Source organism: Capricornis sumatraensis, chromosome 4 (genome assembly GCF_032405125.1).
Source record: "Capricornis sumatraensis isolate serow.1 chromosome 4, serow.2, whole genome shotgun sequence".
NCBI lineage: Eukaryota > Metazoa > Chordata > Mammalia > Artiodactyla > Bovidae > Capricornis > Capricornis sumatraensis.
The window spans coordinates 126,563,754-126,707,932 of record NC_091072.1 but is presented as its reverse complement, the minus strand read 5'-3'; the positions used below and the strand labels follow the sequence as shown (position 1 = coordinate 126,707,932).

The window sequence follows — 144,179 nt, the reverse complement described above, 5'->3', positions numbered from 1 at the left end:
TATTTTTTTTAGAATGCTTCTTATTACATGCCACTGTATTATTTACTGTTGCTTATTGGTTTATTAAGTGCTGTTACACTAGAATAGAAGCTGCATGTTCACCATTGTGTTTTCAGCACCTAAAACAGCATTTGCCCAGTGGTTGGCACTTGATACACGTTTTTAATTAAAAAAAAAAAAAAAGCTTCCCGTGTGCTAGATAACATGCTTTAACAGTGTTAATTATTTCAATCTTCCTAATAACTTTATAAATTAGGTATTATTATTATCACTGCTTATTTATTTACTTATTTATTTTTGGCCATGCCTGGTCTTCACTGCTTTGGTCAAGCTTTCTCTAGTTGTGATGAGTGGGGGCTACTCCTCATCACAGTGCATTGGCTTCCCATTGTGGTGGCTTCTCTTGTGGAGCACAGGCTCTAGGGCTCAAGGGCTTTAGTAGCTGCAGCTCCAGCACTCTAGAGCACAAGCTCAGTAGTGGTGACAAACAGGCTTCACTGCTCCACAGCATGTGGGATCCTCCCAGATCAGGGATCAAACCCAAGTCTCTTGCATTGGCAGATGGATTCCTTACCACTGAGCCACCAGGAAGCCCTATGAACTTCTTAAAACCAATTTTAACTCATTGAGACCAGTCTCTCCTGCTCTCTGCCCAAGCTTTTCACTAGCATTCTACTTTCTGCTAACAGATCCCTGGGCTGGACTCCAAGACCACCTTTATCACTGAGTGAACCTTTCAGGAAGCTCCAGCTGCTTCACCTCCCATCTGGACCCTGGTTAACACTAACTTGGCCAGAGAAAGTGTTATGAGAAGAAGTCAAAAGCCTTTCCTTTCTGAGAGATCAACACGTCTGAGTGAGATACTGATATTCTTGCCCTTCCCATATATGCTATAGTCTCTCACTTTGGAAATTACATCTGGTGGTTCCAAATCACTTGATTTGTTTGTGGGGATCTTCCCAACCCAAGGATCAAACCCAGGTCTCTTGTGCTGCAGGCAGATGAAAGAGACAAGTTGAAGATTCAAGAGAGAGAAAAAGCAATTAATCTAAGAGAGTTACCAAGAAGATGGAAGGGAGGGTGAAAGAGAGGCAGAGGTGTTAGCCTTTGATGGATGAGAGATTCCTCTTTTACTGAAGAGGAGAAAAGAGAAGTGATGGGTGTGGATGTAGACAGAAACTGACTTTTGCTCTGATTAAAATCTTATAATAACTTGGATCATGTTGGATAAATATTTTCTTCTTTCTCCTTTTAATAGGAATAGTAATTTGATGATAAACACACACATGCACGTTCTATGTGGGGTGTGTTTAGCCATGAATGTATGTGCAATTGTCTATACAGTTTGTCTAGCTATTTTCTTCTATGTTTTTCCTCTCTTCCCAGTTTTATCAAGATGGTCTCCCTGATTCACTCTCTAAGAATCATGCTTGAAATCTTTTTTTTTAAAATCTTGCTGTAAAAATACAGGGCAAAGAATCCAGATATGCTCTGGTTATCCCTTCGCCTCATGGGTCAGTTTATTTGTTTAATTTTTAAGACACTGATTCCTTTTAGAGGCGATGATGTCATCCCTCAGTTTTTTTTTTCCTGCAAACAGTTTATGTTCTTAGCTATTTCTTAGAACCATTTACAGTTTCCTGTTGGGTACGAATTTGTCCTGCTGGAATTCTATTTGCAATGATTTTCCTGTTAGTCTAAAATCACACATAGACACACACAGAGTCTTTCTTTCCCACCATTGACCCATTTTTTCAGCTATTTATTAGCTTTGGCTTCAGAGACATTCTAGACTGGATGACCTTCCAGCTCTGTCTCATTGATTGAGATGCTCAAGCTGCAAAGGAAAAAGCCCTGAAAGGTCAAGTAACCGCTGGAGAGCGGAACTTCAGTGTGTGTGGAGCGGGAAGCCAGGCACTCAGAACAAAGGTGGCTGCTGTGTTGGGATGCAGGGGGCAAGGCTTCCTCTGTCCTAGGCTGGCTCTCCAGCAGCTGTGGTTTGTTGGAGTTGTGGCATTGTGGCAGACAGGAAGCCAGGAATGGGCAGGATACTGGGCAGTAACTGGAAGGTGGGGCATCAGCAATCCTGATCCAGCCCTGGCACAAGTGGTACAGGGATGTCTTAATTTCTCCTGTTCCTTTCTCTGTTTCCTCTTTCTATGCCTCATCCTTCCTCTCCCTGAAGCTCATACTTATCTGTAAAGTAGCAGAAAACACTGGGGTGAAAATACATTCTTCAGAGAGCAAAGTATGTAATTGCAACAGAAAATCTGGGGCTGCTTAGTAAAAAAGGGGAAATGTAGCCTGGCTGCCTTGCTAGTTTATTTTAAATTTGTGGGGTTTTTGTTTTTTGCTTTGTATGTTTATTTATTTGATTAACAACCTTGTGCCAAATTTTGCCCTATAGCAAAGTGACTCAGATTCTGCTAGGATCGGACTATTCTCCATCCACCTGTCTTTGATTCTAGCCTATTACTGGGACTCACGCTGTCATGTCCTACCCTCCAGACTGGAGTGACTTGCCCAAACCCAACCGAAGCTGGCCCTGAACCACGGAAGTTTTCCAGAGCTGTTTTGGTTGTCTCCTCTGACCTTATTCTTCTGACTCCTTGTTTCTCTCTCAATCCTCTCTCTTTTTGCTGTGACCCAACAGGCTGCATGGCTAAGTCTTGTGTTGTGACGTTATTACCCAGAATGCCTTGGGTTGGTTGATAATCGAACACCTATTGATTTGTTCTTTCTCTCTTGCACGTGGTATAAGTGTTGACTATTCATTCAGTCAAAATCTTCTGAGAGTCCACCAACCACCAAGCAGCATCCTGAGCACTGAGAAAAAGCCAGTAAGTAAAACAAGGTCCCTGTCTTTCTAACCACGTCCATCCTGTGTGTGTGCTTTCTGCAAACATCAGTCTTTAACATCAAACACACCCTGACAGACACCAATGGGTCTTTCACTTAAGAGACCCATGGGTTGCCTCTCATTTCCTCCATTATAAATAAATTTCTAGGACTTCCCTGCTGGTCCAGTGGTTAAAACTCCAGGCTTCCATTTCACAGGGCACCGGTTTGATCCCTGGTCAGGGAACTAAGATCCCCTATACCCCGCAGCCAGGCCAAAAAAAAGAAAATAAATTCCCATATGGATTGTTTCCAAACCACCCTGCTGGAAGCATAACATCAGCTCACAAATTGTTGCACCAAGTTTATAAATTACCACTGATAAATAAGTTTAAGCCTTGGAAATCAAATAACTGCCCTTTGAGACTTGCAGACTAGACAACACAAATTGCTCACTGCTGACAAAGAGATTCCAAGCTAGTGTTTCTCATTTTGGAGGATTTAACCACACTATTTAAGGGAACCCAAATTGACTTTTGCTCTGGTTAAAATCTTATGAACATGTTGGATAAATATTTCCTTATTTTTCCTTCTAATAGGAATAATGATATGATGATAAACAAATATATGCATGTTTAATGTGGGGCGAGGTTAGCCATGAATATATGCGTAATTGTCTATACAGTTTGTCTAGCTATTTTTGTCTGTGCTTTTCATCTCTTCCCAGTTTTAGAGTTCTCCTACTGACTATCATAATTACTGGGCAACAAAAATATTACTTATATATCAAGAGCAATTACTAGTAAGCAAAATTTTAAGATCATGTCCTAGGACTGAACAAAAGTGCTGAGCCTTGAGGAAAATGTTGCCCCACATGCTAGCCTAGTAGCAGACAAGCTGAAGTCAAGATGGTCTCCCTGATTCTTCTAGTATGCACAGGAAGTGCTGGTGATGTGAGAGCAGGGCAGACACTAGGTAGAATGAAGACAGTAACTGGCCATGTGGTGTGATGTCAGAGATTCCCACAAAAGGGACTGAATAGAGAAAGTCCTTCCTCTCTGCTACAGACAGTGTAGTGTCAGTCACAGTCGTGTCCAACTCTTTGAGACCCCATGGGCTGTAGCCCATCAGACTCCTCTGTCCATGGGAACTCCCAGGCAAGAATATTGGAGTGGGGATGCCATCTCCTTCTCCAGGGGATCTTCCTGACCCAGGGATCAAACCGGGGTCTCCCACATAGGAGGCAGATTCTTTACTATCTGAGCCACCAGGGAAGCCTCTGCTACAGACAGACGGAAGTATGGTTAACTGTCGGAATTAATGTGAGGTGAGCCTCACCAGGGTTTCCCAGGTGGCATTAGTGGTATAAAACCCAACTGCCAATGGAGGAGACATTAGAGATGTGGGTTCAATCTCTGGGCCGAGAAGATTCCCTGGATGAGGGCATGGCAACCCACTCCAGTATTCTTGCCTGGAGAATCCCATGGACAGAGGAGCCTCGCGAGCTATGGTCCAATAGGGTTGTAAAGAGTCCAACACAACTAAAGCGACTTAGCATGCACGCATGCACGAGCCTCACCATTCTGACTCTTGCTGCATCTGCTAACATGCTATTCACCAGGAGATAAAGGAGATTTCTTATTCACAAGGAAGAGGGCTCTGTCCTCAGGTCCCTGGTCACTGGCTTGGAGCTAAGCATTGTCATAGTCTGCCCTGGATCCCAGGCAACTCTCCCTGGCCTCCATGGATCAGATGCCTTTTCCATTCTTCCATCCTTGCTTTCACAAACATTTAGCAGTACTTTCTGAGAGCAGGGCACCATGTGTGAGACTCTGAGAACACAAACCCAAATAACATATATGTCCATTCTCGCAAGTATCTGATGAGACTTAAAAAGAAACACAGAGATGAAAATGAGGGAGCTCTTTTTGGTGATGGAATAGTTTTGTATCATGATTGCAATGGTGATTCCACAAACCCACACTGGTGATAAAATGGTATAGAACTGCACACATTATTACCATGTCAGTTTCCTGTTTTTAATGTTGAACTAGATGGGGAAAGAGTGGAAACAGTGTCAGACTTCATTTTTTTTGGGCTCCAAAATCACTGCAGATGGTGATTGCAGCCATGAAATTAAAAGACACTTACTCCTTGGAAGGAAAGTTGTGACCAACCTAGATAGCATATTGAAAAGCAGAGACATTACTTTGCCAACAAAGGTCCGTCTAGTCAAGGCTATGGTTTTTCCAGTAGTCATGTATGGATGTGAGAGTTGGACTGTGAAGAAAACTGAGCACCAAAGAATTGATGCTTTTGAACTGTGGTGTTGGAGAAGACACTTGAGAGTTCCGTGGACTGCAAGGAGATCCAACCAGTCCATTCTGAAGATCAGTTCTGGCTGTTCTTTGGAAGGAATGATGCTAAAGCTGAAACTCCAGTACTTTGGCCACCTCATGCGAAGAGTTGACTCATTGGAAAAGACTCTGATGCTGGGAGGGATTGGGGGCAGGAGGAGAAGGGGACGACAGAGGATGAGATGGCTGGATGGCATCACGGACTCGATGGACATGAGTTTGAGTGAACTCCGGGAGTTGGTGATGGACAGGGAGGCCTGGCGTGCTGCGATGCATGGGGTCGCAAAGAGTCGGACACAACAGAGCAACTGAACTGAACTGAACTGAATTGTTATGTAAAATGTAACCCTTGAGGGAAACTGGGGGAAGGGCACCAGGGACATCCCCATATTGTCTTTGCAACTTCCTATGAATCTATAGTTACTTCAAAATTTAAAAAAATTTTGAAGGTCACAAGAGATAGGTATCTCATGTTCATTTTACACCCAAGAATGTAGGTTAAGGGAAGTTTAATAAGTTGGCCAAAGTGACGGATTTGAGTGTGTGCGTTGCTGCTGCTGCTGCTGCTAAGTCACTTCAGTCGTGTCCGACTCTGTGCGACCCCATAGACGGCAGCCCACCAGGCTCCCCCGTCCCTGGGATTCTCCAGGCAATGACACTGGAGTGGGTTGCCATTTCCTTCTCCAAGGCATGAAAGTGAAAAGTGAAAGTGAAGTCACTCAGACGTGTCTGACCCTCAGTGACCCCATGGACTGCAGCAGTAAATGCAAATTTAGGTCTGGAGTTCAGCAGAGAAGTCTGGTGTTTTCTGTAGATCTACGAGTCATCCCCCTTAGCGTGGTGATTGGAGGTGTGGCAGTGGATGAGAGCACTGGTAGAGTGCTGGAGAGCTGAGGATAGCATCTTTTAGAAGATGGGTAAAGACACTGAAAGAATGTGACCGGGGAGAAAGGAGCAAAACCCAATGAATTAGATGTCTTAGAAGCCCAGGGAGAAGCTAATCTGCAGAGTCAAATGCTGCTGAAATGGCAAGAAAGACAAGGACCGGAATCCTCTGACTTTTGCCACAAGGAGGCTATTTGTGACCCTGGTAGTGCCCTTACTATGGAACAGAAAGGAAGGAACAGGAGGAGAGAAACTGGAGGCCAAGATGCTCTTTCAATAAATCTCATGTGAAGAGGAGGAGAGACAGGACCATAGGTGGAATGGGGAAGTGAATTCTAGGGAAGGTTGTTTGTTTAAGGTTAAAGAGAAGAGGCAAGCGAGAGGTCGAAGATTCAAGAGAGAGAAAAGGCAATCAGTTGAGGATAGTCACCATAGAAGGTGGAAAGGAGAGTCAAAGAGAGGCAGGTGTTGGCCTCTGATGGGTGAGGGATTCCTCTTTTACTGAAGAGGAAGAAAGAGAAATGATGGGTGTGGATGTAGACACAATGGTAGAATTGTTGGCAGAAATTCGATGAATTCCTTTTTGAGGATGTCCATGTTTCTCTGTGAATTAGGAGGCAAAATCAATTGCAGAGGTTTGAAGTAATAAGGAATTTTGAAATGGTTGTAGGGAGGGATTTGAAGGTGGCTAGGGTTACAGGGTAAGATGCTAGGCCACACTGACGCTGCAGGGGTGGCCCACTGACATCCCTTGGCACTCACACTTCTGCAAACATGCTGATGGTTTTCTATTGCAAACACAACTGCCTGGAGGCATCCTCTGGCTAGGAGCTTGTGTGACCTGTGCACAGGTAGCCTGGAATGAGAGGGAGTTAATGCTCCTGAGAGCAGACCTCCACCAATGGCAGAGAAGAAAGGATGGCTCTATATGGTCACTTTGAGGTGCAGGTAGAATTGAGCTTCAGTTGCCACAGTAGTAATCTGCTCTTAACATGCCCTACAGTGGTCCCTCTCCTCCCACCCTGCTTCTCTCTCCTTATTCCTACCCCTCTCTCCCTCTTTCTCTCCTCTTCTCTCTCCCTTTTTCATTCCTCTACTTAGGAATATCTTAAACCATTTGCATCCAGATCTGCGATTCAGGCTCTACCTTTGTGGGAACAGAACTCAAGCAAGGGCCCAGTTGAAATTAGTGAACAATAGTGAATAGTGGTACCCGTCTTTCAGGAGGTGATACTCTAGGATTGCTTGGTAGCCAGGGTATGAAAAAAAACCAACAAGGACAGATAATTTAATCACAGAGGGTAGGCGATTTTGCAGCAGGTGCAGAGTGAATGATGAGGTGAAGGAATTTAAAATATTGGCAAGAGAATGCTTGAAACTGTTGATCATTAAGTCTTCAATGAATAGAGGGGTGGACTAGAAGATCTGAAGCAAAATAAAAACAAATGTATCATGAAAATTGAGCAGGCTAGTTGAGAGGATAAGAGGATGTGGTCAGAGAGAAGTCGCCTGATTAAGTAATTTTAGAGATGAGGCAATTTGTGCAGACTGTGGCCAACAAACCAGGTGATGACACAGTAACATCTACTGTATTTTATTGTAAATGAGAAATTGAAGAATTCCTGAGACTGGAAAGGGTATGGGTTGTTCATGCAGATATTTAAGTCTCCTTGGGTGATAGTCATTTGCAAAGCTATGAACCAAGTGCCAATTTAATAAGGGGTAATTTATCAAAAACTCTGCTGATAGGAAGAATAATAGTTGATATGACTGAATGGCATGGTCCTTAAAGATTCAGTCATTGAAGTCATCTTTCTGTGTTGATATAGATATACATCATTCTTATTTATTTATTTTTGGCTGCCCTGGGTCTTCATTAGTGTGCTTGAGCCGTCTCTAGTTGCAGCAAATGGAGGCTACTCTCTAGTTGTGATGCCCAGGCTTAGTTGCCCTGCAGCATGCGGGATCTTCCTGGACCAAGGATCAACCCCATGTCCCCGGCATTGGCAGGTGGATTCTAAACCATTGGCCCACCGGGGGAAGTCCATATCATTCTTTTCAAGGGCTGTAAAGCAGTCCATAAATACATATACCACAATTACTTAACTAGCCCCTACTATGCTGTGCTGTGCTTGGTCGCTCTGTCATGTCCCACTCTTTGTGACTCCATGGACTGTAGCCTGTCAGGCTCCTCTGTCCATGGGATTCTCCAGGCAAATATACTGGAGTGGATTGCCATGCCCTCCTCCAGGGGATCATCTTCCCAACCCAAGGAAGGTCTCTTGCTCTGCAGGCGGATTCTTTTCTGTCTGAGCCACCAGGGAAGCCCCTACTAAGAAACATTAAAGTTATTTCTTATTTTTCAAACTGATAAAGTCTGAATACATCTTTTCAAAGATGTGTAATCATCTCTTTGGATTAAAGTCCTACATGCAGAATTACTGTACCAAAGAGAATGTATATCTAATGTTTTGATACTTCTTATCAGATTTCCCTCAGGGAAAGTTGTGCCATTTTATACTCCAGTAGAAAAAGCATGAAGTATACATGTCTTCCAACCTTGTCAGTGTGTGAGTTTAGGCAATTAAAAATCTTTGCTAATCTGACAGGTGAAAATTATCTTGTTATTGTTTCAATTTGCCTCTGAGTATTAGCAAAGTTGGACATTTTTTCATATATTTTTGACCAATGTGTTTTACTTATCTGTTTGTGACTTTTGCCCATTTTTTTCTATTGAAGTTTTAATTTTTCATGCATTGTATGAGCTCTGTTAATATTATGAGTAGTAATCCTTTGCCTCACATTTTTATTTTCCTCAGTTTATCACTTATGTTTGAAACATATACGTGATTTTAAAATTTTGCCACACCGAAATTTCCAACTGTTTGTACTTAACATTGTTTACTTGTCATCGTTCTTCCTATTTTTAAATAGTTTTTATGTCTAAAATGTTTACATTAAGGAATAGTTAGGAAGTTTGGGATTGACATGTACACACTGCTATATTTAAAATGGATAACCAACAAGGACCTACTATATAACACAGGGGACTCTGTTCAATATTCTGTAACACCTAACTGGAAAGTGAAGTCGCTCAGTCGTGTCCAACTCTTTGCTACCCCATGGACTCTACCTGTCAGGCTCCTCTGCCCATAGCATTTTCCAGGCAAGAATACTGGAGTGGGTTGCCATTTCCCTCTCCAGGAAAAAGAACAGATACATGTAAATGTGTAACTGAATCATGTTGTTGTACACCTGAAACCAACACAACGTTGTTAACCAACTATCCTCGAGTATAAAATAGAAGTCCGTATTTAGTTAGATAGAGTGAAGTAATGAGCTAATATTTTCCCCCTAATTGCTAGTCAATTTACCCAAAACTTTTAAATGATCCGTTCTTTCCTTCAGTGGTTTGAATGCTACTTTTTGTCACAGACGCATGTAAAGAGTGTCCAGTTCTTTCCCACTTCCCCGCCCCTTGTGGCTCTGTGCAAGCGTCAGAGTTGGAGAGCCAGCCCGCACCTAATTCATACACAGCCCTGGTGAGCGGCTCTCAGATGGAATCCAGGAAGTGGGGGAGAGGGTGGAATGGAGGCAGCATTGCAGCAGCTCTTGGGGAACAAGACTCTGACTCATGCTGTGACTGGAACATTCATGGGCGGCTCCTTCGAAGGACAAAAATAAACGGGACTCTAACAGCGTAGTGGCAGGCTGCCTGGGTACTGATTCCCTGGAGTGCATTGCCGGGATGATGGGTCTGCTATTATTGCCATTGCTCCAGGCACTGGCCTGATGTCCATTTGTGGCAGAACTGTACCCTGATCGCCCAGGCTCGTGGTGCTCAGGACCTCCAGGGTGGAAGCTGATTTCCAGCAGCTATCAGAAGGCAGCACACCCAAATTCTGATGTCCCTCACCCCCAGACCTTAACCTTGATCATTTTCCCTTCTCCTGTTTCTGCTTCTGGGGGCCAGTGCCTTTCTTTTGCACCTTAAATGGACTGACTCCTCACTCTTTGAGAAGGATGAGAGTGTGGCTTCTCTTTGAAGACAAACTACCCTACAACTTTGAATACAACCTTATAAAAATGGCATTCCTAAATCCTGCATTACCTTTTCTAAGTATAGCTTCCCTAAATCCTTACACAACCATGCCCTTCAAAGGGGAGTTATTTTTGATGTTTCAAAGGTAAAATCAAAGGAGACAAAAATGTTTTAAAATTCATTTTATCAAAGTATAGTTGATTTACAATGTTGTGTTAGTTTTGGGTATACATCAAAGTGATTCATATGTTCAGATACACACACACACACACACACATACATATATATATATATATATATTCTTTTTCATGTTCTTTTCCATTAGGTTTATCACAGGATATTGAATATAGTTCCCTGTTCTAGGCAGTAAGACCCTGTAGTTTATCCATCTTATGTATACTAGGTTGCATCTGCTAACCCCAAACTCTCAATCCATCTCTCCCCACCCCCTTCCTCTTAGCAACCACCAGTCTGTTCTTCATGGCTGTGAGTCTGTTTTTGTTTTGTAGATAAGTTCACTTGTGTTATATTTTAGACTCCACATAGAAGTGATATCATATGGTTTTTGAAGGAGATAAAAATGTTTCATCTCTATCAAGGCATTTTGCTACATAAATTCTTCATTAGCTAATTGATTAATTCCTGTTTAAAAAAAAAATCCCTATTTGTAAGTGGGAGAGACAAGTGTGCACAGACCGTCATCACTGCTCCTCCTTGAATCAGCCCAACAGCCTCAGAAGCTGATGTTGCTTCCGCTGTCACTCAGTCCGTGGAGTTTGTGGCTGGCCTCTCCACTACCAGAGATGTCCCTATGGCTCTGGTACCTGGGGGTGGGCTGTCCATTCCTAGAGGCCTTCCAATTTAGCCATTGTTGCCATTCCTTCTACTGTCTTCCATCACCAAGCCAAAGCTACCACTGAGCCTTACTTTTACTGATGCTGGAATTCTTGCTTTTGAAGAAGGGATAGCCTGCCTGCCTCACTTCCTTCTGGGGGGCCTGGACTGTCAGAGATGCTTGTGCAGGTGGGAGCCTGGGCTGGTGGGATCCAGGCTGAGGGGTATAAGGAGGCTGAAATCCAACACTCGACACAAGAATCCTGGCAGGGTGCTAAGGAGGTGGCCAGGTGTTGGGTCAGCTCGAGGAAGGCATGCCTTTCTAATTTGCACAAAAGCACTCATGGGTTAGTGGCAGCCCTGGGCAGTGCTTGCAGAAAACATAAGGCAGTGCAAAGTTATAGTCTTTCGTATGAGGAACACAGACCAGACCTTCCCAGTAGGCTCCATGTCAGGTGCTACATATGTTAGGTGCTTCTTGTCAGTTTCTCTCTCTTTTTGTTTGGCCATGTCACGGGGCATGCGGGATCTTCGTTCCCCAACCAGGGATCGAATCTGCATCCCCTACAGTGGAGTCTTAGCACTAGACCACCAGGGAAGTCCTTTCTTGTCCTTTTTCCTTGATGTCCTTTGATGACAGCCTTTCACTGTCACTGAAAGCGAAAGTCGTTCAATCGTGTCTGACTCTTTGCGACCCCATAGACTACACAGTCCCTTGAATTCTTCAGGCCAGAATACTGGAGTGGGTAGCCTTTCCCTTCTCCAGGGCATCTTCCCAACCCAGGGATCGAACCCAGGTCTCCCCAATTGCAGGCAGATTCTTTACCAGCTGAGCCACAAGGGAAGCCCAAGAATACTATAGTGGGTAGCCAATTCCTTCTTCAGGGGATCTTCCCGACCCAGGGCTCGAACCGGGGTCTCCTGCACTGCAGGCAGATTCTTTACCAACTGAATTATCAGGGAATTGTGCTTCAAATAAACATGTCACCTCTCCCTGCCTTTCACTGAAGTCACTATGCTGAAAGTCTCTTCTCTGAGCATCCAGTGGGTGGCTCTTTCTTAGCCATTTTTGTCTTTCCAGAATTTTAGAGATTTGTTTGTAAATAGGACAATCCACGCCCTCAAACATAGCAAAGAACATGGACAGAGCTGTTAACCCAATACCTTTCTAGCCCCCTTCTCCTAGGAAAGGTGCAGTCTCTTCTCCATCCTGTCTCCCTCTTTGTCCCCTCATCTAGGATAAGAGTGTCATTTTTGTACGACACATCTCCTGCTAGCTTTGATCCAACCTGGGCTCAGAGGTTTTCCCTGGGATTTTTCTAATTAAAATTGAGACACTGTGCCTCTTTAGGAATAAAGCTGCAAGATTTGAAAGAGAGAGAAAGGAGCTGTGTAAGGTTAGGTTTCCTCTTGATAGAGAAGATTGATTTACACTGAGACTGAGGGTGGCATGTGGAGGGAAGCAGAGATTCCAAATGGCAAAGGAGAGAATTCTGGCAGCTTTCCAGTCCCTGGTTCCCATGGTTCCAGAGGCTTTGCTGCATCCCAATTTCCCCCTCATTAGGTTATTTACCTCCTTCTTGGATTTTGTGAGACAGCTGTCCTCACCTCCCTACCCCTTCTCTTTGGAGAAGGAAATGGTAACCCACTTCAGTATTCTTGCCTAAAGAATCCCATGGACAGAGGAGCCTGGCAGGCTACACACAGTCCATGGGGTCACAAAGAGTCAGACACAACTGAAGTGACTTAGCACGCAGCACACCACTCCCTCTCTCAGGCAAATTCAAGCTATGTTTCTATTATCTTGCAACCAAGAGCTTTACTTATCCAAAGGCAAATAAAGTACCTTAAGGTTGCTTCATTTAGACTCCACTGGGTCTAGACTACCACTATGACCTCACATAGATGAAAACTGGAGGCCTACTGGATCAACTGTCACTTGGACTGCTAAGTAAGATTCATTATATGATGAAGCTTAACAGTGAAGAGTTAAGGAAATGAAGTCCAGAAGGGTGTTCTCGTTAACAATAATGTCAGTTTCCTGAGAAAATTGCTTAACCCCAGACAAGGCATTTACTTTTTCAAGAGAATTGTTTTGTCTTGGTCTTTTTTTATTTTTTTAACAACAGAGTGCTATTGTTAAGAGGCATTCTTGAGATGACTTCCTTTCTGTACACATATATGAACAAGTGAAACAGACATAAGCAGAATAAACTGGATTGAAAATGTGTATGTGTGAAGCATAGTATGAAGAATCTCTGCTGAGCATTTGCCCGTGGTTTCAAAAGGTCAGTGTATCATAAACCTATTTTTCACATTTGCATTAGTGACATTCATTCAACCACCATTTATCAATATTTGCTTTGAGAAAACTTCATGGAGACTCCAGGGTTGAACAAAAGAGTTCCTTAACACATGGTGTATATAACCCTAGTCTGGAAGTATACTCATGAAAATAAATTAATGCAAGGCCAATTGAAATAGATGTTGTAACAGAGAGAATGACATATCCTGGAGCACTAAGGGAGGAAAGACTAATTCCAGCTGAGCTGGACACAAATGGCAGACTCCCATTATTCAAGTTCAGATAAAATTATCTACAAATCTCAAATGTCAGGTCATTATTTTTCAATGATAACTAGACACTTCCTAGACATTTAAGTTGTACATGAATTTCCTACAAGGTCCTTAGCTGACACCTGACACTTCCTGAACTGAGATTCTATTTTATGACGAATATTCCTTTTCACAATTCTAATGCTTGCAGATTTTATGAGGTGAGAGGTTTAATGGATTACGTCCAAAGGGCACATCTCTTTTCTTACTAAAAATAGACAAGGATTAACAAGCTTTTTTTAGTAAAGGGCCAGATAATAAGTATTTTCATCTTTGCAGGCTGTAAGATTTCTGTCACAACTACCTAATAATGTCATTTTATTAAAAAAAAAATTTAATGTATGTATTTATCTATTTTTGGCTGCTCTGGGTCTTCATTGCTGTGTGAGGGTTTTCTCTAGTTGCTGTGTGTGGGCTTCTCATTGCAACGGCTTCTTTAGTTGTGGAGCATGGACTTCAGGGTGTGCAGGCCCGGGAGTTATTGTGCATGGGCTTAGCTGCCCCATGGTATGTGGGATCTTCCCAGACCAGGGATCGAACCCACGTCTGTCGAATTGGCAGCTGGATTCTTTTTTTTTTTTTTTGGCAGTTCTGTAGTTTATTGGACAAATAAATCATTGCCCCTCACAGATGTCCATTCCTTTCTGAACAACATGGATAATAATTCCCACTCCCAGAGTTGTTAATATCTCAATGTTACAATGAGACTTTATATACATGAAGGCATTTTAAATCATACAGATAACAGTTATGATATTACATATATTATAAATCTGGAACAGTAACATTTTCTAGGATTTTTCAATGCTTAGAGACCAAAACAAAAAACAACTCACTGCAAACCAAAAAAGACCAATTTCCAAACTGATGACATGTTCAAACCCAGTGTAAGCTTTCGATAGAGTGATAACAAGAATAAACAGACCCAATAGAAATGTTAAAGAGGAAAAATTTGAAAATAACCTCTCCAGTGACACAAACATTCAAACTGGAGGCAGGTCAATTTTCTAGAGATATGAAAATGCAAAATTTTAAGGCCAAATTAAAATATTTTTAAAAAGTATAAATATGTTCTTATAATTAATATAATACATTGAGTGTTTTATAATCAAGCTTGGCTCTTTTTAGAAGATGCATGATATTTAAAAGTCATTAAAAAATAGTATTCTTGAAATTCCCAAAATGCTAAAGCGAAAGGATACGACATGAACAATCCAATCATCACTGTGCAAGGCCATAGTCCATAGGATGGCCCAGAAGGCAGGAGAGCTCTGAATTCTCTAGAGAGGATTCTCTGTGGTGCTGAAGTTTTTAACTCCAGTAATCTCCAAAGATAGTACACACCCAAACTAAGGTCAGCTGTATCTTATAATGTAAAATATTTGAACACATATAAATTAAAACAAAAGTGAAATAATTTAACCACTGAGACCAGCAAAGATTAAAACCTTTTAAAATGATCTGAGTCAACACCAGCTCTGGGAGCCCTGTACCCTACAGCCAGAGACCCTGGGACCAGCTCTAACCATGAACGTCCAGGCTCCAGCCCAGGGCCACCATAGCCCTGCAGCCAGCTGTGTCGGGAACTGACCGCACCCACTAGTAGGCCAACACCAGTTCCAAGACCCCCAGGGCCCTGCATCCAGAGATCCTAGGACCCAGCTGCACCCACGAGTGACCCAGCAATGGTCCCAGAACACCCAGGGCTTTGGCATCACCCACTAGCAACTTGACACTCCCCCCCCAAGACTCAGCTCTCTCTGCCAGTGGGTCTCTAACCCAGGACCTGATTGCACCCACCAATTGGCAGGCACCAGATTTGGGAGGCCCTGGGCCATGACCCCACCCATCAATGGGCAGACACCAGTCTCAGGACCACCTCGGCCCTGCAGCCTGCCCATCAGCAGGTCAACGCCCCCTCTGAGACACTCTGGGACCTTCTGCCAGCAACCTGGGGATCCAATCCCACCCATTACTGGCCAACATCAGCTTCAGGACATCCAGGGACCTGCCACCAGAGCCCCTGGGCCCTATCTCTGCCCACCAGTCAGACTGCACTAATGCCGCAACACCCCCCTGCCACTGTCTTCTCAACTCATCCCCACCGCTACCACTACCCCCAGTTTAGTCATATCCACCTGCAGGCCAATACCAGCTCTGAGAGACCTTGGTCCCCAGGATCCAGCTCCACTCAACAGCAGGCTGGCTGACTGACACTACATTCAGAAACCTGACCCTACAATCACCCAGCCCAGAACCTGATTCTGCCCACAAGTGAGCAGTACTAGCCCTGGGAGCTCCCAGGGTTCCTGGAGCCAGCCACCTTGTGACCTGGCCTTGCCAATCAATAGCCAGCAGCCTTGGCACAAGGCAGGGCCTGGCAACCAATCAGAGGGCCAGACACGCCTACCAGACCACCCACATAGCCAATCTGCCCCAAGAGAAGAACCTCTGCAACCCACATAAGAGACACTCCTAGAATGTATAGTCCTGGTGACCAGAGGGGAGTGTGCTGTTGGGATGAATATGATATCTCCCACAAAAGGCATCTTTTAAAGGTCAGGAAACATAACCAACCTACCACATACAGAGAAATAAAAACAGCAAATTAGGCAAAATGAAGCAACAGGAAGAACATGTACTAAATGAAAGAACGAGATAAAACCCTGGAAGAACTAATTGAAGTGGAGACTGGTAACCTACAGGAGAATGAGTTCAGGGTCATGATCCTAAAGATGGTCAAACAACTTGTGAGATGAATGGATGAACAGAGTGAGAAGTAGGACCTAACCAAACTTAAAAGCTTTTGTCCAGCAAAGGAAACCATTGACAAAATGAAAGACAACCTATTGAATGGGAGAAAACATTTGCAAATGATACAATCAATAATGGATTAATATCCAAAATATATAAACAACTCATATAAAAACAAAAACACACCCAATTTAAAAATGAGCAGAATCCTGAATAGATATTTTCCCAAAGAAGACATACAGATGGTCAACAGGCACATGAAAAGAGGCTCAACACTGCTAATCATCGGAGAAATGCAAATCAAAACCATGATGAGATATCATCTCACACCTGCCAGGAATGACAGTCCTCAAAAAGTATAAAAATAACAAATATTGGCAAGGATGTGGAGAAAAGGAAACACTCATATACTGCTGTGGAAATGTGCGTATTGGTGGCAGCCATTGTGGAAAACAGTATAGGTGTTCCTCAAAAAACTAAAAATGAAACTACCAAATATCTGGCAATTTCACACCTGGGTATATATCTAAAGAAAACAAAAACACTAATTTGAAAACATTCATGGACCTCAGGGTTCATAGAGCATTATTTACAATGGCTAAGATATGGAAGCAAGCTCAGTGTCGATCAACAGATGAATGGATAAAGAAGATGTGGTATATATACCATGGAATACCACTCAGAGATTTTAAAAAAGGAAATTTTGTTGTATGTAACAACCTGAATGGACCTGGAGGATATTAATATTATGTTCAGTGAAATAAGTCAGAGAAAGAAAAGGGAACGTGAAATTGCTCAGTCCCGTCCGACTCTTTGCAACCCCATGGACTGTAGCTTACCAGGCTCCTCTATCCATGGGATTTTCCAGGCAAGAATACTGGAGTGGGGTGCCATTTCCTTCTCCAGGAGATCTTCCCGACACAGGGATTGTATCCAGGTCTCCCCCATTGTAGGCAAACACTTTACCGCCTGAGCCACCAGGGAAGTCAGAGAAAGAAAAGTACTGTATAATTTCACTGATACATGGAATCTAAAACTAAAACAAATGAATGAATATAACAAAACAGAAAGACTCACAGATAAAGGGGACAAACTAGTGCTTCTCAGGGGAAAAAGGAAGCAGGGGGACAAGATAGAGATGGAGGTTAAGAGGTACAAACTACTATGTAGGAAATAAATAAGCTACAAAGATACATCGTACAGTACAGGGAACAGGGACCATATTTTATAATAACTTTAAATGGAGTGTAATCTGTTAAAATGTTGGATCACTGTGTTGTGAATCACCTGAAACTGATAGAATATTATAAACCAACTTACAACTCGGTAAATTATTCTTACATTATCAGAGTTAACAGATTTTGGAGAAATATACCTTCTCATTTCCCATTGTTGGGAGAATGAATTAGAACAATGTTTTTCATATGGATTTTGCAGTTTGTATAAAGTTTTAAAACGTTCATACCTTTTGGTTTAGCTTTTTTATTTTTAAACATTTAGGATAAATAATGGGACAAACACATACAAATTCACATGTGATGATGTTTAACTTAGCATTTTAAAAATCAAGGACAATATAAATGTCCAGCAAGAGACTCATTTAAATAAATTTGGTACATTCAAATGAAATATATTATTCCAGCATTAAAATGAATATTATGAGAGCTACAATGTGTTGAATGTAAAAACAGTTTACCAAATAGTATGATAATATGATTGTAGTTTTATTATGAAATACATAAATATTTATTTAAAAAATACTGGAACTATATACATATATATGTCACTAAGGGATTGGGAAATAAATTATGGGACATCCATACAGTGGAGTGAAAGTGAAAGTGAAGTCGCTCAGTCGTGTCCACCTCTTTGTGACCCCATGGACTGTAGCCTATCAGGCTCTTCCATCCATGGGATTTTCCAGGCAAGAGTGCTGGAGTGGATTGCCATTTCCTTCTCCAGGGGATCTTCCTGATCCAGGAATCGAACCCGGGTCTCCCGCACTGCAGGCAGACGCTTTACCGTCTGAGCCACCAGGGAAGCCACAGTGGAGTATTATGTGGATATTAAAGGATGACATGGGACTTCCCTGGTGATCCAGTGGTTAAGCCCCCAAGCTCCTAAGGCAGGGGAAATGGGTTCTTTCCCTGGTTGGGGAACTAAGATCCCACATGCTGCTTGGCTTGGCTAGAAAAAAAGGATGATGTTGATCCAAATGCTGATGGACAAAGATATAGTAAGTGGATAAAAAGGTTATATAATAATACATATAGAGAGATAAATGTGGCTCAGATGGTAAAGAATCTGCCTGTAATGCAGGAGACCCAGATTCCATTCCTGTGTCGGGAAGATCCCCTGGAAAAGGGAATGGCAACCCATTCCAGTATTCTTGCTTGGAGAGTTCCATGGACAGAGAAGCCTGGCGGACTACAATCCATGGAGTTGCAAAAAGTCAAATACAACTGATATATATACATATGTACATTGCTAATCATCAGAGAAATGCAAATCAAAACCACAATGAGCTATTACCTCACACCTATCAGAATGACTATAATCAAAAAGTCTACAAATGACAAATCTTGGCAAGGATGTGGAGAAAAGGGAACCCTTCCACACTGATATATTTTTAAGTGGAGAGAAAGGTTATGTAATAATATACATACTATGAGCTTATTAGTATTTTTTTTAAGTTTGTTAAAAATTTAACAAAATGTCTTTATGGATATAACTCAACTAGTAATTGCAGTTACATCTTGGATGAGAAATGAAGCTGTTCCGTTTATCTAGCACTGCCTCACAATTCACCCTAAAACGTGTGGCTTGAAGCAACAGTATTTATTTATCAACTCCCATTGTCTATGTGGATCTGGATTTTTGAAGTTGCTCAGTAGGGTGGTTCTATTATACTCAGATTATGATCAGGGGGTGGGGTCAACCCAAAGGCTTGTTCATTCACCCATCTATCCCCTTGTGGTTTTTCCATGTGGTTTCTCCAGAGTGGTAGTCCAACTACCTTTTTGGACTTCTTACATGACTTTTCAGGCCTCCAAAGATATGGGCTGAAAGAGCAAGAAGCAGGCAGAAGCCACACTGCCTTTGATGACCTAGCCTTGGAAGTTGCTTCCACCTTTCTGCTAGTCGAAGGCAGTTACAAAGGTCTGGCCAGGTCCAGGGGGCTTCCCCAGTGGCTCAGCTGTAAAGAACCTTCCTGCAGCAAAGGAGATGCAGGAGACATGGGTTCAATTCCTGGGTTGGGAAGATCCCTGGAGGAGGAAATGGCAACCCACTCCAGAATTCTTGCCTGGAGAATTCCATGGACAGAGGAGCTTGGTGAGCTATAGTCCACAGGGTTGCAGAGTTGGACCCAACTGAGCACACAGGCACTGATCAGGTCCAAGGTGAGGAATCTGACCCTATTCTCTTTGTCACCAGCTAATGAGATATAACTGACAGATAGCATTGTATTAGTTTAAAGGTATGTGATGTGATTTTATATGTGTATATATTGCAAGATGATTACTGCAATGGGATAAGTTAACACATAGCTACAATTGTTTTCTGTGTGTGGCAAGAGCTTCTAAAATCTCTCTTAGCAATTTTAAAATATACAACACAGCATTATGAGCTGTAGTCCTCATTCTGTACATTATAGCCCAAGAACTTATTCATCTTACAAACCAGAAGTTTGTGTCTTTTGACCACATTTACCGTTTCCCCCACCCCTGGCAAAACCCTCCAATCTGTTCTCTGCTTCTATGAGTTCTAGACTTTGTTCTTGATGGAAAAGTGCCAGCATCTCATTACAAGAAAAGTGTGTTGGATGCACTACGACTAGTGAAGCATCCTTTGGAAAATACAATCTGCCACAGTATATTATGTATACTTTTGCATTGTTTAATTTTTACAATGAATGTGTATTATTTTAGAATGAGCAAAAACAATGGAAAGTTACTTTTATTTTTAAATCTGCATAACTAAAAAGGAATAAAATAATCTTTCCATTCTACCAATATAAAGAAGTTTAAAAATCACATTGAAAGTTTAAGTATTCGTCACTCAGTCCTGTCTGACTCTTTGTGACCCCATGGACTGTAATCCGCCAGGCTCCTCTGTCCATGGAATTCTCCAAGCAAGAATACTGGAGTGGGTAGCCATTCCAGGCAAGAATACTGGAGTGGGCTGCCATTCCCTTCTCCAGGGGATCTTCCTGATCCAGGGATTGAACCCAGGTCTGCTTTGCAGGCAGATTCTTTTACAGTCTGAGCCACCATGGAAACCCCCAAATCACATTACATCCTGCCTATACTGCAGTCACATGTTTAAGTTACAGCAATTCTATTAGAAGTAGTGGGGATAATATACCTTATAGTTATTACAAAGTGATCTATTTCAAAGCAGCCTTTATTAAACCTACATTTGTGTTATAGTGGCTTGATTTTAAATAGGGCTCTGAATTAGAGGTTTATCTACTCTGCCCAAGACTGTTTTTGTTTTTTTTAACTGTAAACATAAGTTGGAGAAATGATCTAATTCCATAGAATAATCATATCACTCAAAGCTCTAGAGCAAATGAAAGATTCCTAGCGTGACGGCCTTACCAACAGGCAAACCTTGTCTCACCACTTCCTCCTCCTGACATCAGGAGTCTTAGGGAAAACTGCTACCCCAGAGAGCTTTTCTCTAACAGCTGAGACAGAGTTCTGGCCAGTTTTGTTCTTTTACCTTAAAACTTCCTATTTTTTAAATCAAAATACCTGTGAAGAATTAATTGTGGTGCTGGAGAAGACTCTTGAGAGTCCCTTGGATAGCAAGATCAAATCAGTCAATCCTAAAGGAAATCAACCTTGAATATTCATTGGAAGGACTGATGCTGAAGCTGAAGCTCCAATACTTTGGCCACCTGATGTGAAGAGCCAAATCATTGGAAAAGACCCTGATGCTGGGAAAGATTGAAGGCAGGAGAAGGGGACAACAGAGGATGAGATGGTTGGATGGCATCACCGACTTGATGGACATGAGTTTGAGCAAACTCTGAGAGATAGTGAAGGACAGGGAAGCCTGGTGTGCTGTGCTCCAGGGGGTCACAAAGAGTCAGATATGACTTAGTGACTGGACATTAACAACAACCCATGAAGAAAGAAATTTTTTAAGCTTCTTGGTCATTTAAAATGAAGTCGGTGAATTTCTGACCGTTGCAGATGAGAGGGTTTTGAAGGACGGAAATGTTAGGTTTCAGGTGAACAGAAAAGAAGGAAGTCTGTAAAAAGAAAAATGTGGTGGTTGATGGACACCAAGCACACCTTCCACCTGGTTCATTTACCAGGGCCCACCCTGTTGGTCACTGCTGCTGCTGCTAAGTCACTTCAGTCGTGTCCGACTCTGTGCGACCCCATAGACGGCAGCCCACCAGGCTCCCCCGTCCCTGGGATTCTCCAGGCAATGACACTGGAGTGGGTTGCCATTTCCTTCTCCAATGTATGAAAGTGAAAATTGAAAGTGAAGTCGCTCAGTCGTGTCCGACCCTCAGCGACCCCATGGACTACAGCCTACCAGGCTCCTCCGCCCATGGGATTCTCCAGGCAAGAGTACTGGAGTAGGGTCCCATTGCCTTCTATTGTTGATTAATTCTAACAGTTCTCTTGCTACACCATGTTGTTTATTCTAGGAAGATAACATTCCATACATAGTCAGAGCTCACCTCTACATTTTACTTTTCAGTGAAATCATTCAATCACAGAATTTTTAAAAGTTGAATACTTATGATTTATATGGTAAGGCAACGGATGTACTTAGAGTCTGTCATATGGAGTGAAGTAAATAAGAAAAGGAAAAACATATTGAATATTAACACATATACATATGAAATCTAGAAAAATAGTACAGATGAGCCAACTTGCAGGGCAGGAAGAGACACAGATGAAGAGAATGGACATTTGGATGTGGGGTGGGGGAGGGGAGGGGAGGACAGGACAAACTGAGCGAGTAGCACTTAAATACACGACCATGTGTAAAATAGGTAGGTAGCGAGAAGCTACTCTACGCACAGGGAGCTCTGCTCAGTGCGCTGTGATGACCTAGAGGAGTGAGGTGAGGGGGAGGTGGGAGGGAGAGCCAAGAGAAAGGGCGCATATATGTACATAGAGCTGCTTCACGTCATTGCACAGCAGAAACTAATACAACATTATAAACTAATTATACTCCAGTAATAATAAAAGATTAAAAGGAGAAGTACAGCAAAAAGAGACAATAACTTCCTGCTTTACTCCAGAAAAACCCAAAGGAATCTTTAAAAATACATATATATTTAACTATTTATACTTTATCAGTGTGAAACATGGTGTGCTGACAATCTGTTACAATGAATGATGAAACAGCTCACTTCTCCACACTTTCTCAATTTTCCTTCTGCCTTCCTTTTAACATAATTACATCACCATTTTTTGTTCCTATACTTGTTACCTTCAAATTAATGATTAAAAACCAGAGTTAGGTACTATAAAAGCTGTGAGACAGAAGACATTTTATTTAGGGACATGGACCTAAATATTTAGGCTATTAAATTAATATGACAAATTATATTAGCATTTGGTTATCCTTGACATCCAGTTGAGCTAGATGCCTCTCCCTCTATTCACCTCTCAAGGAAAACTTCAAATAAAATTTTATTATTATATTGATATTAGATATTATTATATTGATATTAGAATTGTAGTAGATGAGGAACCCTAGTAAAACTAAAATTGGTTAATAACTCTAGAGATAGGGAGAGGAACCTGGAGAAGGGCATGCCAACCCACTCTAGTATTCTTGCCTGGAAAGTCCCATGGACAGAGGAGCCTGGTGGGCTATGGTCCACAGGGTCACACAGAGTCGGACAAGACTGAAGTGACTTAGCATTGCCTGCAGGGAGTGGAAATCTGGATTAAAATAGAAAGGATGAAGCTACAGAAGTAAACAGAAGGCTCAACAAGGCAGGGACTGCTAGTTGACTGCTCTATTCCAATTCAATGCCCATCTTGTTGGGTATGACAGTGTGTCCTGTCAAATAAAAATATTACGTTTGCAAGCCTAACAAATTAAAAACATAAGACTGTCAGTTAATTTTGTATTTCAGTTAAGCAATGAATAATTTCTTAATATAAGAATGTCTCAGGAACTATTTTATCTGGCAATCTTGAGAAGCATATTTACCAACCTCCCTTGCAGATCGGGGTGGTCAGTGAGATGGCAGAAGCCCTTGGGTGAAGCATCTACAGAAGTTCTTAAATGGGAACTGACTTACCTAGCAGGCACACACTTCTCCTTTTCTCTTCCTCCTTCTCCCTGCCTGGAACTCTCGTGTGCAGCTACTGTCGGGTAGTCAGTAGGCCACATGAGGGTGAAACTGACCACTATGGACAGGACTATGCGCGTATGTGTGTGTTTAGTTGCTAAATCATGTCCAACACTTTTGACACCCCATGGATTGTAGCCTGGCAAGCTCCTTTGTCCCTGGAATTCTCCAGGCAAGAATACTGGAGTGGGTTGTCATTTCCTTCTCCAGGGGATCTTCCCGACCTACGGATTGAACCTGTATCTCCTGCACTGCAGAAGGATTCTTTACCACTGAGCCACCAGGAGAAGCCCATGGACAGTATTACAGAATGAGAAAGGAGACTGGTAAACACATGATGTCACAGAGCAACTCTAGAGCCTGGATTTATTTTACATGAGAAAAAACAAATTTCTTACTGATGTACACTCTTTATTTTAGTTTTCTATTTTATGCAATACTAGCCCAAACATTTTATGGTCATGTTCTATTAGTAAAAGGTCAGAACCATTGTCTAAGAAATCATCTCTATCCAAGCAGTGTGCAACGAGGGAACAGCAGAGATAATTAGCAAAGACCCATATGGATAGATGACTGGCATCAGAGAGGTCTAGAGACAAGCACAAAAGACCTGGTCAAAAGAGCTGGAATTCAGAGCAAGGAAATTTAATTCTTGTGGAACATGGGGCTGAAGGCAAAGACTTCCTCCTTGAGGGATATGATCATGAAGTGAGATCAATTTTCACTCAGAACTACCGTGACAGACATGCTGACTTCTGTTGTCCGTACCTGAGACCAGGCCTGGCCTCTGGGGAGAGAACGGATGAGTTGGTCTCAGCTACACAAGTCAGTGAACACTGACTGGTATATCATAAAATAACTAGGGCTTATGATATGCCAGCCAGTATGCTCAATGTCTTTTACATCTTAGCTTACATCAGTTCAGTTCTGTTCAGCTGTTCAGTTCAGTTCAGTTCAGTCACTCAGTCGTGTCCGACTCTTTGAGACCCCATGAATCGCAGCACGCCAGGCCTCCCTGTCCATCACCAACTCCCGGAGTTCACTCAGACTCACATCCATCGAGTCTGTGATGCCATCCAGCCATCTCATCCTCTGTCATCCCCTTCTCCTCCTGCCCCCAATCCCTCCCAGCATCAGAGTCTTTTCCAATGAGTCAACTCTTTGCATGAGGTGGCCAAAGTACTGGAGTTTCAGCTTCAGCATCATTCCTTCCAAAGAAATCCCAGGGCTGATCTCCTTCAGAATGGACTGGGTGGATTGCCTTGCAGTCCAAGGGACTCTCAAGAGTCTTCTCCAACACCACAGTTCAAAAGCATCAATTCTTCAGCGCTCAGCCTTCTTCATAGTCCAACTCTCACATCCACACATGACCACAGGAAAAACCATAGCCTTGACTAGATGGACCTTAGTCGGCAAAGTAATGTCTCTGCTTTTGAATATGTTATCTAGGTTGGTCATAACTTTTCTTCCAAAGAGTAAGCGTCTTTTAACTTCATGGCTGCAATCACAATCTGCAGTGATTTTGGAGCCCCAAAAAATAAAGTCTGACACTGTTTCCACTGTTTCCCCATCTATTTCCCATGGAGTGATGGGACCGGATGTTCAGCCGTTCAGTCATGTTCAGCCATTCAGTCACGTCCAATTCTTTGTGACCCTATGGACTGCAGCACAACAGTCTTCCCTGTCCATCACCAACTCCTGAAGCTTGCTCAAACTCATGTCCATCAAGCTGGTGATGCTATCCAACCATCTCATCCTCTGTCATCCCCTTCTCCTCCTGCCTTCAATCTCTCCCAGCATCAAGGTCTTTTCCAATGAGTCAGTTCTTCACATCAGGTGGCCAAAGGGTTGGAGCTAAAGCTTCAGCATCAGTCCTTCCAATGAATATTCAGGAGTGATTTCCTTTAAAATTGACTGTTTTGATCCCTTTGCTGGCCAAGGGACTCTCAATAGTCCCTTCCCCCAAAGGCAAGGGTGTGATACACTGCAGAGTTAGAGACTGAATATTGAGTCTGGCTGAGGCTGTGCTGGAGTTTCCACCTTTGCACACAGGTTAGTAAGTAGACTTGGTACCTGCATATTGAGGCACGTGGCTGGGATGAACACAGATGGGGCCTTCAGAACAGGCCCTGGGTTGCTTAGCCAAATGGGCAAACAGCAAAGACCACAAGTTCCTTTTTAAAAGGTAGGCTCCCTGCCCACCTTGTGCTTGTCACTCTGACAGGAAGTAAGGCCAGATCTGGGCTCAGAAGTGAATGAAATGACAGGACAGTCATGAGCTCTGACCTTGAAAACCCCAGGCACACCCTTTAGCCTTGAAAACAGGTCTAGCCACCAGTTAAACTGGTCCAACAAATGTTCCCAACTCTGACCAAGCATCTCAGTCTCTCCTATGAGGAGAGACAAAAAAAGGAGTGAAGTGAGAGAGGAAAGAAGCGTGTGAGTTTCCCTCTTTTCTGAGATAAGGCAAAGAAGTGAGGAAAAGGTGAAAGAAATCCCTCCATCCTCAGCAGTTTTCCTTACCTGTGTCTCCTTTTCTTAGAAATAATTAGGAGCACGAAAATCTACAAGTGTCTCAATGTTCAATTCAGTCATAATTAAACATTTTCTGAAATGTGAAATACCAGTGAAGCATGTGTTGTTGTTCAGTCGTGTCCAGCTCTTTGTGACCCCATGAACTATAGCACATCAGGCTCCTCTGTCCTCCACTATCTCCCAGAGTTTGTGGAAATTCATGCCCATTGAGTCAGTGATAGTATCTAACTATCTCATCCTCTGCTGCCCTCTTCTCCTTCTGCCTTCAATCTTTCCCAACATCAGGGTCTTTTCCAATGAATTGGCTTTTTGCATCAGGTGACCAATGTATCGAAGCTTCAGCATCAGTCATTCCAATGAATAGTCAGGGTTGATTCCCTCTAGGATTGACTGGTTTGATCTCCTTGCTATCCAAGGGACTCTATAGAGCCTTCTCCAGCATCACAATTTAAAAGCGTTAATTCTTCAGCACTTAACCTTTTTTATGGCTCACTTCTTTCATCTGTACATGACTACTGGAAAAACCATAGCTTTGACCATATGGACCTTTGTCAGCAAAGTCACGTCACTGATTTTTAATACACTGTCTGCATGTGTGCTATGTCACTTCAGTCGTGTCTGACTCTTTGCAACCAGAGGGACTGTAGCCCACCAGGCTCCTCTGTTCATGGGATTCTTCAGGCAAGAATACTGAAATGGGTTGCCATTTCCTCCTCCGGGGAATCTTCCCAACGCAGGGATTGAACCCAGGTCTCTTATGTCTCCTGCATTGGAAGGTGGATTCTTTACCTTTAGCGCCACCTGTGAAGCCCCAATACACTGTCTAGGTTTGTCATTTTGCATTAAAGATCAGGAATGTCTTATTATAAAATTCATCCTTATGCTGAAGCCTATTTGTTTCATAATAAATAGACACTTGTGTCCACCCATAAATTGGGTGAATGGCCCCCTGGGCATTCTGGGTCCCATAGTCACATCACATAATATCATTGGGCTGGTGCAAGGATTGAATGAGTTAAAATATATAAAAGTATGTAAACAGTGCCTGGCATACAGAGAGCCTTAGTTATTATTATTGATTTAGGACAATAGAGGGTGAGATGGTTGGATGGCATCACCAACCCAATGGACATGAGTTTGAGCAAACTCTAGGAGATGGTGAAGGACAGGGAAGCCTGGCATGCTACAGTCTATGGGGTTGCAAAGAGTCGGACATGAATGAGTACCTGAACAACAACAATCATCTCATTTGATTTTCACAGCACCCTGTGAAAAAGGTTAAGGTAGGCCATATTACCATCTTTGCAAATGAAGTGATTCAGTACTTGGGCCTGCAATTCAGATTTTCCAATTTCTAATTCAAAATCCTTTCCACTCCCCCATGCATGGGTGGCTGCCTGATTTTCCTCATTCAAAAATTTAAAGATTGGGTGTCTTTTCTTGTCACTAAGAATTCCCAAATGATGAAAAGGTAGACATTTGGAATTCTCATACTCTACTAGGAAAAGAGATGTTTGGCTTAAATTACACGCAGTGTTTGGCTTTACATTTTCCTGAGTAAATCAATATGGGTATTATACAACTGATAAACATTTGCTTTCTGTCTGCACACAAAATATTTCACATGCTGATGGTTTAGTTCCTCATGAGTTAAGCAATTAAAGGAGAAGGGGAAGGTAAAGTGATGTCATTCCCAGTCCCCTCACTGAACGAGGCCGACTCAGCTCATTTGGCTGGATATCACTATGCCGCTCCTCTTCTTAAGCACATATTTTAGCTTTATATAGATGAAATGTCTATGTGTGTAAAATGTGCCGATAATAGATATCTGCATGTGTACATGCTAAAATGTGTATATAACAGATATCTACATGTGTGTATGTATGTATACTCACACCAGATGATGAGGCCCATGCTCTGTACATGCTCTGTAACCTACCAGTATTGCTTAACATGCTTAATATCAAGAGCATTTTCCTATGTCCTTGGAATCTGGCAAAACAGTTCTTGTCACTTGTGAAGGAAACTTAACAAAGTATAGCTGATACAACAATGGCCTGCACGATGGCCTTTTTGTTATTAGTAGAACTCCAAATTTCTTTGGGAGGGCAACATGTCTAGCTAAAACCCTTCATTTCCCAGGGCAACATAGATGTGCAAGTCACAGATTTGCAGTCCACTGTAAAGCCTGTATACCAAGTTTTAAACAAGCAAGGAAGTTATTTGTTACACAAAATAAGAAACGAAGAGGTACGCAAGACTGGTATGATCCCTTCACACTGCCTTCTAGGACCCCGGCTCTTTTTGGGTTTCTACTCTGCCATTTTTAGTATGGGGTTTTAGACCTAGTGCTTGTTACCTCGTCACAAGATGGCTGCTCCACAGTTTAAAACACATCTGTGTCCCAGGCTAAAAAGAAGACAACAGCAAAGAGCAAAAGGTGTGTGCCAGTTGAAACTGCTTCTGATTACAGTGGTTTTCTAGACTCCCACCTATCAACTTCCACTTAGATCTCACTGATCAGAACTGTGTCACGTGGCTGCCCAAAACCACAGAGGAAGCAGGGTGTGGCCAGTTTTGTTCTTCAGGGAGTAGGTGCTGAGACAGTGAGGAGTGAGAATGGTTTAATGGGGAATAACACCTGTGAAAGAAGCAGGAAGCCCAGTTAGGCAGGAGGACTCAGCATGCCCTGATGCAAATCTGACAGTGTCTGCCAGCTCAGGGACAGCAAGAGCTGCCCACTAGGGGAATCCGGTGTTGGGTGGAAATGGCTAGGCTCTGTATTCTCATCGTGTAGACATTGGCTGGGGGCTGAGGAGAGCCTTGAGGAGAGCAGGAGGAGAGCAGGATCTCAGGTTGAAGGTTGCCAGGAGGTAACTCGCAACTTTGACATGGGTAGCAAATCCTTTCTGGAAACAAGGGGATTTGAGTGGTACATCCCCATGTGTGACAGCCTGGGAAATGGAGGTTTTTAGCTGAACATGTTGTCCTCCCAAAGAAATTTGGAGTTTTGTTAATAAGGAAGAAGAAAGGATATTGCCCAGCTTCTTGGGCACCAGGAATCAGTTTCATGGGAGACAATTTTTCCACGGGCCCGAGGTTGGGTGGGAGGATGGTTGGGGATGATTCAAGCTCATTACATTTATTGTATACTTTATTTCTATTATTTTTATGTCAGCTCCACCTCAGATCATCAAGCATTAGATGCCAGAGTTTGGGGACCCCTGGATAGGCCTTGTTTTATTGCATAAACTTTGTTAAGTTTCTTTCTCCAGTGACAAGAACAATTTTGCCAAATAAAGGGGACTCTTTGTTGAAAAAATTTCTACGAGTAGTTATGTCTTATGGTGCAAGGGTGACAAGAAACAGAAACATCATCTGCGTTAGTGAGCACCCTATAAGCCATCTTCGCATGACATCAAGCTGCCACTGGTTTGAAAGTGAAAGTGAAGTTGATCAGTCATGTCCAACTCTTTGCAGCCTCATGGACTATATATCCTCCATCCATGGGATTTTCCAGGCAAGATTACTGGCGTGGGTTGCCATTTCCTTCTCCAGGGGATCTTCCTAACTCAGGGATCGAACCTGGGTCTCCTGCATTGCAGGCAGACTCTACCGTCTGAGCCACAAGGGGGCTTCTGCCACTGGTTTGGTAATTCAGAAAGAAATGGAGCTAGTTTCCAGGAGAAATGATGTACACGAGTAATGGCAGAAATCAGTGAATGTGAGTGTTGCTTTCATCCTTCCTCCTAATTTTGCGCTTTTTAAAAAGTCACTGGCATAATTAAAGTTTTCCCTGTGGGCTTGTAAAGATTTGGCTCATTGATATGCTATTTGTAAACTGGGGAGGGACCAATTATTTGATCCTCTCTCCTGGGTCAGATAACTCAGAAGCTCTCAGGATGATCCCAAGTCTCATTCAAAAAGGGAGTTCCCCAGGAAAAACTGAAACAAGTGAATAAGCAATTCAGGAGCTAAGGTTTGTTCACTTAGGATGCTTATTGCTGTCTGTTTTGCCGAAGTCATTTCCTCCAATCAGAATGTTTTTAATACGATCAAGAAAAAGTCTTGGTCTCTAACTGCAGGAAATACATTTCACTTTCTCCAAATACATTCAAGAGTAAAATTTAGAAAGGAACCGTGGGTGTCTCTTTGTGTAGATATCTGGCCAGGTGCTTTGAGTATGGATCTGGCCGGTTGATTAATTCTGAAAGACTCAGTGGTATGCATACAAATAAAGCATCAAAATATGGAAATGTGACATAATGGAGAATACATTTGGGTCTTAGCTAATCTTAGAAAACTGGTGAATAATTTATTCCCCTAATTAGTTTCCTTGCCGTAGAGTTTGCTATTTACCAGTAATTAGGATCTCTATTTCAGCTCCTTCTTTCCCAGAGAGAAATAGCATGATCAGTTTTTAATTGGTAGTGAAGAATTAAAAGTTTTTCAGTAATGTTTTTAATTTTAAAAAATACATATTTATTGTAGAAAATAAAGAAAATATCAGAATGCTTAAAATTACTCCTAATTTCACCAAGAGGTAATCAACATCATCTATTCCTTCAATCTTTCAAAACATTTATGTGATATTTTTTTTTAGATGAAATGTGCACATACGTAGAAATGTGTATACATTGGGACACTGCACACAATTGTCATCCTTAACATGCCATGAACACTTTTTTCATATCATTTTCTTCGACAGCACATTTTTCAAAGGCTGTGTAGTGTTCCTTTGAATACATCGTACCATAATTTATTCAACTAATCCCTCATTATAGAATATTTCAATTCTTTCTAGTTTTGCATTATTTTAAATAATTCTGTCATGAATAACCTTGAAACTCTCTCACATTCCTGATTATTTCCTAAAAGTAAATACATAGAAGATTAAGAACCTTGGATATAGATATCTCTTACTTCTGCCCGCCTAGAATTCTGTCCCTTTTTCATGATAGAACTGACCTCATACACCACACATGCACTGCCTTTCAAGAATTGCTTCTCAGTCACCTGGTAGAATGTTTTGTCACATGGCTAGGATTAATCAGTATCCTGTTTCCTACCACTCCAGATAAAGTGACTAGTCCAGGAGTGGTATATGATCTAAGTTGGGTCAATAAGGGAGAATTTTTCTACATCTGCTAATGATACTTGGATAAAAACATCTCTTTTCTTCTGATATTATGGGTACCACATACTATTTAAGATTGGAACTGACAAAAGACATCTTTGCAACAATGATGCCAACATAGAAGAAAGCAGAGCTGAAAGGTGGAGAGAGAAGGAAGATTCCTGATGACAACATTCAACTTCCTGGTTCCAGAAGCAAGGTGCTCCTCTAGACTTTTTCAGTTCAGTTCAGTTCAGTTGCTTGGTCGTGTCCAACCCTTTGCGACCCCATGAATTGCAGCATGCCAGGCCTCCCTGTCCATCACCAACTCCCGGAGTTCACTCAAACTCACGTTCATCGAGTCAGTGATGCCATCCAGCCATCTCATCCTCAGTCGTCCCCTTCTCCTCCTGCCCCCAATCCCTCCCAGCATCAGGGTCTTTTCCAATGAGTCAACTCTTTGCATGAGGTGGCCAAAGTACTGGAGTTTCAGCTTTAGCATCAATCCTTCCAAAGAACACCCAGGGCTGATCTCCTTCAGAATGGACTGATCTCCTTGCAGTGCAAGGGACGCTCAAGAGTCTTCTCCAACACCATAGTTCAAAAGCATCAGTTCTTTAGCGCTCAGCTTTCTTCACAGTCCAACTCTCACATCCATACATGACTACTGGAAAAACCATAGCCTTTTTCAGTTACTTGACCTAATAACTTCTCCTTTTTGTTAAAACTATTGGAGCTGGTTTGCTTCCCTGGTGGCTCAGATGGTAAAGAATCTGCCTGCAATGTAGGAGACCTAGGTTCAGCCCCTGAATTGGGAAGATCCCCTGGAGAAGGGAAGGCTATCGACTCCAATATTCTTGCCTGGAGAATTCCTTGGGTGGAGGAGCCTGGAGGGCTACAGTCCATGCGATCACAAAGAGTCAGACATGACTGAGCAACTAATACTTGCACATTTCACTTTTTGTCCTTAGGCAACCAAGGCTTTTGGTTAATGTAGGTATTCTAATAGATCGATGCATATTTCCAAGTTATCCCCCAGAACAGTATTGCCAAATATACTTGTAAAATATGGGATTCTGAATTGAAGTACAGTTGATATCACTGTAAAGCAGTCTAGGTAGAACTACTATATAAATCAATTGTGTCTCTTCTTTTCATGCCTCCATCACCTCCTGACCAAAGCAGAGTATCCTAGTCAAACCATCACACTAATTCACACTAAAAGTGGGTACTGTGATGAATACAGATCAAGCAAGGTTATATTACATCAGACTGAGGAAAAGTCCTTGCTGTCAGGTCCATGTATTGCTTAGCCAATTACACAGTGAAACTCTAACATGTTTACTTTCTTTCCATCCTCAGAAGCAAAGATGAGGAGAAATCTTAAGGGAGGCAGTTCTGAGAAAGGAGTTATATTATTCAGGAGTTAATTGTCAGCTTCAAGTCAGTGAGTCAAGGAAGAGTATTTTAGAAAGAAATTATGTGACTGGACTAGGTCACAAAGTTTCAGAGCCGGATTAAAAAGGCAGGCCAGTGGGCAGCTGTGAAAGGAGGTGGGTGGGGGAGGGGTGATAGTCAAAGAATGTTAAAATAACATTGGCAAAAACAAATCAACTTCAATATTTCACTGGAATTAACTGAAAAGTAATGTACTCTAACTCTGGTTTTTCTATCAACTCCTTATATAGCTAAGGAAATGAAACTTGGTTACAGTCTTACTGAGGTGGACACTCAAAAGGAAATGAAAACAGCACTCTTTAGTAGTAGCAGCCAATCTAATTTGGATATTTTTGAGGTGAACATGTGCACTAGTGGTTAGCTGAAATTCCTGTATCAGTTAATGTATGACCTAGGGCTATTTCAGAGCGAGTGGTTTGTTTTACTCACCCTTTCATGTCTCTCAAAACGTTTTCTAGTTCATAAAATTATAAACAAAACAAAACACAAGAGAGAAGAGCGCTTCAGAAAAATGGGAAGTGACTGTTAAACATTTTTTAGAACATTTCCTGTTCTTCAGCTAGTGGAAGTGAATTAGCAGCAAATATGTTTCTAAATGCATTTTTTTATTGATCGAAAAAATTTACCCATATCTCAACCAAATCAATGTTGAACAAACGTCTGTAAATATTTGCTTGTAGAGGCCACCTGACTTGGCCCAGGACTTCCAGGAGGTTGGGAGAGGGGAATGGGATAAAGCAGCAAAGTTATCTCTTTTTTTTTTAAGTTCTGAGATTGCTCCATTAAGGAGATGTCTCTCTGGAGACCAGCTGGGTAGGCAGGGTTGCAAAAGAGCAAACTTGAGGACAAGACAGCTTCATGTTAGAAATTTTAGAAGCATTGTACAAGGTCCTAAGAACAAGATGGCATCTCCAGCCACCCATGGCTGTTTAGGCAAAGAAAGAACTTAGGAGAAACAATAGCCAAAAATCAGACAAAAGATCTGAAAAACTGCTGAAGTAGTTACCTCATTCACTCACTATCTCATTCCTTCACTATCCTTCCAAGAGCTTTGACCTAAACACAAACCTGTATCTTGCAGCTCTGTTCAGTTCATTCTGGGGAATCAGAGGGAAAACTGTCTCTGCTCGCAAACCCCTTCCCCCAACTCTGCTGCTTCACTGCTTTGAAGTAACTGAAACAAAACCCAGGTATAACAAAACTTAAAAGAGCATAAGCTGTCCGTGTACAAAAACTGAAAGAACAGACAAAAAAACCTTCTGGAACTAATAAGCTATTATAGCAAGTTGGTTGGATATAAGCTTAATATACAAAAGTCAGTCAATTTCTTATACCAGCAATGAACAGTAAAAATTGAAATACGGTACTATTTCCATTAATATTTCCCAAAAGAAATACTAAAGAAATACTTGGGTATACATTGAACAAAACATATACAATATCTATCTGAGGAAGACCACAAAACTCTAATGAAATAAAATCAAAATAAATAAATGAAGAGATATTCCACATTCACAGATAGGAGGACCAAATCTGGTCATGATGTCAGTTCTTCTCAACTTAATTCAAGGCAATCTCAATAAAAAATAGAAGCAAGTAACTTTGACAAAGAAACAAAGATAATACAATGGAAGAAAGATAGTTTTCTCAAGGGATGGTACTGGAACAACTGAACATTCAGATGTAAAAAATGAATCCAGACACAGACCTTACTTCCTTCACAAAAATTAACTTATAAAGTAGCTCATAGATAATTGTAAAATACAAAACTATAAAACTCCTAGAAGATAACGTCAGAGGAAATCAAGATAACCTTGGGTGTGGGCATGACTTTTTAAATACAACGCCAAAGGCATTATCCAAGAAAGAAATAATTGATAAGCTATACTTCAATCAGGAGTTTCCCTGATGGCTCAGCAGTAAAGAATCATCCTGCAGTGTAGGAGACATGGGAGATACAGTTTTGATCCCTGGGTTGGGAAGATCCCCTGGAGAAGGAAATAGCAACCCACTCCAGTATTCTTGCCTGGAGAATCCCATGGATTGAGGAGCCTGGCAGGTTGCCATCCATAGGGTCACAAAGAGTTGGACACGACTGAGCTAAAATTAAAAACAAAAGTTAAATTAAAAAAAAACTAAAAATTAAAAAATCTAATTTTAAATTAAATTAAAAACTGGAAACTTTACTAAAATTAAAAACCTCTGCACTGTGAAAGACACTATCAAGAGAACAAGAAGACACAAGATGCGAGAAAATATTTGCAAAAGACATATCTGAGAAAGGTCTTGCACAAAATATACAAAGAACTCAACATTAAAAAAATAATATGAATAAAAAATTGGTCAAAGACTCAAATAAACACCTCAACAAAGAAGATGTATAGATAGCAAGTAAGCATATAAAAGAGCGCTCAATATCATACATCATTAGGACAGGAAGAAATCAAGATATTCTTTAGTAAGTGAATGGATAAATAAACTGTGGTATATCCAATGAAATGTTTTCTATCACTAAAAGAAAATGATCTATTAAGCCAAAAAAGATGTGGAGAAACCTCGAATGTCTACTACTAAGAAGCCAATCAGAGAAGGCTACAAACTGTATGATTTCTACAATATAACGTGTGAGCATATAAAAACATCAGTGTGTTCCAGGGGAGGGACAGATGAATAGAGTACAGATGAATTTTAGGGCAGTGAAACTATTTTGTATGATACTGTAATGGTGGATTACATTCATCGCTTTTTAAAACCCAAAGAATTTAAAACACTGGGAGTGAACTCTAGTATAAATTATAGACTTGGGTGATAATGACCTGTCAATGTAAGTTCATCGATGGTAACAAATGTACCACTCTGGTGCTGGATCTTGAAAGTGATGGGGGGTGAGGGATTGTGCTCAGCAGAGGAACTCTTTGTACCTCCACTCAGTTTTGCTGTGAACTTAAAAGTGCTCTGAAAAATAAGGTTCCTTTTTTAAAGAAAATGAGTCAGTGAGAGAGGGATAAAGTGTTGAGTAGCAGAGGCTATTTTTCACTGACACTGCCTTCCCAAGGAAAGTTTGCTTTCTTCCCTGGCATTCTGTATTCCCTACTCCATCCCTACCTCCACCCTCTTAAGCACTCACTTTGTTTTTCTACATTTGCTCATTTATCAATCTGATTGCATATTAGTGTTTCCATATTTCAGGGTGGATACACTTTTACAGCCTAAGCCATAGAAAGACCACGTGAAGTCTGAGAGCTGAGCACAGTCCTATGTGTCTGCTTCCAAATTTTCTTGTTCTCTCCCATCCTTGCTTTCTGTCTCTGGCTCCCTCGTGCTTTCAATCCAGAACCCTTGGGCTCACAGTATAGGGGACATGCTGGGCTAGACCTGCCTGGCTGTTACCAACCCTCAGCTTCTTAGCTTCTTTTTCCTTCACAAATACCTAGACATCTAAGCTGGGCCAACAGGGTAGGAGAGGGACTGCAAAAGAGATATCTAAAAATTTTCCCCCATTAATTACTTCCCCCTCAGAGGACTTTACCATCTCCTAAAGTGAGCTAATTTGTAGAGTTTCTCAGAGGACATGCCACAGGTTACAGGCATCTGTGAGTTGTAGGTAGTGTCAAATTTTTGTAGTCTTTAAAATTTTTAAGCGATTTAAGAACTATTAAAAATTTTACAACATTTGAATTTATTTTTACGTTTTGGTAGATAATGGTATCCGACAAAGAAAATATAGTGTTTTTACCAAAACTCATAAAGTATATTTACAATCCCCTCCGGGTTGCAGATAGTGTCTGATGAATCGAAGTCCTAGCCTGGAAGTCAACACACCTGAGTTTAATGTCAGTCACTCTCAGTTAACTTGATATTTTTGCTTTGTCATACACATAAAGAAGGGAGGGGGACTAGGTGATGTTAAGTCTCTTCCAGCTTTAAAATTTTATGATTTCTAAACTTTAAATGCAGATACAGATGGCAATGGTTTAAGCCGGCACAGTTTCCTCCTGTAACACATTTCGCTCCAAATGAAATCTGAAAACCTAAAAAAGTTACCTGTAAATGGCCATATTTCAGATTTCATCAACTCCCAAAGCAGATTGCTTATGGATCCGAAATTCTCATCTTGAAAAGGGGCAAGTCCTAACTTGTCCACATTTTCTTTCCACTCAAATTCAGACACTGTTTTTGTGGAAATAGTAGGGGAGTTTGGCCAGCCAGAGGCCCCAGTCTGAGGGGACGGAAAGGCCTCCCAAGGCAACCACTCCCAAAGGCGGGTGGAATTTCTGGGAACCATTTCCTGCCTGAAAAAACAGCCCCTCCCAAACCCTCGAGGCTGAGCTGGTTTAGGGACTACCCTTTGGGATCAAATCCACTACAGGGGCCAGTCAGTGTTGGACAAAAATAAATGTGAAGAAAGTGGTCCCTGGTTTTGACTCCATGGCAGACTCAGAAATAACATGGTTTTCCAGTCATTAATAAATAACCGGAAGCCTGTGCCAAACCTGGAATTCATACTGGAGTCTATCTTGGTTCAAACATGTCAATGTTACACAGCCAGGACTGGCGGTGGAGAGACAGGAGCCAGGACTCCATTGGTTGAAGTCCGGCTCTTGGCCACATGGGGAGGTTGTTTGTCTTGGAGTTGTCCACATCAGTGGCCTTTTGAATGATCCTCCCACCTTCCTTTCTGAAGCTGTTTACTCTCCTGGCAAACGGACCCTTCTCCCCATCTCGGCTGCCTACCATGCTGCCTTTGTGCTCAGACGAGGACTGAGGTTGGAAAGGGTTTGATTAATTCAAACACGTTTGCAGCAAATGAGAGTTGAAGATGCCATTCCTCTCAAGAGAATTTTTATTTCACAGAGGCCTCTAAAAAATTGTAGAGCCTTGGACAAAATTTCTGATATTGGAATTTCATACATGTAGGAGGGAAATTCAGGTGGAACACTTTTCTACTACCCTCTAATCATACCAGAGTTATAATTTAAGAAAATAGTTATTTATTTGGGTATACGTGGTTTTAGTTGCAGCATGTGCAATCTAGTTTCCTGACCGGGCCTCCTGCATTGGGAGCATGGAGTCTTAGCCACTGGACCACCGAGAAAATCCCACAAAACACTAATGTAATGGCAACTATACACAAATATTATTCTATCTACATTACAGTATCAACTCATTTTCTCCTTACAGCCGTATGAGGTAGGTACTTTTATAATCCCCGTTTTCTAGGTAAGGAAACTGAAGAACAGAGGTTAGATAATTTTCCAAAGGTCATACAGCTAATAAATGGCAAAGCTGGGATTCAAATTCAGGCAGCCTGCTTTTAGAATAGCACGCTTACAACTACTGTGCTATTCTGCTTCCCCTGTTACATGCTTCCCCCAATCCATCCTAAAAATTGAAAGTCAATAAAAATTATTTCTATTTTTGTATTGAGTTAAATATCTTTCATGGAGAGGCACATAATGTGTGATAATTCTACTTATTTCTTTCTATCACTGTTTCCCCCTATAGTTTCAAATTACCTTCCTTTTTTCCCCCTTTCATTCTCTGTCTTAATCCTTTATGTTTTCCATTATTTCAATCACACCATCAAGCACATGGAATTCTCCTTTTCTTGTATTCCTCCATTTAAAACCCTTCAATGACTTATGCGCACAGTTAACAAGACAGAGAAGGCTCTTGTGAACTGGCCCCTGCTTCTCTCTCTCCCATCATCCCCTTCCACATATTGCATCATGCCCACCATTCTAGCTACTTACTGTTGCCTTCTTCCCACTCTTCAAAGACACAAAGCTCATTTCTGCCTCTGGATTCTTGCACTTCCTGTTTCTTCTTCCTGAAAAGTCTTCCCCAGCTTTTCCTAGACCCAGTTCCTCATTTCTTTCAAGACTTCACTCAAGTGCCACCCCACAGGAGAAGCTTTCCTTTTCCACCATGACTGAACCAGCATGCCTCTCCTTTCCCTGCTTTATATGTCATCATAGCATCGATCACTTCCAACAGTTAGCTTATATACATATTTGTTCACTTCTTTTGTCTCCCATGTCAGAATGGAAGCATTACGATGACTTTGTGAAGCAACAATGAATTCCTAGCACCTAGAAGAGTGCCTAGCACAATAAGTATTTACTGGATAATTGAAGGAGTTTCTCTTTATTTAGTTTCTGCTAAATAAATGCCATGATGGTACTTCCCTTCGTCATTCTCCTGGATTAGCCTTACGGATCTCTATTTCAATTTTGCTGTACTCAAATACTTCCTAAGAAAAGATGCATTGGGAGTAAAATTTCCAAATTCTTACATATTTGAAAAGTCTTCTTTTTGGCCTTCCACATAATTGGTAGTTAGGCTGGACATAGAATTCTAGGTGGAAACTCATTTTCTCTTAGAATTTTGACAGCGCTACTGCTGATGAGAAGTCTGAGGCATGCTTACCTTTCATGGCTTTGATGACAAAGATCGTGCGCGCGCGCGCGCGCGCGCGGGTGTGTGTGTGTGTGTGTGTGTGTGTGTGTGTGTGAAATTTCTTTCTAGAAGCTTTTAGGATTTTATCTTTACACACCCCCAGTGATGTATCTGAGTTTTTACTTTCTCTTTATTTTCCCTATTCATCCTGTTCTGCAATCAATAGGCTTTTGCAATGTGAAGACAGTGTTTCTCCATTTAGCTTTTCTATTGTGTTGTTCTTTCTTTCCAAAGTGCTTTTTAGTCAGTTGGGGCTTCTTGGAATGATCTCTTATTTCTTAACTTTCTCTCTTGCTTTTTACCTTTATGTATTTTTTATTCCATATTGCCAAATCTCCCTGTTTTGTCTTCCAAATTTTTAAATGTTTTTGGCAGTTGTATTTTCGCTTCCCAAGAATGAGGTTTGTTCTCTGACTTTTTCTTCTCTGTGGCATCTCATTCATGTTTTAGGAATATGACACTTCAATTTGATTTTATTTGCATTTTTGTTTTAAAAGTTCTATCCTACTCCCTGCATTAGCTGTTTTTGCCAGGCCACTTTTTCTATTTATTTGTCTTTATCTTTTTCTTTAATGCTGTAGCTTTCATCAAATGCTTGGTTATCTCTTCATATGTAAGAATGAGACAACAGAAAGTTGAGCTGTGCATCTGACTGGGATTTGTCTTTTAATTGACCTCTGAATCTTCCCTCCCCTCATTCAACTAAACCATCCCATCCCTTGCCACTGAGCTTCCTGAAGAATTTCAGGAATTGCCTTCCTGTTGCTTAGAACATCAAGTGAAAAATCCTTACTCTGGGGTCTTCCCTGGTGGCTAAGTGGTAAAGAATCCACTTGCCAATGTAGGAGATGCAGGTTCGATTCCTGATCTCGGGAAGATCCCACATACCATGGAGCAACTTAGCCCATGTGCCACAACTATTGAGCCTGCTTGTGCTCTGGAGCCCATGAGCTGCAACTACTGAAGCCTGAGCAGTTACAGCGAGTGCTCTCCAAGAAGAGAAGCCTCTGCAATGAGAAGCCCACATATTGCAGCTAGAGAGTAACCCCAGCTCACTGTAACTAGAGAGAAGCTCGTGCAGCGATGAAGACCTAGCACAGCCATGAATAAGTAAAATTATAAAAATTCTTACTCTGATGTTCAAACCCAACCTACTTTTCAAGTTTTGTATTCTAAATTCTCCTTCCTGGAACTTCTAGTCCAGTCACTGTTTTGTCAACACATCATTTCTGTTTCTCCACGTTTGCCCACATTGTTTTCCTTTTTTCTGTATGTCAAATCCTATACTTTTTCCAAAAGCTTTAATATTCAGTCAAAAGATTTTTTTATTCACTCATGTACTCAGTCTTTCAAAAACCATTTCTTTTTGGTCTTTTATTTGCCAAGCATAATAAAGGCTATTGGAGATGTGATGGTGAATGAAATAGAGTTTCTACCTTCAAAGACATTTTGCCTAGTGACAGAAACAGAGAAGAAGAGGCAGTTTCAAAACTTCCATACTATGAGAGCAAGACCTTGAGAGAAATATCCAACCCAGTCTTAGGTCATCAGGCCAGGGTTCCTGGAGAAGGTGAATCTAAGTGAAGACCTCACCTACTCTAATCTAGGTCACAGTGATCTTGCAGTCTTTCTGAGTATACTGTCCTTATCATTCATTAGACTTTTACTTACTTGGAGTTTTGTACTACTGTACAGAACACAAGGGACTTCCCAGGGAGCACAGTGGTAAAGAATCTGCCTGTCAATGCAGGATACAAGGGTTTGATCCTTGGGTCGGGAAGATCCCCTCAAGAAGGAAATGGCAACCCACTCCAGTATTCTTACCTGGGAAATCCCATGGACAGAGGAACCCAGTGGGCTACAGTCCATCAGGTTGCAAAGAGTAGGACATGACTGAGCACACACACATACATACATACTGAACACAAGTCATTTTTAAACTTTTAATCATAGCTCCCTAATCTAAGTTCAATCTTCTTAATGACAGAAGGCATAATCTCACATCCCCTTGTCTTCATACCCTTCTTCTCAGTTAAAAACAAATGTCTTACCCATTGTCTAGGGAGCTCTTGTGTGTTTAGAAGAACTAATTTTCAGTAGACTATTCTACCCTTGCTTGAATGCTTTTCTTTCTCCAAGTCTTTTCCTCAAAGAATATTTATTGAACATTTAATATATATCAACAATCACTGTACGTCTTTGGAATATTGCAAGTGCTATGGTAAAATGTGCACAAGATACAAAGTGTAAAGAAGGGAATGATTTCTTCTGAGTATGCTTCCTTTTCGTTTTGTTTAGTTTTCATTTTTAAGGAAGAGTTATGTGAATCACTTAAAGGTAATCTGATTACTATACACAATAGCCATACACGAGGCAATACACAATAATGGTTTCATTCATTTTAGTCACTTTTTAATCTTGTCTTTATGTATAAAATATGAATGATTTCAAAGTCTATATAGTACTAATTTATAGTGAGATGGAACAATGGACTAGTTCAAAATTGGGAAAGGAGTATATCAAGGTTGTATATTGTTACCTTGCTTATTTAACTTCTATGCAGAGTACATCACGCGAAATGCCAGGCTGGATGAAGCACAAGTTGGAATCAAGATTGCCAGGAGAAATATCAATAACCTCAGTTATGCAGATGACACCACCTTTATGGCAGAAAGCAAAGTGGAACTAAAGAGCCTCTTGATGAAGGTGAAAGAACAGAGTAAAAAAGCTGGCTTGAAACTCAACTTTCAAAAAACTAAGATCATGGCATCCAGTCCTATCACTTCATGGCAAATAGATGGGTAAACAATGTAAACAGTGACGAATTTTATTTTCTTGGGCTCCAAAATCACTGACGATGGTGGCTGCAGCCATGAAATTAAAAGACACTAGCTCCTTGGAAGAAAACATATGACAAACCTAGACAGCATATTAAAAAGCAGACATTACTTTGCTGACAAAGGTCTGTATAGTCAAAGCTGTGGTTTTTCCAATAGTCATGTATGGATGTGAAAGTTGGACCATAAAGAAAGCTGAGCACTGAAGAACTGATGCTTTCAACCTGTGGTGTTAGAGAAGAATCCCTTGGACAGCAAGGAGATCAAAGAAGTCAATCCTAAAGGAAATCAATCTGAATATTCATTGGAAAGACTGAGCTGAAGCTGAAGCTCTAATAATTTGGCCACCTGATGCAAGGAGCTGACTCACTGGAAAAGACCCTGATGCTGAGAAAGATTGAAGGCAGGAGAAGGGGACGACAGAAGATGAGATGGTTGGATGGCATCATTGACTCAATGAACATGAATTTGAGCAAACTCTGGAAGATGGTGAAGGACAGGGAAGCCTGGCATGCTGCAGTCCATGGGGTTACAAAGCATCGGACACGAGTGAGCGACTGAACAACAAACAGTGGGATGACGATGATGATGATAATGTTGATGATAATGATGATGCTAGGGTCAAGGTCCAATGTTACTGTAGGAAGCCATTCATTAACATATTTCGTTTTTAGAAATTTCATTTATTTATTTATCTTTGGCTGTGCTGAGTGTTTGGTTGCTGCATGCGGGCTTTCTCTAGTTGTGGTGAGCAGGGGCTACCCTCTAGTCGCAATGTGCAGTCTTCTCATTGCGGCAGTCTCTCCTACTTTGGAGCACAGCCTCTAGTGTATGCGCTTCAGTAGCTGCAGCACAGAGGCTCAGTAGCTGAAGCTCATAGGCTCCAGAGTATGTGCTCAGTAGTTGTGGCACATGGCCTTAGCTGCTCCAAGACATGTGGAATCTCCTCGGATCAGGGATCAAACCTGTGTCCCCTGTATTGGCAGGCTGATTCCTACCCATTGTGCCACCAGCGAAGTCCCTGGTTGCTATTTGTGTATAGCAATCAGATTACCTTTAAGTAATTCACATAACTCTTCCTTTAAAATTAACATACTTCTTGCTTCTGTTTTGTCAAACTCTGTTGTTTCTTATCTCTGAGGGTTCTGTTGGTGCATTTTTTACTTTATATTTTTCCTAGTATACCTTCTTATTATGAAGCTTCAAGCCCCTTAAAACTTTAATAACTTCCATTTCTCAATGCTATGAAATTTAAGACTGGACTCACAAGAGGCTAGATGCAAACTGCAATTCTGTTTTGTACCACTATTTATTTATATAGCCAGTTCCTCAAAAAAAAATTTGAATTTAAAATGTTTGGTGGAGAATGTAAAAGCCCATGTAAGTTGACCCAATTTTCACTTCTTTAACAGAACAGAGTGTAAATTTAAATTCACAAGACCACAAGGCCAGTCCACACTTTATTAACTAGTTGGATCCTTGACTTTTAAAGTCAATTTTCATTCATTTACCTTGAAAAAAAAGCAAACGTTCTACTTAGAGTAACCAATGGTTCTGCTTTGCCCAATAGTGAGGCTGTTCCTAGGACACAAGATTTTCAGTGCTGGAACCAAGGAAATGCCTGGCAAACTGGGATGAGTTAGTTATCACATAGATAGATAGATAGACATTAGAGGTATAAAAATAAGTAAATAAAAGGCATTAGTTTTACATGGTAAACAATTGTCTTCCATTAATTTTATATCCTATCAAAGTACTTAAATATATACATTTATGTGCATATGTCCCTGGAGGAGGAAATGACAACCCACTCTATTATTCTTGCCTGGGGAATTCCATGGACCAAGGAGCCTGGTGAGCTACAGTCCATGGGTTGCAAAGAGTCAGACTTGACTGAGCAACTAACACTACTACTACTATCTGCATATGTATTGGGTTGGCCAAAGTTTGTTTGAGTTTTTTCATATTACCTGACATTAAAAACCCTAAGGACTTTTTTGGCCAATCCAGTATGTATATGGAGCTTCCCTGATGGCTCGCACAGTAAAGAATCTGCCTGCAATGCAGGAGACCTGGGTTTGATCCCTGGGTCATGAAGATCCCTGAAGAGGGGAATAGCTACCCACTCCAGTATTCTTGTCTGGAGAATTCCATGGACAGAGGAGCCTGGCAGGCTCCAGTCCATGGGGTTGCAAAGAATCAGACATGAATATACACCTATCTATTTATTGGGGTTTCCCAGGTGGTACTAGTGGTAAAGATCCTGCCTGCCAATTCAAGAGATGTAAGAGACATGGGTTTGATCCCTGGGTCCATAAGATCCCCTGGAGAAGGGAATGGCTACCCACCCCAGTATTCCTGCCTGGAAAATTCCATGATCTATTTATCACCATTTAATTTTTCTTTAGTTGAATCATCTTTGAAGTGAGGAGAATAATATGCAGCATGCTCACAGGAGTGTTCAATTGCTTAATTAATACATGTAAATTGCTTTAGGATCTTTTGATGAAAGCACTAAATAACTGTAAAGTTTGTAACAATATTATTCTTATTGTATTTAGAAGGGCTCAGCAGGACTCAAAACACCTTACTGTTTGAACTTCAAGGGACTACTTTACCATTATTTAGATACTGAAATTCCTGTGGAGGTTCCACTAACAATATTTACATAATATGGAACTAGTTTGCAACAAATTGTCCTTTTAAAAATATCAAAGAGGGAAGGCAAATGAAATGGGGCCTTTGGACCTCAGGAACAAAAGACATACTCAGGAAGGAGGTAGTTGCTCAAGCCACCTGGCTCTTGTCAAAAAAATAAAATAAAACAACTATAAAAAAGAGCCCTTTTAGGAAGCAGGGTTTTTTCTTCTTATATGCATTCTAGGTAAATATATTTCTGTGATTTGTAATTAGTTCTAGTTACTGAAAATGTCAGGAAGTTCCCCCAGAAAGGGCATGGCAACCCACTCCAGTATTCTTGCCTGGAGAATCCGCGGACAGAGGAGCCTGGCGGGTTACAGTCCAAAGGGTCGCTCAATGTTGGGCACGACCCAGGTGACTTAGCGTGCATTAAACATGTCAGGTTCTCCATTGACAGATACAGTAGTTTTTCCCAGGGCAAAACTGGGAATATTTGAGATAAAAATAAATGGCATTGTTCAAATGGAATGTTACTTAAATATTCCTGTGTGTATTTCTTAGGAACAGGATATTCTCTTACATAACCATAGAATGATCATCAAAATCAGAAAAGTCACATTAACTTTATCTAAATTATAGATCTTAATCATATTTTCATCAACTGTCACCAAAATATCCTTTATAGCAAATAATAATAAAATTCTGGTCAAGGATCTAATTGGGGATTAAATGTTGCATTTAGCTGTGTTGTCTCTCTAGTTTTTAAAATCTGAAACAATTTCTCAGTCCACCTTTTTTTTTCATGAAGTTTATATTTTGAAGAGTATAGGCCAGTTATTTTGCATAGTATCTCTGACTTCTGTTGGTCTAATGTTCTTCATGATGAATTTAAGGGAAAGCACCTTTTAGCTCATCAGTAAAGAATCTGTCTGCAGTGCAGGAGACCTGGGTTTGATTCCTGGGTCAGAAGATCCCATGGAGAAGGAAATGGCAACCCACTCCAATATTCTTGCCTGGAGAATCCCATGGACAGAGGAGCCTGGTGGCCAACAGTCCATGGGGTCGCAAGTGTCGGATACGACTTAACGACTAAAGCACCACCACCACAGGGTAAGATAAGAGTAATGTGACCTCAGTATATCATGATGCTGCGGCTGTTGAGTCCCTTCAGTCATATCCGACTCTTTCTGACCCCATGAACTATAGCCAGCCAGGCTCCTCTGTCCATGGGATTCTCCAGGCAAAAATGCTAGAGTGGGTAGCCATGCTCTTCTCCAGGGGATTTTCATGAACCAGAGACAGAACCCAGGTCTCTTATGTCTCCTGTGTTGGCAGGTCAGTGACAAATAGATTCAAAATAGAAGTGACAAATAGATTCAAGGGATTAGAACTGATAGAGTGCCTGAAGAACTATGGACGCAGGTTCATGACATTGTACAGAAAAGAGTGATCAAGACCATCCCCAAGAAAAAGAAATGCAAAAAGGCAAAATGGTTGTCTGAGGAGGCCTTACAAAGAGCCGAGAAAAGAAGAGAAGTGAAAGGCAAAGGAGAAAAGGAAAGATATACCCATGTGAATGCAGTGTTTCAAAGAATAGCAAGGAGAAATAAGAAAGCCTTCCTCAGTGATCAATGCAAAGAAATAGAGGAAAACAATAGAATGCGAAAGACTAGAGATTTCTTCAAGAAAATTAGAGATGCCAAGGGAAAATTTTGTGCAAAGATGGGCTCAATAAAGGTCAGAAATGGTTTGGACCTAACAGAAGCAGAAGGTATTAAGAAGAGGTGGCAAGAATACACAGAAGAACTATACAGAAAAGATCTTCATGACCTAGATAACCACGATGGTGTGATCACTCACCTAGAGCCAGACATCCTGGAATGCGAAGTCAAGTGGGCCTTAGGAAGCATCGCTACAAGCAAAGCTAGTGGAAGTGATGGAATTCCAGTTGAGCTATTTCAAATCCTAACAGATGATGCTGTGAAAGTGCTGCACTCAATATGCCAGCAAATTTGGAAAACTCAGCAGTGGCCACAGGATTGGAAAAGGTCAGTTTTCATTCCAATCCCAAAGAAAGGAAATGCCAAAGAATGTTCAAAGTACTGTACAATTGCACTCATCTCACACACTACTAAAGTAATGCTCAAAATTCTCCAAGCCTGGCTTCAACAGTATGTGAACCATGACCTTCCAGATGTTCAAGCTGGTTTTAGAAAAGGCAGAGGAACCGGAGATCAAATTGCCAACATCTGTTGAATCATTGAAACAGCAAGAGAGTTCCAGAAAAACATCTACTTCTGTTTTATTGACTGTACCAAAGCCTTTGACTGTGTGGATCACAACAAACTGTGAAAAATTCTTAAAGAGATGGATATCAGACCACCCTACCTGCCTCCTGAGAAATCTGTATCAGGTCAAGAAGCAACAGTTAGAACTGGACATGGAACAATAGACTAGATCCAAATAGGAAAAGGAGTATGTCAAGGCTGTATATTGTCACCCTGCTTATTTAACTTATATGCAGAGTACATCATGAGAAACGCTGGGCTGAAAGAAGCACAAGCTGGAATCAAGATTGCCGGGAGAAATATCAATAACCTCAGATATGCAGATGACACCACCGGATTGGCAGAAAGCGAAGAAAAACTAAAGAGCCTCTTGATGAAAGTGAAAGAGGAGAGTGAAAAAGTTGGCTTAAAGCTCAACATTCAGAAAACTAAGATCATGGCATCTGGTTCCATCACTTCATGGCAAGTAGTTGGGGAAACAATGGAAACAGTGACAGACTTCATTCTTGGGTCTCCGAAATCACTACAGATGGTGACTGCAGCCATGAAATTAAAGGATGCTCGCTCCTTGGAAGAAAAGATATGACTAATCTAGACAGCATATTAAAAAGCAGAGACATTACTTTATCAACAAAGGTCCATCTAGTCAAAGCTATGGTATTTCCTGTGGTCATGTTATGGATAAAGAAAGCTGAGTGCTGAAGAATTGATGCTTTCAAACTGTGGCATCTTGAGAGTCCCTTGGACTGCAAGGAGATCAAACCAGTCAATCCTAAAGAAAATCAGTCCTGAATATTCATTGGAAGGACTGATGCTGAAGCTGAAACTCCAGTGCTTTGGCCACCTGATGTGAAGAACTGACTCATTGGAAATGACCCTGATGCTGGGAAAGATTGAAGCCGGGAGAAGGGGACAACAGAGGATGAGGTGGTTGGATGGCATCACCGACTCAATGCACATGAGTTTAAGTAAGCTCCGGGAGTTGGTGATGGACAGGGAAGCCTGGTGTGCTGCAGTCCATGGAGTCACAAAGAGTCAGACATGACCGAGTGACTGAACCGACTGACTGACTTTATTGGTACATGCAATAAACAAGCCTAGGACCAAGGATGAAGCCTGGAACCACTTCAGTGGGCTGGTAGTGGATGCTGTGGGGCACCATCCAACTCCATATCTGCCTGAAACACTGGCGCCCACAGATGCATCCTTCTTCAGCTATTCCCTGAGCCAAGTGGCTGCCTCTCCCACATTCAACAGCTGGTTGAGATCGGGGTGCAAAATCCTGTCCCCTTGTCTCAATTGGACAACTTGGAAAAGTCATCTCAACTCCAGAGTTCCCTGGGGGATAGACTGAGGCTTCTGTTGCATCTGCATCTGAGTTCCACTTCTTCGTCTGCCTAATCTTGCTATCTTCTCTCGCTTACCTGAGTTGTGCCAGAGATCACTCTTCAATAAATCCCCTGCATACTAACCTGAGAGTTTTAGGGTCTTTTCCCTAGGAAGCCTGACCCAGAATTAGGCCATTTTAAGTAGGTGAGTGAGTCTTTCAATAATCATTTCAAAAATTAAAACAGGCTCATTTAAAACACTTCAAAATTATTAAAATGGTCTGTGTATTAATTCTCTTAAAATAATTTTACTCAGAGAACCACTGCTAAGATGTCAACAGGAGGCTTTGTCCTTAGAGCTTGGTCCTTAGCTTTGCAAGCTAGAAATTTAACTTTGTCAGAGGTGATCAAACTCAGAGAAACTAATACAGAGTAATAGTAATACAGCTCTGAAAAGAACAAGTAGCAATTTATAATGAGAAAAGTAATTGCCTAACAAACCAAATTTTTCTACTGGCTAACTGGCATACCCCCAATCCATAAGAAAATCTAAATGAGAAACTAAATCAGAAATGTACTTGATGACTAAGGTGATACATCTGATGTTCACTTATTTGATTTATCATATCTGATCATATTTGTACTATTCAGCCCTGGTTGGACACACTCACAAGTAGACCAGACATTTATTCCTGCTTACCATGGCAACTTACAATATTCAACTTAATACTTATAAGACCAGTTCTCCATACGAGAGAAACAGAGTACTTTTCAAATGTAAATTTGACACATCATTCATCTGCCTAAAACCCTGTAATAATTTCCAGTTGCTATTAAGGGTAGATAAATCTCCTTAACCTTATCTGCAAGGCCCTGTGTGGCCTAATCAGAAAAAAAGATCATGTTTTTGAAAGTCCTATTTGGGTTATGTCCTCCTGGAACCCAAATCAGCATAAAATACATGAATCCAACCCTCTGAAATCAACCTGACTCACAGGGGTGTTAGAGAGTGTAGCAGAGTGAGAGACAGGTCCAATAACTTCTTCCCTACAATCCCTTGCTTTCAGATTTATAAAACTATTAGGCAAAGAGAAATCATCAACCCAGGAACAAACAACATGACCCCAGACTATACTTGAATCCTCTATGATCAAACAAGCCACAGGTTTTGTGACTTTCTTCTTTACAATGTCTTGTTCCCAACCTTAGCTCCACAGGAAGAAGAGGCACTCAGACTGAGTGTCTATGAGGAGATTGTATCAGATGGAGGCGGGAGTTGGGGCGGGGGGAGGGGTGCGGGGAATCCTCCTTATCCAAGTATTCATTCCCTATTCTTATGAGATTGTTCAGACGAGTCTCAAAACATGAAAATAACTACTAACAAATGGACCTATTACAAAATGAGTCTCCACACAAACCTTCCACTTAACACTGGGCTTTATTTCTAATACCATACCAATGTCTTAGTCTCTCTTGCTTTCTTTTTTTTAAAACCATTTTTAAAATTGAAGTACGGTTCATTTACAATGTTGCATTAGTTTCAGGTGTACAGCAAAGTGATTCAGCTATATATATATATTTTTTTCAGATTCTTTTCCATGATAGATTATTATAAGATATTGAATGTAGTTCCCCGTGGTCTATATACAGTGTGTCCTTGTTGCTTATTTAATTTATTTATTTATTTTTGGCTGTGCTAGGTCTTCATTGATGTGCACAGTCTTTCTTTAGTTGTGGTGAGCAGAGGCTACTCTCTAGTTTTGGTGCTTGGGTTTCTCATTGCAGTGGCTTCTCTTCGTTGCAGAGCACAAGCTCTAGGGTGCATGGACTTCAGTAATTGTGGCTCCAGGGTTCAGTATGTATGGTGCACAAGCTTAGTTGCCCCTGGGTATGTGGGATCATCTCCCACTAGGGATTGAACCTGTGTCCCCTGCTTGAAAGGTGAATTCTTTTTTTTTAAATATAAATTTATTTATTTTAACTGGAGGCTAATTACTTTACAGTCTTGTATTGGTTTTGCCATACATCAACATGAATTCACCATGGGTGCACACGTGTTCCCCATCCTGAACCCCCCTACCACCTCCCTCCCCATACCATCCTTCTGGGTCATCCCAGTGCACCCACCCTGAGAATCCTGTATCATGCATCATGCCTGGACTGGCAACTCATTTCACATATGATATTATACATGTTTCAATGCCTTTCTCCCAAATCATCCCACCCTCTCCTGCTCCCACAGAGTCCAAAAGACTGTTCTATACATCTGTGTCTCTTTTGCTGTCTCACATACAGGGTTTTCATTACCATCTTTCTAAATTCCATATATATGCATTAGTATACTGTATTGGTGTTTTTCTTTCTGGCTTACTTCACTCTGTATAATAGGCTCCAGTTTCATCCACCTCATTAGGATTGATTCAAATATATTCTTTTCAATGGCTGAGTAATACTCCACTGTGTATATGTAACACAGCTTTCTTATCCATTTGTCTGCTGAGGGACATCTAGGTGGCTTCCATGCCCTGGCTATTGCAAACAGTGCTGTGATGAACATTGGGGTACACGTGTCTCTTTCAGTTCTGGTTTCCTCAGTGTGTATGCCCAGCAGTGGGATTGCTGGGTCATATGGCAGTTCTATTTCCAGTTTTTTAAGGAATCTCCACACTGTTCTCCATAGTGGCTGTACTAGTTTGCATTCCCACCAACAGTGTAGGAGGGTTCCCTTTTCTCCACACCCTCTCCAGCATTTATTGCTTGTAGACTTTTGGATAGTAGCCATTCTGACAGGCATGAAATGGTACCTCATTGTGGTTTTGATTTGCATTTCTCTGATAATGAGTGATGAGCATCTTTTCATGTGTTTGTTAGCCATCTGTATGTCTTCTTTGGAGAAATGTCTGTTTAGTTCTTTGGCCCATTTTTTGATTGGGTCATTTATTTTTCTGGAATTGGGCTGCAGGAGTTGCTTGTATATTTTTGAGATTAATTCTCTGTCAGTTGCTTCATTTGCTATTATTTTATTCCATTTTGAAAGCTGTCTTTTCACTTTTCTTATAGTTTCCTTTGTTGTGCAGAAGCTTTTAATTTTAATTAGGTCCCATTTGTTTATTTTTGCTTTTATTTCCAATATTCTAGGAGGTGGGTCATAGAGGATTCTCCTGTGATTTATGTCGGAGAGTGTTTTGCCTATGCTCTCCTCTAGGAGTTTTATAGTTTCTGGTCTTACGTTTAGATCTTTAATCCATTTTGAGTTTATTTTTGTGTATGGTGTTAGAAAGTGTTCTAGTTTCATTCTACAGGTGGTTGACCAGTTTTCCCAGCACCACTTGTTAAAGAGATTGTCTTTTCTCCACTGTATATTCTTGCCTCCTTTGTCAAAGACAAGGTGTCCATAGGTGTGTGGATTTATCTCTGGGCTTTCTATTTTGTTCCATTGATCTATATTTCTGTCTTTGTGCTAGTACCATACTGTCTTGTTGACTGTGGCTTTGTAGTAGATCCTGAAGTCAGGCAGGTTGATTCCTCCAGTTCCATTCTTCTTTCTCAAGATTGCTTTGGCTATTCCAGGTTTTTTTGTATTTCCATACAAATTGTGAAATTATTTGTTCTAGCTCTGTAAAAGATACCATTGGTAGCTTGATAGGGATTGCATTGAATCTGTAGATTGCTTTGGTAGTATACTCATTTTCACTATTTTGATTCTTCTGATCCATGAACACAGTATATTTCTCCATTTATTAGTGTCCTCTTTGATTTCTTTCAGACAGGTGAATTCTTAACCACTGGGCCACCAGGGAAACTCCTGTCATTTATTCTATATATAACAGTATGTATATGTTAACCCCCAAATCTTAATTTATTTCTCCTTTCCTCCTGTATCCCCTTTGGTAATCACAATAAGTTTGTTTTCTACATCTGTGAGTCTCTCTTTCTGTGGCAAAACTGAAAATCTGGACAAGTCCTGGTGTGAACAGCATAAGGGGAAATGGAAATTTTCTTGTACTATGTGCTGGTAACAGTGGAAATTAGTGCAACCTCGGGATGATAGTTTTTGCAATCAGTGTGGGAAATATAAAATGTTCATTCTCTTTGACCCATTTCTAAGAATTTGCCCTACAGTTGACACTCTCTAATGGGAAGAGATAACTGAGGAGGAAGTTCAAGTGTTTTAACTGTTTTCACGAAGTGGAAACTATTGAAAACAATGGTTTAAAATAGAAAAATATGAACATCAAAAGATCTCAGAAAACTTATTTTTTTAAGAGGAACCCTCTATATGATTGTGATGTTAAATGTAAATTGAGGATGTCAATCCATAATATCATACAATGTCAGAAAAAAAATGTTAAAAAAAGTCCCTAATGTGATTTAGTCTCTGTTCAGTCTAAGTATTTCATGGCTACAACTGTAACCTGAATTTTTTTTCAATTATTTTTTATTTTGGTAAAATACATATAACATAAATTTTCTTCCATGGTTACTATAAAATACTGTCCCTCCCTCTGATATTTACTTTTTTCTCCTGGTAATAATTATCCTCTGATAATGAGAACTTCCTAAATTTTCCATATTATGGACGAGTAAACTGAGGTTTGGGCTTCCAAGGTGGCTCAGTGGTAAAGAATCTGCCTGCCAATGCAGTTGATGTGGGGTCGATCCCTGGGTCGTGAAGATCCCCTGGAGGAGGGCATGGCAACCCACTCTAGTACTCTTGCCTAGAGAATTCCATGGACAGAGGATCCTGGAGGGTTACAGTCCACGGGGACTGTAAAGAGTCAGACACAACTGAGCAACTGAGCATGCATGCATTGCAAGAGAAGGAAAGACCAACAGATGGGAAGTGTTAAAAAAAATCTCCTCTAAACCTTCTTAGTTTACAGATTTTTCTGAGATCTGATATTATCTCCAAAGAGTTCCTCTTTACAATTCGAATAGATTTTGAAGCAGTCATAATCACTTATAAAAAAATCAACTTTTAAAAAAAGATTCTCAATATTTAATGGGCTAATAAATTATAAAGGAAGAACCAAATAAAGTATAGGAACTTTGGGGCAGATCCAAAAACCAAAAAGGTTATCTATTTATTTAAAATAAATATTTTAATAATATGTTTAAAATAATAATATTTAAAATAAATAAATATTTATTTTAAAACCAGAGTGATGCCATTAAAATTCTTTTTAAAACTGGAAAGTGATTGCTTTATAAAGGTATAATAATTTTAAGTACTAGATTCACAGAACATGAATAGACACTCTACAACAAAGTGACTACATTAACTTCCCAGAATGTATTCAAATTATTTTAATTTTCATTAGACTGCCTACATTAAGCATGATTTTTTAAAATAAGTTGAATTCCACTATTGTCGTGAAAAACAGTCTTTGGAGGGATATTCTTTCTCTTACTTGAGAAAATAAAAATTTTAGGATTTAGTCCTAAAATTAAGAATGGGAAAGGCAATGAGATTGAAGAAAAAAAAAAAAAAACTCTACTTTTTAGTTTTAAAAATAAAATTAAAATAGGGTATTATACAATGTGAGTAGATTTCTACTGTGAATGAATGTCACAAGAGACTGAAGAGACCAAGGAGAAGTTATTTTTTCTGTTCTAATTTGATGTTTTAAAAATTAAAATTGCATCAAATATATATTATTACAAAATATTATATAGTATCTTGCATTTTTCTTTTGTAAAGAGCTTAACTATCAGTGTTTCTTTAAGACATGGAGAAAGGGACTCAAGTAACACCTAGTATTTGAACAGTGTTTTTCACACACACAGTATGTAGGTCATTAATATTAATACTGCTGACAAACATTCCTGTTTTTTTCTCCTTCCTGGGATATCTTCTTTTTTTTTAGAACATTTTTTGGGCCACACTATGTGACATAAGGGATGACACCAGCCTTATGTCAGAAAGCGAAGAACTAAAGAGCCTCTTGATGAAAGTGAAAGAGGAGAGTGAAAAATTTGGCTTAAATCTCAACATTCAGAAAACTAAGATCATGGCATCAGGTTCCATTACTTCATGGCAAATAGATGGGGAGACAATGAAATAGTGACAGACTGTATTTTGGGGGGCTCCAAAATCACTGCAGATGGTGACTGCAGCCATGATATTAAAACACGCTTGCTCCTTGGAAGAAAAGATATGATCATGGCACCCCACTCCAGTATTCTTGCCTGGAAAATCCCATGGATGGAGGAGCCTGGTGGGCTACAGTCGAGGGGGTCGCAAAGAGTCGGACACGACTGAGCGCCTTCACTTTCACTTTTCACTTTCATGCATTGGAGAAGGAAATGGCAACCCACTCCAGTGTTCTTGCCTGAGAATCCCAGGGACGGGGAAGCCTGGTGGGCTGCCGTCTATGGGGTTGCACAGAGTCAGACATGACTGAAGCGACTTAGCAGCAGCAGAGACAGCAGATAGCATTATTAAAAGGCAGAGACATTACTTTGCCAACAAAGGTCCATCTAGTCAAAGCTATGGTTTTTCCAGTAATCAAGTATGGATATGAGAGTTAGACTATAAAGAAAGCTGAGTGACGAAGAATTGATGCTTTTGAGCTGTGGTACTGGACAAGACTCTTGAGAGTCCCTTGGACTGCAAGGAGATCAAAGCAGCCAATCCCAAAGGAAATCAGTCCTGAATATTCATTGGAAGGACTGATGTTGAAGCTGAAACTCCAATACTTTGGCCACCTGATGCAAAGAACTGATTCATTGGAAAAGACCCTGATGCTGAGAACGATTGAAGGCAGGAGAAGGGGATGACAGAGGATGAGATGGTTGGATGGCATCACCAACTCAATGGACATGAGTTTGAGTAATGTCCGGGAGTTGGTGATGGGCAGAGAAGCCTGGCATGCTGCAGTCCATGGGGTTGCAAAGAGTTGAACACGACTGAGTGACTGAACTGATGTGACACGCAGGATCTTATTTCCCCACCCAGGTATAGAACCCATGCTCACCGCACTAGAAAGGTGGAGTGTCAGAGATGTCTCCTTCCTAGAATATGAGGAGATTGTACCTCTTGGCTTTCTTTTATTTGCATTGGGGCCATCCAACTACTTCTGGTCAATCAATGGGTTGTAAACAGAAGTCTCTACTTGAGACAATTCCATCTTGTCTTTTCCTTCTGGCATAAAAATTAGCAATGTTCAAGATGATAGCTGCTGCATTGGTTTGGAACCCTGAGTAATCCTGATGAGAAAGCCTTATTGCTGGCCTGAATTGGGCATGAAACACTAGTAATAAATAAATCTTCACCATTTTAAGCCACTAAAATTCTCTGATTGTTACCACAGCATCACTTTGTCTCATCTTATGTATGCACTGTTTCCTATTTCACAGATGGAAAATCCACTGTATCTCTATTACTATCAGAAATCTGTAAAAGTTAATAGACAGGAGACACAAATCAAAGCAAGAAAGGTCTGACAAGGACTTCCTCTCTCTTCATGGATGTAAATATCACCAAAAGTCTTTTGTAGATGCAGAGAATTCATTTGATTTGAAGTTGACAAAAGTAAGAGCGTTTCATTCTGAAACATGCATTTTTGTTAATTATTAGTATTAGCAAGGATAATAAAGACAGCTACCTTGAACTGAGAGTGAATATGTTCTGAGTTCTATAATAGATGTTTATATTATCTCATTTAATTTCATTTAATCCTAAAAGGTAGCTATTACTAAACTGAGATCTATCTTCAGTATTTTTTCCATTATGGCAATGGTGTTTGATGGTTCACAAAGTAATTTTATCAAAAAATATTTTGCTGCAAATACCCTGTTGCTATTCTCCCATCTTACAAATGAGGAAAAAGGACATTTTTGATCTGTGCAAGGTCATACAGTAGTAAGAGAACCTGGTTTTTGGAATACAAATCCAGTCTGATTTTTCTGTTAGAGGAGTAATAAATAAAATGCAAAGAGATGGGTTGCATTATGTGAGTGTTCAGCCATGTCCGACTCCTCATGATCCCATGGACTGTAGCCTGCCAGGCTCTTCTGTCCATGGAATTTTTCAGGTAAGAATACTGGAGCAGGTTGCCATTTTATAATCCAGGGGATCTTTCAGACCCAGGGATCGAATCTATGCATCCACCATCTCCTGCATTGGCAGGTAGATTCTTTACCACTTCAGTAAGATGTAGTATATTTTTACCTTCTCTTTATGCTTTTCTTTGGGTTTTTTTTTATTTTTTATTTACATAGGTGCGTTTAACTTTGGGAGAGAAATAGCCTAAACTTGGAATGCTTTAAACCCTAGGTGATAAATAGTTTGCAATTTAGTCAAGCCAGCTAAAAATTAAAGTATAAATCAATTAGAAGTCATTGTTTCCAGGTTTATAAAGTATTTTTCAGAAGGCAGTCTGGTGAGAATTCTGAATGGATTGTCATGTGTTTGACTAAATGGTTCAATGAAAGTCCCCTGAAGCTTGTAGAAAAGAGACTTTATTTTCAAACAGACAAACCTGAATTGCATTTAGATTGTCTGGGCAAGAGCCCCTTTGAAAACCTTGGCTATGAGAAAAGAAGCCAGGGGTCAAGCACTCTTCATGTCAAACTGGAAAGGTCCATTCACTTTTTTTTTTTGGTAAATCCTATCTACTTTCTATCTTTTCCAAAACAGAAAAATTAATGTCTTCCTGTCAGGATACTCTTCTAAGGAGACTGAGAAGCACCTATTCTCTCTCTCCTTAAAAAAAAAAATTTAATTGGCATAACATTATATACCATAATCTTTTTTCATAATCACAACACTTAAAGCTTTTGTTTTACTGTTTTTCTTTCAGTCTTTAAAAATTTATATATATATATGGAATGTGTATATTATGAATGTATGTGTTTATGTGTATGTGCTCACTCAGTTGTGTCCAACTCTTTGCAGCCTCACAGACTGTAATCCGACAGGCTCCTCTGTCCATGGAATTTTCCCAGCCAGAATACTGGAGCAGGTTGCCATTTTCTACTCCAGAGGATCTTCCCGACCCAGGGATCAAACCCGCATGTCTTATGTCTCCTGCATTAGCAGGTGGGTTCTTTATCACTAGCACCACATGGGAAGCCCATATTATGAATATATACATATATTGTTTTTCAAATAATTTTTATATAAAAGCTGTTAGACTGTTGGTAACATGCTTTAGAACTCCCAAACCTAACAATATATTCTGAACATCTTTCTATGTCATTAACCATTTATCTACATACAATTTTAAACAAATATATGCTATTACATTGTACAGATCCACCATAATTTATTACACTAATCCCTATCTTTAGATATTTAATTAGTTCCAGTTTTTCACAATTATGAATACATAATGCTGAGACATATTTCTGTCCGTGTATCTGCATGTAGGCAGTTGTGGTCTTAATTCCACTTAAAGGATGGGGATTATCATCATACTAGTGGGCTTCCCAGGTGGAACTAGTGGTAAAAAATCTGCCTGCCAATGCAGGAGACCTAATTGTCACAAATTTGCTCCTTGGGTCAAGAAGACGCCTGGAGAAGGGCAAAGCAATCCATTCCAGTATTCTTGCCTGGAGAATCCTATGGACTCAGAAGCCTGGTGGGCTAGAGTCCATAGTGCTGCACAGAGTCAGATATGACTGAAGCGACTTAGCATGCATGCAGTACTCACAGTTAATAGTCATTGAACATGTTGTAAACAGGTAAGTACTTCAAACTAGTTTCTCTGTCTCCAAATTCCATGCTTTTACTTTTGCTTAGTATTGCTTCTTTGATCCATTATTAGGAATCTGGGTTGCTGGCTTTGCTACTTGCTACTGGGTGACCTTAGGTAAGTTATTAGAGCTCTTTGAGCCTCAGTTTCATCATCTATAAATTGGTGATAATACCTAACTCACCAACTTATTATAAAGATTACAATACAATCAGAGGGCATAATGCTTGGCACACAGAAAAAAACCTCAATAAATATGAACTACTTTTCTTTGTCTATCCATAAATCTAATCAGAAATTAACATTGCTCATACTCATACAGAAGGAAGTGTTCAGCCAGCTTGTCTTAATAGCCTCTCACTTTTTTTTTTAATGTATTATTTATTTGTCTTTTGGCTGCACTGGGTCCTTGAAGCTGTGAGTGGGCTTTTTGGCTGCACTAGGTCCTTGAAATTGCAAGTGGGCTTTCTCTAGTTGCAATGAGCAAGGGCTACTCTCTCATTGTCTGTAGGCTTCTCATCATGGTGGTTTCTCTGGTAGCGGAGTACAAGCTATAGGCTTGAGGGCTTCAGTAGTTGTAGAGCTTAGATGCCCTGCAGCATGTGGAATCTTCTCAGACCAGGAGTCAAACTCCTGCATTGGCAGGTGGACTCTTAGCCACTGGACCACCGGGAAAATCCTCTCTTTTTCATCATCATTTTTAATGCTAAAAAATGCTCCATATCAGCAGTTATATCTCTATTATCATCCTTTCTAGCTGTGTCTCCCTTGGATTCAGTTCAGTTCACTCAGTTGTATCCAGCTCTTTGCAGCCCCATGGACTGCAGCATGCCAGGCTTTCCTGTTTATCACCAACTCCCGGAGCTTGCTTAAACTCATGTCCATTGAGTTGATGATGCTATTCAGCTATCTCATCCTCTGTTGTCCTCTTCTCCCACTGGATTAGTTTTGCCAAAGATTTTCCCTATTTCCTTATTTCTTTGACTTTTTAAAGAATTAACTTATTGGTCAACTTCAAACATTTTTGTTTTGTGTTGTGTTACATTAATTTCTGCCTTTATATTTTAGAATTGCATTTGAATTTGTTAATCTTAATAAATTACATCTATTTGAAAAAAATGGAGTTATATATGGGAGCAATTATGTATTTGATCTATAATACTTGGTACACATAAGGGCCAGGACATCTGGAAGGGATTCTGCTGTAATCTTAACATTTTTCTACTTTTGTTGAATTTATTTTGTTTTCTTTAATTTATTTTGTTTTCTTTTTCAACTCAGGTTTCCTGAGTTGAAAGTTTGGTTCACTTGTTTGTACATTTTTGTGTTTTCTGTTCAATGCATTTAAAGCAGTATGTTTAAATACTACTTTGACCATATCCCACAGATGCAAAGCTGCGTATACAGGAAAACAACTTTTCTCTTTCTATGTTTTCTATGTGGAAGGGTTTTACTAATAGCTTCCTTCTGTTTCTGTTTACTACTGTCATTTGGCATTCTTTGGTTATTTACTACATGGTAGGTCTAGGAGAGTAAAAGTAATACTAAATTTCACACACTGAAAACAAAGATCAGATGAATTCTGGGTGCCAAAAAGGTTTTCACTATGATTTTTCTCTGTGGGCTACAATTTTAGTTTGTCTATCCACATTTGGTGTAATTTAAAGAAGAAGGAATAAGTGAAAGATAGGGGATAAAAATTCATATTCAACTATAGGTCACTAAAGTTAGCAATGACCATGGTGTGTATCTGTTACCTGTATTACTTGAACTTTAATTATGATTGATAATGAGAGTTGATAAGAAGAGTTTTGGAAAGTCCTGCCGAAATATGTTATTTAGGCCAACAGTTCTCAATCTGGGTCTGTGAACTTTAATGAAAAATAAATATACAAATCTTATATACATATATATATAAACATAGGCATTAATAATACATATGCATCAATGTATTTTTCCACTAATCCTTAATTGAAAATGATCATTTCTTCCATTATGAATATACTCAGCAAATCATAGTAATACTAGAAATCTTTGACTTTGTTCCCAATAGAAATCATGCATATTTTCTACCTCATTAAGTTGGTACAAATATCTCAAAACATTGTTTATGTATATCACTACCACAAAATTACTGTAGGTATTGATCTTGTTATTTGATGCATTAATAAAGCAAATATACAACTATTTTTATCTATGGCTGTGTAATAAATTACCCCTGGCCCAAATTAATGGCTTAAAAAATGAATACATATTATTTCACAGTGTCTGTGGGGTAGGAATCTTGCAAGACTTTGCTGTGTATGTTGGCTAAGAGTCCTTTACCAGGCTGCAGTCATCTTGAAGTTCCACTGGGATAGAGTCTGCTTCTATGTGGTTGTGGGCAAGATTCAGTCCCTCACAGGCTGTTGGACTGGGTGCCCCAATTCCTAAGTGTCTGTTGACTGGAGACTTTGCTCTGTGTTTACTGTGAGTTCCTCTTCACAAGACAGGGCAAAGCATGACAGCTGTTTTCATCAGAGTGAGTAAGAAATGGAGCAAGAGAGGATGAACAAGATGGAAGCCAGAGGTCTTTGTAACCCAGCCGTGGAGGTGACAGCTCATCATTTTTGCTGTATTCTCCTTTGCAAAACCAAGTCACTAGGTCCAGTCCACACTTAAGGGGGTTGTGCAAGATAGGAATACCAGAAGGTGAGGATTATTAAGAGTCATCTAAGAAGCTGCCTACATCAGAACTATATAGAAAACTCAGTTTTAGTATTTTAATAACTTTAAAGTAATCAATTTCCTTTATATCCTAGGTAGCTTATTTGTGCATTTAAAAACACTATTCTGAAAAAGAGTCCATAGATTTCACCAAACTTCCAAAAGGGCACTTGGCTCTAATTTGATTCAGGTCAGGTACCTTCAACACCTAGGGGAATTTGTTAGGAATGCCGTCAGTTTAGAAACTAGCCTGCCTCATGTTATCTTAGTCTGATACCCTAGACTAGTTCATATCTCTTAGTGCCATGAAAATAGCATGGGACATTTGAAAACATAAGTTTGCTAGAGAATACCCCATAAACTGTTTTCAGTCCTCAGTTCAGTTCAGTTGCTCAGTCACGTCTGACTCTTTGCGACCCTCTGAATTGCAGCCAGGCCTCCCTGTCCATCACCAACTCCCGGAGTTCACTCAAACTCACGTCCATTGAGTCCGTGATGCCATCCAGCCATCTCATCCTCTGTCGTCCCCTTCTCCTCCTGCCCCAATCCCTCCCAACATCAGAGTCTTTTCCAACGAGTCACTCTTCGCATGAGGTGGCCAAAGTACTGGAGTTTCAGCTTTAGCATTATTCCTTCCAAAGAAATCCCAGGGCTGATCTCCTTCAGAATGGACTGGTTGGATCTCCTTGCAGTCCAAGGGACTCTCAAGAGTTTTCTCCAACACCACAGTTCAAAAGCATTAATTCTTCAGTGCTCAGCTTTCTTCACAGTCCAACTTTCACATCCATACATGACCACAGGAAAAACCATAGCCTTGACTAGACGGACCTTAGTCGGCAAAGTAACATCTCTGCTTTTGAATATGTTCTCAGTCCTACTCACCTGAATTAATATGTGTGTGGTGGAGGGAGAGAGGTGTACAGCCCTCTGTCAAGCATGTTTGATCACAATTAAACTTCTAATGCTTGCATATGGCAACTGTCATTTGAGCCTCAAAATCACCATGATATAGAAGGAACTGATTTCTCCAAGAACACACTAATTACCAGATCACATAGTGCTTTTTCCAACAATCAAGCTATGTATGAGAGAGAAGAGAGTGTAAAAAAGAGAGAGAAGTGATGTTAAGATTCTTTCCTAAGTCTTTCCTATGTGTCACCTGCTCTGGGCAAAACTGAAGATAATGGTTGTCATCTCTGAATTACATTTTCTGCAAGCACAGCGCTAGCTTTGTATATTGTCTTAACAGTCTAAAGTAAATCTTATTTTATAAAATCTCCAATATTCAGATAGAAGATAATTTGTTAACGATAACTGGGGACAATTTTCTTATTTGATTTGCTCAATAAAAACTCAAATGCATCACCTTCCCAAAGTCATCCTTTCTGAGTCATAGTACAGGTGATTTTCCTCATAGTTCTCTGATCCTAAACAAGCAGCAGCCCAGTACCATCAGTTATTTTAGATTTTCCAAGATGATGCAAGCAAATTTTTCATGAATGCTGAAGGTTTTTGGGTTTTTTTTTTGTAGCTTTTCCAAATGTGAATTCCTCTCAAGTCTCTACAATCGAGTCATGATGGAAAAGGAAGAGAGTCAAGGAACACTGAGTTACTAACTAGTTAGGCAACACGACCAGCCAATCCATTTTTGTTGACCACATTTTCCTACTCTGCAAAAGGTTCCAAAAAAATAATAGAAATGATCTCTAAGCTCCCTTTTATCTTTAACACTCACTTTGCATTGTGAAGCATCAAGAGAAACTCTGGCGACCTGTAGGACACGTGACCAATGTGGCAACACCCTGGGTCCCTCAAGAGTGGCCTGAACTAGCTTTCAGCAGAGAAGAGGGAGGTGAGGTGAGGCTGATGAGGAAGGAAGGCGGTCACTCTTGGAACAACTCTTTCAGGGCCAGTCAGGAATTTACCGGGCGCAGGTGGGTGGGGCGTGTGTCTGGCGGGGTGCCTGCGTTGACGACAGAAGGCTACTTCCGGCTGTGGTGCGTATGACGTCGGGGACCAGCCGAGCCTCCTAGAAGCGGAGGAGGAAGGGCTCGCGAGAGTTCAAGGAGGCCGCCCCGAGATTCCGGCGTCGCGGCGGCGGGTCCCACCTCCCGGGGGCGGGGCGAGGGCGGAGCGGGCAGAGGGAGCAGACGGTCGCCCGGCCGGCTGCGGTCCGTGCGGAGGCTGAGCCGGCCGCGGGCGCGACCGGAGGCAGGTGAGTGCTCTGATGCGGCGCTTCTTCGCGGAGGAGGCTAGGGGTACGGCTTGCCTCTCCGGCCCCAACTCTGAGAGCCGGATCAGGAGAAGATCTTATGTGTCTTAGGGTGTCCAGGAAAAGCCGGGCTGATTTCGAGGCTGGAAATATCTCCGGTGAAGCTCCGGTGACGGCCTTGGCCCTCTTGTTCCTTGGGGTGATAGTGGCCCCGGGTGTCCGGAGAGGTGGCCTGTGGCCCGGGGAGGAGTCTTTGTCCTTCCAGGCTCCTTTGGCCTCTCCCCTCCGCGGTCCCGGAGCCCCGGGCTCTCTATCCCTGCCTGGGCTTCATAAACAATAACAAATGTCGTGAGGACCTTCCCCTGTATCCCCTGCTCTCCTGTCCCGTGCCCTCCAGCCGATGCCAGCGAGGGGAAGGGTTCTGGGCATGGCTCTTAGATTGTGGGGGCTGTTTGTGTACCATTCCTAAAAACTGATGCGTCAGATTCCTAAACATTTCTCAAATAGACACAGTAAAAGCCGTCCTGCTCTCAGAAGCCAAGGAGTGTTTAAAGCCGGTCTCTCAAAATCGGACCCTACCAGTGGAATCCTAGACCCTTCTTTTCACCATCATTTTCTCCCACTCCCTTTTTTTCACCTTTACTACGAGGGGACGAACGAGTGGTTGGTTGGTATGGGTAAAAATAGGGAAGGTTGTGTCCGATGGAGGAAGGAAACATTTCACCCTTAAAAGTTGCCAGGTAGAGAGCAAAAGAACTAACTTTATTTTCAAAATCGGTGGCCTCCCACTTACTGATACTACTTTTGTTTTATGAGACCGCTTTTCGAATTGTGGATTTGGAGGAAAGACTTAAAAAGAAATGGGGAGGGGGACGGGGAGAGCTGGTGGTGCAGGGAGTATTGGCTGGTCCAGAAAGTATGATGCTGGTGTTCCTCACTTGATAAAATGCAGAGCCAACGCTCCTGCCTATTTCACGCAACTTGCGATAAGTTTTGATACAAGCCAATTGCTTGGAAAAGGTGACCTGAGTATTAGCTTTAATACTACTAAAATCTGAGGAAACAGCTTTAAGTGTTTCAGTTATGCCTCCTAGCTGTAAGCTGGGAGTGAGACTTGGTCTTTCAGGGGCTGTGAGTGGGGGACGGGGTTAGGCCTTAATACTTGCCAGGTCTCCTTACTTTAAGGCAGGGTTTATTGTTGTTTAAGCCCAGTTTTGCTTACTGAAGGCAGGTTTTTGAAAGTTCTTTGTCTCGGTCATAAATGTATGTAAGGTACTGGAAGCCTCTTTGTGTTTGGTTTTTCTTTGTATGCCTCAGGATATATAAAACAATTAAGTTTATTATACTGTCTATCCAGTAGCTGAGAGGTATTGTATGTGAACTGACCATTCTTGTGACTATGTGAGGGGAGAGAAATTCGTCCAAAATAGGATGTTAAATTATGATGACATTTGTTCATTGCATAGAATCGTCAAAGTACCTTTCTGTAAAAGATTCTGATCTCAGAGGAAGTACAATGGAAAAAAAAAATTTTTTTGTTTGTTTAATCTGGCTTAGCGTTTATGGTGTTCTCCTTGTTAAGATGGCTAATAACATTCCCCGTTTACTTGGGATATGTTTAGAGTGAGAAACAAATTGGGTGTTGTCTTTGTAATCCTTTGGAAGCCCCTGCCCCTGGGGAATGAAAAAAAAAATTAGACTTAGAAAAACCACATTAAATGAGTGCAATTCTTCTTTAGCCTTTTGTTTTTGAGTTTCACTTTAAATAAATCATAGAGTGGAGACCAGAAATATTTGTGCAAATAAGGTGTCCTCAACAGTTTTTATGCTTAAAAAATTAATTTCTAAAGGTAACACGCTATGAAAACAAAGAAAGAATTGTAATTTGTAGAAAGGGATAATAAAGCAGCAGCCTCAGTTCAGCCATTTGTTCTCAGGAAAGTTCTGTCCTCTCAAAGTTAGGGCTGCAGCATCATGTTAGCAAAGTTGGATAACACTTTAGATAGTGTTTTCCCAGTGATCTGGGATCAGTTGGAGGCTCTTTTGCCTGTGTGTGGCACTTTTTTGAGAGATGGAAAAGGGCACAAATCAAAGCCAGAAAGTTTTGCATCTCAATGTAGTGTGAAAATGGTTTTATTTTACATAAACAATGGAGGGTGAATCAGGCAAGCATATTGTCATCTCGCAACCCCAAGATTATGTTAAAATTAGCAGATGGGTAAGTTATGATTAGGTTGACTTGACATATGTGGAAATTATGCTACTGTATTTTTATATTAAAAACACCATAGACTTTTTGAATGAAATAATGAGAGAGCTTTTAAAGCATAAGAAATTTTAAGAATTAATTTAAAAAGATAACCTTGGTCAGTAGTTAAAAGATATTAAGTGAATCCTTCTTCCCCACCTCCCAAATTTTTGTTTAAGTCTTTAAGAGAGTGTTGACCTAGGTATGTCCGGTACTGATGTGTGCTAATTACATAAAGCTCCTTTCTCCAGGTAAATGTTTTATAATTGATTGACACAGTATTATTGTTCAGAACCTTTAGAGAGAGGAAGCTGAAGGGCAACAATGAGTAGTATTTGCTGCCCTGTGAACTCAGATGAACTGTGGTCTTTTTCTTTAGCCTGATGGGAAGAAGATATTCCCAAATAACTATAATACACAATCCATTTTGTGGGGAAGCCAAAGAGGAAGGGGTTAAATTTTACTAGACCAATTAAAGAAGGCTTTCATCAGGGAAAGGCATTTATGTAGATGATTGAGATGATCTAGTCATATGATAATCATCATAAGCAAACACTTTATATAATGCTGCTTGCTCCTAAGCTGTTACCATGCTAATCTACCTCAGTTTAATCCTTCCAGCAACTGTGGAGTGGGTGTTTTTATTCCCATTTTGCAGACAGAGTAATTGAGGTATCTAGAAAATGGTAAAGCAGGGGTTCCCACCCAAGAATTCTGACTTGTATCACTGTGCTTAACCAGTCTCCTTGATTTTTCTCCCACTTTTGATGATGTTGGTTTGGGAAAATGCGTTCTTCTGACACCTAAATTTAGGGATCTGTTTTCTAGAAAGAGCTCCAAAATGGTGAAAACCCAGGTAAATACGTTATTTTTGGCATGTTAGATACTGACTCCAGTTTTAGAAATTGCTCTTGGTGCATATTAAGTGTAATCCTTGAGTGGGGTTTTGATAAATTTGATTCATTACCTAGTAGCAGTACCCGCAAGGGTTTACAAGAGAGAAGTTGTAACTATGTTAATTCCTTTGCCTTGTGGAATGTTTGAATCATTGTATATTTTGGCTTGTAATTTTTTAAAACCACTTTGCACTGGGTATTTTTTGGATTGAATTGGGAAGTTGGAATTTAGTTAATTATTGAACGTCAGTCTCAGCAGCCCTTTTTATTTTTTATTTTCACAACAGTTAAATTTATAATCAGTGAATTTGAATAGTGTTGAACACTTGAATCAGTGTTTTGAATATTGTTGTACATGTATAAAATGAGAGAAGTTCAGTCACTGATACTTTTATGTTAGGGCAACTTTGAAAGCTCTTTGGGGTTGTGAAATAAAAGGTACTCTAGAATTGCACTGGGCCCAGTACAAGCCTACTTGGTAAATGCGTCTTTATTGAATGAATGGTCCAACTGATTTTATTTATGAAGTTTCAGGAGTGGTTTGCATTTGTTGGTTAGGTATTGAAGTAACTTTAAATTGAATTTAAAGATAAGGGAAAAAAAATTATCGTTAGACCATACTAACCATATGGATACTTAGCTGTCCTTTCCTCCCAGCAAGATGCAGACCTTTGTCAGAGCCCTTATCAGCTGTACTTGTAGTATTAAGTAGAGCTCTAGTGGCACAGTTTTTATGAATGAATATAAGTATCCTCTCCTTCTGTGAATGTGGTAGATTGTAGGAAACCTTGACAAGCTTACAACCTAATGGGAAAAAGTGGCAGAACAAAATCCAGGATTTAGAGCCCAATGTATTTATATTATTACAGTAAGACACAAATTGCAAAACAGATTTAAAAAAAATGTTTTTCCACACAGCCTGAATTAGTAGTGATGGCATATTATTTCCATTTATCACCGCCTGATTGACAAAATTTGGGGGATCTTCAGCCCATAATTTCAGGGAGATGCTTTTAAGTCTACTCTGCTTTGTTATTAAAAAAGAAAAATTACACATTCCTTTAAGTACAGGTTTTATTTTGAAAGGTTATTCTCAGTAAGGAGGAGTGTGAGTTGGGCAAACTCAAAGGGAAACCAGACATACCTTCAGCTCCTTAGCAGTTACAGGTCAGATAGTGAGTTGACCGTTCATGTTCATGTTGTGTAAATTCAGAAAGGCCTCGAACTTTGGCAGTTTGTCTGTGGCTTATGACAGTAGTATTTGTACTGTGTTCAGCTTTTAAATTCTTAAACAAGCTCTTTGCCTTCCCCTGAATTAACCCTAGACAGGTTGACACCCAAGTGGGTGTTGATTCTCTGGCCACCCATATGGAACGTTTCCTGTTTTCCTGGTCTTTTGCTGATTCTTATTGGTTCCATAGGGCTTCCCATATTGCTCAGTAAAGAATCTGCCTGCAATGCAGGAGACCTGGGTTTGATTCCTGAGTTGGGAAGATCCCTTGGAGAAAGGAATGGCTACCCATTCCAGTATTCTTTCCTGGAGAATTCCATGGACAGAAGAGGAGTCTGGTGGGTTACAGTCCATGGGGTCGCAAACAGATGCAGCTGAGTGGCTAACACTTTCACTTACTTTCACATCAAATCTCTGATTGGTGACATGGGTCTTAACATCCATGGGTGCAGACTTTTCACATGTTAGAGTGTTTAAGATGCTGAGCTCATTTGCAAAGGCAGTGTCCATTGTTTTTCACCTTTTACAATTATTTGCTATCTCTTCATCTGCTTCAGGAGGGGATTCGATTCCTCTTCTTCCTAATTTTAGGACACTTTTACTGTTTTTGCAGTTATCAAATATGATGGTGTTAATAATGATTTCCCAGGTGACCCTACTGGTAAAGAGTCTACTTGCCAATGCAGGAGATGCAAGAGATGTGAGTTCGACCCCTGGGTCAGGAAGATTCCCTGGAGGAGGAAATGGCAACCCACTTCAGTATTCCTCCCTGGAAAAATCCTATAGACAGAGAAGGCTGATGGGCTACAGTCCATGGGGTTGCATAGAGTTGGACATGACTGAGCTACTGAGCGCATGCATGTGCACGTGCACACGCGCACACACACCCACCCACCCCATCTCAAAATCAATCACAGATACAGCCACTTCCCCAGAATAAAAAACAAGATGGCAGAAACTGAAATGATTCTACATGATGCTGATACCATCTATTTTGGGTCAGCAGAGTTGTGGTAGCTTTGCTATGGAGCCTCACTTTCATTCTATCTATGAATATTTGGAAAATTGAAAGTTGCACATCACTAAGCACTTTTTTTTGTCCTGTTCTCCTTCTATACAGTCATTGCTCTTCAGCTTTTATGACTTGGAGATTTTGGTTACACTTCTCTAGATTCTTCAGCAGTCCTGGAAACACAGTAAGTAATTTGTGTATTTAATACGAAAAATGCATTGTGGTAATCCATGTTTCCCAAATGTTGTTGCCCAGCAGTGGAATATAGACTTAGCCCTCTGTATTTCATCTTCCCTGCTGACATGTTCTTGGCTCCTTTTTCTTCCTGAATGTCACCAATCAGGGTACAGGTCTAGTAATAATTTTACCAACAACAGTAATCATTTATTTGCTTAATACTTACTATGTACCAGATATAGTACTGAGTACTTTATATAAATATTATCTCATTTAATCCCACAGCAACTGTCTGAGCTGTTATCTCTAGTTACAGACAAGGAAACTGGAGCCTAGTGGGGTGAAGGGACCAGGGCCACAGGAGTAGCTGAGTAGATAGTTCAGTGGCAGGGCTAGAAACTGATCTCTGAGATCCAGGGTTGCTTTCTCTCATATTGCTTTATTTTATTACAAAAGACTTCTCCTGTGCTGTTTAATTTACCTCCTCCTTCTAGTCTCACTTGAATTTTGTTTCCTTTCCTCTCCTCCCTCCTATTTTTAGGAGTTATTTACATTTTTGATATAGAACATAAATTCCTTTGGGGAAAGTGTACAGAAATAACTTCAGCTCTGCTCAGATTTCCTATAAAGGGGGACCTGCTCTTGGCGAGAGCTAACTATAAGAAGAATACTAGTAACACCTTAGTTTGTATTGTGCTTTAGAGTCTTATAAAGCATTTTTAGACATTTTCTTGGTTAATCCTCAAAGCAAACTTAAATATGTGTCTTTAGATTAAAAGCTGCCAAAGGTAGTTTGCTAAGGCTTCTGCAAAGTTAGTTGATGAGACGGTTTTGGGCCTCAGCGATTTTAATGCTGAAATAAATGATGTGATCAAATGTTCTGATTTCACGCCAGTTGGGAGCAGATGTCTATCATTGTAGCACAGCATTTTCCTAAAGGGTCTTACAGTTTTGGACTTTTTTGGTCAAAATTGAGAAATTGGAATTTTAGTTTTGCATTTTGAGTCATAGACTGTTTTAAGTCCTCAGTTCTTACAGGTCAGGTGAGTGATAGTTAAGTTTCTATCTGCCTCATCCTGCACACAGCTATTGGATTTAACTAGATTAATTATGATGAAGGAATGGGTGGAGGGAGGATAGATATTGTTTCAAAAGTGAAATTAAAGAAGGAGGGCTTGGTGAGGAGTCTTCCAGTAGGTTTGTTTCAGGAAACCGATTATAAGCTTAAAGGATGGACAAGCTGCAAGTATTCACCTATGGAATTTGAGTGATCAGAGAGTTTATTGAATGATCCATTTTTGAAATACTGTCTTGTACCTGTATCTTGCTTTATTAAATTTAGTGTTTGCCCAGCTGTGGACATTTTTACTTAGCTGAGCACTTATCCATTGACTTGCCCCCATTATGGAAATGCCATTAACATGTTTGCCCTTCATGATGAGTCTGTATGTGTAAGCAGGGGCTGACTTTAGAGACTGGGGAGTTGCCTTTTGTTGTGTTTTTACAGTAGTGATCCATTGCATTTGGACACATCTTTCAAATCTGGTTGAGGATGTTCTCCTTATGTCCACTATTACTTTGCCAAACAGAATAGACTTTCTATTTTGGTGGCGAGAGTGGAAAAAATTCAGTCTTGAATTGTGTGTATTATTTGACCCACTGATATTCTTAATATTGGCAAATCCTCAAGGAATCACAGACTCATAATATTTTCATGAGCTTAATCATCACAGGTCAACATTTATCAACTATATTCTGGACACTTTTATTAGGTACCATGGCAAAATAGAGACAAGTGAAAGGGATTGCCCTTCTATTTAGGAAGGTTCAATCCAGTAAGAGACCTAATGTATGAGTACAAATAAGTGTAAATCAAGCAGAAAGTGATAAGCAAGTAACAGGGTACTGGGAAACAGAAGGAGAAAAGAATGCGTCTGGCTGGAGAGATTAGGATGGCTTCCTGTATAAAGTGAAATAGAAATTGTCCATTTATGAGTGAGAGACATGCCAGGGGAGGGATTAGCATGAGTTTGAAATATCTCTATAACACCTGATGAGTTTTGTGTTAATTATTTACTTCTTTCTCTGCCCTTTTGGATTTTAGCCCATTCAGCTTAGAGAACAGGTGTTTTTCAGCTTTTCATTCTCTGCATCATCAACTGTTCAACCTGGTACATTTAATTAAAGTTCTACTTTAGTAAGATTACAGACGCAGTAGTGTATATGGGACGGATTCAAGGGAAGACGGACTGGAAATGGAAAGACTGAGGAAGAGGCTGGTTTAAATAATCTAAGAGATTGCACTCATGCTCAGTTGTGTCTGACTCGTTCATGACCCCACAGATTGTAGCCCACCCACTGGGCTCCTCTGTCCATGGCATTTTCCAGGCAAGAATACTGGAGTGAGTTGCCGTTTCCTTCTCCAAAAGGATTGATAGTGAAATTCTAAACCTGGTGGGAATAAATAAATTTATATTAAAAAAAAATAAAGAAAGAAACCTGGTGGGATTGGAAAGGAGAGACTTGGATGGGTGAGTGTTGGCCCTTCATGTTGAGACATAGGGAGTTCTTTGCCTCTGTGATTACATGTGAGATCTGTGTCCTGTTCCAGGAGATGCAGTGATGGAAAGACGAGTTGTGCCCTCAGAAAGCAGGCAGGCAACTGCTGAGCTACCTCAGGGTTTAGAGATAATTGCAATAGCATATAGCTGCTGTAATGAAGGAGCACCCAGGAAGAAAGGAAAAGGAGCACCTGTTTGGGAGAATCAAAGGTTTCCAGAGAGGTGGTGGTGTTGGAGCTTAGACCTGAAGGGTGAGTAGGAGTTTTTCTGGCCAGCAGGCAGGAGGAAGATGTAATAGTATAGAATGTGAGAGACTGTTCGGGGATTACTTTGCGTTGGGACAAGAGGCTAGGTAAGATAAATGAACTTGTCCTGGTAAAATAACTTTTTATTTGCTATGTTTTTCCATATTTAGTTTCTTTAGCTTCAGCACTCTGAACTTTTGTAAGGAAATGTTCCTGTTGCCTCTTATAGCCTCATGGAAGCACCTCTGCTGTGTTTCCCAAATCGTCTGCCAGGGATACATTGTCTCTTGCTTTCATTTTGTGAAATTAAACAGAAAAGGTAATGATACCATTAGCCAGAGAGGAGAAAAATCCTAAAACCCTTTCCTTTGATGAATGCCTGGAGCAAGTAAGCTTGTTGTATGAGAGTGCAGCATCAGAACACAGCTTCAAGAGCACCTGACTTGAGAGGAACATAATTATTTACCTTTCCCATAAAGTTTTATGGTGCCCCTAGAACTTTCCCAGAATTGTAATATCTAGTGCTGAAGTCCTTTTATTCTGGATCTAGCCTTGATTTTTTTTTTTCCCCATCTTCTCTACTCTAATGCTTATTGTGTAGTAATTACTTAGTAGGATTCTAAACTTCAAATGGTGTCAACCATTACCTCTAGTTTGTCCTGTTTCTCTCTGTTTTGCTCATTTAGAAACCTGCATCTGCAAGTTATGGTTCTGAGCCTCCCCATTAAACTGCTAGAGCTAAAAAGCACTTGTGGTTTCTTTCCACAAAAGTTTATTTGCTGGAGCCATTTGTTTTCCTGTCCTGTGGATTGGGTCACTGACACAGAATATAGTTAAATTCTTTTCTGAGGACAACCAAAAAGTTCATTGTAGGCTCCAGTTAGATTTATACCCATTGTATTTCTAGGTGGGGGGTTGAGGGGGTGGCAGCTGTGTTAGCTTTACTGCCATTAGTGGTAATAAAAGTTTATGGGTACTGCCAGGAAGAAAGCGAAAGACAAGGGCACGAGAAGAAAGAGAAGGCTTGCAGGGGGGCAGGACAGGTGTTGACTGGGGGAAGGAGAAAGGTGCATATGGTTGAAAGAGGTCAAATATCTCTGACACCTGTTCCAAGTGTCTCTGGGTAGAACCAGTGTTATTTTTTAAGGTGAAATTTTAGTCCTCTCTAAAAATACCCTGGGTATATTGTTGTGCCCAAAATGACAGTTTGTTTTAATCAAACATTTCTGGATTTAATTTTTTTAAATGTGTTTTTATACCTGTGTCTCTGTGTTTTTAGAATTGAGCGGAAAGGGAAACAAAAGCCAATACACTTTAAATATTAGTGGAAATTATAGCTACGTTTCGGAAAACCTTTAAGACTTAAAACCATAGGTTAAGTCTAGCCCCAGTCAGGCACAGGGTGACAGAAAGGGAAAGGAAGAATAAGTAGGCACATGTGTTTGGGTAAAACTGCATCCTGATACCAACCATATGACAGGACCCGTAGAGGGGAACGTAGAACAGGAAATCAGGTAAGAGCCTGTGCTCGCCTGTCTTGGTCAGTCAGGGACTCCTTCCCTTTGCGGAGACGTTATCAAACGAGAAACTTTAGTTCCTCAAAGTGTTTTTTCATCCTGGACAAACGTGGCCAAAGAATTAAAATAAGTATGGGAAAAAAAAGTATGATTTTAGTTTTTCTGTAGTGGTAATTAAAAGTTTCCTCAGATTGTAAGACATACTAGATTGAATTAAAGTATTTGACTCATTTTCAGAGTTGAAAGATCCTATAGAGGTCAGATAGTCCATTTCTGTGCTGTGAATTCCCCCTAATCCTTGGTAAGTGGGTGTTTAATCTTTGCCTAACTATTTCAGTTCCTTGCAAAGAAAAGAAACTTAACAGATCATGAAATCACTGACTTTCATTGTCTTGAGTGGTTGGTGTTTTCCAGCCTTCTGTCCCCAACCCTCTGCTTACTTCTCACACTCTGGGGACTGGATGATCTCATAGGCTCTGAAGCTTCCTTCAGTGACTACTCTGTGATGATGACTTTCAAACCAGACCCCTTTTCTGAGCTTGAGACTCCATGGTTTATCTCTTTCGTAGACATCACCACCTGGGTGTTTTTCCACAAGACTCAGTGTTATCTTCTCCTTTCCCGGAATCTGTCTCAGGCTTCTTACCTCCTCCAGTGCACGGTATTATTCTCTTTGGTTGTCCCAGCCGTAAAGCTGGAAATCATCCTTGACTCTCCTCTTGTTTATCACTCACATAAACTCTTAGTTGCAGCATGTGGAATCTAGTTCCCTTTCAGGGATTGAACTTGGGCCCCTGGAACTGGAAGCATGGAGTCTGAGCCCATAGACCACCAGAGAAGTCCCCATCTTGGCTCTTTCTACAATGTCAGTATCTTCATATGGACTCCAAATTATTGAAATAACCGTCTTTTTCTGCTACCAGCCTTGTGCTCTTTCAATCCATTTTATGTGTAGTTGCCAAAAGGGTTCTCCTCAAACATAAATCTGATTATGTAACTCCCATCAGTTACAGTTTCCAACGATTCTCCATCATCTCCACCAGATTCCTTCCCATGGCCTGTGACCTGAGTCCCTTCAAGAAGTGGTGCCCTTTTGCTTTTCTAGCCTTCTCTTTCATTACACCCTCTACTCACCTCTGCAGCTTTCTCTGACCTTGAATCTTACATGCTTCTTTCTGGAATTCCTTCTCCCACACTCTTCTGGGTAACTCCTGTGCTTTCCTTCATACCCTGCTTAGGTATCTCTGCTTTTGAGGATGCCTTCCTTGATCTCTCATCTCTTGTTCAGAGTTAGGTACCCCTCCTTTGCATTCCCACAATATCTTGTAATACAACACAATCATAGCTAACATTGTGAACATTTCCCATGTGTCCAGACATGGGACAGTATAAATTGAAAAACTCTTCATTACTCAGATTTCAGCTGTTTCTCATCACAGAGTTAGAGATAATTTTATATCACTGAAAGAATGAAATGGCAACCCACTCCAGTATGCTTTCCTGGGAAATCCCGTGGACAGGAGCCTGGCAGGCTACAGTCCATGGGATCGCAAAGAGTCAGACACGACTTAACCACTAAACAACAGCAAGAGTGACGACTGAGGACAGCTGTCTCAATCATCTCTGTCTCAAGATAAGCATGTTTGTTTAATTTGTTCAAATATCAGGGATTTCAGACTTTTTACTTTCCTGACTACTCTCTTCCACATGTGTTATATTTTGTTAGTTTCCTCTCTTAAATAAAGATAAAATACAGTTTTCATACAGAGAAACAGGACTTCACAGGTTTGTGGTATCTGGATATAGAATGACACAACTTAATGTATAGACTTTGCTTTTCCAGTTCCATAAATGTGAATTTGTGTGTATGTGTGTGTCTAGAAATATTTGGGATTATGGAATCTACTTATATTTAGCAAGTGACCAGGAGACTGACAGAGAAACAAGACGTCAACTAATGAATTTATTAATATCACTGTGAGTAGAATGGAAACTTCATAATTTGGTCAGCGCACTGTCACTCCAGTAGGACAGTCTACATGGGAAGTGGTTAATTCTAATCAAGATAGGTCATCTTAATGAGGAGTGTCACTGAGCCAGGAGAGTTGATGGAGCCTCTTTTTAATAAGGATACACCTACCAGCAGTGCTCTGGACATAGTTAGCCATCTCTGTCTCAGACAGTGTTGGGGAATACAGGCAAAATCTTGCTTGTTAAGCTCCTGTCCCCACCCCCAACAGATTAATGTAACATTCTTCTCTTAACAGGCTCACCAGGTGGTGCTAGTGGTAAGGAATCCACCCATCAGTACCGGAGACACAAGACATGCAGGTTTGAGCCCTGGGTCAGGAAGATCCCCTGAAGTAGGAAATTGCTCCCTACTCCAGAATTCTTGCCTGGAAAATTGCATGGGCAGAGGAGCCTGATGGGCTACAGTCCATGGGGCCACAAAGAGTTGGACATGACTGAGTGACTGAGCGCCTTCTGTTAATCTGGTCTTTCCTTTAGCCAGACAGAAACACAATTGACAATGTTTCAGCTTTCTTAATTCACATTCTGTTATAATCCAGCCTCCCAGAAAGTACACCCTGCTCACTTTTGATTGGGTTTGAGTGTTCTCAAATATTTTCAATCATACCTTTTCTTGGAATTACTTATGTTGATAATCATTTCTAATTCTTTTGGTTCATGCTGTTATTACTCCCAGCTGGTGACTTAATTTTCAAATTGTGAGGACATTTTACTTTGTCCTTTTGTACTTACTATAGCACATTGCCAACTATTGAAAACTTCTCCAGGTCAGAACCCAATGATACAGCCTGCTGCTGCTGCTGCTGCTGCTAAGTCGCATCAGTTGTGTCCGACTCCGTGCGACCCCACAGACGGCAGCCCACCAGGCTCCCCAGTCCCTGGGACTCTCCAGGCAAGAACGCTGGAGTGGGTTGCCATTTCCTTCTCCAATGCATGAAAGTGAAAAGTGAAAGGGAAGTCACTCAGTTGTGTCCGACCCTCAGCAACCCCATGGACTGCAGCCTACCAGACTCCTCCGTCCATGGGATTGTCCAGGCAAGAGTACTGGAGTGGGGTGCCATTGCCTTCTCCGATGATACAGCCTAGTGTATGGCATTCATCTTGCTTGTTTCTAATCTATGTCTATTAACTCAGCCTAAGATTGAGATCATGTAAATTTTGAGGACAGCTTTTCCATACTTTTAATTTGTGTCAAGCTTTATTCAGCAAAATCTTTAGTTGTTCCTTACGTATATAATAGTTTATCACAATTTATACTTAGCATTTGTTTTTGAATCAAAATATAATTTTTACCTTTTTTCTATTAAATTTCATTTGTTAAAGTTCAGTTCAGTCGCTCAGTCATGTCTGACTCTTTGCGACCCCATGAATCGCAGCATACCAGGCCTCCCTGTCCATCACCAACTCCTGGAGTTCACTCAGACTCACGTCCATCAAGTCCGTGATGCTGTTCAGCCATCTCATCCTCTGTCGTCCCCTTCTCCTCCTGCCCCCAATCCCTCCCAGCATCAGAGTCTTTTCCAATGAGTCAACTCTTCGCATGAGGTGGCCAAAGTACTGGAGCTTCAGCTTGAGCATCATTCCTTCCAAAGAAATCCCAGGGCTGATCTCCTTCAGAATGGACTGGTTGGATCTCCTTGCAGTCCAAGGGACTCTCAAGAGTCTTCTCCAGCACTACAGTTCAAACGCATAAATTCTTTGGCCCTCAGCCTTCTTCACAGTCCAACTCTCACATCCATACATGACTACTGGAAAAACCATAGCCTTGTCTAGACGGACCTTAGTTGGCAAAGTAACGTCTTTGCTTTTGAATATGCTCTCTAGGTTGATCATAACTTTCCTTCCAAGGAGTAAGCATCTTTTAATTTCATGGCTGCAGTCACCATCTGCAGTGATTTTGGAGCCCAAGAAAATAAAGTCTAACACTGTTTCTACTGTTTCCCCATCTATTTCCCATGAAGTGATGGGACCAGATGCCATGATCTTCATTTTCTGCATGTTGATCTTTAAGCCAACTTTTTCACTCTCCTCTTTCACTTTCAAGAGGCTTTTTAGTCCGTCTTCACTTTACCTTCTGTAAAAATTAATTTGGATTTTGACTCTGCTATCCTGCTCTTGGTTATTCATCCTCACGTTTTGGTAAGAGTGTCATTAAAAGCTTTATCTGGTTCATCGTTAGTATAACTGTTGAAGCCCCGTAAGTCTTGTATAGAACTTGCTTATGAGCATTCTGGGTTTTGTTGCTTTATAAACACATCTCAGCCCATGTTTCATCATCTTTCTCCCTTACCCCTCTAGAAAGACTTGGAGAGTGAAGCTTGTTAAATACCTTTCAAAGAGTCACATAGATTGTTTGCCAAGAAAAGAAGTAGAGTTACTGGGCAAGACTTGTTCCTCCTGAATCCATGTGGATTTTTAGTGACCACCCATCTTTGTTCAGAAACCATCTGCTTTATGATGTTTTTTTGAATATTCTTCAAGCTGGGTGATAAGCATAACGTTATTATTGATATTAGTGTTTCGTCATATCCATGCTCTTTTGTAATGTTCATGTTAGTATTTTGTAATGTTCATGCTCTTTCCTCATTTTGGAGGATTGGGAGGCCTGTATTCTGTCTTTCAGCAGAGCTCTCAGGTCTCCATAATCCATCAAAGAGTACTTGTCCTCAGCAGTTCAGAGGCAAATTCCTGGTGTGTGACCTTATCAGCTGGCTGAGTCAGAAGACCTGCAAGGCACTGGGGGCAGCTCTTTTGTGGCCCCTGCCGTCTTGGGCTTTGGTTCCCTCACCCCACGGACTCCACTTCCGGCCCTCATCCTGAGGAGGAGACCAAGGAAGGAGGCCGAGTTCAAGTGGGGGATGCATACTGGACAGAGAGTTTTTAAAGTAGGGGCTGGCCCTGCTTCTCAAGGACGTTGTAAAATAGAAACATGTAAACTGTAAGGTGGTATTCAAGTGTAAAAATTTCAAAAAACAACATAAAAGTAGAGGTCATTCTCTTTTCCCTGTCATGTGTTAACTACACCATTCACTTTAACCAGTGTACCCAGGCCTTTTGCACATTTTCTCTCCTGGACATAAATTCAGAAGCCCGTTTGGTAGCCCTTGATGGTTTTCTTAAGCTCAGCTCAATGTGAGCTTTTTGCTTCCTGATGTCACCCTGAGCTGCTTTTCCAGGCGTCCATGTTATGTGTTGTCTTTTATCTGTGTCTTTTAAAACCTCAGCTCGTTGGAGAGCTCTGTGTGCAGCTAGTCCTTTCAGACTCTTCTCCTCTTCTGTGTTGCACATTATAACCAGAATTCCATTTTTTTTTTCATACCAAATCATTTAAGTTGTACTTTTTTCTATGTGACTAGAATGAACTGGGGCATGCTGTTTGATTCTGTCTCTTTCCACATGTCTTTCTCACTTTTCTTCTTTTTTTAGTTCTCTCACTTTGTCTCAGCCTTCTTTCCTAGATTATTCTAGTGATGTAGCTTTAAGAATTATTTACTCTAAAACCCAGAAGTTTAAACCTGTTATTTTATCAAGTCCTGTGTGGATATGAAACATCTTCCTAGTTATTCTTTTAAATTCGTTTCCAGTTTATAATTTACTTTCAATCATGTCTGACTGTTTGCAACCCCCTGGACCATACCCTGCCACACTCCTCTGTCCGCAGGAATTCTCCAGGCAAGAATACTGAAGTAGGTTGCCATGCCCTCCTCCAGAGGATGTTCCCAACCCAGATACTGAACCCAGGTCTCCCGCGTTGCAGGCAGGTTCTTTACTGTCTGAGCCACTGCTGCTGCTGCTAAGTCGCTTCAGTCGTGTCCGACTCTGTGCGACCCCATAGAGGGCAGCCCACCAGGCTCCCCCGTCCCTGGGATTCTCCAGGCAAGAGTACTGGAGTGGGTTGCCGTGGCCTTCTCTGTCTGAGCCACTAGGGAAGCCGAAATTTTCTTTCAGCCAAGTTTGAAATGTTCACTATCTCCAGGGCAGTAATCATGTTTTCTACTTCCTTTGTATTTTCCTTGTGCCTACATGCTTGGTTGTGTCTGACTCTGCGACCCTATAAACTAGCCCACGAGGCTCCTCTGTCCATGGGATTCTCCAGACAGGAAAACTGGAGTGGGTTGCCATGCTCCCCTCCAGGCGATCTTCCTGACCCAGGGATTGAACTCTCATCTCCTGCAGCTTCTGCACTGCAGGCAGATTCTTTATCACTTTGCTACTGGGGAAGTCCCATTACCTGGCCCATAGTAGATGCTCAGTAAATACTTGTGGGATTAATTAATCAAGTATTGTTTAGCTAGAATTCTGTTCTTGAGAACTTCCTAAAAACATATGATGCATCTTCCCTTTTAGAGTCTCAACAGGGTTTACTTTTCTTTCCTCTGAAGTTTTTGTAATTTCTGTTCCCTAAGCACGTCCCACATTCCTGTCCCCAGCAATTGTAGCCAACTTGAGAGTCTCTCTCAGGTTTTCCAGTTAACCGTTGCTCTTCAGTCAGCTGATTTCTTCCCAGTAGTTGTATTTTATCCAGAATGTTTCTTTCCCTATGTGAGAGATGGAGATTAAGCAAGGCATTATCAGGTTCCTTGAGTTTTAGCTGTAGGAGAGCTCTAGCAAATATCCCAAATGTTGAAGTCCCCATTACAGCTTGGTTTCTTTCTGTGTCAGCTTCAACCTCTCACATAATCCAGACCAGCAGTTCTTTATGTTTCTAAGTCCCATCCCGTCAAATCTCACTGATGCTTAGTGGTATTATAACTTATTTTTAGCTTATTTTTATAATGCCAATTTTCTTTATTTAATCCCATATTCTGGACATAAGTTTGCAGGGATCTAAGGCTGCATTGTTGCTCACACCTTTCCCATTTCTTCTTCTGCAATAAATAACTTGCTAGACCATTCTCACATTGTCATTTTTTAAGGAGAGCCTGACTGGGTGCTTTCATTGTTGCAGTAATATCTGAACTTTTTCTGTCTCTTTTTCCACTTTAAGCTTAAAGTCCACTTGATCAGTAAGTCAAAATTACATAGTAACTTCTGACAATATGTTCAGAGGAAACGAAAACACTAACCGGGAAAGATATCTGTGCCTCCATGTTCATAGCAGCATTATTTACACTAGCCAAGATACGCAAATGACCTAAGTGTCCATCAGTGAATGAATAGATGAAGAACTTGTGCACACACACATACACACTTGAGACAGGTTCAGAAAAGTGAAACATAAATGAGGTTGGAGAAATCAAGAAAAGCTTTGTAGAAGAGGGGAAATCCATTAGGCTTTCAAAATAAACGTACAGACGAAAGGAAGGGCCTTTTCCATGTTTAGATTTTCCAGAGCTTGGTGGTAAGATTGATTATGGCATGTCTCTTAGTTGATGAGGGGTGAGACCGGCAAATAATGGAAAATAGAGTTAAGTAGTTAGGGTGGAGCCAAATTATGGGGTTTAATAAAAGCCAGGCAAAGAAGTTAAGATTGGAATGGAAAATAGGAGACAGCGTCGAAGTTTTTGAGCCTCCAAATGACATCATCTAAATTCTGTATACAGAGCCGTGATTTAGAGAAGGGTGAGATGGCCTCAGGAAAACCAGCTTGAACGCTGGTACCGTCACGTAGGGCTTCCCAGGTGGCGCTAGTGGCAAAGGACCCACTTGCCAGTGCAGGAGATGTAAGAGACATGGGTTTGATCTCTGGATCAGGAAGATCCCCTGGAAGAGGGCACAGCAACGCACTCTAGTATTCTTGCCTGGAGAATCCCTCGGACAGAGGAGCCTGGTGGGCTATACAGTCTGTGGGGTCGGAGCAACCAGCATGCACACACGCACCGTCTTGTGCGGTCAGGGCCTGGACTACCCAGTGGCAGAAGTATGGGTGAGGAGTAAGATGCGATGGGGAGAGATTTCAGCAGATTTTATTAATGAACCTGAAATGGGAAAGGGAGAGGTGAATGAAGGCTGCTTTCCAAGATTCTGATTGGGAGAAAGGTTGGTGCCATGGCTAGAAATGGGGTTGTTAGCAGACTGGCTGTGGGGGAAGAGTTACACATTTATTTCCAAGGTAATTAAGTGTAACTTTTTTGTAAGATGTTTAAGTTGAAAGGAAGAAGCAAGAAGTAGGAATGAGGAAATAAGGTGTGTTACTCGTCCTTGTGGAGTATGGCTTACAGGCATAAGGAAGGGTGACTTCTCCCTGAAAGTTCAGAGACAGAGCCAAGAACAGGCATTCATGGATGGCTTCTTAAAGATAAATCTGAAGAGATTCTGGTATTTATGTCGATTGAAATTACTTTGAAAGTAATCCCTGCCTTGGTGATAAAAGACATGTAGTGATATTTCAGGAAATTACAAAGTTTGAAAAGGTATCAAGTTTTCAGTTACCTTTGAAAAGATAGCAGAGGAAAAATAGATAATTATTGGTGACTTTCTGGCTTTCTCTTATGCATCTAGAAGGGTAGGAAATGTATACATATATGTAAGTATACATGTGATACACATATGTACGTGTGATCATACACTACATACACTTTTACAGCCTGCTTTTTTCATTTAATGTTGCACCATAATCATTTTTCCATGTCTTGAATTACTGCTTAAAAGTACTATTCTTTAAAAACTATATTTTCCCCATCATTTAGATTTATAATTATTTAATCAACAGCTTTATTGTTGAACATTTAGATTGCTTTGAAATTTTTTACTCCATTAATAATATTATAGTAAACTTTGATGAAATAAATATTCTTCAGCTGTTACTTAAATATGAGCTCTCTGAAAGCAAAGACCTCCGTATCCCTAGGACTTGGAAGAATGCCTAGACATAGAAATTGCTTAATTAAAGAAAAAACAGTTATTGCCAGGATGAAAGAAGACCATTAAATTCTCAATTCCTCTTACTTCCTTAATTCTGATGCTGTGCGTACTTTGGAATCTTCTTACTGTGATTTGGCTCTCAGTAGGAATCTGGTTGTAATGAAATGATGGGCCACGGATGTCCACACGACAGGTGTTCTTCCTTCTGTCACTGTCATATTTGTCAATCTTAATCATTTTTGAGGGGGTACACAGCACAGCATGTGGGATCTTAGTTCCCCGACAGAGATTGTGCCCCCTGCTCTGGATGTGTTTTCTTTTGAAGAGCATTATCACCTTATTTTCCTATGGTAATAAAACCACATTTTGAAGAACTGGCTGACCCAGTTCACAGATTTGTTTTACTTAGGGAAAACTTTAGTAGAAAACCAGAAACTTTCTAATTGTATTAGGGGAAGCCTAGTGTAAAAACCTTTTAACTAAGAGGTATGATTTGAAACATATTTTTCTACTGGAGGCTTCCACTGAACTCTACCTAAACCAAATAAGACCTGCTAAAAGCTGTAGAAATAGATTTATTTTTTATATTCCATCCAGATCTTTTCTGTTGCACCTTATGCTTATGTTGTTTTGCCCCCAAGGGAATCACATAAAGCTGTCACCATGTTCATGTAACACTTGAAATGACTGTTCCCTTAGTTACTAAAGGGTTGTATTTGGTTATGGGTTTTGATCCCAACTGCCCATGGTTTGGGTTGGACAGATCAGCCACTGAAGACTTAGGTATCTGAATACCTTTCACCAGAGTATTGTCTGCTCTCACCTGGCTTGGGGATATGCTCTCTGGAATGACCTCTGTGTCATAAAATGTTTCCCAGTTTGCATTATAGGAAATATGAATCCTAAAAGATCACTATGTAATTCACCAGGTTAAAAGATTCTAGAGTCAAGTTAAGGAAATTCTATTGCTTCCTTAGGAGATTTATCTGTTTAACCCATTAATCCTCAAATTTATTTCACTCCTGGTACCCATTTTCCCTTAGACATCTAAGAAAAAAATGGTTTATAGAACACACTTGAATAACTGATGCTTTGAGTTATTACTGTGTTGTTTTTCTGATTGTGAATTCAGTTTGGTTCCATTTTAAAGTTTAGGCTTTTTGTTTCTGCTGCAGATTTAAAAGTTTTCTTTATTTTAAAATTGTTACTTTTCTAGTCTGCCATGTATACGTTGTTTCAATGATGGATTCATTATGTAGACTTGCCTAGGACTTATCTAAAAGGAATACATGTTAAATTGTTTTTTTAAGATTTTGAAGTGTGTTACATGTTAGAATATAAAATATATCTGTACAAAATAAGGAAAAATAATGAAACTGATTACAAAGTATCTTCCAGGGAGTTTAAAAACTAAAACTTTACCAGTATTTCAGAAGCTTCCTGAATGCCCTTCCTCCTCCGAGCTGTCTTTAATTTTATGGTAAACGGAGGAGTCAGACACGATTTAGTGACTGAACAGCTAGCACTTCCTGGCTTTTACTTACAGTTTCATCGGAATAGATCCCATTGAGTCAGTATTATTTTTTAGGTTTGCTTGTTTTTTTGAACTTTATATAAATGGAAACATACAGTGCATAATCTTCTTTTACTCATTTCCTTTTTTTCCAGTTTATGTTTCTGAGATTCACCCAGGTGGTGGTACCTTGTTCATTTTCACTGTGGTGTAGTTTTCAGTTAGATGAATGTACCAGAATTTTTTTTATTCACTTCTATTGATGATCTTATATTAGACCGTATAATAGAATATATGGTCTCTAGAATATAATAGAATATATTAGACCATATAATAGAATCTTCTATTCTATTCTATTTGTTTCATACTTTTTTTTTATCTGTAGTAACAGTGTCCACTGAATGTTGTTAGGTATTGCACTTGTGCAGGGGTATCTTGTCCATTTATACCTAGGAGTAGGATTGCTTAGTCATTGGCTATTCATTTTTGCTTAGTAATATCCAACTGTTCTCCACAGCAGTTACACCAGTTTAGACCTTTACCAGCAGTGGATAAGAATTCTCATTGTTCTGCTTCCTCAGTAGAACTAGATGCTGACAGCCTTTTTAGTGTTTGTGAATCTAGTGTGTGAACTGATACCTCATCAGGCCTTTAATATTCATTTCCTTGATTAGAATTGCAGTTGAGCATCTTTTATGTGTATGGGCCATTTTTGTTTTCTGTGAAATTCCTATTTGGGATTTTTGCTCTTTTAAAAATTTTATTGTTTGTGTTTTTCTTATTGATTCATAGTAATTCTTTATGTATTTAAGATACATGTATATAGTTTAGAATAGCGCCTGATACTTAGTAAGAACTGTATAAGAATAACTATTACTACTATATTACCATTGTATTTAGTTCTTTATTTTTATGTTTCAAATGTCTTATGCTAGTTTGTAGCTTATTTTTCATTCTGTGATGCTATATTTTTTTAACCTAGTATTTTAATATGTATAAATTAAGTTTTATATAAGATCACCATGGCAAATTCATGGGGCAAATGTTACATTTCATAACCTATAACTTTTCAATCTTGAGTATCATTTTTGTTGTTGCTGCTCTTTTTTCCTAACCCCAGGAAAAATTAACCTATTTTGTTTCCTGTTCAAATTACTGTAGTTTAATTCTCTATGTTGTAGCCTAGTTAAAGATGCAGCTATCTCTCCAGATGTATTGTAATGATTTTGAAGACAAAATATCTTTGGCTTCATTATTTCAAAATTAAACACTCATAACTTAGGGCCTGCCTGAAATCTGTAACAGTTGCCCATAAGAGATTTAAATGAATCCTAAACTATTATTATAGTTGAGTGGTTGAGTCCTTACGATGTTAAATCACAGACTTAAGTTCTTGGAAATATGTAACTTGCCGACCAAGCTGTTAGTGGATTATTTTCTTCAGCTTAACAGTAGTTCAGAAATCTGATTATCTCCTGATAGATTCTTCCACATACTAGAAGGATGGTAAAAGGGGTATGTTAACAGATTATCAAGTTAACAACAGTGATGATGGGCAGCAATGATAATGATAATAACAGTTTCTCCAGATTGACCACTTAAGTGTCGAGTACTATCCTAAAGGCATCACATGTAGTAACCGACAAAAATTTCCTTAATCAGTGAGAAAACTAAAGACTCAGACAGGTGAATTAACTTCTCTAAGGTCCCAAAGCTAGCAAGAGTAGGATCAGATTCAAACTCAGTGAGTCTAGTTCCAGTCTCAGAAGTAGATTCCTAAGGTAGTTACTGACTTGGTGTCTGAAGGGTTCCCTCATTTAGTTTTAAAAGAATTTACCTAAAACTCTGTATTGTTTTTTAATGTAGTGGTGAAAGAATGGAAAGCACATTTTCAGCATGATGGATGGAATCAAAATAGGAGGAGAGCTTGGAACTGGAGTTGTCTGGTGTGTCAGGCTCACATCAAAACACTTTGGATCTTTGTGAGTGGACTGTGGCCTGTGAAAGATTTCAAGAGCTCCATAGCCTTTAATTCACCGCGCCACCCCCACCCCCCCATATGCCATTGTCAACTATTTGGAAAGGGAAAAATGGGGGAAAGGCTTAAGAAATACCACAGAGAGCTCTCACTGATTAGAGCTTGGTTGGAGTCCTCCTAAAAGATTTGATAGGGGAATCTTATACAACTATTCGGGAAAATAGGTAAACATATTTGAAAAGTGTCCACTCATTAACTTTAGGTTAAGAAAATTTCGCCCCTCATAATCTTTATTTTGAATCTGAAACATTCTCCTTGGTTCATGAAGGAATCTTCTTTGTTGCTATTGCTGCTTTGTTGTTGTTCTGTCCCTCAGTCATATCCGACTCTTTGCAACCCCAGGGATTGCAGCATGCCAGACCTCCCCGTCCTTCACCAACTCTTGGAATTTGCTCAAACTCATGTCTGTTGAATCGGTGATGCCATCCAACCATCCTGTCCCCTGTTGTCCCCTTCTCCTGCCTTCAATCTTTCCCAGCATCAGGGTCCCTTACTGCTTTGGTTAGTGGCTATTTTCAGATATAATTTTCACTCAGCTGTGGCTTCTTGATTCATTCAGCTATAGATTAAGTACTTACATAAATTAAGGCCAGTGCATTTGCTCTAAAAATTATAGAGTTAAATAAGTGAAAAGAGTGAAACAAATTATAGCTTCTTATCCATTCTATTTTGAGTGAATTAGCAGAGTTGGAATGACCATCTATAACAAAGGTAATTAGTACTGAGGTGAGCCACTGTAGGGTGTTATGATGACTCAGCTAGGGTGTGTATCTTAGTGGAAAAGTTTTCAAACTTTGCTGTGGGATTTAAATATTATGCCTTTTCCTTTTGCTTCCCCCTCAAGGAAGGACCAGGAAGGTAGCTCTTTTCCCTCCCTTATTTGGTCATAATGAAGGATTGCAAGTTAATTAGCTGCATTCAGAGCATCACACAGATTGAATTCCATATTTGTCTTGGAGGGAAGTCCAGACTTCTGTTTGGGGTGATTGAATCTGTGCTTTGTGAGACTGGGTGCAACTTCCTGGTATTCAAGGGTGGGATCATCTTGTCAACTATGAGGTATAAGTCACTTGGAAGAAATGAGCCCCTGAAGTGTGGGGTTTTTTTTTTAAATGTTTCTCTCTGCCCTCTTTCACCTGTTCTGTCCCCCTGCCCCCACCCCATACATCAGAGAGATATTGCACTTGCTTGCTACTTGGCAATAGAATCTATGAGGATTAATTGTATACATTGTTTTCTTTGTGGGTTGGGAACAGAAAGTTGCTCATTAACCTTTTCCCAAGTCCCTGAGAAGTACTGAAAACTTTGACAATTAAATATGAACTGTAAAAGAAACATGTAAATAAATATTGGGAAAGCAAAAATAAAGGCACAATTAGACATCTGAGAAGCATTATTTTCTAAATTAGCTCCTTTTATGATTTGAGTTTAAAATGCCCTTGATGTGTCAAAAAGAAACCCTACTAGCTTTTTTTAAAATTGTTTTTAAAGAACGTCATGACCTTTATGCTATGTTGACAAAGCCTGTTTAGTTTGATTTTTTTTTTTTAAACAGGGTGGGGGTTTTATACTTTGTTGATTCCTGTGGGGTGATTATGATTTGTTTCATGGAACAGATCCAGTATTAGAGGTAGAGTGGTAGAGGCCCTGAACCATGAGCCTAATGCTGGCTGCATTTCTAAATATGTGCCCTTCAACAAGTCTTGTCAACTTTGTGAGCCTCCGGGTTTTTTTTTTTAATCCTTAAATGGGTTTGGGAGAGAGAGTACTGCAGAGTGGTGAAGAGTTCTGGGCTACTGAGTCTAGCAGGCTTGTTTTGGATATATCATATCAGATAAGGTACATGTCTCTGAACCCCATTTTTCCCTACTGCAAAGTGGTAGTAACTTTATGTACTACTCCTTAGGGTTAATGTGAGGATCAAAATCAAATGAGACATTGTATATAAAGTGTTAAGCTTGTTACCTGACTCATGATTAATGCTCAGTTCATTACTATTAATTATATATTGTTGTTATTGTCAGTAATGTCTGAAGTGATATTAACATTTTATAAAGTTATGAGTTTGAAATTGGATGATCAGATTTTGAAGTTTTGATGTTTAGTAGCATAGGCTTACTGCTGAGAAAATCTTAAAAAGTATAAGAAAGTAAATACTTAACAGATGGGCAGAATTTTCTAATTTCAGACAGTAGTCATTAATAGCAAGATGTTGTTTAGATGACCTCCCTTCCTGTGCTTTATTTTTTATCATCTTTATTCAAATAAAGATAATGGTTTCTGAGGGAAAAATACTGCTTTTGTTTTATAAAAATTGAAACAGAATTCCATGTGGTTTGCAGCACCTAGGACTGACTGAGCGCTCCTAATTCTACTCTCAGAAGTGCCCCCTTGGGAGCTCAGATAAAAGATACAATGTAATTTATAAGGAAAAAAGTATCTTCTGTAATAGTCTACATGTTGGGTGTAGTCTGACTCAAATAATAACTGAACTATCCACTCATTCCCTTGTGTGGGGATTATTGCTGATATGGTCTAAAAATCTGAAGGGGATAAGGGGTTATGGGGAGGGTCTCAGAGGGGCATAAAATTACCAGGACAATAATTTTCATCTTTCCTTACTGGTGCTCTTGATCAAGTCATTGCTAATATGGCCAGTGAGCAGGGAGTTAATCACCTGTACCACGTGGCACTGTTTCATTAGCTTATGAAAACGCATCATATCCAACACATAACCCACATTTGTTAAGCACCTGCAGTATGTGGGGCTTCCCTGGTGGCTCAGTGGTAAAGAATCCACCTGCTAGTACAGGAGACGTGGGTTCAATTCCTGGGTCAGAAAGATTCCCTGGAGGAGGAAATGGCAACCCACTCCAGTATTCTTGCCTGGGAAATCCCGTGGACAGAGGAGCCTGGCAGCTATAGTCCATGGGTCACAAAAGAGTCAGAATGACTTAGCAATTAAACAATGACAACAACATGTGTGGCACTGTGCTTGAACCTGGCCCCTCAATAATGGTGAATAGATAATGCCTCATGCTCTAATTTCTGTATTATCTTGGAAGAAAGAAGCAGACTTATAGCAGAGTACCTAAAACCTGCATTTCTAAGATCTTTGCTTCATTTATAGTTTGGAGAAGGAACCGATTGCCTTTACTGTACATCAACAACTACTTTCTCATGTAACTGAGTATGCTTTCTGTTCCCTGTTCTGAACCTCAGGGTGCCGCTAGAGCAGAATCTCAGGAATCTCCATCTACCTCAATTCAAGGCCTCATGCATCTCCTGCTCGACCATTTTCAGTTCAGTTCAGTCGTGCAGTGATGTCTGACTGTGACCCCATGGACTGGATCATTTTAGTTTTCTCTTAAATACTAGATTTAATTTCCGTCCTTTTTACCCTCCTCTGTTCTATAAACACCACCAACTACCACCAAATCTGTACTCCTGTTCCAGCAGATCATCTAAAATGTAAATTGGACCACAACATTTCTGGTTTAGAAATCTTTAAAATGCTTTTCTTATCGCTTTTCAAGAAACTCTCCAAATTCCTTGGTGTGGCTTACAGGGTTCTTCTCAATCTGGTCCCTGCTTTCTTTCCAATCTCATCTACTGCACCTTACTTTCTCTCTCCCTTTGCATATGAATTTATTTATAATTCCATGCTTTCTCACATCGTGAAGGCCTTATAGTATTTTTTTTTAAAGATTATTTATTTTTGGCTGTGCTGGGTCTCCATTGCTGCACATAGACTCTCTCTAGTTGTGACGAGTGGGGACTACTTCTAGTTATGGTGCTTGGGCTTCTCATTGCACTGGCTTCTCTGTGTTGCAGAGCTCAGCTCTAGGTACTGGGCTTCGTTAGTTGTGGCACACAGGCTCAGTAGTTGTGGTACATGGGCTTAGTTGCTCTGAGGCATGTGGGATCTTCTTCCCAGACCAGGAATTGAACCTGTGTCCCTTGCATTGCAAGGTAGATACTTAACCACTGGGCCACCAAGGAAGCCCCAGCCTTCTAGTATTTTCACCTCCATCACTGCGATGTCATCATACATTGTAATGTTGTCATTTGTTTAGACATGTTTTCCACTGTGAGACTGGATCTTGAAGGCAGAGATTTTGCATTGTTTAATTTTGTATTCTACCCACATATAATACTGCCAGGCACATAGTGCACATACCCTAAATGTTTGTCAAATAAATAAATAAATGAGGCATTAAGGATGCTCCTATGTGACCACAGTGTATTACTAATAACATGTGCAGTTCTTAACTGTATTATTCAATAACTAAGTCAGTTTATAAATCCAGTAATCATGGTATAGCCAATAGGGAAGTTAAGAACCATCTCATCCAATCCTTTCACTTTTTCAGACGGATGAACTCAGAATCAAAGAGACTGAGTAACTAAGGCCACGGCGCACACTGAGGAGTGATGGCATGAGGATTAACCCTGGCATGGACAGGCCTAGCAGATGAAAATGGGAAAGGCTTTTAATGTGATAATTGTTGTTTCAGTGGCTAAATCCTGTCCGACTCTTTTGTGACCTCATGGACTGTAGCCCACCAGGTTCCTCTGTCCACGGGATTTCCCAGGCAAGAATAGTAGAGTGGTTTGCCATTTCCTTCTCCAGGGGATCTTCCTGACCCGGGAATTGAGCCCATTTCTTCTGCATTGGCAAGTGGATTCTTTATGATTGAGCCACGTGGGAAGCCCTAATGTGATAATAAGTAAACAACTTAGTTTGGGTATATTTTTTGAAAGCTTAATTATGAGAAAATTTTAATATATACAAAAATACAGAGGAGAGTATAATATATTCCCATGTACCATCACCAGATTTTACCAAATCATGGCATCTTATTTCATCTGTAACCATACTCATTCTTTTTGTATTATTTTACAGACAATTCTTGATAATGTTACAGTATTTCATCTGGGAATATTTCAGTATATATGGGATATGTTTTTAATCTTTTGAATATAGATCTCTTGCTATTCTGGGAAGTCATTATACTTCAGATAAAATAATGACGCCTTACTGAAGGCTTGGCTCCAGAAAACTGGCAGCCTCTCCCACTGGGGGGGTAGTCTTCATCCCCCTCCCAGCTGTTCCAAGACCATCAAGTCCACTGAGCCCATATCCCTGAGCTTCATTTATCTGTATGCCCTGGAGAAAGTTGTGCTGTTTTATTTAGATTCAGTTAGATGGAGGTGTAAGGGAGAAAAGAATCGGTGACCATATTAGTAAGGAAAATAGTTGTTAGAGAAAGGAAGATACTCTATGTATAAGGTTAAATAGCTTTAAAAAAGTTCATCCACAGGAAACCTTTAAAAGTTCTTGGAATCTTTGTTATTTTTATTTTCTCAAGATTATATTAGAAGCTTCCTTTTAATTATGGATTATTACAAAGTTAGAAAAATGGAAAGAACATTCATGTACCTGATGCACAAATCTTAACTTTTTGCTCTGTTTGCCTGAGTTTTTATTGAGATAACAAAACATTACAGATAGAGTCTGAAATGCCTTTGTGGTCCTTCCCTTCCTTCTCTCCCCAGACATACTCATCCCGGATGTAGAAGTTTTATTGTCTAGTGTATGTATAACCGCACAGTGAATAGTGTTTTGCCCTTTAGAAAGCAATGTTATCTCTCCCACTAGATCTTCACAACTCCTGAAGTATGTAGGGAACTATACAGAGTGTTTATATCACTTCTAAAAATGTACAACCCACTGAATTATCCAAGTTTCACTTAAAAGCTATAGGGTATGAGGCAATGTTTTATGATTTACAGTGTATCTCATTAGAAATGGAGTTCTGAGGCTTTTGTATGAATACTCTTCATATGCTTAAAGTACTAAAACTTACGTTTAAAAAGTATAAGCAGTGTCATGAGATTGAGAAGGAACTTCAGATGAATAAATGGTCTTAACTTCCTCATTTTAGTGAAGCTGCCTTAAAACTTCCCAGGGCTTCCTAGGTGGCGCTAGTGGTAATGGCTAGGTAATGGCTAGGTAATGGCTAGGTGGCTGCCGTTGTAGGAGATGTAAGAGTTGGGAAGACCCCTTGGAGAAGGGAATGGCTACTCACTCCAGTATTCTTGCCTGGAGGATCCAATGGACAAAGGAGCCTGGCAGGCTACAGTCCATAGAGTTGCAAAGAGTCAGACACGACTGAAATGACTTAGCATCCATGCACAGGTCTTAAAACTAACTCACAAGTAAGTTTTCTATGCACTTTCAAAGAAAATACCATAAGTAATGCTTGTTGACATATCAGGTTGGTTAAAAAATTCACTGAGATGTCTTGCTTTGCATTATCTAATAATATTTTAAAATTAATATCTGTAGAGTTTGCATAAGATTAAAATTTTTTTAAGCGTTCCTCCCCCATTGCCCCCAACCAGTTTTCCCAGCTATGTTTAGCATTGTTTTCTTGTTCCTTGGGAGGAGATACAGTGCTCATCCTGTTTATTCAACTAAAAAAAAATATTCTTTTATTCCTTTCTTTTTACTTTGAACAAATCTAGTGCTGGTAAAAATTTTTGACTCAATGCTTTTGGAAAGAACTACCTCTTTCCACAAGTCAAGGAGCCCTCGTACTAGGTCTTCTGAGTAAACTAGTGACTTTCCATGATGTGAGGAAACTGGGTGGAGTTTCTGTGGATGTGAGTCCTCTGGAACAGGGACTTTTCAGGTTGAGTGTAGGGGAGTAGGATCAGGTTCTGGTATTGAATAGCCCTCATGCTGCAGTGTGTTTGGGGATTTCCCACTGGGTTAATCCTGTACCCACTACAGTTTCTATGTGTCATCTGGAGTAGCTGCTTCGGGAACAGTGAGAGATGGCGTGCTTATGGGCTCTCTGCCCTTTTATCAGGATGCTGGGAGTTTGGCTGAGTCGTGATTTATAAACCAAGGTGAGCTCATCACTGTTTTTCTTAACCTGGGCTCCTAAAAAGCTGTCATTAAATTTTGATTACCGCATTCAGGTAAGCTGGAGTTGAGTTTAACCAACTTATTAGTTTTTATTGGGTGCTGCAGCCCACACTGATCTTTCCCTGTTTGAAGCCCTGCTTACATCACATAGGCTCACCTGGGCATATTTGTCACATGCACTGATGGTTTTTGTGGTTTTGTATTGCTTTTTTCAACAGACCACCAGATTTTAAGTGCTCAGGTTACCTCTCTTACTATTTAGGTCTCTTCTTACTAGCAGAGTGTCAGGTGTATAAGGGGTGCTTATGATGCCAATTATTTGATCATAATTGGCCAAGTAATGATCAGTTACCTAAACCAGTGGAACTGTTAACTGGTGTCTTCTATCTCTCTGCCTTTGGTCTTCCTGAAAGTCAGCCTTTCAGCCACCACCTGGTAGGTTTACTGAATATTGATTTTTTTTTTTTTTCCCTGTAATCAATTAGAGACACTTTAAGTTTGGATGCCACTTTTAAAAAGGGATCTTTAGGGACTTCTCTAGTGGTCCAGTGGCTAAAACTCAGAACTCCCAGTTCAGGGAGTCCGGGTTCAATCCCTGGTCAAGGAACTAGATCCCACATGCTGCAATTAAAACCCAGTACAGTCAAATATATGTATATATATATTTAAAAGAATTTTAAAAACCTTAACCTTCAGTTTGGATATTTGTTTCCCAGGTGATAGAAATACCTTGGCAAAGGAACCAAAATCAAATTGGTAATTTTAATCCTGAGGCTGAGGTTGAAAGTGAAAGTCACTCAGTCATGTCCGACTCTTTGTGACCCCATGGACTATACAGTCCATGGAATTTTCCAGGCCAGAATACTGGAGTGGGCATCCGTTCCCGTCTCCAGGGGATCTTCCCAACACCAGGGATCGAACCTAGGTCTCCTACATTGCAGGTGGATTCTTTACCAGCTGAGCCACCAGTGGCTGAGGCTGGATGTGCTTAAACCGCCATGCCCTTTCCTCCCCCTTTTCAAAAAACTGATACCTAGTCAAAATCCCAACAGTGTTTTTAATTGAACTTTAAGAACAGAATTTAAAATTCAGATAAAAGAGTATATAAAAATTTGGGAGGAAAACAAAAGAAAGAGGAGAGTCTTTCCAACAAGATGTCAAAATATATTTTACAAGTTCTGAAAATAGCTTGGTTTAGTTATGAGAATAAATAAATAAGTAGATTGATGGAACAGAGTAGAGTTTCAAAACGGATTGTTACCAGATGGTTGTCTCGTGCAGAAGTTCTGTAGTTGCTCAAACTCAGACTCTAAATCTTGGTGCACATAATTTATTTTCCTTAGATTTTTAAGGTGTTTGCTGCATTTTTAAGTTGATTCTCTTTAGTTCCGTGAAACCTTGTGGTTGTCATATTTGCACAAATTTTGTGTTGGAAAGAGATGAGGAGCATAAAATTTATTATAAAGAACTTGGAGCTCTTAGAAACAAAGTGCTCTATAAACAGAGGCTTATTTACCCAGTTAAAAATAAAGGTCAGATGGGAGACAGTGTAGTAGAGTGGGTTATAAGCTTAGGCTCAGTTATAAGCCAGAATCGGTTCCATTTACTAGCTCTGTGGCTTTGGGATGGAGACTTAACTAAGCCTCAGTTTCCTTATTTGTAAATTTGAGAAGCATCTACTTCATAAAATTGTTGTGAAGATGAAAAAATGTTAAATGTTTAGTAGTGTACCTGACACAGAAGGGTTTGAGAAAGTTACCTATGGTTTTATTTTTGTTGATAAAGACCTTTAAAAGCACTGCTGAAGGGCTTTTGTCTCAGTTAAATACCAGTCATGAAGAGTTATAAATAAAGCAACTTTATTTTCAAACCAGTTTCACAGTTTTCTTGCGAGAAGCAATTCTTCCCTTAGCAAAAAAGGACTGAAAACTTTTGATTATGCAATGAAGAGAATCAAAGAAAATCAGTACTGGTTCCAGCTACTTTTAAAAAATTTGCTGTGAGAATTTGAGCGAGTTAATTGCTGCAGCGAATTTCTTTCTTTTTATGGCAAATATGAGAAAAGGAAATAGGCTTGAATTTCAGTGGGAAAGATTTAGGTTGGATGTAAGAATCCTCTGATTATGAGACTGCCAAGCAGATAAGAAGGGCTCCTTTGTCACCACCAGGAGACCTTTCTATTCTCAGGTTATTTCAGGGCTGCTGTGACCCCATCTAGACACAGGTTAAACCTGGACGGACTTCAACCCACATGATGGTATCTTTGCCAAGATTCTGGAAGCCTCTCAATGTTGGTTAATCCTCCTGCTCATATAGCAAAACATTCTGATACTTTTTCCCTATTTAGACAAGTAAATGAGGACACCAAAAATTCCCAGCAAGATTATGAAATGTTTTAAACAGCTTCTATAGCTGTGTGGACCAGAGGTCAGGTTAGCACAGTGGAGGAAGGTTAGCACAGCCTTGTTCCTGATAGAAGGATGAGAGAGTCGATCCTTTGAAGTTTCTTTAAAACTAGGGATTATACAGCAATTTAAGATTTGTCAAGAGTAAGTAAGGTGATCATGTAAGAAAAGTCCAGCCCTTCTCTGGAGTTGCCTTTTGGAAGTTACAGATTTATTTTTGGTTTTAGCTTCATTTAATCACATGAGTCTGGTCATAAAAGGAAGACATGATGTTGGAACAATAGAATAATAGCTCTGGAGTCAGACAGGGTTGAAACCCCAACTCTGCTACTTGCTAGTTAAGAGGCCTCTGGCAAATGACTTCATCTCTCTGAGCCTCAGTTTGTCAGGAAAATGCAGAAATAGTATCTCCCGCCCCTGGTTGTTGTGAGGTTACCTGAGAGGAGGCACACAGTACTGTCTGGCATGTCAGGTTGGCTGTGATGCTGACAGTGATGATCATGATAATGAGAAGGACATGATTAGTTGCCTTCTAGAGAATTGTTATCTAAGTTGGGAAGTTTCTGCTGAAGAATAATTTGGCATTATTAAAATTTTATATATGCTGGTCCAAATAAATAGGGCCTACACAACAGGGTCTTAATGTCACATCTGAATCACAGAAAGTTTTACTTAGTTTGGAAAGTTCTATTTCTGTATATATTTTCAGCTTTTGAGCTTTGTGACACTTTTGATTTGATACTGTTGATTTATAGGAAAGTGCCTTGCTGCTGTTGTAATAACTACAGTTCCTGCATGGACTAAATTTTCTTAAATTGTATAAATGGAAATTGTTTCAATATGGGCATTATGATATGATTTAAGCTGGGCAAAGAATGTAAATCAGGCAGCTGATTTCTTCTTACAAAAGAAGAAATAATTATTTAAAATACATGAAAATTGGTTAACTCATTGTATGTGTGTAACTCAGTCATGTCTGACTCTGTGACCCCATGGACTGTAGACAGCCAGGCTCCTCTGTCCATGGGATTTTCCAGGCAAGAAGACTGGAGTAGGTTGCCAGTTCCTTCTCCAGGGGATCTTTCCAATCCAGAGATTGAACTTGCGTCTCCTGAATTGTTGGCAGATTCTTTACCACTGAGCTACCTGGGAGCTCACTGTAGTCAAAGAAATGCATAAGCAAAACTAAGATGTCCTATTGGGCTGGCCAAGATTAAAAAGATGGACAGTGACTAGTTTTGGCTCCCTCATGTAACTGTGGTTGATCAATTGGTTTTATATCTCTGGAAAGCAACCTTGCTGTATGTATCAAAATTTTAAATGTGCATGATTTGACAGCAGTTGCATGTCTGGAAGAACATAATAAGGAAATAGGAGAAAGCATGCACAATCTATGATCTAATATATTCATTGTAGTATTGTGAAAAATCCCCTCCTCATCCATCAATAGAGACCATTTGAACATTGGTTTAGTGGACACTGGTTAAAAAGTATGGCACTATAGAGAATGAAGTGTGCTTGGACCCTCAGTCACAGAGGAACCAAGTTCAAATCCTAGTTCCACCATGTTCTTGGGCACGTGACTTAATCCAGCGACGTCTCACCGCCCTCTTCTCTAATAAAGGCACATTCATTTTAGGGGTCTTGTGAGGATTAAGTAGGGGCTTCTCAGGTGGCTCGGTGGTAAAGAATCCATCTGCCAAGCAGGAGATGCAGGTTTGATCCCTGAGTTGGGAAGATCCCCTAGAGAAGGAAAGGACAACCCACTCTAGTATTCTTGCCTGGGAAATCCCACGGACAGAGGAGCCTGGTGGGCTACAGTCCATGCAGTCCCAAAGAGTCTGACAGGACTGAGCGACTAAGCAGCAGCAGAGGATTAAGTGAGATGATACACAAAGCACGGTGTCTAGTACAAAACAATTTATTACATGTTAGTATAATGTGTTATTATATGTTAGTAAATATTATTACTGTTTGTTGCTTAAAAAGGATAAAGTAGATCGGTTGGAATTAACACTGAAGGATGTCTGCAAGTTAGAGAAAAAGCAAGTTACAGAACACTTTATATAAATGCATTTTGTTGAAACTGTGTGTATGTTTGTGTGTGTGTGTGTGTGTGTTTATATGGGCATTAAAGTTTTGGAAGGCCATAACAACAGTTAGCATTTAATGAGCCCTTGACTAGATCTCAGGCACTATTCTAAGTGCTCTAACTCATATCAATCAACTACTTTATTAAAATTGGTTAACATGTTTTAAGTACTTGGAATAATTCTTATACTTTGTAAAGTACTTAATCAACACTTGTTATAATTCTCACATGCTTTCATGGTCTCTGTTTATAGATAAGGATCCCAACACCCTGAGAGGTCTTCCAGTTCTTCAGCAGCAGAACCAGAATTTAATGCAGGCAGTCTGACTTCAGTCCATTACCCTACAGTGAAAACTGGATTTTAGAGTGATGAGATCACTTTTGATTGACGCTATATACTTTTGGATATTTTCACATTTTTCACATGACAGATATTTCTTTCATAAATAGAAAAAAAGATATTTCTATCTTCAAAAAAGTTCATTTTTATATTTTAGAAACCTTATTTCATCTGTTATAGGATACCTATGCAAATTCCAGAGACCTGAATATTTGTGCACTTGGGTTTGCCATCATGCTAAATTATCTTGGACAAGGAGCACATACGACCCCATTACAGTATATATGGTTTTGAGAAACTCACTTTGGAGCATAATTTTATAAGGAAATAATTACAGATAGAGGTAGAGCCCCAAACTAAATCTATATCGCTTGTGTGTGTGTATCCAGACTGCGACTCCGTGGACTGTAACCCATCAGGCTCCTCTGTCCATGGGGTATCCTCCAGGAAAGAATTACTGGAGTGGGTTGCCATGCCCCTCTCCAGGGAATCTTCCCAACCTGGGGATCAAACCCTCATCTCTTTATGTCTCCCGCATTGGCCAGTGGGTTCTTTGCAACTCACATCACCTGGGAAGCCCTGTATTGCTTAGTGGTTGACTAACTTCTGTAATGAGGTACTAATAGCCTTCAAGAAGCCTTTAGTCACAATACTTTGGTTTCCAGAAAGTTTGGGGTTAAAATGTCATTCTTTGGTCATCTGAAAAGCAGGCAGTTATTTGATCCACAGATCCATAATCCTAGGATAGAAAGCAGTGACTTAGTGTCAGACATGGACTCCAGGGACAGAGCTGGTAGGGGCCATTGTGGTCCGGGGCTGCCCTGGCGTTCAGTGTTCTGAAGGGCAGCTCCACTGGGGGGTTACACAGCTACATAGAGGCTGCATAGAGCAGCCACCACACTGTGGACTCTCCAGATGGACTGGGAGCTCCTCTGAAAGTTGATAACCTAGTCCATACGTCTCCCCCGGATGTGACTGTGGGCCTCGTGTCTGCAAAATGCGGGAGATGAACTCGATAACGGAGTTTCTGTCTTCAAGTTCTATGATTCTGACAGTCTTGCCTGAGTGGTGAACTAAAATAAAATTGTGACCTGAGACCTTTAATGGCATCAAGAAAAGTGTTGAACAGAAATGAACTCATAGGCTGATTTATGGAAGGGTTTGCCAGTGTACTAACTTGAATTACAGGATATCCCCAGTGACAGAAACTGTGTTATTCGCTTTTATTCTGTTTTAAGGCACAGTCTTCCTCCTGTATTTGTTTTCCAAATAAAGCAGAATTGTGTTCTAAAGATCACAGCTCAGCACAGTGGTCTGGCCCTGTTTGATAGATAGTAAGTTTTTCAGGTATTAATTATAAAGGTTACTAGTACTAAAAACATTTTTTTCTGTCTTAAAGTTTTCTGTTCTCTGGTGTCTTAACGAGGTGGTAACCTCCGGTTTTTTCTCATGATTGCAGAAGTGAGGTAATCTCTGTGTTCAACAGAATATCTTGAGTCTGATGCGTCACATGGTATGTCTGTTTCTAGCTGGGAGCAGTTTCCACTGGTCCCTTGTAATGGTCAAAAGGTATCTTGGAAGAGTTTAAATCACCCAAAATAACTAACAGTAGCTCAAAGCTACTTAAATCTTAAAATCATAAGCTTGGTGATACCATGTTTTAATTTTAGTCTAATCTTTGCCCTCAAAAATGACTTCTGCTCTGGCCCTTATGTTGTTAAGTCTGATCTCTTTGAGTGAGTGCTTTTCATTTAAGAAGAACAACAAAGAAAAAGCAACACAGTAATTTTAAAATTAAAACATATAAAGGAAACTGATACAATGGAGGAATCTACATAAGTCTCCCCTGAAGCTTTTTAGTGATACACAAGCTTTAAATATTCTGAATGAATGGGAGAAGTAAAATCATTTATATTTTTAATTAAAGTCATTATTTAGGAAATTTATATTTTACAGCCTCACTTAAAACTCTTCTGTTTTCAGATTTTATTGTGTGTGTGAATGTTGATCTGTTTTTTCTTCTCTTCTGTTAGCAGCTTACTTTCAGGAAAGTGAAAGGCAAGAGAGTGCAGAGATGACCAGGCTTTTTATAACTGGGCTGCTGAGGGATTTGTGTGCTTAGACTACTTCCAGAGCTCCTCCTCTTTCCTTTACCAGCATGTCACACCACCTCTCACCACTCATCATTTTCCTTCTTTGCCCACTCATTGGTTGTTCTCTGTCACACCAAACCTTCACCTTGTAGCACAAAACAGTTTTGGTTGTACTGGTGTTATGAATCAGGTGTTATTATCTCCTTTAAAGCAGGCAAAGAAGGATTAAACAGGAGTGAGGCTCTTCTTTAAAGCTAGAGTGCTCATTTCTTCACTTATGCTTTTGGAGGAGTAGCTAGCTTCCTTACGTGAAATGAGGCTTGAAGTTAATTGAGCTGAGATTTGTGCTGCCTTCCTCTTGATTTTGGTACAGGCCTTTTGAATCACAGGTGGAAAAGCTATTTGAGAAGTGAGGGGCAGTTTTAGCCCTTATAAATATGCACAAGTATAAGTCCCCACCCCCCAAATATTTCCCTACAAAGATGTGTGAAGTATGACTGAAAAACTATGGAATTCCCATGAGTCTTCTGGTTTGCCTTTAGTTTTATTCTGTGACCTCAGAGTCTTTTTGCTGTTTTTTGTAATCCTCTGCTAAACCCAAACTAAGAACCTGGTTGTTACTATTGTTGTTTACTCGTGTCCAACTCTTTGCAACCACACAGACTGCAGCAATGCCAGGCTCCTCTGCCTTTCACTGTCTTCCAGAGTTTGCTCAAACTCAATGTCCATTGAGTCATTGATGCCATTCAATCATCTCATCCTCTGTCATCCCCTTCTCTTCCTGCCCTCAGTCTTTCCTACCTCAGAGTCTTTTCCAGTGAGTTGGCTCTTTGTATCAGGTGGCTAAAGTATTGGAGCTTCAGCTTCAGCATCAGTCTTTCCAATGAATATTTGGGGTTGATTTTTTTAGGATTAACTGGTTGGATCTCGCATTCCAAGGGACTCTCAAGAATCTCCTTCAGCACAATTCAAAAGCATCAATTTTTTGGTGCTCAGCCTTCGTTATGGTCCATCTCTCACATCTGCACATGACTACTGAAAAAAACGTAGCTTTGACTATACGGACCTTTGTCAGCAAAGTGATGTCTCTGCTTTTGGATATGCTGTCTAGAATTGTCAGCTTTCCTTCCAAGGAGCAAGCGTCTTTTAATTTCATGGCTGTAGTCACCATCTGCAGTGATTTTGGAGCCCAAGAAAATAGTCTTTCACTGCTTTCTCTTTTTCACCTTCTATTTGCCCTTTAAGTGATGAGACTGGACGCCATGATCTTAGTTTTTTGAATGCTGAATTTCAAACCAGTTTTTCACTCTCTTCTTTCACTACCTCATCAAGAGGCTCTTTAGTTTCTCTTCATTTTCTGCTATTAAGTGATATCAGCATCTTCCAATGGTGGCTCAGATGATAAAGAATCTGCCCACAATGCAGGAGACTCCAGTTCAGTCCCTGGGATGGGAAGATCCCTTGGAGTAGGAAATGGCAACCCACTCCAAATATGCTTGCCTAGAGAATTCCGTGGGCAGAGAAGCCCGGTAGGCTACAGTCCCTGGGGTTCCAAAGAGTTGGACACAACTGAGTGACTAACACACATCCAGTGGTGTCATCTGCATATCTGAGGTTGTTGTTATTTCTTCCAGCAATCTTGAGTCTAACTTATCCTTCATCCAGCCTGGCATTTCACATGATGTACTCTACATAGAAGTTAAATAGGTTGGGTAGCAATATACAGCCTTGACATACTCCTTTCCCAATTTTGAACCACTCTGTTGTTCCATGTCCAGTTCTAACTGTTGTTTCTTGACCTGCTGGAGAGGAAATGACAACCCATTCCAGTATTCTTGCCACAGGAACCCCATGAACAATATGAAGAGGCAAAAAAAGAATTTGGTACTTAGGGAAAAAATTCACATACAGTGGTACCAGGAAAACCACCTCTGGGGGCTGAAAAATACAAGTTGATTTCCTTTTACTGTTCCTACCTTCCCCTCACATACTCTTAAATACTTTTTTCTTATCATAAGATGGATTGTTTTCCTCTTATGGGAAAATTAGAAACTTTGAAAAAAATGAAAAAATTGAAATCATGCATATTTCACATCATATTTCACTCTAATTTACCCTCTTCCTCCCACCATATAGTTGAGTTCATATTTTACCTGAATATAAAGCATCATATCCCATTTACTTAATCTTATTTTTTACATTGTTAGGTTTTCGGGGGAAATTTTTCTTCAGTATTATGTCTGATATTTTGTGCTATCATTCCATCAGTCATTCCATTTACTTTTAAACATTTACTTTATTTGCTATTTTAAATAATGCTTTGATTTTAAAAAATGTTTTTGAATCTTTGCTGCAGTTTTGATTGTTTTCTTAGCATAAATTCCCAAAGGTGAAATTATTTATGTCAAATTTAAAAATTTTTTGATTTTAAAAAAAGCAAAAAAAACCAAACCCTTTAAGATTCCTGATATAAATTTCTACATTCCCTACCAGAAAGAATTAATCCCTATGAGGTAACATAAGCAGAGGGAATGTAGTCATCAAGATGGTGACATAGGTCATTACTAATTTCAGTCCTGCCCCCCTAACAGGATCAATTATCTATGGGCTAGACACCATTGTAAAATATCCCAGAACCCTGGGGTGAGGTTGACACATCCCTTGGAACTGCAGAGACTGAGAAGGAACCTAGGCCAGCACAGTGCCACACCAAGAGGGTCTCCCTGAGTCTGTTTTTTCCAGTGGGAAAAAAAGCCCAAGTTAGACATCCAGCTCCTCCAGTGTTGTGGGACACTTCCTGGGAAGCCCACTCGGGTCTCACCTCACAGGGATCCCTGGGGAAATCTGTAGAACTCAACCACTGGGAGACATTAGAGACAGAGAAGGGGATGGGTTCACAGCAACCAGTGCTCAGATCTTGGGGGACCACATTCCTGCTTACAGTGATGCCTGAGCAGAGACTGCAGCCAGTGGTTCTGTCCGTCTGCAGAGGCAAGTTTGGTAGTCCTGTCTGGCATGGGAGCTTGTAGCTTGCCTGATTTGGGTCTTTAGCCAATGAGCAGGCTGACCATGGAGCCCATTCTATAGTCCTACCCAGGCAAAGAAGCATGCTGACAGTGCTGCCTAACTGCTGAGTGTAGCCTCTGGTCCTATTTGACCAGGAACCCTGGTCAGAGAACCTGTATAGCCACAGAGCCTATCCTACAGCCCTGCTTAGTCAGGGAGCCAAGCCAGCAAACTGTTTGAGGAGCCTAAACAGTGACCCTGGGCAGCCTTGGAACCCAGACTGTGGTACTGCCCATCTGTGGATTCACCCTACTGCTCTAGTCTGCAGTAGAGCCCAGCCTAGGGCCCTGTCTAATTGTTGAACACAGCTTGTGGCCTTGCCCAGGCATGGTGCCCAGCTATCGATCCTGCCCAATTGCAGAGCATAACCTGCAATCCCACCCGTTAAGGGAACCTAGATAGTGACTCTGATCATCTGAAAAGCACAGTCTCTAACTCATCCCACTGCAGAATATAGTTTTTGCAAACAGTGATCCTGCCAGTGACCTTGTCCAACAATTGAGCACAGTCAATGGCACAAAGCCTAAGTGCAAAGCCCAGCCTAGGGCTCCACCTCAACAGGGAGTCAAGCCAGGAACACCATCTGGTTCCTAACAACCTAAGACCCCGCCCAACCAGAAACAATTGCAGAGCCCAAGCCATAGCCCTGCCCATTCATGAGTCCAACCCAAGCACCATGTTGCCAGGGAACATAACCTGCCACCTCACCCCACTAGAAGTGAATGCACACTCCAGCTAGTGGCCCCACCTGACCATGGATACAGCTAGCAGCCCCACCCGATTAGGAGGCCCTCCTAGCACTCTGCTGGAATGTGGAGTCCAGCCAGCAGTTGCACCCAACCACAGAACCCAGCAAACAGCACCCACCCCCATACCTCAGAATATGGGCAGTAGCCTTATCTAACAAGAGAACCCCATAGCAAGCCCTGCCTGCCAACAGACACTACCAGCAGGCCTCTCCAATATTCCAAGCTGAGCTGACTAGTGAAACCATAAATACTGAAGGAAGAGACCATTTGCCTTAATATGCAGATACCAATACAAGGAATCAAGGAATAGGAAGAGTCAGGTAAACTTGACACCATCAAAAGATGCTAATAAACCTCCTCTAACTGATCCTGAAGTAGTCGAGTTCTGTGAACCATCTAACAAATAATTTCTAATAATTACCTTACAGAAGTCCAGTGACCTATAAGAACACAGAGGCAGCTAGATGATATTAGGAAAACAATGCAAGAACAAAGTGGAAACTTCAGCAAAGAAATAGATACTATCAACAACCAAACAAGCAACCCAGACAGAAATCTTAAAACTGAAAAATACAATGACTGAACTGGAGAATTCTATTGAAAGATTCAGCAACAGACTTGACCAAGTACCACCCCTTGGCCCCCACAAAAGAAAAAAAAAAGTGAGTGAGTGAATTAGAATGAATATAGGTCATTGAACTTATTTAGTCAAAGCTGCAGAAAGAAGGAAAAAGAGTAAAGACTTATAGAACACTATTAAGACATACAAATACTTGGAATCCCAGAAGGAGAAAGGAAAGCAGTAATTGCTTAGGGAAAGAAAAGGACATTCAGATTCAAGGATCCCAAATAGACTGAAATCAAAAGGGTTCTACTGAGACACATTATAACTACATTACCAAAAGTCAAAGAAAAGGAGAAAATTATGAAAGCAGTGGAGAAAAGTGACTTGTTACATACAAGGGAGGCCTTACAAGACTGTAAATTGATTTCTTAATAGAAACTTCACAGTTCAGGAGAGTGAGAGGATGATATTCAAAATATTGAAAGAAAAAAGCTGTCAACCAAGAATAGTATACCTAGTAATGCTGTTTCTCACAAATCAAGGAGAGAAAAAGATATCCTGAAAAACAAAAGCTGAGGGATTTTATCACCGCTTGATCTAACTTACAATTCAAACAGAATTTAAAAGATACTAACCAACATCATAAAAACATATGAATATGTTTATAAAGCTTACTGGTGATGGTAAATGTATAGTCAAAAGTCTGGTTCTTTGAAATTGTAGTAGTAGTATGTAATTCATAACTCTAATTTAAAAGTTAAAAGACAAATGTATGAAAATTGGATACACAATATTAAAAATACGTAAATTGTAACACCAGTACGTGAGGGGCAGAGGGTTAAATGTCTAAAGTCTCTATATGCTATTTAACTTAAGTTGTCATCAGTTTAAAATAGAATATTTTATGTGAGCCTTATGGTAATCACAAAGGAAAAACTTTCTGTAGTAGGTACAGAAAAGACTGGTAAAGGAGTCGAAGCACACTGCTGTAAAAAGTCATTGTTCGCAAAACAAGATAGCAAGAGGGGAAGGAAAGAACAAAGGATCTACAAAACAGAAAACAGTACAATGGCAGTGGTAAGTCTTTACCCATCAATAATTACTTTTAGCATAATTGGATTAAATTCTTTAATCAAAAGATGAAGAATCGCTGAATGGATTAAAAAACAAGATCCAATAATATGCTGAATAGGAGACTTTTTAGCTTTAAGGACATACACAGACTAAGAGTGAAGGGATGAAAAAACTTATTTCAAGCATATAGTAACCAAAAGAAAGCAGGGGAAGCTATAGTTATAACAGACAAAATAGACTAAGCTTCTGGTGCATGGGGATGACCCACAGAGATGTTATGGGGAGGGAGGTGGGAGGGGGGTTCATGTTTGGGAACACATGTAAGAATTAAAGATTTTAAAATTAAATTAAAAAAAATTAAAAAAAAAATATATCAGAAGAGACCAAAAGGTTATTATATAATGATAAAGGGGTCATTTCATCAGGAAGAACAATTGTAACTAATTATGTCCCCAGCATCAGAGCATTGAAATATATAAAGCAAATACTAACAAGGAAAAGGGGAAGTGAACATCCATACAGTAATAGTGAGGACTTTAATACCCCTCTCAATAATGGATAGATCAATCAGACAGAATCAATAAGGAAACAGCACATTTGAATTAAACCAAACAGATCTAACATTCCATCCAGTTGCAGCAGACTGCACATTCTTCTTAAGTGCACACAGAACATTTTCTAGGAGAGATCATGTGTTAGGCCAAAGACAAGTCTCAACAAATTCAAGAAGGTAAGAATTATCAAGTATCTTTTCTGACCACAACAGTGTGAAACTGGAAATCAATAACAGGACAAAAGCTGGAAATCTTGCAAATATGTGAATTTAAATAACACAGTCATGAACAACTAATGGGTCAAAGAAATAAAGATATTTCAAAAAATGAAACAATAAAAAATGAAAACACGCATACCAAAACTTGCAGGATACAGCCAAAGGATCTAAGAGGGAAGTTGATAGTGATAAATGTAAAACATAGATTAAGAACAAGGGAAGCTCTCAAATTAACAACGTAACTTTCCACCTCATGAAGCTAGAAAAAGAACAAGCTAACACAAAGTTAGAGAAGGAAGCAGATAATAAAGATCAGAATAGAAATGAGTAAATTAGAGAATAGGAAAACAATAGAAAAGATTGATAAAATTAAAAATTAATTCTTTGAAAAAACAAAATAGAGAAACCGTTAGCTAAACTAATCAAGAAAAAAGAGAGAGCTGAAATAAAATTATAAACGAAAGAGGAGGTACTGCCTCTCATACCACAGAAATACAAAGGATCATAAGAGACTGCTGTGAACAATTACACATCTCAAGTTAGACAAGCTAGAAGAAATAAATTCCTGGAAATATACAACCTATCAAGAATGAATCCTAAAGAAATAGAAAATCTGTGCCCAACAATAATGAGCAAGGAGCCTGAATCAGTGATCAAAAATCTCCCAACAAGGAAAAGCCGAGGACCAAGGGGTTAATATCCAAAATATACAAGGAACTCCTACAACTGAAATTCACAGTCCAGTTTAAAAATGGACAAAGGATTTGAATAAACATTTTTTAAGAGAAGATATTCAAATGGCTAAGAGGTGTATGAAAAGGTGCTCAACATTACAAGTCGTCAGGGAAATGCAAATCAAAACAGCAATGAGATACCACTATACTGGTTGGAGAGGGTATTATCAAAAAGGCAAGAGAGAACAAGTGTTATTGAGATTGTGAACAAATGGGAACTCTTGTAAACTATTGGTGGGAATGTAAATTGGTACAGCTACTATGGAAAACATATAGATGTTCCTCAAAAAATTAAAAATACAACTACCATATGGTCCAGCAATATAGAAAGGAAATGCAGTTACTATCAAAGAGATTGCTGCAGCCTCACGTTACAGTAGCCAAGACATGGAAACGGTCCAACTGTCCACTGATAAATGATAAAGAAAATGGTGTACACACACAGCCTACTAGAATGTTATTCACCCAGGGAAAAAAAAGGAAATTTGTGACAACACGCATGAACGTTAAGGTACACAATCTTACATATCCATTATATCTCAATATAGCTATAAAAACATCCACATGGATACAGATGATGTGTAGAAAGGTATCTGATGATAGACTGGGCCCAAACAAGAAAGTTTTCCCCAGGTTGTGGCTACTTTTACACAGGGAATATATTGCATTATTTTAAAGTTTTAAAGTTTCCATGTCTTTGAATTATTGCTAACATTGAACGTTTTTCATGTTTGTTAGCTAGTTTTACTTATGTATTTGTCAGTCAGTATTATCTATTTATTATTAGGGCCTTTATTGTCTCTTTATACCTTTAATGTTATAAAACTTGTGTTATGAACTTTGTATGTATTTTAAGAAGTTAATTTATTTTGACATAGGCATAAGGTATTTTTAACATAACAGTTTAATATATACTGCTGTTTTGCAGTTTCCCTTGAAAGTACTATCTTTTAATCTTGTTTGATACATATATGGATATTCAAAATTTTTCTGTAATTGTACCTAGGACTATTTTCCTTGTGATGATTTCCTATTATGACAGTCCTTTTCCTTTAAATGATCAGTTAGTCATCTAATTTTCTTGTAATTTTTTTGAAGTTTGATTTTTCCTTTTCCTTTTATTTCCTGTTCCTCCTCATGTTTTTCTTTCCCTTCCCTTCCTTTTTCCTTCCTTTCCTTTTTTTCTCTTTAGCTTTATGTTCACCCTTTTGTACCATTTGAAATTTATTTTGCCCTTTGGAATGAAATGAACATCTGACTTGTTTTTTTTCCACAAATAGATGGCCAATTGTCCCAACACATTAATTGACTAATTCTTCCCTTCTTTCCACAATCTGTGATGAGATTTCTTCATCAAAAAGCCAACACTTTTTTTTTTTGGATCAAGGTTATTCTAGGTATTTTATGAATGTTGTTCTCCTCCTCCTCTTTGCTACTTTTGTAAACAGGATTATTTTTCCATTTCTAAATGTCTATCTTTAAAATTAACCCCTTAAGGAGTAAATTTTAAACCTTAAGTTGAACTCTTTATTTAGAAAATAATTTGTCTTCTTTTCACTGACTGATACTCTTTATAACAGAAGCAAAAAACATAGAAAACTGATGTTGCTGGATATTAGAAGTATACAGAAACATGATTGACAAGGCCAAAGGAGGGCTAGTTCTTTGAATGCATTCATTGTCTTCGTTCATGTTACTCTTCCATGTCTCAATTCAGAGCCACAGCTTAAATCTGGGAGCCCCAAATCTCCAGATCACTGTCATGCCTCTCTCTCTCACTATCCAAGAACTTCTCTTGTGTAACTTTAAGATGTATAGTGTAATGATTTGATATATGTATCACATTCTGAAGTGATTATCATAATAGTTAACATCCATCACTTCATATAGTTAAAATTTTTTGTGGGTCTAGTGAGAACTTTTAAAGTCTAATCTTGCTGCTAAGTTGCTTCAGTCGTGTCCCACTCTCTGTGACCCCATAGACGGCAGCCCACCAGGCTCCCCCGTCCCTGGGATTTTCCAGGCAAGAACACTGGAGTGGGTTGCCATTTCCTTCTCCAATGCAGGAAAGTGAAAAGTGAAAATGAAGTCACTCAGTCGTGTCCGACTCTTAGCGACCCCATGGACTGCAGCCCACCAGGCTCCTCCGTCCATGGGATTTTCCAGGCATGAGCACTGGAGTGGGGTGCCATCGCCTTCTCCCAAAGTCTGCTCTTAGCAGCTTTCAAATATACAGTACTTTCAACTTTCAAATAGCAGTATAATATTGTTAACTTAGTCTCCATGCTGTGCATTATATCCCCAGGACTTATTCATCTTGAAACTAGAAGTCTGTAAGTGAAGTCCACCAGAGAAAGACAAATACCATATGAAATCGCTTATATGTGGAATCTTTTTTAAAAAATGATATAAATGAACTTATTTTTTTTTTACAAAACAGTCTGCAAAACAAACAGGCTTAGAGAACGTTCTTATACCAATTAATAGAACTTGATTTTAAAAAAATTTAGGGCGACCTCTACTCTCTAAGCTTGTTTTCTTCTCCATTGTGGTGCTAAATTATCAGTATTTGGAGTTGTCTGGCATATCAGATAAGGAAGTTTCTTTTTTTAAGTTAACTCTGCCTTGGTAGATTCAGGTAAGCATCTATCCTTTGCAGGCAAGATCTGATGGATTACCAGACAGAGCTATAGCAATAGAATAATTGAATTATGTAACTATATTTAAGAGTGGTTGACTTCTTTCTGAATACTTTTGAGAAAAATGGGTTACTACATTACCTAAACCATAAGAACTGTAAACAGGCCAGGTTTAGACAAAATTACCACTACTTTGGCAAATTTAACTTAGTTTATTTAATTCAGCTTCTTGGATTACATTTGCTTCAAACAACACTTTCCCTTCTCATTTCAAGTTAAAAGAAAAAAAAACTATGTACAGAGGGAGTTTGGATTAACATTCTTAAGTAGTCTGCTGTTAACAGTATTACTATAGCCAAATAAGCTTTGGGGAGCTCAACCTTTGAACTGTATTTTGGTCACCAGGAAAAGGGGCCTTTTTATAAACAGTTTTAAAAATAAAAATGATAATGTTGACTTTAGCACCGCTGCGCCATTACCACCAGGCTTATGACACACAGAAAGCAAGGACAACTGTGTATAAATTCAATCTTCTGGACTAGTAAACAGAGCCAGTTCTCTCTCCACAGATGGAGAGCATCACATTAACTAATTAAAAGCAAAAGCTCTTGACACTAAGCAGAGTAAATGGATTTTAGGTAGACTGAATGTCTCTTGCCTCATGGGAATGACTCCATCTTGTGAGAGGAATGAGAAGTTCTCTGGAACACTTCCTCCTGTCATAGCCACATTCCCAGATCTTCACTAACATCTAGCGAGACTTCTACCAAAAACTGTCTTTTTTTTTTTTCCTTCAAGTCTTTCTGTTTAGAAAACTGATAAGTACTTTTTGATACCTTTCTCTCACCACTAAAAGCACTCTAAACTTTCAAATCAAGTAGGTTTTAAGACTCGAAGACATAGAGAATATCTACTAGAGAATAAATTTACAAATTAACTTACCAGGACAGTTACTCAAAACAGGAGGAATGAGCAGGAGGACTGGGTAAAGAAGGGAAGAAAATTGATCCTTTTTGTTTTGTGTATTTGATATGAGCCACATGTATTTAAAGGATTTTCTCATTTATTATGGAGGTATCAAACACTTACATGACGTTTCTCTTTACTCGGCACTGTTCTAAGTCCTTTACAAATATTAACTTTTGTGATTCTTGTAAGTCCTACATTAACATGATAAGCATGTACTATATAAGTTGGCCACCATAATCTTTATTTTAGTCAACAGTAAACTGAAGCACAGAAAGTTTAAGTAATTTGCCTGAAGTGATGTACCTAGTAAGTGTCTGGGCCAAAAGTCAGACCTAGCAATGTGGACTTTCATCACTGGGCTTTGCCATCATTGGAGCTTCACATCAATTCTATAAGGCGGGCCTGGTGTCTATCCATTTTAGAGCCGTGGATCCTGTGTCTGCTGAAATAACTCAGGATCAGCCTTGAGCTTATTTTCTTTCCCCACCAAGATAGCATTTCTTATGTACTTCCTGTTCTTATTAATGATATCAAGATTTACCCAGTCATCCAAATCGGAAATTGAATTACAAATTTCATTATTTTCAGCTGAGTATCTGAGCCCTTCTTTTAATCTCTTCTGCTACTGTGTTAAATTGGGCCCTTATTATTCGGCCCGAAACCAAGGATTGTAATCTCAGATGCTTACTGGAAGCAGGCAGGTAGGTGGGACAAGGAGTGAAGGAGGCTGGGCCTGAGGAAGGAAGCTGGTGAACTCTGGCGGGAAGTGGGGTTTTCAGGGACCCACTGCTTCTGTCCTTGCCGTCCATTTGCAGGCAGGATTGTGGGCTCGAACTTGACAGATTGGATTTTTTCGAGAGGAGCCAGAAATCTGGATTTTTATGTGAAATCTTCTGATTTCTGAACCATAGTACAAGTTACACAAAATATGTTTGTAGGCCCTCAGTTTTGCTACCCCTGACCTTTTATTGAGTCCTCCAGGCTGATTTACACTCCTCCAGTCTAGTCTACTCAGCCTTCTTGCATCCTCCCTATGCTAGCATAATCTATCTGAAGTCCCAATCAGATAGAATTGTAGGGGAGGTTAGCAGGATCAAAAACATTAAAACAAGTAACATTTTTGGAAGAGTTCTTGGTACTTGGGTAAGTGCTCAAGCACTGTTCTTTATTGCTTTACACTTAATTAAAGGCCTTAGGCAACTCCCATTTATACTCAGGATAATTTTTTAACATGGCCAGAAAAGTATTTTATGATTCCTGACTGACTTTGCACCTTCATCTTTGGCTGTTTCACCAGATGTACTCAAGCCATTCTCTACACTTGAGTGTGTCAGTTGATTTCAAGCCCTTTCAGCCTCTTCCCCTTCTGCCCTGGCCATCTGACTTGTGGACTCTTTGATCATCACTAACAAGAGTCAGTTGAGGCATCTCCTCCTCTCTTAAACCTCAGTCTATACTTTTCCTTGAGTTTTCCTTGTGTCACCCTAGGACTATGAACTCCATAAGAGCAGGGACTGTGTTTTATCAGTCTTCGTATTCTCAGTGCTTTGGCAGTGCTGGCACATTGTGTGTGTCTGCAGAAAATGTTGGTTGGGAATAATATGACTATGAAAGTTAGTATTGGCATTTGAACTCTCACCTGACAGTGAATATCTTGTTCTTCAGATGGTGCCTCAGAGAGGAAAGAAGCTGTGGCTGCTCTGTTGGGGACCCAGAGGGCAGTGTCCAGCCTGAGGACCTGTTGGGATTCTAGGTTGCAGCTAATGATGAATCTAGGAAAATGTTTATTCTCCAAGGCATTAATGATGCTCTGCCTCTGAAATGTAGTTGGAGAAAGTTAAGGAGAAGTCATTGGTTAAATCGTACTGGTCAGGTAAAGCAGCTCTGTTTTTCTATTCTAGAAGTGTGATGGTAAATGCTTGGAGACACTACATCTATTTATAGATGGCCCCAGTGCCAGATTTGTTATCTCCTTTCCTCAGGCTTGATAAACGAAAGAATGCTGAACTGCCATTGGTAGCTTCTCCATTAATGAATAGGAGAGTCTGGACAAAACACATGAACAGGAAATTCAAGGACACCTACTGTTGTTTTTATCAGTGCAGGAATTCTAGACTTGCAAATTATATCCTGTTCTTTTTCTGGCTGAAGAAAGGGCTTTAGTAAATAAAAGACAAAGAACAGTATGAAATCCATTAGAGGAATATATTTGCAGTATAACAAATGCCAGTTATCCAGATCATTTGTAATAATTTGGTCCCTTCTGTTCTTAGTTTTGCTTAATTTTAATATTATAAAGCCTATTTGTTTCGGACTTCCCTGGTAGCTCAGACGGTAAAGCGTCTGTCTACAGTGCAGGACACCTGGGTTCGATCCCCGGGTCGGGAAGATCTCCTGAAGAAGGAAATGGCAATCCACTCCAGTACTATTGCCTGGAAAATCCCATGGACAGAGAAGCCTGGTAGGCTACAGTCCATGGGGTCGCAGAGTCGGACACGACTGAGCGACTTCACTCACTCACTCACTATTTGTTTCTGGTTAGAGAGTAATAATTTTTGTTTTATTTTGTTTTTTAAGGCAATCTCTAAAAGAGATTATTTAATCCAGACTAAGGGAGAGAGTTTGGGGTTTTTCTGTTGTTGACTCTCTCAAGTAGTATTTGTCTCTCTGAAGGTTAATATAACACCAAATGCTACTGTAGTTTTTAATCCAAAGGAAATTGTTAGATATGAGACATATATAATTTAAAATCCATTAATTTTGAGTTTGGTTACTCACCATCATTTATAGAATGCAGACTGTGTGCTCAGCACTTTGCCAGGTGCTGTAATTTTGTTACAGAGATGAACAGACATAGGTTTTGCTCTGATTAGGTTTTTAAACAAGGCATACACTTGCATGTATGTATAATTTGAATGGAAAAACCATGGTGATCATGGTTAAATTATATAGTGTTTGGAAGTCTCTCTTCATCGCTTTATATCCCTTCTGGATTTTGGAGTTATAAGTTCATTTCATCTTTCTATGGAAGAATCCTTCCCTTCTTTTTGTTTACCCCTCTTTCATAAAGACTTCAGGTTCATAAATCTTTATCTCAAACTATCTCACATTTTTTCTGCACTGCTAATGCAAACACTTTCTGTGGTTTGGAGTTGTTTTTAGTACCCCAACTTCTTTATGTTTCACAGAAATTTCCCCCCCAAATTTTGCTCAGTAATATTTCTGCCCACTCCTAGCCCCCTAATTTTGCATCATCTGGGAAAGCCCTGTCAGCAATAGGGGTTAATATTGGCCATCTCCTCCTGCCACTTTGAATGGGCAGAGGTGTCCTGGGCAAGATAGTGGTCAGTCTTTTTTTTTTTTTTTTTAAGATTCCACTTTCTCCTTGTGCCATTAAACAGTCAGATTGAATAAACAATTCTCTGTTTTGATGCCGTGCTCACCAGCCTTCTTAAGTCTTTACATCTAACTTGCCTACAGAAACAGAGTGCGTTTGCCAAAACATGCAAGTTATCTGTTTCTTGTTTCCTCAGTTTCTTACTGTGTAAATCCGTAAACTGCCATTATGTCTTGTTTATCAGTCTCTTTTGAACTTTGTGAGGATTAAGTAGCTTCCATAATCTGATTGCTCCGGAACCCTGGCAGCTAAAGGCCAGACCCTGCTCCTTGGCAGACAGAGCAGAGCAGCCTGTTTTGCGAGGCCCTTTGGCAGCCTGTCAGCTGCCACACCCTGAGTTCATCATATATCCTTCTTTCTGAATTCTAAAAGCATTTGTGGTGTTTAGTCACTAAGTCGTGTCCACCTCTTTGTGACCCCGTGGACTGTAGCTCCACCAGCCTCTTCTGTCCATGAGATATCCCAGGCAAGAACACTGGAGTGGGTTGCCATTTCCTCCTCCAGGGAATCTTCCCAATCCAGGGATCAAGCCCACATCTGCTGTATCTCCTGCACTGACAGGCAGACTTACCTCCGAGCCACCTGGGAGCATTACTGATGTGTTGTTTCTTTGTGCTTTTTCAAGGGTCATTATAAAAGGTTTTATTTATTAGTTTTTTTCACCATTCACTTTTTGAAAGGAAAGTATAAACCTTGGATAACTATAGTTGAGTCTTGACCTTTTTTCCTCCTGCCAACAGGCAAACCAATTTGAAAATTCTCTTGTCAGCTACAGGTATTCTGGACAAATCAGAAAGCACTCTTAAAATTTCTAGATATTGTTCTTTGTTGGAGTTTCTAAGTCCCCCTCCCCCTGCCCCTCAGCAAATATTAAAAAAAGTAACAGGCACTTTTTTAAACCAGTGTTTGAAAATAACTGTCTATAAACTTAAAATTTATATGCCTAAAGGGGATTTCCTCGAATACTGCTGCAAATGTCGACCTATCTCCTCTTTGAGGATTTAGGATACATATTATTCCATTAACGATACAATGTAATGGTAAGTCATACAGTAAAAAACTTTGTATAATCTAGACTTCCTAAATTTATTTGACTTCTTCCACTTCCAGCCAACCTCCCAGCTCCCCTCTTCCTCACCAATCCCCAAGTGCCAATTAGCAAACATGACTGGGGATGTTTGCTCTGTACTATCCCATCCCCTCTTTTCCTTTCTTTGACCTTTCTGCATCTGATCCTGAAACATAGACCATGAACCCAGTTTTCTGAGATCTCTAAAGATAACGGGGCAGCATTGCCTTAGGTAGCATTCCAAGCTTCGTCATTGTGTTCAGTCGTGTTTGACTCTTCAACCCTGTGGACTGCGGCCTGCCAGACTGGTCTGTCCATAGAATTTTCCAGGCAGGAATACTGGAGTGGGTTGCCATTTCCTCCTCCAGAGGATCTCTTCTACCCAGGGATCAAATCTACTTGTCCTCCATGGAAGGTGGATTCTTTGTCACTGAGCAACCCGGGAAACCATTCCAAACCTAGTGCTCAGAAATCATTTGGCCAGGATAATTCTTGAGCTCATTTTATTATTGTTTCAAAAATAATGCTCACTATTATTAAAGCACATTTAAAAAGTAAACTAAGTGCCTAAAATAATATCTTACATTTGTATAATTTCTATGTTGTATTATCTCAGATGGCCTTAAACTAGGTCTGTGAGCTAGCTGAGCAAGTACTGTAATTCCTGGATCTGAGGGGAAAGTGACCTGAGTTCAGAGCATTGTGGTGATTTGAATAGGACCCTGGTGACTCAGATGGTAAAACATCTGCCTGCAATGCAGGAGACCTGGGTTCAATCCCTGGGTTGGGAAGATCCCCTGGAGAAGGAAATGGCAACCCACTCCAGTACACTTGCCTGGAAAATCCCATGGACAGAGGAGCCTGATAGGCTACAGTCCATAGGGTCACAAAGAGTCGGACACAACTGAGAAACTTCACTTTCACTTTTTCACTTTCATGTGATCGTTTAGCAGCAGAACCTGGATTAGATCTCTAAATATCTGACTCCAAAGTTCAGTAAGTTTCTTTTTCCACAGTAGCCACCCTTTATAGGCAAGTTTTGCTAATTTTTTCAACTCTCCTTTCACCCCATCCCCCATTTGATAAGTGGACTCATTTCATTGAGTAATACCTACTCTGAGTCCAATACAGTGCTATCAAGGTGAACGCTCAAGAACGAATCAGGGCAAGTTCTTGCCCAGAAGTGCTCCGAGTTTAGTGGGATAGGCAGATGACGTGATCAGTGCTTGTACCTGGGGTATTTGTTACACGTGGCAGAGAGCACACTTGAAATAATGCCATTTGGTGTCTTCTGGTAAATTGATGTCTCTCCTGGCAGGGAACCTTAGAGAAGTCACCACAGTAAGGCTTCTGTCACACTGGGCTGTGACGGATCAGCAGTAGCCCTGCAGATAGAGCATAGGACAGAATTGGTTCAGGAATAGGTCATGCCAGGGCTTGGAGGCATGAAAAGGCCAAGTGAGTGGTGGGGAAGGGCAGCAGATAAGCCCAGAAAGGCAGATTGGAGATAGGTGGGGTGGGACTCCGAAGCTCACCAGCTAGCTGACTTTTCCAAGTTTCAGTTCCTTTCTTTACTGGGCTGTTGTGAGGAGGAAATGCTTGGGAGTGCCATGGTCTTAAAGCCTCAGGCAAAAAGGGGGAATTTATGAATAAACTCTCATAAAGTTTCTGATTGATATCAGCAGTCTGTGTATGAGTTGTCCTTATTTATCTTGCTGAGCTCATTTGACTTGCTGTACATGCCATGAACAATTTTAAACAAGTAATGTGATCAGCTTCTTGTTATAAAAAGATTTAGAGCAGCTAGCAGAGAAACAAGTTTATGATGTTAGAATAATAAGTGCAATTTTAGACATAATGAGGTTCAAGCGGTAGATTGAAGTATAAACTCACTAAGACAACAGCGGAACTGGGAGTTTGCCACAATTGTTTACTTTCAACCCGTGTATGACTTGTTTCACGTGAAGAATGAGATCCTTGGAGTGCAGTTCAGTTCAGGTCTATATCTAGGGCTCTGTGTCTTGATGTAGTTAGTTAACGAGAGGTTGGTATTGGGGGTAGGTGTCAGATTTGGGAGAATACTTTTAGCTATTAATGCAACGTTGGATAGTTACCCTGGCAATCTGGATCTTCTCTCGTATGGTCTGTAATGATCTCCCATCTAGATTAGCAAAAGCTTCTTTAATGTATGGAGCCATTCTAGGTTTTTTGTTTTGGGGTTTTTTTGGGGGGGCGGTGGGGTCTAGATGTGGACTATGGTGAGCAAGTCTCTAGGGTCAGTGCCCACCTATAGCAGCCACCAGAGTTCAGTCTTAACATTCCTTATCTTGTCTATTTGTCTACCGTATCTTCTTCTTCTTGGTTTGTTGTTGTTGTTGTTTGGTTTTTGGCCACGCCACACAGCATGTGGGATCTTAGTTCCCCAACCAGGGACCAAATCTGTGCCCCTTGCAGTGGAAGCATGGAGTCTTAACCACTGGAACTCCAGGGAAGTCATCACATCATCTTCTTTAAACCAGTACTTTGCTTGGCTGGCTTAATGGTTTTTAAAAGTTGGCACCTGAATGACTTTAAAGTAAGCAAACATTGTCCAGGAAAGACCACAGACCTTCCCTGTTGTCACCTGACTTGATTCATATGTTTTTGTTTCCTGCCTGGTTCCTACAGGCATTTGAGTTTCATCAGAAAATGAAATGGACCTACCAGTCTAGAGTAGTGTACGAAACTGTCCTAACACTATTTGGAATGACTTAGGATTCAGGATGAAATAGGGCATCCATGGACTCCATTCAGAGGGGCTTGTTTCTCGGGCATCCTTGGTTAAGCCTGCACTTCCAGTGCAGGGGGCACAAGTCAGGGGATTAAGATCCCACATGCTGTGCAACGTGGCCAAAGGGGTTTGCTTCTAAAAGTAGTTTTTCTCTAAAACATAATACCCATAAGAATTGCTCTGACAGATGTTTGTGTGCATATTTGATATAACACGACTTGATTCATACAATTTATATGGCAGAAACTACTTCTTTCTGTTTAACTAAACTTTGTTAACTCTTTCGGAGATGTGTGCTTATTGGGTCATAAGTATTAGCAAAATCTTGTGAATTTTGTTTAGTAATCAGTGAGACAACCACAAAATTGATGGAACCTTTCTTGTTTTGAGTGACTGGTGAGCATGTATGTGAATGTGTTCATGGTGTGTGTGGACTGCTACTGGTGCTTCTTTAGTGTGGTTTACATCTGCCAGCACAGACTTCATTTCTGTTGCTTTGGGAATGGTGTATCTGTATCTTTCTTTGCTATATTTACTAAATACTGTATTTCTTTATTATATTATTTTACTTATAATGTGAAAGACTCCAGTGTCTTAACTGTTAGGATACAGTGTTGTTGCCTAGTAGAAATCAGGCCATTTCTAGAATTTGTTAAAAGAGATAGAAAGTTTTCTTTTCCTATGAAATAATTTGTGTCTCTGTGTCTTTCTAGTTTCTGTTACTATGGCAATGACGGCAGGGTCTACAACCACCTTTCCTATGAGCAACCACACCCGGGAAAGAGTGACTGTCGCCAAGCTCACATTGGAGAATTTTTACAGCAACCTGATTTTACAGCATGAAGAGAGAGAAACCAGGTATAGTAAAGGCTGGTCAAAATTTTCTGTGTAGTTAAATAAGCTATTCTGTTGCAAGTGGGATGGAAACATGTTGTCCGTTAATAATATAAATATTGTGGATCCTTGAATGCTGCTTTTAAGTTTCCCATAATGACATTGTACTTGGTTACTTATTTTTCCTTCACAGAATAGTGTCTTGTCCTGGCACCAATATATTTATATCTCTTGTTAATTGATGTTTTAAACAAAATGTTTCTGACCGTGAGATTATGGTACATCTTTATATTTTCTTTTTTAAAAAACTTTCTTTTAGAGAGCTAATTAATGAGTAACTGCTTTTAATCCAGAAACATTTGTAGTGTTGTGTGTATATCAGGGGGAATGAGAGAATTTTTTTTTTTAATGACGTTATTTTGCCTTCAGAAAACTTACAGTAAGGAAGATAATGCACATGAATATATATGAAAGGGTGAAAAGTGTGCCCCTTGAGAAGGGTGAGGGAAGGAGAGGTTGTTTTTGACAAAGGCAGCTGGGAAGGCTTCATCAAGGCTGGTGGCATTTGAACAGAGCTCCTAAGGAAGAGTACTGTTCAGTATGCATAAAAGGGAGAAGGGAGAGGCTAACAAGCTGGAGGGAGGATACTGGAGACAGAAGAAAGCACCTTACCAAGTCAGGCATTGTCCAAGTTAGCTCCAGCTAGATTTTTACCATTTCCTGCGAGCCTTGGATGCTTCAGATCAAAGCTAGTCCCATGGTAGTAAAGAGCCTTGAAAAATTTTGAACAGAAGATCTGAATGATCACAGGTGCTTCTCTGGAAGACCACTTTAGTTGTGTTGTACCGAATGGATTGTGGGAGGAGAAAGTGGAAACAGGAAAGGATGTAGTCCCAGCCAGTGGAAAGTAGGCTAGCCTTAGGGTTATGACAGCAATAGTAAGGAAGAACGCAGTGAGAAAGAGGGGAGAAACATGGCAGCTACGCAGGTAAGGAATATGAGAGAAAGAAGTCAATGCTGGCTCTGGAATTTCACACCTGGGCAAGCAGAGAGTGGTGAAACTTAGTGAAATAGAACTCCAGGGGAAGAATGTGGTTTTGGATGTAATTTTGGGTGGGTCTACAACTGAGTGACTTCACTTTCACTTTTCACTTTGATGCATTGGAGAAGGAAATGGCAACCCACTCCAGTGTTCTTGCCTGGAGAATCCCAGGGATGGGGGAGCCTGGTGGGCTGCCATCTATGGGGTCGCACAGAGTTGGACACGACTGAAGTGACTTAGCAGCAGCAGCAGCAACTACAGATTAGACATGGCTGGGGAGAGTACAGAACTGGAAAGTGAAACTCAAGTGACTATTCAGAAGTCAGCTTAGAGGAAGGAAGTATAAAAGAGAGCTAAGAAAGGTAGAGACTAGTGAGGAGAGTAAATGTGTCTTTGATCAAAATTCCTAGAGGAAAAGAGGAAGGGGAATGGAACAGAGGTGAGTTAAACTGAGTTCACCATCAGTGGAAATTCCAAAAGATTCAACTTAGGCAGAAGGCAGGTGAGCACACTCAGAGGATCTAAATGTAAATATGTAGATAAGTCTCAGCCAAAATGGACTGTATAAGAAAACTTCAACAATAATGATACTATCTTAGATATTTTAAAGAATAGAACTAAAGTATTTTTCTACAGTAGAAGTGGAAGTGGAGGGAAGTGGAATTAAATTGTTCTTAGAGATCAGTGTGTCCTAAGGATAGGGATACAACATAGAGAGGAGTAAAGATTGGTTAATTTCAAGCTTTGACAAATTAAGAATGCTTGTTATAATTTCTAGGGTGGCCACTAAAAGAATAAAATTAGTTTGTAACTTTCAAGTTAATAGAAGGAAAAAAAGAGCTAGGGGAAAAATAAGTTCAGAAGAAAGCAAGGGAAAAAGAAAAACTGAAATACCTAAAAGTAAGTACAAGTAGAAACCACACCATAAGTTAGAAATAAAACATACAAGAAATTACTGTAATTGTAAATATAATGAAAGTCTGAAAGTGATCAGATCATCAAGGGAGACTGAATGAAGTAAAAGAGAACCAAGGAAGGAAAGTCCTACATTTTTTCAATGGTCGCTTAAGTTACCATCTTTTTCAGTGAGAAAGATGGGAAAAACATGGCAGCTACCCAGATAAGGTATGTGAGAGAAAGAAGTCAATGCTGGCTTAAAATTCATGAGAATTTTAAAGGTTCATTATTGTCTTTTATTGCTGAAACCTTAAAGTAACTCAGTTTTGCCTTCTGTTCCCAAACAAAAGAAGAAAGTGAAGTTGCTCAGTCGTGTCTGACTCTTTGCGACCCCATGGACTGTAGCCCACAGGCGCCTCCATCCATGGGATTTTCCAAACAAGAATACTGGAGTGGGTTGCCAGTTCCTTCTCCAGATCTTCCTGACCTAGGGACTGAACCCGGGTCCTCCACATTGTAGGCAGATGCTTTACCATCTGAGCCACCAGGGAAGTTTTAAACAAAAGAAAATAGATATAAAAATTAGTTTTTTAAAAAAACATGGTAAGTGCCATGGAAGTCAAATAGCTTATGTTTTCTAAAAGCTTGTACTTTAAGGAACATGTGATGGATTTTTTAGGCTTAATTAATTGGATAAATGCATAAGCCAAATAAAGTACCAATCAGTACAAAGCTTAAGATCATTTCAGGAGGAAACTGTGTTTTAAGAAGGGACAAGAGAAACCTGTGGGTCTTCTCATTTAGGTATGGAAACAGATGAAAGTTTTTGCATCTCTTCCCAAAAGGAAGGATAAGTTACTGAGTTGTTGGCTTTAGAAGGCGAGTATAGAGATTTGACAGAAGAATAAAGTTGTTTGTATATTGATAGTCCCTCCTGTGATAATGGTCCTCTGACTCTCTGGATTCTTCTTGCAGAGAAGAAAACTCAGATCATTCACCAAGAAGCTCTGGTGTCTAGAGGGGCATGATGGCAGACACAGAGTCCAGTATCAGGAACTTAGTCCATTCAAAGGGTTGGCCTTGGGCAATCATGTGTAAACAAAAGATAAAAATCAGTGTGATTAGCACCAAGGTAGGTGCTTATTACTAGAATTGAGGAAGTAAGTGGAGAATATTCTTATGAACAGCTGACTTATGAACAGGCTTCAGATAGTTTTGTTATGAATTTTCCATAAGAAATAAAAAGGATCTTAACAGTGGTTTAGGAAAGAGCTTCCCTTGGGGTATATTGTTATAAACATCATGGTTTCAATCCTCAACCCTTATGGATAAATCTTTGAAAGTTAGTCTTTTTCTAGTATGCTGCAAAACTAATTAGGAAAAGCTCTCCCAGGTTTATCATTAGGTGGAAAAAAAAGCAATACAATAGAAATGAAATACTAATAGTCACTTGGAAATGAGTTGCAAAGTGGATACTCCAGCTTTCTGTCTGGTTACCAGTTATTTGATCTGTACTGATCAACACCACACATCCCCTCACCCCACCCCCCACTCCCTCTGTAGCTTAAGTAACTTCAAGGGTACATTTAAAAATATTGAAGAACTGAACTTGGCTATACCTAGCAATGCAAATATTCTAGTAGTTAATGGGTTATTTTTTTAATGTACATGTATCACTTTCCAATTTCCCAAGAATTGTAGTAGACTCAAATATACTTAATTGCACTGAACATCTTTCCTTGATTAATTAGGAAAATCAAGTTTAGAGGTTAAGTGAAGGATGTAGACAAGCTTTAGCTAATAAGTGTTAAAACCAAAGTTCAAGCACAGGGAAGCCTAGAGATATCCACCTTAAAAATTTTTACTTTTAGTCACTATAGTTACCTTTTTATACATCTAGTATAAGCACTGATAAAAGTTAATGATTTTGGAGGTTTGAACATTAGACAACAGAGTTTTCCACATTAGAATATGAGTCACCTTTGCTAACAATTCATTTCGGCAGCGTTAGAAGTAAATTACTCATTTGGCTAGTATAAGACAGCTAAATCTGGACTGGGCTTATATTTTGAAAAAGAAATATTTATATGTGTATATATATATATACACACACATAATCACTCTTTTTAGTGATTATTTTGATTCAACTTGAAAGATTTGTTTTTTAGCATAGCAATCTGAAGTATAAACTTGAAAAAAAAATGTACATTTCTTAAATGGAAATACTTAGGAACACATTTAAGTTTAAATTATTTTTTCTTCTAAAAAGGCAGAAGAAATTAGAAGTGGCTATGGAAGAAGAAGGATTAGCAGATGAAGAGGTAATGTAAGCTATAATTACTGTGACTAATGCCTCTGTTATATACCTGAAAGTCGCTAAATCGTAAATGTTCTCACTACAAAAATATATATATATATATAGCATTTAGTTATGTGACTTGATGGATGTGTTAACTAACTTTATTGTGGTCCACATTTCAGACTATATATTCACTTGTATCAAGTCATCACATTGTAGGAAATTCCCTGGTGATTAGGACCCCATGCTTCCACTGCTGGGTATCTGGGTTTGATCCCTCTTTGAGGAACTAAGATCCTGTGGATCACATGGCATGGCCAAAGGGTGGGGGGAAAAAATTACCACATTGTATACCTTAAACTTACACAATATTATATGTCAATTATCTCTCAATAAAAAGGGGAAAACTATAATAACTGGGGTACAAAAGCTACCCCAGTGGCTTTTTCAAGTATCAGCGCTAGTGGTAAAGATTCCTCCTGCCAATGCAGGAGACATAAGAGAACACGGGCTCAATACCTGGATCAGGAAGATCCCCTGGAGAAGGGAATGGCAACCCACTCCAGTATTCTTGCCTGGAGAAGCCCATGGGTAGAGGAACCTGATGGGTTACAGTCCATGGGGTCACAAAGAGCTGGACATGACTGAAGTGACTTAGAATGCACACATGATCTTATAATTTAGATAGTGTGGGTTTAATATTTGAATGTGGTCTTCTTACTGTGTTGCTATGATGGAAATCTTTGAAAGGGGGAAGCTTTTTTTTTAAATTCTAATAACATATATTCAGAGAATAGTATCTACAGTATTCTAGGTCTGAGGAATAAGAAAAGAGGGCTCAAAGAAGAATCAGTTAATTGCCAAATCTTCTTTAAAATTTTCCTGCATGTTTCTTAAAACCTCCTGGTTCACTAGTCTGGTGCCAGGAACTCAGTCGTGTAAATGACCGTGTGTTTCACCTGAAGACTCACTCCCCCCAGCTAGTCTGTCTTGCGTTCTCAGCCGTGTTCCCAACCCCAGTTTTCCTATACACTGCAGCCAGGGTTACCTGTCAAAAACCAGATCTGACCAAGTCACTCCTGTTTAATACCCTTCACTGGCTCCCATGTTCTCTCAGGATAAGGCCAACTCTTCAATGTGAGTGGAATACAAGTCCCTTTATCATTTGGCTTTTGCTTCCCTTTCTCTCACCTTATCCCCATCGCCAGGCTGCCCGGTGGGATTGAATTATTTTCATTTCCTTACTCCTGCCTGTAGACTTTCTTCTGTGCATCTCTGCTGCTTGGAACTCTTCCTTCTGCCTGCCTGAGTTCCACTATTCTTCAAGATGTTTCTGTCTCTTTCTAGACAACACGTCCACTGGGATAGTACACTATTCTTGTCCCTGAGGCAGCCTTAAAACCATCTTCCCAGGGTAGAAACTCCGTGACATCTATTCAGCATTACATGATCCGGGCTGGCAGAGGGCTGGGATAAATATTTGGTAAATAAATGAACAAATGGACAGTGGATCTCTCCCTAAAAAGTTTATAGATTAGAAGGAGAGATTACCTGTGTGTACGTGTACAAATAGGTATACATGATAGAATGTGGCAAACTTTGAAAATATGGAGGGTTTTTTTCCTAGTTCAGGGGATCAGAAAACGTTTCACGGAAGAATTAACAGTTGATTTGAATCTTAAAGAAATAGGTAGAATTTACATGATTGTTAAGAGGTATATTCAAAGTAATGAATATGTGCAGAATATTGCTCTTTAAAAATGAACTATATGAAAGCAGATGTCCAAAGGCCAAGCAAGTATCATAAACAAGAGAAGCTGGTCACATTGGTTTCCTAGGGACATTTAGTCTTTTGATCTAATATATTTTGCATATTTAATTCACCTTTTTTTAATTTCCACGAAGAAATAGATTTTTTTTTTTTTTGCCTTGTTCTAAAGATTTTCACCTCACAGTTTATCTTTTAATAAAGAATACCACTTTTCACTTTGCTGAAAGGAAACAAGACCACCAGCCTGATTACACCAGTTTCCCATGACTGGCACTGGGGTGGATGGAGGTGGCCTGGTTTCAGGGCGATCCTGTTGGCCCAGTGAAACCAAGTTCTGCTTTTCAAGAGAAGCTGGAAATCTGGACTTCTATTAAATCATTTGCCTTTTTAAAATATTGGCAAGTTATTAGAATGATTTAAAAACAACTTAGGGGCCAAATTAGATGCATGTAAGCATTGAGTATAGCCTCTCATCCACACCAGGAGGTGCTAAGTACGTCTAGAACTGTTTTCTTTAATTCTCTTTAAATAACTCACAGAAAATGTGAGATGATTTTACCCCTAAAAGTTCTCAGTGGCCTAAAATAACCATGTATAAAACATCCAAAATTTTCAGTGAAGATATTAGAATTCCACAAATGCTCCTTCTTGGGCCCCTTTCTAAGTCCTAGACAGTCACAAATAGACACGATCTCTGAAAGAATGTAGTGTGCTGAAACTATCTTTATGTGGGGTGGATCTTTTCAAAGTAAAATTGTTTTATAAAAATAAATTCATCCTTAATGCATTCTGTAATAGAAACTAACTTGTGAAATAGTTTATGAAAGTTAGTTGTGAAAACTAAACCGTATATAATGTGGCCATGAGAAGCATTTATAAGAGATGAAGTTGTCACCTGAAGTATTCCATAGCTTAAAACTTCTGTGCACACTGTCTGCTACAAAAATTGAGCACCCTGCAAAATGAGCGTTTGAGGAACATCCATTTGAAGAGGAATGGAGAAAAAAAAAGAAAATGATGTGTTTCTAGTTTCATCTCCTTTTAAATCCTGTCTAACATGGAATACTATTTACTGTAAGGGAAAACCAAACTGCACAAGTTTAAGCTGCAAGAGAGCCTTAAAATGTTAAGCCTGCCCGTAGATTTCTGTTGTCTTCGAGAGGAAAGAATATGATTACCAAAAATATGATTACAACGTTACTTGCTTTCCAAGATGACTTGATTTACACAAGTTGTGAGCAGATATATCAGCATGCTTTTTTCATCAGTTTTTTAAGAAATGTGAACTTGTTTCAACTCTCTTTTGGACTACAACGTGGACTTTGATATTTGATATTTGATAGGTTTTTTTGTTTTTCAAGTACTATCCCTTCTTCATAGGATTGTATAGTCCATACATTATGATCTCCCTTTCACTATTTAAAAGCCGTCTCCTGACTACATAAATGTTGTTTACTTACTACACTACACAACCTATCAAATAGTGATAAGCATTACATTCTTTGACTGCCTCTCTTGTCTGTCGACTTTGAGCGTAATTTATGAAATTGTGATGTGGTCTTTTCCATTCAGCTTAGACAAGTTTCTGAATCTGCATCCAACTGTACATTGTTAAACCCATAAAACCAGAAATCCAGCCTGCCTTTCAGAATTCTTATATTTAATCATGCATGTAATTTTTAAAAGGGTCTTTTGCTTCTTTGAAAAATGGTGTTATAGTGCCACCGTGTGGCCTTTTTAAATTAGAGTCAGAATTTATAACAAGTTACTTCTGAGCTGTCCTTTTGTTTTACTAATAATTCATTTTTCAACATTATTGATTCAAAAGGCATTTTTAAACAAAGAAGGTCTTCACTATTTTCACCACTGGTGTGACTTCATTTAGCTGTTTTAAAGGTGTTTAGATTGAAGACATAATTTTCTGATTTTATCTTTGTAGACTTTGTATCTTAGAAGTATCAAAAGTCCATTGTGTTGATGATGCATCCTTGCATATTTCTAATTAATAATTCACTTTACCAATTTGGAAACAGTAGCATACAGGGGTAGGAAGGGCTTATTCACTGGTTATATCTTGAACTACATTTAGGAACAGTGCTTCTGAACCGTTTCATTCATTTTGACCTGTTTCTTTCTCTGCATGTTCGATAGGGTTCAGTTGAAGATGAACTGGGGCTTGATTTTTTCACTGATTTTGTCTGTTACCCATTCTGTGTGACCTCTACTATGTTGCTGTTCTGTTGCTAAGTTGTGTCCAACTCTTTGCAACCCCATGGACTGCAGCACGCCAGGTCTTCCCTGTCCTTCACTGCTCCTGGAGTTTGCTCAGGTTCATGTCCGAGTCGGTGATGCCATCCAACCATCTCATCCTGTGCCGTCCCCTTTTCCTCCTGCCCTTAATCTTTCCCAGCATCAGGGTCTTTACCAGTGAGTCAGCTCTTCACATTAAGTGGCCAAAGTATTGGAGCTTCAGCTTCAGCATTTGTCCTTCCAATGAACATTCAGGGTTGATGTCCTTTAGGATTGATTAGTTTGATCTCCTTGCTGTCCAAGGGACTCTGAAGAGTCTTATGTGACCTCTACTAAGTTGAGCTAATTTGACATAATTCTATGTCAAAAAGCAGAATTTTGTTTCATGAGGGGAAGGAAGGTTTAGAACAATTAAATAAATGCCCATTCCTAGTGTAAGCTTCAGATAGTTCATAATTTTTCTTTAATAGTATTTTTTGTAATCTTTGTATAATGAATTGTGAAATTCTTGACTTGGATATTTTAAAGGATTCTTTGTGTAATTATTTTGTTGTTGTTGCAGTTTCATATTTTTAAGAAGTTATATGCCAAGTCTCAAGCACTTTATTTAAAAAATCTGCCCAAGAATAAATTCTACCATAAATAAGTCTGTATGGAAATACTGCTGCTGTATTATTTCAGTGTCTGAAGTCTCAACTGCTGTGAGAGAGCAGCCTTGGAAATTAGGGAGTTGACACAATTCCCTAGTAGATTTGTTAACAGTAAAAAATGAATATCAGAAATTATGGGACTTCCCCTGTGGTCCAGCAGTTAAGAATCTGCTTTCCAATGCAGGGGGCACGGGTTTGATTCCTGGTTTGTGGAATTAAGATCCCGCATGCTGCACGATGTGGCCAAAAGAAAAATAAAGGATGCTATTAGCATTTCCTAAAGTTTAATTTTTGTTTTTGAATTAAGTTAATATATAGATGAAAGAATATGTGGACTTGTTAAGAAGAAATATTTAACAGAGTCTGTCTCAAGAATAAAGATTTATCAATTGTTAAAAATTTTTAAATGATTTTAAAAATTATTTTATTTTTTACATGCTCAATGAATGTTCAACTTTGGTAAATAAATTGTAGCACGAGTATATAATATTTAAGATATGTTACCTTCATTTTAATATGTCATTTCTTTTAATACTATAGGCTTCCTTTGAAACAATCTGATTTTAAAAATCATCTTCCTAAAATGTTCTTTTTTAATAGAAAAAGTTACGCCGATCACAGCATGCTCGCAAGGAGACAGAGTTCTTACGGCTCAAGCGGACCAGACTTGGCCTGGATGACTTTGAGTCTCTGAAAGTTATAGGAAGAGGAGCGTTCGGAGAGGTGTGCTTCTTTTTTAAAGTCGCTGTTATTGAAAATATGTATCTTAAGATAGTAGCTTCATATGTAAGTAGTGTAATGGGTTAAAATGTGTATTAAAGTAGTGTAATTTTAATAGAATTTCTAAAATAACCAGCAACAGCAAATTACAGCACTGCTTTCTTTAAAGGAGCCTACCTTTCACCCCTAAATAAATAGCAGTGACAGAAATTTGTGCTATGAATTTTTACATTCAAGGTGCGGCTGGTCCAGAAGAAAGATACAGGCCATATCTATGCAATGAAGATATTGAGAAAAGCTGATATGCTTGAAAAAGAGCAGGTAAGAGTTCTTTAGCACATGTAACCAAAGGAACATCCACTGGCGAAGTGTTAGAGTAAGTGTTAAAACTGGGATTTTAAGAAAGAGAAAGCTACACGTCTTACTACTTGATTGATTATAGATTTTTTGGTAGCCTGTTTCATTGTTTCTCTCTGGTTAAAATTTCTTGCAAATTCATAATCTAGCTTGTGTGTTCAGGCTGTCATAACAAAATACCACAGACTGGATGACTTAAACAACAGAAATTTCTTTTCTCATAGCTCTGGAGGCTGAAAGTCCAGGAGCAAGGCACGGTTTCATTTCTGGTGAGACCTCTGTTCCTGGCTTGCACACAGCCGCCTTCTCACCAAGTGGCTACATAGCCTTTCCTTGGTATGTGCAGAGGGCAGAGAGTGACTACCTGGAGTCTCTTCTTATAAGAACACTAACCCTCCCTGCTTATGATGTCACTAAACCTACCTCCTTAGAGGACCCCCCAGTCATAGTGGGGTTTAGTGCATCACCATAGGAATTTTCAGAGAGGACACGAACCTTCATTTCACAGCAAAATACCTTCTTCTCTGACTTCAGTAAAAGTAAAGGACAGTTCTCAGCACCCTCAGTCCCTGTTATCTATCAAATAAGCAAACCAGTCTCCTAAGAATTTGCTGATTTTATTACACATATTTCAAAATCTGTAAAGGGCCCCTCTTGTGGCTTGGATGGTAAAAGATGTACCTGCAATGCAGGAGACCCAGGTTTGATCCCTGAGTTAGGAAGATCCCCTGGAGAAGGGAATGGCTACCCAGTCCTGTATTCTTGCCTAAGAGAATTCCATGGACAGAGGAGCCTGGCGGGCTACAATCCATGGGTTACAGAGTCAGAGACGACTGAACGACTAACACTCTAACACTCAAAATCTGTAACCCCTCCAACTGTGCTCCTGAGCTCTCTCCCTCTTTCCTGTGACTTGGTGGAATTTTGGGGTGACCAAGAATCTGAAGACATCGATTGTTGTTGTTCCATTAATTTATGCATCCACCTGAGTAGACATTGTTAGAACCCTGAGTGAGTATATGTGCTAGTGAAAGACTCAACAGTGTGAGGATGCAGAGGGAGATGGTGCCTCCCTGGACCTAAAGCTGAACTGCACCGTTAGTCCCACCCAAACTAACTTTGTTATCATAACAGTACGATCCTGATTTTTTATTTAAATATGGCCCAATTGATTTTTCACTGCATTATTTCACTTTATTTCTGTTCCATTCATTCAGCAAGTATTTATTAGGTGCCTACGATGTGTCAGATACTATTCTAGGTTCTGGGAATACAGTGATTAACAGGCGAAACCTGAATCTTGTTCACTGACAGTTGTAGGGAAAATGAGCAGACAGCTGTTTGAAATAGTCATGTCTGCCGAGTACTATGAAGACAAATTTTACAAAAGGATAAAGTGATGCAGATGACCTGGCTTTAGGAGAAAGAATTAGATGAGGGAAGGTTCTCTGCAAAGAGAATATTGACGAGAAAGAGTGAGACCTATGATCACGTAGAACGAAGATCCAGAGGCTCTGCAACAGAAAGAATCTTGGTCTGTTTAGAGATGGAAAGAAGCCACTGTGGCTAGAATTCAAGGAGGGGAGGAGTGGTGGGAGATGAAGTGGGAGAGGGAGGCAGGGAGCAGATCACACAGAGCTTTGATGGTTGAGAAATGGTGTGTGGGTCCCACTCCAGATGCAGTGGGAAGATACTGTTTTGCTTAAACGAGAATTGATGTGTCTGTTGGATGCTTGACAAAGATGGCTTGCAGGCAGGACAAACCAGAGTTGGCGCAGGGAGAACACTTCGGAGACTGTGTAGCAGTGGCAGCCAGGATGTGACTGTGACTTACACAACAGTGCGTGCACGCTCAGTTGCTTCAGTTGTGTCCGACTCTGTAACCCTATGGACTGTGGCCCACCAGGTTCCTCTGTCCATGGGATTCTCCAGGCAAGAATATGGGAGTGGGTTGCATTCCCTCCAAGTGATCTTCCCGATCCAGGGACGGAACCTGAGTCTCTTATGTCTACTGCGTTGGCAGGCAGGTTCTTTACCCCTAGCACCACCTGGGAAGCCCTGTACAATAGGACAGGGTTACGACAGTAAAGTGGACGAAAAGTCGCAGATGAAGTGTATGATCTCACGGAAGAGCCAGCAGGATTTTCTGAGCCGTACTCTATTTTGGGAGGGAGAGGAAGGGCAAGGATCGTGAGAAAAGAGGGAAGAATCAAGGATAATTCCCAGAGTTGTACCTGGGAATAGGATGCTTGATGGTGTCATTTTCTAATGTAGAAAAGATGGGGAAAGCAGGTCATTCCTGACCACTCACTCTCCAGGAAGACAGGACTCTCTGCAGACAGCCTGCTTTCAGGATGAGAAAGTGACAGGAACGTCCAGAGATGCGGTGGCAGGGGTTTTGTTGAACACAGGCTGATCTACAAGGAAAAGGTTAGAAGGCAAGGGAGGTCAGATATTGAGATGTGTTCGAGAATTACAGATAATGATGGAAATAAACATCTGGGTCAAGATGTAGAGCCTCCAAGATTAGGAGATAAACGGGAAACTTCTAACTAAGCCATATGGGATTAGTCCTGGACTGAGTTTTAGAGGAAAGACTAAAGGCAGAAGTGAGTTCCAGCCCATAGTCTTTACGTAACTGGCCACATGTGGCTGCTGGGCACTTAAGTGTAGCTAGTCTGAACCGAGATATGCTGTGCAAAGGAAAATGCCCTACCAAATTTTGAAGGCTTGGTGTCCCCCCTCCCTCAAAAAAAGAGTATAAATAAGTAGCTCAATAATTTTTCTGTTGATTACATGCTGAAATGATAACATTTGGATATATAGGGGTTACAGAAACTGTATTGTTAAAAATAATTCCACCCATTTCTTTTTATCTTTTGTGTGGCTACTAGAAAACTTAAAGTGACATGCGTGGTTTGCATTTATTTCTGTTGGACAGCCCTGGTCTAGAATTTTTGCAGAAGAATCTTCACTGTAGTCCAACATCAAGTCTGTTTTGCACTTTGGGGTTGTTTTTTCCCCCTATATAAATTAATCTGCTTTTGTCATCATTGCATTTCATTTTAGAAAATGTTTTTCCCACTTAATTCTAATGTTATTATTTTAAGTTTTTATCACATTTACTTGAATGCTAACAACTCTGCAAGATTAAATAGCAACTTATCTCCCCACTTTCCTGGTGGCTCAGAGAGTAAAGCATCAGCCCACAGTGCGTGAAACGCAGGTTCAGTCCCTGGCTTGGGAAGATCCCTCCCCTGGAGAAGGAAATGCCAACCCACTCCAGTATTCTTGCCTGGAGAAGTCCATGAACAGAAGAGCCTGGCAGGCTACTGTCCTTGGGGTTGCAAAGAGTTGGACACGACTGAAGCAACTAACATATCTCCCCACTGTTGTGGTTCCAGATTGCTGTGCATGACACTTCCTCTACTATAGAAACCTAGGTCCATTTTGAAAACGTGCCTGTAATCTGGCTTTAAGGTACTTAAAAATGATTAATCAAGCCAAGTTAATGATGTCGTTATCTTGACAACACCAGAGGTAGCACCAGAGCTTGTTTTTCCTTTACCATCTCAAAATGCTTTTTGTAAAAGGTGGTAAGTAGGAATTTCAATATAATTTTTCACTTTATGAAACAGATCCAAAGAAATTTTAAGTTTTTTGATGCCAGAAAACAGGTTTTTAATGTTTATTCTTGTGCTTTGATTTTGATCTTAGAGCGTTTACTGTATCAGACTGTGATACAGTAATCTCAGTTATTTTAAGCAGATCATATTTTGTTATCAAGAAAAGGTTTACAAAATCTGTATCCTCATGTGCTTTAGGCCAGAGTTCATAATGGTGCACAATGAAAATAGCAAAAGCATAAAATCAAATATTCTGTTGTTAATTAAATTTGAAGAAAGAATGTATAGATGTATCAGTGGGAAAACATCTGAAAATTAACTGTACCAACCCCATAAATCACTCAGTTCATAAAGTTTTTCAGTCTCCAAAATGTTCATTTAATAGTAACTGTAGTAATTATGTGTCTGACAAAAGTCAGTAGCAAAATCCCAAAAAGTTATATAAGAATATGCTGTAGATCATGTTTTTGGATATTACAAAGGTTTATTATAACAAAATAATATAAAATTATTATAAATGTTTCAACTTCTTAAAACAACCTAGTAGTTAAAGGCCAAGTTAGGCCCTTTGTTGGACTGGTAACAATTAAAAATAGTTTGTTGAGCACCCTGACTTTGTTATACCAATCATAGGGCATTGCTAACTATTTAACTTTAAATAAAAGTCAGACCAGGACCCTAAATTTATTTGACAAAGCCAGGATCCTTGGTTAGGTGAAGATTCTGGTTAGAAGATCCTTAGACTAATCATTTTTCTATCTGAAAACTCTCAGCTTCCCTTTGTGATCCCACCTCTTCAGACCTAAAGATATCAGCTAAAATAAACTGTTTCCTGAACTTCTTCATATTTAATGAGAATATGGTAATTGTTAAGAAGTAAGCTTGAAAAATGTGTAACGTGTTACAATTATTTTTTCAAAATACATTCATCCAGGTGGCCCATATCCGAGCAGAAAGAGATATTTTGGTAGAAGCAGATGGTGCCTGGGTGGTGAAGATGTTTTACAGTTTTCAAGACAAGAGGAACCTTTATCTAATCATGGAATTTCTCCCTGGAGGTAAAAGCAAATGTAGTAGCAATGACAGGCCAATGCAAGCACATCTTTATATCTAACTATGATTTTATTGATTATATAAATCAGTAAGCTAGGGATATTTTATACCTCTGGCTCTGAAGTTTTACACAGTCATAATTTTCTAATCATTCCTCCCACAATAATACTAATTTGAACCGCAAATCAGATTGTTTTGAAGAAATGATAAAGCTGGCACATTTTAAATATTATTATTCTGTTTACTGTATATAATTTTTTAGATCTTTGCAAGTCTAGAGTTCAGAACAAGTCACCAAAGAAGAAGACAGACAACCCAGTGGGCAAATGATAGGCAGTGTAAGGAGTAGAACTCTAGTTGGTCTATAAAAAGTAAGAAAATGTTCAGCTTTACTCATATTCAGGGAAATGCAAGTTAAAACAAGAATGAGATTCCATTTCACACTCAACCATCTGATTGGTAGAAACATTAATAGTCTGATGAGGCTGTGGGGGAAACCTGGCCTCTCATCTGTGCAGAGGAATCTCTGACTCTTGGGGAGAGCAGTTCAGAGATGCCAGGAAAGTTAAAAAGGCACGTGTGCTAGGATTCTTCCCCACGTGTGCACAAGAGGCCTCATGGCAGCAGTGTCATAAGAGTGAAACCCTAGATGCAAGGAAACTGTCCATCAGTAGAAGAATGGATAAGTAAAACATGGCATAATTATGTCATTAAATATTTTACAGTAGTTAAAAGTCAGGAGCTGTATTTGTTTCAACAGTAAGATCTCAGAAATTAAGAGAGATAAAGCAAGCTGTGGAATTATATGTACAGTTGATATCACTTATGTAATTTTAAAAACCATAAAAAGACTCTAAATTCGTAGATTAATACATATACATCTGAAAACATTTCAAAAATAAGCTGGAAGAATACACACCAAAGCAAATCCATGATAATGGCAACTCAACAAAAAGGGGAAGGGGAATGGAATGGAAACAGAGGATGAAGAATTTGCATGGTATTTTTTTTTAAAGACTTGAAGCACCATGAAAAATATTAACAGTTGTCAATTTTGAGTTGTAAATTTACCAGTGTTTCTTCTTTGTCCCTTGTAAAAGAGCAAAATTTCTTGGGAACAAGAATGTCTAGAAGTGACCCTCTTGGTGGAATAATGACCTATCTTTATTGGCCCAAAGAGTGCTGAGTGCTTTTGAAACTTGAATTTGAAAGGATATATCCCATTTCCAGATCTGCTTACATGCATTCATTTTCCCGGTTTGGTATCTTTTCCTCAGCAACTTATTTCTGGATGTTGAATGGTAGATACTATATCATGATCAGTTCTGCTGTGATTTGATTTCACATATTTTCTACCTTAAAACCATTACATGTCATGAAACTTCTCCTTAATGAGACTTTTTTTTATTTGGCCCTAAAGATGGTTAGAAGTACTCTGGGTGGATCATAAAATGCAGAAATGAGGCTTATGTTGTATATTACAAAGACATGTTTTACAAAACATTCCCCCTGTTGAGACGTTACTAATACAGGATGCCTACTCTCCTTTACTTAGGTGACATGATGACATTGCTAATGAAGAAGGATACTTTGACAGAAGAGGAAACACAGTTCTACATTTCAGAGACTGTTCTGGCAATAGATGCGATCCACCAGTTGGGTTTCATCCATCGGGATATTAAACCAGACAACCTTTTGTTAGATGCCAAGGCATGTGAATAAACTGGTGAATTACTAGGTCACTGATTGTTTTATACTGTAATAGAGGTGATTTTGTGATTGTAAATGGGCAACTGCAATTTATATGATTGCTAACCTACATTATTTCATAACCTGGTACAGTAGGAGAGAGCCCTGGAAGTGAAATGACATCAAGGGAAGATTGGCTGTCTTTTTATCATCTTCCATTTTCTCCTTAAAATAATCAACATCAAATATTGATAATTTTGCATTTCACCTGTAGGAGTTCTAAGCTAAGAATTTTTATGATTGCATTTAGAAGAAGAGTTTTAAGTAAGCCTTTTGTCTCTAATGATTTTATGAGGTTTTTCCTTTTTTTCCTTAGGGTCATGTAAAATTATCTGATTTTGGTTTGTGCACGGGATTAAAGAAGGCTCATAGGACTGAATTCTACAGAAATCTTACCCACAATCCACCAAGTGACTTCTGTAAGTTGGATTTTTTTTTTTTCGAGTTAAAGTAGTCCAGCTGGTTTAATCCAGGACTGTTGAGAACTGAAGCTTCTCTCCTTCTCCTCAACCCTTAAACTGGTGTGTTTTCAATGCATGTATGTGAATTTGTTTTTTGGTAAGAGTTTCTCCCTCATAATTACAATTCTGTCTCATTGAAATTAGCATTCCAGAACATGAACTCAAAGAGGAAAGCAGAAACGTGGAAGAAGAATAGGAGACAACTGGTAAGTAGCCACATTTGGAAGAATTTTGGGCCCTGGCTCTAAAATCTCATTTGGTATTTGTTTTATTATTTAGAGCCTCACAATAATTAGTTCTTACTTCCTAGCAGTGATAGAGCTTGTTCTGAGATCGTATAGTAAGTAAGTAAGTAAAATCGCTCAGTCGTGTCCGACTCTTTGCGACCCCATGGACTGTAGCCCACCAGGCTCCTCCCTCCATGGGATTCTCCAGGCAAGAGTTCTGGAGTGGGTTGCCATGCCCTCCTCCAGGGGATCTTCCCAACCCAGGCATCGAACCTGTGTCTTTTCTGTCTACTTGCATTGGCAGGCGGGTTTCTTTACTTCTAGCACCGCCTGGGAGATGAGTGTAAATTGAGGTAAATGCTGAGTGATATTCATACTTCCATTTTCCTTACCTGTCCTGATACAACAAATATCAGTCAGCATAAGTAAGGTTATTGTTGTTTCTAAGAACTTTATAGACAAAGTAAACATAAAGTTTGTTGTCGTGTTAACAGTGTTACAATAAAGTAGAATTGAAAAGCAGACTTAACCGCAAATAAACGTAATGACTCCTTTAATGCCCAACAGCACTGTCTGTTTTTAACCCTACAAGCTTTCTCTTCCATTACTTAGCAAATATTAGAATCATTTGTCCCTTTTCCTCTTTGCTTTTATCCTGTGAACATTGTCAAGGTTATGAATGTGCCTTTTGACTGTAATTTCCTAACTTCTTATACAATGCCTGGTACATATCGACAGATATCTATAAATATTTGTTAAATTCTGCCAAGTGATGAAGGGAAACTTACTCAGCAGTCCTTCAGGAAGGTAAACAGACTGAAAGGCAAGAGTCTGGTACCCTCTCAAAGCAAATAAAATGACCTTTGCATCATTGAGCTCATTCTCTCATTAGTCCAAGTAAACTTTTTGTGCCTGTAAAACACTTGGGTGTTTTAAAGTTTTCAAAAATATTTTTTAAATGTTTTGAGCTATGCATTAATGACAGAATATTATTTCTGCTTTTAAATGTGTCACTTTTAGATCAGATTTTATGATTGAGGAAAGAATTGCAGTATTTCCTACTTTTAAAGGGAAATATGAATACTGCCTAAGACTATGGTGGAAATTTTGTACCCCCTAATTACAGAGTATTCACAATCATTACTCATGTGCAGGTTTTACTATTCTTGTGACTATCATCATGACTCACATCAGTATTTTCCAGTGATGAAACAGACCGGACTCTTGGTGTTTGGGGCAGGAAATTACTTTAGAGACTATATCCCCTGCCACTAAATGCCAATCATGTCCTTCCCCAGATCATAGAAATGTCAAAATCTGCTGTTACACATTTTCAGATGGCCCCTAGAGTACTACCTGTAATAGAAAATTGCTGCCTTAAAGAAAGTTTTTGTAAGATTTTATATGAACTAAGAATGAAAAACTGCATTGCTTTCTAATAGATAAGCAGTACCCTGGAAATGAGTTTATAATGAAAATAACTGATCTTTATATGGGAGGCTGTGGTTTATAGACACATTCCTTTGCTTGTTTCATCCTCATACCTACTCTGTGAGGGCAGGAATTATTAGTCCAGTTTTATGTAAGCAGAAGTTGAAGCTCAAAAAGGCTGAATAACTTGCCTGAGAGCAAGTATAGAGTGGAGAAGCCAGGCCGACTGAACACATCCTTCTTATTCTTTTTTGGAATGGATTTAGGACTGAATACATAAATAACTTAGTTGAGCTCTTTAGGAACAGAAATCATGTCTTAACATATTATCTGACTCCATGCCTTTCACTAAGCCTTATACATGATAAACATGCAAAACACATACTAGATTCAAAATTAGCTTCTGTATATTTTAGTTTTTCTAATAGTGAGCCATACTCAGATCTTTCAAAAAAGAAAAAATATATATATATATATATTGAGGACACTGGTTTGACAAGCTGTTCCTTTGCAGGCATATTCAACAGTTGGGACACCAGATTACATTGCTCCAGAAGTATTCATGCAGACTGGTTACAACAAATTGTGTGACTGGTGGTCTTTGGGAGTAATTATGTATGAAATGCTAATAGGTATGTTTTATTATTCATTTATGTACATTCCATGTAAATCAGAGCACCACTGATTGAACATACTGTAGATATTATGGGCTAAAATATCTGAACTCTTTAAGCTGATTTCTGGCATCCCCCAATGTTAAATACACAATGATAAATATCAGTGAGCTCTCTAGGGATCCTGTGTCAGGAAGGAGGCATTTAACCAGAATTCCCAGGTATCTAAATTGTATCTGCATGACCTTTTAGGTGAAAGAGGGGCAATGCTTTAAATCCTTTATTTTGTTGACTTTATAAGCCATTTTATTGTAAATGGATGAATGGTGGTATTTTTTTATTGTCAAGTAGAGTGCTCAGGGCTATTTTGTTTTTTTTGTGACATGTAGGTAGTAGGTGCAGCAAATTTGATCGTAAAGGCTAATGAAACCTTATTTCCTGTGACACTTAGGATATCCACCTTTCTGCTCTGAAACACCTCAAGAAACATACAGGAAAGTGATGAACTGGAAAGAAACTCTGGTATTTCCTCCAGAGGTGCCTATATCTGAGAAAGCCAAGGACTTAATTCTTAGGTTAGTAGTTAAATCTCTTAAAGAGGTTATGGTATCTTAAGGCCTCACAGGGACCCAAAAGATTAAATTGCCTATTTCAGTTTTGTGGGAGGAAAAAGACTATCACTGATCTATACAGTCAAAGGACTCGGTAAAGAAAAGGCATTTTGGTTTTTTTTAATGCAGATTCTTAAAAGGTAATATTCAGGGGAAAAAAAAAAAATGAGTTAAGAAGAGGGAAGAAGTCTTATATTATTTCAGAGGTCATTCCTGTTGGATTCAATGACTTTATCCCCTAAAGAGAAAGGGAAAATAAATTCTTAGTAGCAGTTCATATCACAAAATCTATGTAAGAAAAACACCAACAACAGTGTATTAATCCATATATATGAAATTTAGAAAGATAGTAATGATGACTCTATATGTGAGACATCAAAAGAGACACAGATGTAAAGAACAGACTTTTGGACTCAGTGGGAGAAGGTGAGGGTGGGATGATTTGAGAGAATAGCATTGAAACATGTATATTATCATATGTGAAACAGATCACCAGTCCAGGTTCGATGCATGAGACAGGGTGCTCAGGGCTGGTGCACTGGAATGACCCTGAGGGATGGGATGTGGAGGGAGGTGGGAGGGGGGTTCAGGATAGGGAACACATGTACACCCGTGGCTAATTCATGTGAATGTATGGCAAAAGCCACCACAATATTGTAAAGTAATTAGCCCCCAATTAAAATAAAAAGTCTATATATGAAACCTTTTCTAAGCAAAAGATTCCATTCTTTTTCTCAACTAAGATGAAGTGTTTAGGTTCTATTGTGGATTCCTAGAAGGAATATGAATTGGAACAGTCTGTGGGAACAGCCAGTTGGTAGCATCCTATTAAAAAAAAATCTTCAAACTGTCTTTGACCTTTGACCCAGCAATTCTACTTCTAGGAATTTTGCATTTGCAGATAAGATGTGTATAAAGATTTAGGGTATGTTATCTTGATACTGTTTTTAGTAATGAAAAATTGAAAATCATCTAAATGTCTGGCAATGGTAGACTAGCTAAATAAATTGTAGTGTTTCCATGTGTAAACTTTAGGAAAAAAATGTATAGCAAAATAGTTAAATGACTTTGGGAAATGTTCTCAGTATATTAAATGAAAAAAAATAATAATGGAAACTCCTCTATCACACCATATTTTTGAAATTATAGTAAAAGACTAGAAGAATGTGGCCTCAAACTGTTTACAATAGTTATATCTGAATAGTGAAGTTATAGATGATTTCTGTTTTTCCTCACATTTCTCACAATAGAGTTAACTTCAGTAAACAGAAAAAAAGATGAAGTGTTTGAAATAATGCAGAGTACTTGAGATGTAGTCTGCATATTATAATTTCTCTGTTTCCATTTTCTAGGTTTTGTATTGATTCCGAAAATAGAATTGGGAATAGTGGAGTAGAAGAAATAAAAAGTCATCCTTTTTTTGAAGGTGTCGACTGGGGGCACATCAGGTATGTTTACAGGCTTAGAGTGGGATAAGGCCGTGTGAGTGAAAACTTTCTACTAGATTTGGTGATTAATTTATCTCTGATTCTGATAGATTAAATACAAGAGGTAACACTGTGGTCATGTGATAAGTTAGTGTTTTCTAGATTATATAAATGAGTGAGACTGTAGTGGCTATAGATAAATGACTCATTCTATGTAACATCCACTTTAAGAAACAAACACATACTGTGCCCCTGTTGAGATTTTGATATTCGAAGTTACATGATGAAGGCTGTTAGCACAACAAAGATGTAATTACATTTGACACTGTATAACTGTTTTTGTCCTCTCATATTCTATACTGTGTCTCCTTTATTAGTTTTGAAGAATATACAGTCCCTCTTATAAACACTGTGAAAGTGAAAGTCGCTCAGTCATGTCCAACTCTTTGCAAACCCATGTACTATACAGTCCATGGAATTCTCCAGGCCAGAATACTGGAGTGGGTAACCTTTCCCTTCTCCAGGATATCTTCCCAACCCAGGGATCGAACCCAGGTCTCCCGCATTGTGAGAGAAGTTAAATAATGCAGGTAACTTCTAAGAACTGGCTTAGAGTTGTTTGTTGTGAGCATTGGCCTTTATTCGTTTTGTGGCCATACTGTCTTCAGCAGTTCTGGTCTCTCCCCCACACAGCAACAGTTCAGAAAAAAATCTGATTGTGCCATTTCCTTCCTTCTCTTTGTACTTAGAGAGTGATTCTAAGGGTCCTTCCCTGCTTTTCAGGATCTTGGGATATGATTCTTGCATCATCTGTAGAAGCTGCATCTTGTGTGGTTCCTGCCCCATTCCTCCCACCCTAGGGCATTGTCATTTGCTCTTCATTCTGACAAAAATGCTCTTCACCTCTCTGGCCTCCCTGCCCTCAGTCCTGCCTCGCCTAGGCTCGCCAGCCCCCCTTTCCACTTAAGAGAGCCAAGTGTCCCCTCACGGGAGCCCCTACAATGTGCTGGACACTCTACCTGATTCTGCAGTAGGTATATTTGGGGGGACTGTTAACTGTATGTCCAGCACTGTTGTAAGGACGTTATGTACATTGCTCATCTTATCCTCATAATAAGCCTTATACAGTTGGTATTATTATTACCCCCATTTTACAAATGAGAAAACTAAGTCACAGAGAAGTAATTTGCCTTACTAGTGCCTCAGCTAGTAAGTGATCTGGCTGGAACTGAACCCAGGCGGTGTGATTCCAGAGTCCTGACTCTAAACTGCTGCGCTGCATTTTACTGTCCATGTGCCATCTCACTGAGCAGAACTATCACATGATTCCCCCTTGTCACAGCTGAAAGAACGCTTACAGACTACCAGTCCAGTCTCCTGGTTTTATATGCGGGAAGAGTCACAATGTCTAAGGTCATTAGGGCACCAGAGTTTATATTTTTTTTACACTAAACTAATATAAATTTATTACGTTAGTACATTAAGTGTAAATAGGTTAGAATAATTCTGGGGGAAATATAAATGTGTTTTTACACAATTTTGTACACTTATCACCTAATAGATCAATAAGTACTTGCTGAAAAAATAGAAGCAATAAAAACTGATAAATTTCCTAAACTAGTTTTAGCATGATAAAAAAAACATTTTCGTGACTTATTATTTTTTAACCTAATGCCCCCAGTTCCCTTAAAATTTATATGACTGAGAAGTTTTTGGGTTCAGATTTCATCACAAACATGTAGTCCCTTCACCGTTTGAGCCTCTTATTTTCCCAAATGACTTGACTTATGAAGTGGTAGATCTTCTACTAGAAGAATTCTATTCCTAAATTAATTAGGTTGGATTCTGATCCCAACAATGTTTAGGGTACTTTATAGAATGATTAAATTTTTTGAATAAAATTCTCTGTTCTCCTTTCCCTTTCATTAACTATTGTTTTTCCTCTTTAAAAAAAGAAACAGCATGAAAAAGTCTTGGTATAAAGAAATAAAAATTCCAAGTAAATGATAGTGTTTTAATAAGAAAATTCTACTCAGCTATGAAATCCACTTAACTTCAGAAATTTCAGATCCATAATAAATTTCCTTGGCTCTTCTAATATCTATAGAACAGCATGCAAAATTTGCAAGTAGAATTAAGCTTTGGAAAATTGGATTCAAGAAAACTTAACCATGGTTACTCAACACTATTTTACAGGGAAAGGCCAGCAGCAATCCCTATAGAAATCAAAAGCATTGACGATACATCAAATTTCGATGACTTTCCTGAATCTGATATTTTACAACCAGGTAAGACAGTTTCACAGTTAACCACATTTAAAAGTCTATGAAAGTGATAACATATTTCATTAATGAATTCCTTTGGTCTTGGTTAATTTTTCTATCTTTCCAGTGCCGAACACCACGGAACCGGACTACAAATCCAAAGACTGGGTTTTTCTCAATTATACCTATAAAAGGTTTGAAGGGTTGACTCAGCGTGGCTCTATCCCCACCTACATGAAGGCTGGGAAATTATGAACGAAGATGACATTGACTCACAACCAAGAGAACTCAGGTAGCCGCATCACCAGGCTTGCTTGGCGTAGGTAACAATACACTGTAATACTCCTGATGACGGTGGTGCTTCTGACTACAAGAGGAAATTCTACAGGATTAGGATTTCGAAGACTACTACAGGAATTGGTTGGCAGTGCCAGCTGGCTTTTTTCTTTTTTTAATATTATTTTTGGTAACTTTATTATATGAAGGTACTGGAATAAAAGAAATGTACATCCCTTTCTAACTGCACTGCCTACACGCATATTAAGGTCCATTCCGCCTGTGTGTGCCGTGGCTTTGTACTGTAACACCTCTAATCAATTCAGGAGAAACACATATCATTTAAAGCAACATAGGCTAACCTGTAGGTAACACTGCAGTATTGGCTGTTTTACTGCACACCTTATGGGTCTAGATAATCAATAAAAGCCATCTTCCATAGCTGGTATTAGAACACTTGCCCTATTGGTTTGGACATCTATAGAATATATATGAAGACAATTTCTGGAATGGTTTTAAGGCATTTTAAAAAGGAAATACACTGGGTTATTTAAAAAATAAAGTTTACCATCATGTTATTACACAAACTCCACAGTAGGGAGTAACAAGTTTTGAATAAGGAGGAAGTTGAACAGCTTCACTCAAGCACTCCACTAATATATTTACTTTGCATTCAGAAATACTGATGACCTTTATACATGTATTCTGTATACTCATAGGGAGATGTACTGTATCATATAAAATGTAAAGTTGCTTTTCTTGTGACAAGAGGACTTCTTTTTTAATAAGAGGACATGGCATTATTTTAATTTGATTATGGTGAGTTGAATTGAAGAAATGACCATGAAGGCTGCTTGTAGAACTACTAGTGTATTTTTATTAAACTATTTTTTTAAACGTCAAACTTCTGATCATGTAAATGAACTTGTAGAGAACAAAGAGCTATTTACTTTGGTTTTCTAGAAAGTTGTTACATATCATGGCTGGTTAACTTTTATTTGTTTTGATGAAAAATTTTCCTTTGATAGTACTTGTATTATTGTGCCATTATTTTCTTATACTCCAAATGTACCAAAGATCCTGAACAGAGTGGATGTTCACAACTATGGGGGATTTTACTGTCCTGCGGGAATGCTGTCTTCAGATCTTTGATGGAGGCTAGCTCATTCAAGGGCACTACTGTTCATGTTTAGCTCCATTACTGTGGTTACTGTAAACGAAATTAAGGAAATAAATGCAGGCCAGGGGTCTTGTCATTAGAGGATGGGGGAGGTAATGTCAGCAGCAAATTCTTTGGATATTCCCCCGAGAATGTGATAGTCTTTTCCAGCTCAACATTTTCATTTAAAAATGACTCTCTGAGGTTTTGGCTTCATCAGTAATAGTGGAGGAGTATTAATTTATCAAAGAATGGCCTAATGTTTGTCTTAACTGTTAACTAGTAGAATTTCTTTTTTAGATAACAACAGTTATTACTGTTACGAATGATCTGTGATCAGAATCTAAAACAATAATTTATTTGTATAGATGTTCTTCTAGTGGGGAAGAATTGCATAGGTCCATTATGCAGAACTACAAAAGCTTTTATGAATGTTCCTGCTTGCTAGGGAGCTCCATGGTGTTTCAGTAAGGCCATTCTGTTCTTTTTTTCTTCCTGCCCTGTTCTCCCCTTCCCTTTCTTCCCTTTCCTTCCTTTCCCTCCCCCCACCTTCCTTCCTTCCTTCCTCCCCTTTCCCTCCTAGTATTTATTTGATTCTTATGCGTTCACCTAATAGTTCATCTCCATTTTTCTTATCTGGAACATGTGACCAAGTATTTAGGAGAGAGGACTATTAAAATTTGGGGGTTATCTCCTTTTGCCTAGCTCTGGTTTTTCTAATTACAACTGCCTCTAATTTTAAAAGCTCTCTAACTTACGTTTAGTTTTATGAGATTTTTCTCATTCCCCCCTTCCCCACTGTTTTTTTTAAAAAGGATGTTTTGCTAGTGTGAATGGGTAAGATACAAGGAAATTGCAACATACTCTGGTTCCACTATGGTAACTCTTCTGGTATTGAAAAATTTCATTAATTCAAGGGGGAGAGAGAAATTGATACAAAGCAGCTGAATTACTAAGTTTACCTTTTAACTGAATAAGAATAGAGCATTTTAGGTTCCGTTTCCTTCATTCTTATTAATAGGAAGAACTTGGGGATAGTTATGGTTTCTTGGCAGCAGAAGGGCAGTTATGAAAAGTTTACCTTGTTAAGATACTCATTTTTCCCTGGAGTTGAGCGATTCATAATCTTTGGGGTTTCCTCCTCATCAAAAGCATTTCTTAAGTGCCTATCTAAAAGCAATTAAAGACTGTGTCTGCCCTTTGGAAGCTAAGAATTTGATTCATAAAGCAAATTAGATAACTTGCAAAGTAACCTTGAGCTTGAATTTTCTCTATTATATACTTCCCATATTTCAGGTGAACCATTTAATTTAAATGACAAAACCCTATCTAATCAACAGAGCATAATGACATTTTCTTTAAATTAGACTATTTTGAATTAAAGAGTTTTGTTATAAACTGTGTGTTTTTGGTTTTTCTAAGTATATAGAAAGCTTGTATAATTCAGATTTGTTGATTTCCTGATTTAATGTAGACTTTGACTTTTTTTATTAAAAAACCTTTGTATTAAAGCAAGTTATGTTTTTTTCTTTTATGCTTTTCATATTAACACGGCTTTAAATCTTTAAATTTATTGAA

The 144,179-nt window shown here is 39.7% G+C and overlaps 1 protein-coding gene across 1 annotated transcript; it reads left to right on the top strand.

The window, feature by feature from the left end:
• Positions 1-62,891: 62,891 nt before the first annotated feature.
• Positions 62,892-143,929, top strand: STK38L (serine/threonine kinase 38 like). Its single transcript, XM_068970413.1, has 15 exons — positions 62,892-62,942; positions 68,435-68,510; positions 117,597-117,741; positions 121,926-121,977; positions 127,227-127,349; positions 127,584-127,667; positions 132,264-132,387; positions 133,938-134,092; positions 134,448-134,550; positions 134,737-134,798; positions 136,765-136,882; positions 137,316-137,439; positions 138,828-138,923; positions 141,099-141,190; positions 141,294-143,929. The coding sequence occupies exons 3-15, from the start codon at positions 117,608-117,610 to the stop codon at positions 141,419-141,421; spliced, it is 1,395 nt and encodes a 464-aa protein (XP_068826514.1). The 5' UTR covers positions 62,892-62,942; positions 68,435-68,510; positions 117,597-117,607; the 3' UTR covers positions 141,422-143,929.
• The last annotated feature ends 250 nt before the right edge of the window (positions 143,930-144,179 follow it).

What these genes read in the sequence shown, in the direction of transcription:
- STK38L (XM_068970413.1), top strand. Translation starts at nt 117,608, where the DNA reads ATGGCAATGACGGCAGGGTCTACAACCACCTTTCCTATGAGCAACCAC. An exon ending in GCCAAGGACTTAATTCTTAG is followed by an intron (nt 137,440 to 138,827) that starts GTTAGTAGTTAA and finishes TCCATTTTCTAG; the next exon opens with GTTTTGTATTGATTCCGAAA. An exon ending in ATCTGATATTTTACAACCAG is followed by an intron (nt 141,191 to 141,293) that starts GTAAGACAGTTT and finishes CTATCTTTCCAG; the next exon opens with TGCCGAACACCACGGAACCG.